General features: G+C 44.3%; 7 protein-coding genes across 11 annotated transcripts in view; 2 read left to right on the forward strand and 5 right to left on the reverse strand.

Annotated features, from left to right (window-relative positions):
- Window positions 1-3,091, reverse strand: part of srsf1b (serine and arginine rich splicing factor 1b) — a 3,588-nt gene extending 497 nt beyond the window's left edge. The window contains exons 1-3 of the mRNA XM_036523426.1: window positions 2,586-3,091; window positions 1,436-1,617; window positions 1,042-1,214 (exon numbers count right to left, since the gene is read on the reverse strand). Of these exons, the coding sequence (XP_036379319.1) occupies window positions 1,042-1,214; window positions 1,436-1,617; window positions 2,586-2,779 (549 nt within the window). The 5' untranslated portion in view covers window positions 2,780-3,091. The remainder of the gene's footprint in view (window positions 1-1,041; window positions 1,215-1,435; window positions 1,618-2,585) is intronic.
- Window positions 3,092-5,893: 2,802 nt separating this feature from the next.
- Window positions 5,894-13,858, reverse strand: pigs (phosphatidylinositol glycan anchor biosynthesis, class S). The gene is made up of 12 exons (XM_036524831.1): window positions 13,799-13,858; window positions 13,207-13,346; window positions 12,554-12,665; window positions 11,850-11,939; window positions 11,392-11,483; window positions 10,621-10,855; window positions 10,226-10,368; window positions 9,475-9,589; window positions 8,596-8,741; window positions 8,167-8,267; window positions 7,218-7,428; window positions 5,894-6,202 (listed from the first exon to the last, which is right to left on the reverse strand). The coding sequence occupies exons 1-12, from the start codon at window positions 13,815-13,817 to the stop codon at window positions 5,924-5,926; spliced, it is 1,683 nt and encodes a 560-aa protein (XP_036380724.1). The 5' UTR covers window positions 13,818-13,858; the 3' UTR covers window positions 5,894-5,923.
- Window positions 13,859-15,106: 1,248 nt separating this feature from the next.
- On the reverse strand, window positions 15,107-27,605 carry aldocb (aldolase C, fructose-bisphosphate, b). Its single transcript, XM_036523445.1, has 9 exons — window positions 27,499-27,605; window positions 20,777-20,909; window positions 19,961-20,172; window positions 18,961-19,015; window positions 18,405-18,565; window positions 18,000-18,083; window positions 17,604-17,778; window positions 16,893-17,092; window positions 15,107-16,216 (listed from the first exon to the last, which is right to left on the reverse strand). The coding sequence occupies exons 2-9, from the start codon at window positions 20,886-20,888 to the stop codon at window positions 16,121-16,123; spliced, it is 1,095 nt and encodes a 364-aa protein (XP_036379338.1). The 5' UTR covers window positions 20,889-20,909; window positions 27,499-27,605; the 3' UTR covers window positions 15,107-16,120.
- A 4,548-nt stretch (window positions 27,606-32,153) lies between these two features.
- On the reverse strand, window positions 32,154-41,578 carry rskrb (ribosomal protein S6 kinase related b). The gene is made up of 12 exons (XM_036524799.1): window positions 41,300-41,578; window positions 40,222-40,506; window positions 39,555-39,638; window positions 39,161-39,229; window positions 38,474-38,543; window positions 35,396-35,503; window positions 34,867-34,907; window positions 34,612-34,639; window positions 34,166-34,255; window positions 33,878-33,966; window positions 33,247-33,357; window positions 32,154-32,727 (listed from the first exon to the last, which is right to left on the reverse strand). Exons 1-12 carry the CDS (start codon window positions 41,327-41,329, stop codon window positions 32,416-32,418), a joined length of 1,317 nt encoding a protein of 438 aa, XP_036380692.1. The 5' UTR covers window positions 41,330-41,578; the 3' UTR covers window positions 32,154-32,415.
- Window positions 41,579-49,900: 8,322 nt separating this feature from the next.
- Window positions 49,901-52,457, forward strand: mrm3b (mitochondrial rRNA methyltransferase 3b). The gene is made up of 4 exons (XM_036525133.1): window positions 49,901-50,327; window positions 50,653-50,897; window positions 51,118-51,285; window positions 51,640-52,457. The coding sequence occupies exons 1-4, from the start codon at window positions 49,918-49,920 to the stop codon at window positions 52,212-52,214; spliced, it is 1,398 nt and encodes a 465-aa protein (XP_036381026.1). The 5' UTR covers window positions 49,901-49,917; the 3' UTR covers window positions 52,215-52,457.
- A 2,051-nt stretch (window positions 52,458-54,508) lies between these two features.
- Window positions 54,509-105,918, reverse strand: LOC118775412 (nucleoredoxin-like). Its single transcript, XM_036525318.1, has 8 exons — window positions 105,404-105,918; window positions 64,675-64,792; window positions 62,944-63,077; window positions 61,098-61,198; window positions 60,683-60,789; window positions 59,195-59,374; window positions 58,040-58,164; window positions 54,509-55,046 (listed from the first exon to the last, which is right to left on the reverse strand). Exons 1-8 carry the CDS (start codon window positions 105,710-105,712, stop codon window positions 54,864-54,866), a joined length of 1,257 nt encoding a protein of 418 aa, XP_036381211.1. The 5' UTR covers window positions 105,713-105,918; the 3' UTR covers window positions 54,509-54,863.
- Window positions 105,919-133,662: 27,744 nt separating this feature from the next.
- The window catches only part of LOC118774941 (membrane-associated phosphatidylinositol transfer protein 3-like), a 90,907-nt gene continuing 80,390 nt past the window's right edge, over window positions 133,663-144,179 (forward strand). For 4 of the 5 annotated variants that reach the window (XM_036524565.1, XM_036524567.1, XM_036524566.1 and 1 more), the window contains exon 1: window positions 133,663-133,957. In XM_036524565.1, coding sequence (XP_036380458.1) covers window positions 133,933-133,957 — 25 coding nt within the window. In that variant the 5' untranslated portion in view covers window positions 133,663-133,932. Of the gene's footprint in view, window positions 133,958-134,978; window positions 135,091-144,179 lie in introns of those variants that run through there. The other variant, XM_036524569.1, reaches the window with a different exon arrangement.

Here is a 144,179-nt window from a genome sequence, read left to right on the forward strand (position 1 = left end):
AAACTTTCTCGTGAAGGGAAATCATCTGCGCAGATGGGGAAATCAGCCAAACTTACCGTTTACCTGTCGGGAAGAAGGGTTTTCAGAACCATTAAGGCAACTATTGGACAAAAAAAGCCCTTTATGACTCCCATGTAGTTTCGGCAAGAGTCAACTGAATACTGTATAATACCTAAATTAGACTAGTCATGAGATTTCAGTAGTGTCCATTACCATTTAGCTAAATTAAATTCATAGCTTTAGCTCAGCAGTGGTTCTTCATGATTAAGGCTACAATTTTCAGAGATCCTCTGAAAATGAAATTCCATCCAAAATTCATAATACCGGTATAAAATTTTAGCAGGAAAAATTTCACATGCTGAAACCACTTTTTAAACCTGCAACTGACTACCTATTACGAAAGTCAATTACCCACTGTGCACCTTCAATCCAGGTACACCACTACCAGCGGATGCAATTATACAGACTCCAACGTCAATGTTGTACCAGCTTTTAATTTCCCCAAAACCCACCCTAGCAAAAATATAAACCTCCTGGGATCAACAACTGATTAGACAAAGGGTTGGGCTCCCTGAACACCTGCAACTACTACTGAATGCAGAGAGCAAAAATTGTAGCCATAATGATGAAAACGTCTATATCAGAAAATGGAAACCAGCACCCTGGACATCTGTGCATTAAATTCCTCTGAGAATATGCTGAACCCATTGTTAAATGCAGGTCAACAGTTCGAGTCATGTCAAAGAACGTGACGATTATATTTCAAGCTTTCATATGTCAAGACAGATTAAATATACAATATCAACAGGCTTTAGCTAAAATCAAATAGGCCATGCCTTGACATATATCAAGTCTAAATTAATAGCAGCAAACACTTTACTTGCTCCCCATATCTGGACACATTCCTTGGGAACACTTGTTGAAAACATGGTACCAAGGAATGCCATTACATCCTAGCCAATTTTCTTACCTTACAGAAAACAAAATCCAAAAGTTATGCCCTGTGTATCCAATGGTGACTCATGTATAGCTCAGACCTACCTCGTGTGATCGGAACTTAGTGTTATCCAGCTTTCGAACTGCGTAGGTCATGTCTTCTTTGCGAACAAACTCCACAACACCAGTTCCATCTCGGAAAACGTCAGCGTAACATACATCACCTGCTTCACGCATGTGATCCTTTAAATCCTGCCAGCTGCCGCTTGGAGGAAGCCCTAAAGGGGAAAGCACCAACAAACATTACTAAATGACTGACAGTTCAATGCAAGTTGCATTAAAATATGAATTTAGATACCATACTGCCACAAACCGATAACCATCAACCATAACTGCTTCACAAGCTTCCATGTGGGTTACTTTCAATAGTAAACACATGACTTTTTGAACAAACATGCACATTCTGGCGTACAATGGAGAACAGGGCAAGTATTCTTACCTGAAACGATTACTCTGTATTCAGAGCGTCTGGATGGGGGTCCGTATCTGCCCCTAGGGGCACCAACACCTCCCCCTACCCCTCCTCTACCTCCACCCCTGCCGCTCCTGGGGAACTCAACTCGCAGGCGGTATCCATCATAGTCATAGCCATCCCGTCCATACACTGCATCCTCGGCATCTCTGAAGGCAACAAAGGTTTTATTCACTTGTTAATGGAATCCGACATTTTCTTTTTGGCAATTTCAGTTCAGCAAACATGTTCAGTTCCATTTCCTGTTTCCCTTCCGTCATCTCCCCGCCTCTCCTCGGCGACTCCCCCTGACAAAGATTAGCTAAAGGAGAATACAAACTATAATATCTAACTTTGTAGACGAACTGGCCAGCCATTTACACTTATAACTAATCCGGCTGTATGAAACAGTGATGCTTTATTCCTTCCAAACAATCCGCTCCAATAAAGTCTCATTCCCTTATGGCGCCTCAGTTCTAGTCTGGCGTGACCCTCTAACTGCCATGTGATAGCGTTTATACAGGAAAGCTACGTACCTTGCTAACACACAAGTCGTTGTGAAATATCACCAAATACCTCCTGAAGTTCCTCCGTTCTCCAAGTCAAAAATGGAGGTTTGTTCATTAAATACAAAAACCACAAGACCGCTTCCTTAATAACGCTTCTGAGAAATAACCGCGTGAATTAAAGGAAACAAATGAAAGTTCTTTAGCTAACGGTGGGCAGCTGGCTAGTAGCTTAACGTCTCACTCTCTGAAGATCTCCAAACTATACATCCAGAGACGTTAATCGACAGAATAGCAAACCAGCTTGTTGGTTATCGACCGGTTGATTCCCGCTAGCAAACTTAGCTAACTTAAGCGAGCAAAGGCAGCCATCTTGGTATCGAAGGGGTCATGGTTACGGGGCTAAGTTAATTCGAAACATAAGCATACGACGAGATCGGACATATATGCAATATTCTTAGATGCATGTTAAGGTGTTTTTAGATGCCCTTGTCTACAGTGTGCAATCTAAACCGGGTAATTTGTAGTTTCACTTGTTAGCCACTTGGCAACCTCGTTTCAGTTGCCGCGGCTGGTTAGTTTGCTTGCAAGCACAACACGTATCAATAGACTTTGCACTCCCGTCGTCTTACCTTGGATCCTCAAACTCCACAAAGGCAAACGGCGGTCCTCCCCTACGATTTTTCAGATCAATGTCTCGAATTGCCCCGTACTTGTAGAAAACGTCCTCGACGTCCTTGGTACGAATATCCGGAGGCAGGTTCCCCACATATATTCGGCAATCGTTGTTCCCAGCCGGGCCTCGAATCACACCACCACCAGACATCTTTTGTTTTGTAGCTACTGCAGACAAACGAACTCGCTAACCTAGGCAGTTAGCGCTCAACTCTTGCAAGACAGAAACGACGCGAAACCAAACCGAGAAGTGGAAATTAGTCCCGAAACTACCAAGACCTATCCAGCTGACGCTAAAACCGATTTCCACGTTCCTTGACTTTTTTACGGACCCTCTTTAAGATGGCGCCGACGTTCCTCCTTTTTGAACCTCCGTGCTCTGCGCGGATGAATACGAGCAACCGAAACGGTTCCTTTGCGCTTGAAAGAAAGCACGTCCAATAAAAAATAGTACCTACCAACCGCTAACTTAAACACGAATTGCTATTCAGACTTTTTGCTACATGCAGCGAAGTCTAATCACGATGTGGTATTCGGCCAAAATTAATTTAGTAACACTTTGGATTGCAAAGAAATTACGAACTCTCTGCGACATATATTTGGACAGAGAACCACCAGAACCGCAACGCAATGCCCCGCCCACGAGGTTTTGAATTACCGCGTGCAGCCCTAGTATATCTGGCTCGAGGGTGGAGCTTCAGATCTCCTTAAATTAGAGTATTGCGCGCGGTTTTTGTAAATATATATGTATATCGCATTTATATAAAATTGTATTTATGTGAGATCAAGATAAAACAAGTCTGTTTATTATAGTAATCGTGATCCTGAGCTGTAAACCGTGAAAATGTTTTACATACTGCATATAAATTTACATGAGACATGGTGAGGCCTGTAATCGCAAAGCTGCAGTTTCGCCATGGACCCTATTCCGTGCAGGTCGCCCATCCCTCTTTAAGTCGTATGCTGGGGCATCAGTTCATATTCTGTCTAGACCGCGTCTGCCGATTATTGTAGAGGACGTGCTGCATAAACTGAAAAGCCAGTCGTTAACATTGCGCGTGATTTACGCGGCGCACTTGAGCGCAGACAATTCAAGACGGAAGTGGGGAGCGGAGGCACTGCAACAGTGTGTCACGTACATATCAAGTAACAAAATAGTACCCTAATTAGGATAACGTCAGCTAGCCTGTTAGGGTAAGAACAGATAAGTACATTACCAGGTAGTCTTAACTGTGTAGCTTGAATTGCAATTCCCGTGCTAAGTTTAAAATGATCAGCGAGCTTGCTTGTCAGTGAATTGAAACCTTGCACTCGGAGGCTAGAAATTTTGTTAGCTTCCAAATGATTAGTGAAACGAAACACTTCTTACTTTTTTCATTTTGCCAAATACAGGCATTTGAAATGACATTATGTTGGCTCCCTAGCTATGCAATCAAACATCTATTTGGTATTTAAATAATCATATATCTCACATATCCAGTACTGCCGCCTAGCTTGGTAAACCATTGGTGAACCATTTTAAGTTATCGAAATGACAGATGCCCTTTGACGTGTTACTTTTAGTCTGAAATTGTACATTTCTAGCAAATCAGAGACTCATCATGTTTTCGTCCATTTTGTGCAAATCAGCTGTCATTCCAGTCGTTCTCTGCTTGGCTGGGGGTGGCTCCAATACAGACTGATTGTCTTAGATCCGGTAAGACTTAACCGTGCAATTTGCAACCTCGTGCCGGTGCTTTCGACTGGGTAGCCTCTCCCTGCCTCATAAACATCGAGTAGTGTAGCAGTATCGCCCGAAGTTGCGACACAGTGATCTCTTGTGTATCGTGCTAAGCAGGTTGTGCTCCAATACTGTTTGCCTAGAAGCTTGCACATTTCAAGAGGTACATAGCTATCTGTTATACATTACATTACATGCATGACGCCCTTATCCAGAGCAACTTCCATCGCAATAGAACATAAGTGCATCCATTCAATTTAAACAAGCAACAGCGTCAGAAAAGGCTAACACTCCCAGACCAGTGAGTGTGAGCATAACACTATTCAAGTCTTACTACAAGTTAACTTGTGCACTCTGAGAAAAGCCAAGGATACTACAATACAACAGGTCCTAGAACACAAATTCATAACACATCACATACAAACACATAAAATTAACTGAATGCAAGAAGTAGCAGGTATTGGGGGGTGGGGATAGAAGTGGAACTGATGGAACCATTATAGCCAACATTATTCCATTTACTTCAAAATAAGCCATTATAAGATGTGATAAATGAGATCACGCAGCCCAAACTGATAAATTCATTTTCAATATAACATTTGATTAGTGGGGAAGCTGACACTTTCACTCTGTGGCTTAGTAATACAGACAATTTAGCTTCACTACCACAAACACATCACTCAAGAATCAAAAAAAAAAAAAAAAACTCATGACAAATGCATTGGTCTTTAACAGTTGTATTAAGGAAGAGGCCTTTTTTAGTCTGAATTCAGGAAGTCATTACACGTTACAGATGTCTGATAATCCTAGTACCAAACTGCAACAGAACAAATCATCATCGGTAAACATGCTTTTAAAATTAATGCTAATGTAGTAAATATGTACATTTACACAAGCAATGATGAAGGAAGATGTGAATTTGCCTGATGCAACAGAAAGGCACTGTCAGAATCAATCGGTACAGCATTGGGTCTATGGAGGTATTCTATAAAGACAACCTCAGAAACAGACAACATTCTACAAGTGGTATGAAGTTTTCGCTTTTCCGTCCCCCAGTCAATACAAGCAACTCATTCTTTGTGGTACATCCACCCCCCATACGTGCATTCTTATCAGCCCATTTGCAAGGTCGTTGGGACTGCTTGACCAAAACCCATGTGCCTGTTTCAGACAGACTGGCCAATTGGCCTTTCAATTGGCCCTAAATGCATTCAGTCCTGCATTGTTCTAGGCCAACAGGCAAGGTGTTGATAGCTTACTGATGTTTAAAGGAATTGGCTTCTAGCCAAACAGCAGGCATGCATTTCCTTCAGTAGACTTCTTATTGTAGAGTTTTAGAAATTTCACCCTCTATACCACAATCAGGATGTCACAGAATTAAACATGAAATAAATAAAATATGACAAATATGACAATCAACAAAAAAAATGTACAACACTTCCCACTAGTACTTGTACTAGTGGCTGCAGGGTATGCAGCATTCAGGTGGAATATGTAAATATGTGATGCAGTGTGAGTGCGTGTGCGTGTGTGCGCATGTGTGTGTGTGAGTGTGTGTGTACACGGCAGCCCCACTCAGTCTCTCTTGGCGCGCTGCTCCGCGCGCCTCTGGCGGAGTTCCCCGGCCATCTTCAGCAGGGACAGCAGAATGGGCACGCACATGGGCAGAAAGAGGGGGATGTATATGGCGAACTTCTGGTCATCGGGGAAGTAGAGCAAGTGCAGCAGGGAGGGGTCGAAGAAGGCCCTCTCCGAGGCCAGGATGGCCTCACGGCTGTACTGCAGCGCGAAGGCCAGGTTTCCCGCCTCCAGCTCTGCCACTGCAGCCTGCAGTGACGTCACAGCGCTGTACACCTGAGACACAGAGAGGACAGCCGATGAGGACGAGCACCACATACGCCTTTTCCCCCTGGCACGTCAGAATTAGGCTCACTGGCACAGTAACACTGGCCTTGTTTTCTACTGTATATTTTGCTGAGTCAAGCAAGAAACAGCTGAGAGTGCTGGCACTACAGCCTGTCTGATGTTGGCCCTGTTACAAGCAGAGTAAAAGCATATTTAGAAAACTGGGTAATGATATGTCAGCTCCAATGCTCTTTGCAATTCAATTCAATTCAATTCAATTCAATTTTGCAAGAAGGAAACATCACAGCAAACATCAGGGGATTTTGTGTGATATCATGTGAGTTGTATCAAGCTAGCAATCTCAAGGTTGTAGGTCTGAATCAACCTATAACATGCTTTTATTCTATCTGAACTTTTTTTTTGTCCTGTGACAAATATCAGTGCGTGATAGTTACCAATAGCCGCATAAAAAAGGGAGCCGTAAGTTTAAATTCCACCACTCTAAGATAATTTAATACAAACTATGTTACTAATGGCAGCGACATTTTCATGTTTGCTAGCAAGCCAGTTAATTCATCATTGAGCCAATGAAATGTTGACAACTTTTTTCCCCTGCTAGTGTCCAGAACAGCTTAAAAACCTCCTTCAACCTTATGTGATGTCATGTAATAAAGCCACTGCTCTGCAATGGAAAAATCAAGCAAGACTTGCCAGCCAGGCTCTGCATGGTTCATCAATGTAAAGGGTGGTCCATACATGCTACATACCAATCAACAACACATCCAGGCCTGGGACAGTTTTCAAAGACCATACTATTCTCATGAGTAACAGTACTTTTTCTTCAATAATTAGTACATACTCTCCAAGGAATGTGATATATCTTACACAAAATTACCTTCTAATAAATACATAAAAACATACATTTGTAGACACACACACACTGACACAATCACTCAGTGGTGCTTTGAGGTGAGAAGCGGCAGTATTTATTACCAGCAGTGTTCAGTGTGAGGGCAGCACTCACCTGCTGGGCGATGTTGTCGTTGATGACGATGTTGCCGATCTGGTCCAGCAGCTGGGCCAGCGATGTGATGGTAGTGCTGGCGGTGGCGATGTTCTCCACGCTGCGGCTCCACAGCAGGCGGTCCAGCTCCCAGTCCGTCAGCCCCGCGCTGCCCGGGCCCTGGAGCACGAAGCCTGGGGGAGGGTGGGCCTGCTGCACTCCCAGCATGAGCCTACAACCCACGCATGCGGGGGGGGGGCGCACAGAGCACACACACACACACACACACACACACACACACGGGGAACAGTACATATTACATTACATTACATTACATTACATTAATTTAGCAGACACTCTTGTCCAGATCGACTTCTAGTACAAAAGAACAGAAGTGTGGCAGTGTAGCATAGTGGTAAGGAGCAGGACTTGTGACCGAAAGGCTGCGGGTTCAATTCCCTGCTGGGGGACTGCTGCTGTACCCTTGGGCAAGGTAGTTAACACAGAAATACCTCAGTAAATACGCAGCTGTATAAACAGGTAATATTGGAAAAAAAAATACTGTAACTGATGTAAATCGCTCTGGATAAGAGTGTTTGCTAATTGCTAGTAATGTAATGTAAAGTGTGTCCATTCAAGCTGAATGAGCAACAGTGTCAGACCAGGCTAACAACACTCCCAGACCAGTGTGTGTGTGCATAACACCATTCAAGCCCTGCCACAAGTTAAGCTGTGCAACCTGACCATAAAAGGGAAGCCAATTATACTACCCTACATCAGCCACTAGATCACAGAATCCAAAACACATGACGATACTACATGTAAAATAAACAGCAAATAATACAAGTAGCAGGTTTTACAGGGTGGGGATTGAACCCACACAATGTGCGATGAAGAGAGACAAGGATCGCTTATACTGGCGTTACAGTGAGGTGACACCACAAGAATGCCCGCAATGTGAGGCACTGACCGTAACTGCGCCAGGAAGGCACCCATCACTCGCGCCATGTCGATGTCAATTCTGACAGGAAACTGGGCGTCGCGCCCATACCGATCGTTCACATTGTACACCTGGCAAAGAGACAGCGGATACCCTGACGAAGAAACTCCCTAACATAAAGACCATTTCCATCAGAAGGTTCATCTAGTGCAGGAGTGGCCAAACCTCTCCTGGAGAGCCACATGTCCTGCATGTTTTAGATCTCTCCCTGCTCCAACACAGCTGATTCAAATGATCAACTCGTTATGAACTCCTGAAGCTGCTGAATAACAAACTGATCATTTGAATCAGCTGTGTTGGAGCAGGGAGAGATCTAAAACATGCATGACATGTGGCTCTCCAGGAGAGGGTTGGCCACCCCTGATCTAGTGTGACAGCCCAGGCCCTGTGTCCACATACCATGATGCCACCCCATCGAGGGCTATGAAAGGCATTGGTGGGCACTGTGTTTCTACTGTGGTCCCGGATGAAGAGTGGAGAGTGATGGGCATCCGGCACATATAGCAGGAAGTTCAGCACAGGATTGGATGAAGCCGCATTGGATCCTGGGAGGAAGAGGGAGAGGAGGGCAGGGGCGCGAACATGTGGGCAAAAAAAGCATTGAAAGTGTTAGAAACTGCCACAACACAAGATGAGTGATCCACTACAAATAGACGAGAGTAAAAAAGACAGTCTAAATAAATAATGAATGAGGATGTTAAATACAACGAACATTAAGACATCTGTTTTCACACAGATTATTACACATTAAAGACAGAGTTTTGATTTCTCTTTCTTGCAGGGTAATGGGGTTACAGACCTCAAATTTAATGTTAAAGCCACATTTGTTCTTACTATTTTCCTGAGTAGGCTCTCTTATCCAGGGCTAGATATAAAGCATACATTTTATCCATTCACACAGCACTGTACTTACTGATTGTGATCAGCTACTTTGCTTAAAGCCACAACACCAACGGGATTCTACTACGATGGACTAATTCCCTTACCAGTACACCATATTGCTGCAAATGTATCATTCAGAGAACTGGAAAACAGGATTTTAAATAAGAGCAAATATGAAAACATAACATCCTGATAATTATAAATCTAAAAATGTTTTTAACATTGATTCAAACAGCTTTTCTTTAAATGTGAAAATGTGCAGTCCTAAGCTATGTCTCTGCAAATATTCCATCATGCAGCTGTATGGCTTTCTGTCTATGCAAATATTTCAATGAGAATAAAAAGCACAGAAATGGAAACAGGCATTGACTGCAGAGAGAGGAGAGATGTCCTCACCCAGTCTGGCTTCAACAGGATTGATGACGTGAGCAAGGCTGTCCGCACTCAGTGTGTATGCTGAAACACTGTTGTCATAACGCGGATTCACGCCCAGGACAGCATAGTACAAAATCTAACAGCAAGAAAGTAAACAAATAAATCAGTTCAATTATTACAAAATCACAGAATGCACTAGATTTATTCAACTGGCTTACATAGTGATCAGATATTAAAGTGTAAGAAAAAAGAAAACCAGGACTCGCAGAAACACATCAATTACCCAGATATCACACAAATACACTTCAACATTCCAAATGAAGTAAGAACGATCAGTACAGAATCTCTCAAAAACAGCTGGATTTTGATTTTACAGTAAGAAACCTTCTATCACAAAATTGATAGACAATGCTATTTGATTTTGATATAAGGGTCCAAATAAAAATTTTCATTATGAAGGAACAAGCAACCACACCAGATCTACTTTAGAGATGTTTTAGAGTTACAACCTACTATAAAAGAATTGCATCTACACAGGAACAAAGACTGTGATCTGATCCAATCCAACTTAGGTGTCCCAAATTTTGCTTGCTCTTTACTTTTAGTACCACTAGAACCACTCTAGTTACTCTATTTCTACGTGAAATACTGTTCATTTTGTACCTTTCCCTTCATGGATAACATTGTAAAGAGCTGTAACCTATGTAAGTCGCTCTGCATAAAAGCGTCTGCCAAATGAATAAATGTAAATGTAAATGTATGTGAGCCATACCTGTGAATCCACTGAGAAGTTGGCAACAGGAGCCAGCTTGTCCAACAGGGGCTGTATGTAACTCTGTAGTGCTCCCTCTATGTCCCATTGCAGGTTATGAGACTTGGGGTCAGGGTTTAAGAGGCTAAATGTGATCTCATAACCTGAGAACGAGATAGGTAGAGACCACATTAGGAGCTATGAAGCACGAGCACCAGATGAGGTCCCAGAAAAACACAAGAAGAAAGACACAGGGGTTTGAGAGGAGAGATACTGAAAGGAAAAAAGGTAAGGAAAAAAGCCACACAAAGTGGCTTTAACATGAAGAGAGAAAAGGATAGAAGTAAACACAAAAACAATGTCTGGTAATACGCAGGGAACGGAGACAGAAGCACAGATAAAGGAAGAACACTCACCAGGGCTGGACTTGAATGACCTCATGCTGTCTGCCAGGCCCTCTTTGCTCAACCTGCCACCTCGGATCCTGTCACTGAGGGCAGCTGTGATGTCTTTGTGGCTGAAGGACATGGTCTGCACGACCTGCTCAATCTGTGGGTCCAGCGCGGCCAAAACTTCCTTCAGGCCTCCACCCTGTCCTAGCTGTCCCCTCAACAACGCTGTCCGGCGCTGGCCCACGTACACCCTGACACCCTGGCAAGAGAGAAACCTCTGTTAAGGATGGGAAAATAACGGAAAAGAAACAGGAAAAAAACAGCCCAGTCAACAAAAAAAAAGTTCAATAGACAATACAATGCACAAAGATCCTGCATCAAAACATATATTAGCAGTATAGTCAGCCCCCAGACATTCACACTGCAAAATAGGTTAACTTTCTTAGATAAAGCCGCGAGTTTCCCTCATTATTATAATGTGATGGTTTCGCATCAGTAACACATGCGTGTACACATGAAAGTAGGAAATGCATTTCAACAGTGTGCAGTGCTCCTCTAATCGTAATGATGACTGCCAGCAAGAGATGTTTTATAGCATTAAGAGTTATTATTCATTGTAATCTGTCACAAAATGATCTTTCTGAATGCAACGCAATGACTGCTGCCATAGTGTGTTCACTTTCGATCTGAGCCTTTGGTCTATGAGAATATATAATAAATACATGGTATGGTTTAAGCTGCCACCTCTTACCTCTTACTGAATGATCAGAATCATTCAGCACAACTGTCGTTTACCTCTGCCAGCAGACTCGAGGATTCTGAGATCACGTACACCACCACCGAACCACATGGACTCTCGCTCAGCCTGTACAAAGAGAGATCTGCCTCTGCAAAGAGGAAGAGTAAGCACAGACACATCATTCAATGGTTACAGTAATGATTCCTATTTTTCCACAGCTATTAATTAGGATGTCCTAACAAAACAAGATCAGCAATGTTTTTGTAAACCACAGGACATATGACAAACATTTTTTGGAACTTCTCTTCATTATCAGCCAATAAGACTGCACAAGATGTGATAAGCAACTCATTCTCCATGGAATATTATGCATCTTCTACAAACAGATATTTTCCCAAAAAAATCTATTTGATAAATGTTTTTATAGAACACATCTCAGTTGTAATATTGCAATAATAATAATAATAATAATAATAACAATAACAATAATAATAATAACTGAAACAGCTGCAACCTTCAGCTGTGGGTTGGCTCAGGGCATCCTCTTCCATGATGGTTGCTGTACGATACTTTGTCTCATATCTGTACGTCAGGCCCGTGTTTGCTGAAGAAGGGAACAGAGGGAGTGTATAATGTTTGCACCTACACAAAAGTTCAACATTCACAGCAGTTACAAGCATGAAATCCCGAGAAGCTTGTCATAAGTTAGCTTCCTTGGCTGAAAAACGAACTAAGAATAAAAGGCCTTAAAGAGCTAGCGTAACCTAATTGTGATGTGTGAGTGTTTCTACACTCCAAACCAATGTGCATTTGCCACCAACATCCCTGTCCCAGTCAGTTGTGCTGCCACATTTTTTCTCTCCTGGCCTACCTGTCTGGGGTTAGGCTGCCTCCAGCTGTGTGATTACATCAGCAGCATGAGCCAAACAAAAGTAATGCAACAAAAAAGTCTGCGTGTGATGTGTCTGTGACCCATTCCTATCAAACATCACAGTCAGTCCCACACAGGCCTGGTGCTATGGGGGTGCTTAGGGATGCACCCCAAGATGGACATCAGTGCACCCCCAGTTGTCTCTCCTTATATACCGATATCTATTTATGAGTTTTTGTGCCCCCTCCCGTGGATTGCAGCTGCACCCCTCTGTATTTTCTCCGGGCCTGATCCCACACCTTGCAAACCCTGCCTACAGGCATTAGTCCCCGCGCTCTGTGGCTTACCATCCACCTGGTGGCGCTGCTCCCGAGACTGGGTCAGGGGAACCTTCTTCTGTTGCTCAGGGGTCAGGGTCCCCCTAGAGAACACCACCTCCACCTCCACACTCAGCTGGAGCTGAAGCACAATGTCAAAGTCTTCATGAGTAAAGTAGTATGTGTGTGCGTCAGTGTAGCATAGCATCCAGCTGTATAAATGGATAACACTGTAAAACCCTGTAACTGATGTAGGTTGCTCTGGATAAGAGCATCTGCTAAATGCTAAATACCAATAATGTAGTAGTTACAGTTAGTGCTAGCAGTGTATTACTATGCAGACTAAGTGACACTGACTATTATGTATTATAAGTACAATGTTATGTATCAGATCACGTCAGTAGGATGGCGTGTGATTAGCATGAGTTTAACAAGTAGTCTCCTGGGCAGACTCATGATCATAACCCACCATCCCATTGATGTGATGTACGTAGCAATATATAACAGTTTCTAGTTACCATCCAAGAAATTCACGCCTTATGTTTCTGTATTATTAAGCTTACTATCATACAACCATACACGATAATAATTCACAGCAAGAAAATTATGCCGGGACAATGCAACATGGCCAACACTCGTGTACATATAATGGGATATAACACAGTGGATGGAGTGCGACTTGCCTGCATAGAGTCGAGCTCACTGATCTGAGAGTAGGGTAGCCAGGCACGGTAGGTCTCTGTAGTCTTCCACCAAAGTGGAATACCCACCGCAATCACCACTGCCGCGATGGAGATTGCAGCATAGCGACCTCGCTGTTTTTCTAAAGAAGAATGCATTAAATCGCGCTAGTGTAAGAATAACCATAACGCTACAACTGCGAAAGGAGGCTGCCTTCCCACGCTTACACGAAAAACCACACTAACACAGAAGCCCACACTATTCCCTAATTTAAAGTATATGAGCACAGATGTTTAAACACAGAGCTGGTAAAATGTTTCACTCAGCCAACTTCTGAAATCAGAGGGTTTCTGACTTATTGTTGTGACAAAACTAGCAACCTGGAGCAGCAGAATGAATGGCTTAAGCACCTGCTTATTCCCAGCTAGCTACAGTAGCTAGCTTTATAGTTACCACATAAGATAATATGCATAGAATCTGCTTTAAAAAATATAGACTACAGTCGATTCCCAATGCACATTTAATTATTTGTTTTAAATAATGCCTCCTTCATATTCAACATTAATTACATTTTTTGTCAAATTTCTCACTCACCAACTTCCGCAGTAGCCATTTTTCAGCGAAGACAACCATGCTCTGGGATTGGTGAAATTCTGTCCAATCAGAGGTTAAAGTCATCCCGGCTTGTCCAATATAATGCATTAAAGGCGTGTTTTTTCGTAATGCGTGCTGCAACGGTACGGAAGCCTCAAATGACCAAACAGCGTCTGTGTGTTATTCACAAACGTCTCAAAGACTCATAAACGCGCTAATCGCAAGCATTATATTGCTGATAAATCCGCATGAACATACATTTTGTATTATTGTATTATTGCGTACATAGTATGGACACGTAACCACAAATGATTACTGCTGAATAGTGTAAGACGTTTGTAGCAGATACATCTTCCAGGTGCATGTTAGTTGTTCTATTGTATGATGATTGGTTTTTGAGAGTGCGCTGGTTGATTTGTACGATTTAGCAACATGCTATAAGATTTTTAAAGTTAGATTTAATTGTTATTAGATTATGCCGGTAATTAGCGTGCTGTCACATGATGGCCTGTAGATGGAGACAAAGAAACACACTATGGGACACGCTAGATAGACGTGGATTTAGATGCTAATCACATCTGTCTCCACAGAGATGACACAGTGTTTTTCCACGTTAACTCTCCACAGCCGATCCCTGTAGCTATCTCTCACAGACACAGCCCGTGGAGGCTTACAGGTTCTCAAAGCGCTTGAAGAATTGTAAACAATACATCTCAGTAATGAATTACAACACACCATACTAAAAATGTGTTGTATTAAGTTACAAGTTAACCAAGGATCATATATGACCAGCGTTATGGACTCAGTCGGTTTGTCTCTGGCCCACTATATCAAATCCCAGGTATTATTGGTTGATGATTGATTCAGCATGTTGCACGGTGTGGCCTGTTTCCATATATGGGAATAAGGAGCAGTGTTTGTGTATTTGGCTCCGTGTGGATTGTAGCCAAAATCAGGCTAAGCTATTGTTGTGCCTTTCAAGGAACGACTGTGCCGACCTCTCCAGCATTGCAGGGAACCAGCATAGGACGCACACACCAGCAAGAAGAGAGATTATCCCCTACTATAATCTCCCAGGAGAAAACAGTATGCTCAAAATCAGTCTTTGACATGGCACTTTTGGAAAGTATACAACCCGAAGAGCCAACCTGTGAGCCAACCTGTGAGACCTCTTGTGAACCTTTCATTCAGAGTCTATATGCAACTTACCTGATAATGTCATTAACACTGAGCATTCTTTCTTTCCATTACAAAATAATGTGTCAAGGAACACGGACAAATGAGTTAAGTAAACGAAGGCGACACAGGTATTTTCCACATTTCTTTATTTTTGTTTCACTATTTGGTACATCTGATGCATAGAGAACGACACTAACATCACGAAATACAGTGACTGCTTCCCTGTAAGCCCAAGCTGTTAGGTCAAGTCTGCCAAAACCAGAGGAACTAGTTTACCATCTTACTCTACTTCTTTTCCCACAGGGGCAGGGGCAGTTAGGACACAAAGGCATCACACAAATCTGCACCTTCACACAACACAGTTATTATTTATATTTGACTTTTTTTTAAATGAATGTTTATTCATATTTTCATTATTACCTTTAAATACACATTCCCAAAATCGGTCATCAGATGGGTGAGACAAAAACACTACATACTGTGGTTGTTAGTGCTTAATAGTTTTCAGTAATGGTCATCCCTCCCAACATTTACCAAAGCTTTCCGATTGTATAAACCCACTCTGACAGACTGTATATGCCTCTCTTCCTCACTGACAGATTCTGAGCTCTGGGTGGCTGTTTACTGTACTTGAGGGAAAGTAATGCCAAGAGAATCCCCCCAAATATTGAATCAATGGTTTGCCAGTGCAAGAGCACTGGGAGAAAACACCGTGTGGGGATCGCATTGTGTCTGGTGTAACCATGATCTCAGTAACTTCAAATACTCCATCGAGCATTTCTCTCTGGGCGATAATGACATTCCTTCAGACTAACCTCAATCTAAGACATCAAGGGAAAATACAGGGAAATCAAGGGAAGAGGATAATTTATTACCTTAAATTGTTTTCATGAAAAAAATAATTTGTCTATATATTTACCGATTTGCTTCCTGTATAGTCTTTCCTCCATTCATCGAACCATCACAAACAGCTTTCTATTACCATACATTATTCTTTTTTTAAATACATATATTTAAATACATCATAATATTCCTAAAGTACAGAAGACAGCGCAGGTCTGTGATTGGTTGGTGATATGGAAGGTTGTACCAGTGGAGGATACTACTGGTCAGCAGAAGTTGGAATGTGGGAATACTGGGTGTTCAGTAAGCGTGATTGGCCACGTAGAGTGACTGTCCTGCAGCGCCACTGCCGTCACCGCTGGCGATGTACTTGCCCTGCGCTGCCAAGCCATTCACCTGCAAAGGGAGACAGAGGAGACGTGTATCACCATGGTGGAAAATGACGTGAGGAAAACTCCCTAAAAAAAACTTCACACTGGTTAATCCTGCACTAGAGACGCACAACAAAGTTTTGTTTAGATAACCCCCAACCAGTAACAAATCGCTAAACCTTGCAGAATTCTCTGCCTTTTTATGGACAGTCACCGTGTTGTTTTTACAGTTTCCTCTCCTCTCCAGGACATCCTGTGCCCCATGGCACTTGTTAGCTTTCACACTACTTGATTTACTGCTGCTCCAGTTCACCGTCTTGCTTTTTCTTTCTCACTGGCTCTAACTTACTTAGCTGTACAGAACAGGCCCACAACCTTTATTTCCCTCTCTCATGACTGATTTATAAGATGGTCGCAAATATAACATCACTTATCTGCTGTGAGGAAAGCACAATACTGCTTACCCACTCAGTTTATATTGGACAGGACAATGAAAAAAGTTACAATCCAGAAAAAGAAAGTAGGTCTGGAACTGAACCAATGTGCATAAAAACAATAATACAGCCCTGCAAGCTCTAATGTAGCTATGGAAGTGAGTGTTTTCAACACACTGTAAAGAGACACGGTCCTTCAGCCGAGGATTTAATCAGGCTAACGACCGCCCGTGAGCAACAAAGCTGACCCAGGATCCGGAAACTGACCTCTGCGCGCTTGACGAACTCCTCGGTGGCGGCGCTCTCGTTGTCCTTCTGCCCGCGCCAGGCATTGAGGGCGGAGGCCTGCAGGGCGCGGCCGTAGGAGAAGGTCAGGGCCCAGGGCTTGCGCAGGGGGCAGGTGTTGATGGCGTTCAGGTTAATGGAGGCCTCCTCCTCGCTCTGACCGCCGGAGAGGAAGGTCACTCCTGCAGACACACAGAGCAAAAAAATCGGCGTTAATTTTGTCACAGGTTGAGAACGTACTCTTCCATCTTCTTATTCGCTTCGGGGCTGTTTTTTATCAAATGTGTTTATGTAGCCAATGCCAATGGCCCGTGTCTGGCATATGAAACAGATGTTAATGGAAGAAGTGCTGCTGAATCAAAGCTGGTGTTTTCAGAGATACATTTTCAAAGTAAACCACAGTTTACCAATATCAACCTCTACACTACACTGATGTAGATTAATGGCACAAGACTGTTTCTTATCTTACATTATCCCAGTACAATTGTGATGCTACAATAACGTGATACTGAGATGATGTTCCAGGCTTAATTTTTTCTTATTCTGATGATGCTCTGCTGTGAAAGAGTCACTTATGTCTATTGGCTGGATCAAATGCTGGCGAACAGTAACTCTTAGACATCATGTGACGCTGTTCTTCGGAGGTTGGAAAGGGCAGGCGCCTGTGGCCAAAGCTCGCGCAGGCCGCTTCACCTGTGACAGCAGGGGGAACAGTGCGACGCAGGGCGGTGACCGTTGCCATGGCAATCTCCTCGGGGCCATACTTGGTAGGGCACGCGTGGCCGGCGGTCACCATGTTGGGTTTGAGAAGGGTGCCTTCCAGGTACACGTGGTGGTCGGACAGGGCCTTGTACACCGCAGCGAGGACCTGGAGCAGAGCCAGGCAAGGCAGAGAGAGACGCGAAAACGTTAAGCCATCGGACTGAGACACACCAGGCCGGCGGCACTGTCGGAAAAAAGCTGGCGCGGCGCCTCGTACTGAACACAGCGAGAAACCATAGAGTACAGGGAAACAATGTGAGTGTGGATCCAACATGGCGCCACAGTGGGTAACGGTGGGCAGCCAGAGCAGGGCTGCGGGGCACTCACCTTCTCTGTCACATACTGGCATCGCTTCAGGTCATGGTCTCCATCAGGCAAGATCTCTGGCTCCACAATGGGCACGATTCCATTCTGCATCACAGGGAATATGGGCATATTTTATTTACATTTAAATCTACTTAAAAAAAACATACGAGAGGATATACATCCCAAATGTAATTAAGGTACAGTCTGTAATATCACTACTAATAACCAAGAAGTAAAAAGGAGAGTATTATCTTTTATTCTATGAAGCACAATGAGATTGAACTATACTCTACAAATAAAAACATTAATATAGTAATTACGATAAACGTCAGAAACACTATGAGGTTGAATGAATTGTACTGTACAAATAAAAACATTAGTGTGGTAATTATGATAGATGTCAAACAGCCCTGCCTGCTGCCCCACCTGCTGGCAGATGCTGGCGTAGCGGGCCAGCACGTTGGCGTTCTCCATAATGGCCAGCTGGGAGGGCGTGTGCTCGCTGATCTTCAGCACACAGCGCCACTTAGCAAAGTCCGCTCCATCCTTCTTGTACTGCGCGCAGCGTTCCGACAGGCCATCCAGTCCTGACGGCAGGCACACACACACAGACAAAGACAAAACCGATAATGAGGGTTCGTTCCTTTGTAGAAGGTCTGACACTGTTGCTCATTTAAACAGAATGGATACTTATATTCTATTGTGCTGGAAGTCGCTCTGCATAAATGTGTCTGCTAAATGCATGTCATGTAATGCAATGTAGAAGGGACTCACGCTGGTGAATACTTGGGACAAGCAAACAAACAACATACATCTTTGGATACTCAACAGGGAACATCGACAGCTCCTCTGCCACTGAAAACCTTCCTTGAATAAATTAGCTTAATTTGATTAAAGCATTTGGGGGCCTCTCACTCTGACCCCTATAGGAGAAACTGCAGGGCGACTGAGGTGAAGTCATTTATGGGTCTCCTAACCTTACCTTGGGTGGTGGTCTCTCCATCTGTCCCGGCCAATGGGACAACACCTTTGTCGACCTGAAGGAAGGCAAATTCAGTTTGTTAGGTCTGTCTCAGCAAAGCAAAAAGTGACTGCTAGTTTTCAAATGACTACATTCCAGACGCTCTTTCAATGACCAAGGAGCATTCTTCTCATTAAGGCTCATGTGCTTTTCATTGAAGAATTCTTCCCTTCATCTGAGGGAAAAGAAAGGGCTGATTGTCGCAGTTGTGCTGGGTGTGGATCTGCCATCATTTGTACTTAATATGGCAAAAACAAGGTGGGATTTGCCTTCAGAGGAAAGACAAATGACAGAGTGGGACAGAACGTAAGATGGAATTCTGACACGAAAAGTACGTATAATACATGCCACCCCTCAGTGCAAACACAAAGGGTTACAAGGCACCTTTCAGAGGCACAAACACGCTCAGGTGAGGAGATAAAAAGGTAGCGCTGCACTCTGACTCTTCTCTTTCTTAAATCCTGCTAATCTCCATCCCGGGGAGATATTTATAGCATTCACTCTCCATGTGAGGAGGCAGTCCACCAAGGGCAGAGCTCCTTAGCAGGACACGGCGTAGCTGAGCCTGGATCTACCTCAGCCGCAGGCAGGCACGGTCATTTACTAATTCTGGCACCCATGTTTGTTTATTCGCTACTTCGGCTACGGCGCTCGGTTTGAAAAGCAAGCCGCCAGCTTGTCGCCAGCCCTTATTTCTGCTGTGATTGGCGGCAGCGTAGCATAGCGGTAAGGAGCAGAGCTCGTAAACCGAAAGGTTGCTTGTTCGATTAGCCGCCGGGGTGCTACTGCTGTACCCTTGGACAAGGCACCCAACCCAGAATTGCCTCTGCAAATATCCAGCTGTATAAATGGATAAAACTGTACCCTGATCTAAGTCGCTCTGGATAAGAGCGTCTGCTAAATGACAATAATGTAAAGTAACGTGATGTGATGTAACGTAGTGTGGTGTAATGTAGTGTACCTTGATCCCCACGACGATGCCCTTGTCCTTGATCATCTTAACGAAGGGGGTGCCGTCGTCGGCGTTCTGGTACAGCGTCTCGTGGAAGAAGATGACGCCGCCGATGCAGCTCTCGATGCGCTCGTCGGCGCTGAACAGCAGCTGGCGGTACAGCCGGCGGTTCTCCTCTGTGTTCTCCACGCCGATCTGGTTCAGCCGCTTCGCCATGCTGCCTGTTGGGATGAAGGGGCGCGTTTTTCTGTCACTTAGCGGACGCCCTTATCCGGGGCGGCGTACGTTTGGAATGGAAATGCAACTGCGTTAAATGTCCTTCACATCGTGGGGACGTTTAACGATGCATTTCCCTTTTTGCCGTCCAGCAGACAAACACGCATACACCCACACAGTTAAGGATCTTCACACATGATGCAAATTAAAACAAAATTACAGAATGGAACTAAACAGAGCCAAAGCTACCACCGCTTTCACGGAAATGTCAGGTTAGAACAGCAACCGTGCAACAGGAACACGTGAACGTGAACTGCTTTTATCTTAAGTGACTCTATTTAGCCATTTGCGCATTTCCCATGAGGCATGTGGATCACAGGGAATAAAAAAAACATAAAAACACACTGCATATATGTCTTTGGTCTTTGCAGTACCTTCCATGCAACCCTCAGACCCACCTATGCACATTTACACTTCATTAGATCACCCAACCCCTCACGCCCGCCTTTTCCCCGCCAACCCTCACTCATGCCCCCCGCCCACGGCCCCCAACCCCCACCAGCCCCGCCCCGCCCCGCCCCAGTGTCTTGCTCTGCGGCTCTTACTGACCCACGGACTCGTCGGCGGCCAGGATGCCCTTCCCGGGGGCCACGATGCGCTGGGCAATGTCCTGGAGCTCCATCTTCTGCTCCGGAGTGAGTGCGGGGTACTGGTGCGTCATCTTTGCTGCTGCTCACAGAGCCTGCGAAGGGGGGCAGGGACAGAGAGAGGCACGCTGGGTATTCTGCTCCATCTCAAACAACATTTCACGAGTAAGAAACTCTCATCTAGCTCAGACATTATTCACACGGGGCAGTCACGTCATTCAAAAAAGGCCCAACCAACAGCCAACCGGTGGCAAAGACAGAATTACAACACACACCCAGGAAAGACAGGACTTTTTTTTTTTTTAAACTTATTTGTCACCATGAATATTTGACTGGGGAAAAATATGTCTAAAATGGTAAAATATCAAAACGGAAGACACAATTATTTGCTGAAATATTTTTCAAGTTCCATCCTGCCCTCCTTCTCTGCAGCGAATAGTGTGATGTTATGTAACCGCCCAGCCAACGGTGGGGGAAGCCAAGCGTGTTGCAGAACCCCCCCTCCCCGCGTTGTCATGGCGATAAACAGTGACAGCGATTATGTAATTGACCTTGTGTAATCACTGTCGATCCGAGTAAGAGATGTGTGAATTTCTGCCCTGGCAATGATCATGTGACAGTGCTCTCTCTCTGTCTCTCTCTAGTTCTCCCTCTCAGATCAACCATGGCAAGCAGCTGATCTCCGTTTTTGCTGCCTCTACCCTCTGAGGTCCCTCTCCTCCAAGTCTCCATGTCACCTGCCTGTTAGCACCCCCCCCGACCCCGGACTTCCCGGATCTGAGCGGGCACAAACTGGCACAGGCTGGCCAGGACACTCGGATCCCTGAATCGGAAGGAAGTGGTGTCATGCATTATTCAAAGTGCCTGCAGAATAACAAGCTCACGCCAGTCCTGGGGGCAGCAAACACAAACAGATATCTAGGTAAAAAGGCACCATGAAACCGGCAGGGAGGGTTTCTCATTTAAATGAGATCTGAAAATCTGGCCTGCTTCTCTCTCACTCACTTGCTCTTTCTCCCTTCTGAACATAACAAAGAGGCATAGCACCCAGAGACCAATGCTTGGGCGATTCTGGGGTTACCCTGGCAACACCTGGCACACGTCCAGTAGCGACAACCAGCAACCTACCAACAGGAGAGGCTGAGAAGTTGCCTTTAAATTAGTAATGGCGTTGAGTCTGTTTTCAGTGATATACAACCTGACTATTTTCAATATGGATTCCCCTAGAGCAGCTGATGCCCTTTTACTTAATCACATTTAATATAATAGCATATTCACTTTTGCCTCTTTAGTTAAAAAGAGATCAATTTAAAAATCTAAACTTACAGCTCAAAGGCAGAGCTCCCAAATTAGATGTAATCAGATAAAAAGGAACAGGCAGCGATCATGTGACGGTGATGCTTACTTGGACTAGCATGCATGTCGACCATGCAGAACTATCAAAAACAGGCTCAGTGTAATCATCAAATAAAGGCAGGCTTTCAGCCTCCCATGCCTGCAGCTCATACTTCAAGGTTCCGCTGCACACAATTTCTCCTGCTTCACCAGAGCATTGATGACAACATCAAAGTAACTAAACCAAAGGCACGCCCAATTATGGTGACTGATCTACTTGTCGTGAATATGTTCAGGTTATGCAAACAAAAATCGATTAAATGTGTTCAACATGGCAGTAAAATATAGTAAAACCTTGAGTGAAAAAAGTTTTTTTTTAACGGCTTCTGCAAGTATCATACATTGATGCTGTCCACCGTTCCCCAGTGACGACTCTAGTTAGGAGAGGTGCAGTGAAAATGTCAATGCATGGGCTGGGCCCCTTGACAAATCACTTATCGCATCAGTAACTTGGCTGGCACCCAGCCTCTCCCCTCACAATGCCCCAGCTCTAATGCAGGAGCACTTGCACATCAATATAGTTCGCACTTTACCGGCCGTGATCGACATACATGTTTCCATTTAAAACATCACCCTGGCCTGGTAGGCGAGCCTATTTAACTGACCCCCCCCCCGTCCCCCCCCCCCCACCCCCCCCCCCCCCCCCCCCCCCCCCCACGTCCCTATGTGGGCCACACTGCAGCACTGTGCCTCCCGCTGGCACGGCTCCCTTCCTTGCCGTGGCAACAGCAGAGACCGGAGAGCTCAAGGTCTTCTCTGCGAGCTCCTTGAGTCAGACAGTGAAAACGTTCGGTCGCCATTTTGCCCCCGGGCCGTCTGTGGCGCCTACTGTATAACTGCACACGGGGTCACATGGACCTGGGCTGATGTGACACATCACTAGACCTGTTGATGACTTATAGCGCTACGATCAACAGCTAAAGGGGTTGCTGGCAGTTTATTATACTGCTGTATGACAACACGGCAAGAGAGGCCCTTTAATAAGAACACAGCACAGACATGTTTGCACTGAGAGGGGAAAAAAAGACCCAAGAACAAGTAGCAGCCTGTCTTCTCATATCACCCTTATGATATTACAGAGAGAGTCAAGCAGACCCACTACATTTATTCTCTGTAACACTGACTGATTGTGCCTTGGCAGGGTTCTGCTGGATTGAACACTTAGACCTTGGGGGTTGGGGGGGACTGTATTTACCTGTCTATATTCACCATTCACCAGCAGACCATGTACAGACATGCTTGCCTGGTGAGTGAGCAGTTTAGACTAATAAAGTATTATTCTAATTTCAACAAGACATCAGAAACAGACAAATAAATACAAGACAAACCGAACCTCACTGGCAATTATCTTCTGTCGATTATTTTGCATCGTGGCACGCAGGGCCGCTATAAGCGCTGAGCGCTCTGCACTGCTGATTGGCTGTTGCTGCTGATGCTAAGAGCCAAGAGCTCAAAATAGTGCACGAAGGCCGCGCTCACCGCTCACTGTCGTGGTGAGCACATTAGCTCCCAAAGCTGCAGAGTAAATACACACTGCTCTGAGGGAAGGAGCAAAGGCTGTATCAGAAGCAGAATGTCACTAACAATCCCACCCACAAGGGGATTTTATCTTTAGAGACAAACTGTTCAGCGGCAAATACAAAACATTGATTCTTCCAGTATTCCAGAACGATTCATGCTCCACATTCAAATTCACAAAGGGAATTCTATTTTTCCATTTTGCACTTTATTGTTATACTTTTGATTTATTTTATATGCAACATAAATCAAATGGGCTAATATTTCAGAGACTTTGTCTATAAATCCTCACAATATTTTAGTGTTACACAGCTTTTAAGAAATATGCCATCTGCACTTTTAGGTAAACAATCAAATAGGCTAGCCTACTGCTTCATGCAAAATAGATGCCAGTATGATTAGCATTATACAGTACTTAAATCTCACCAACTACAAAAGTCAAACATGGGATTACCAAATATTTACTTCAATTTTGTAAAGATCATCTATAAAGATAATCTACTATGTCCATGTTACTTGGTAGAGGTTTGATTGAGGTTATAATAAAACAGTCATTTACAACTCTCTACATTACTTTGGTAATGTACCACATCTTAGTCAGGGGTTTGAGACATTTTACTCTGGAAAACTGCAGACATCATGAGTCAGCCAGTGTACTACACATAATGGCTACATTTGAATTTAGCACAAGGGTTTTTTTCCCTGTCGAGGTTCCTTTTTCGTTTTTTTTTTTTACTGTCCACTGCCAACTCACCCTTCACAAATCTGAGCTGAATGGGCTAAAGCAAACTGTATACTTGACATCGTGTAGGATGAAAGGAAATGGCATATATGGAACATGGTGTGCTCTCTGAGCATGTGGTGAGTCAGCAGGTTTCGCGGGCACAGACAAATCCGCTCCGTGTCGCGGGATAAACCACTCTTTGCAAAGTCGGTGTGTGTGTGTGTGTGTGTGAGATTTATCATGATCACGGCTACGGGTGCACCTGCATGAATCCCTCTATGCGTCGATGTCGTGCCAGAGAACACATGACCCCCCCCCCCGCTTGTGAGGAACAGCCACGGCCGAGGCCGACCTTCCCTGCACTGCGTAATCCTAAAGAAGCGGTGGCTTCCCTTTCTCCCCTCTCCCTACGCTCACCCATCCTGCCACCTGCTCCAGCTAAACACCACAGAGTCAAGGCACCGCAGCGTACGCAGTGAGGGTCTGCAAAAACATCAGCTCTTCTGCTTTGACCTGCTATCGTCAGGTACGAAATACAGCACCAGCCTGCTTCCTAGTCATGACGACAGTGCTTGTGCGTCAGCTTTGCACTCTACGACGTACGAGGGGACAACGCATGCCCTTGAGAATGTAAAATGCTACTACCCCCCCCCCCCCCCCCCCAACCCATCTCAGCCCCACCCTGCACCTGCAGATCAGATAGGCACTGGTCTGATTGTTTCATAACCAGCGTGTCTGGGTGGCCCTCAGATCCCTGCATTGCGCAAACCCACAGAGAGGGGCAGGGAGCCGTTGAACTGAAGACGGCAACAGGCAGCTCGACAGATCAACAGTTTCTCCTGGCCGGTGCTTGGTTGCATCCTTTTTTAAGCCCATGGTCCTATAAAGGCTCAAATTTAAGGGGAAAAGTGAAGCAAAAATGTTACACAGGACCACAGACAGCAGGGACCGGAGGCAATTTTCAAACTTACTTTGTTTGTTAGTTACCTGGTCAGCCATACAATGGAAACAAGCAAAATGGTGTGGCCAGGTCGTTCGATATAAGTTTAATATCAACTTTTGCATTATTACTTATTGATTTACTTTTTTACATATTGATCACAACATTTATATGTCTGGATGTACAGTCAGCTGACCATGCTGCTCAAAGAGTGTCTTATTTCATGACGTGAAATATATAGCAGGTCCATTTCCTTAACCACTGTGCCACACCACTGCACTGCACTGCGCTGAAGTGGATTTCACGTGCTGGGGACATGGAAATTCACCAGGTTAGTACTGTCTAAAGAGCAAGAAAAACATGTGCGAACAGTGGGGTGACTATCAATGAGAGGAATGAAAGGAATGTGGAAGAAGAACTGCATTAAACGATCTGAGCGGCTCACCCTCTCATAAGCAAAGTGAGAAACACGTGGACTAAGGTGTGCAGCCTGGGGGACTGAAACAGATTCAGGACAATGGGGCTTTCTGGTTAATACAGTATTGCACACACGTTTCGAGGAAGTAATACGAGGGAGTTCAAGAGCAGCAACTGCAGAGATCAATAACAGCAGCCTTGTTGGAAACCTTGCTTTCGTGGCCTTTCAAACTGCCAACAAAAATAGAAAATAAGCTTAATTTATAAATCATAGCAAAAAAAAAAAATCTGTCAATTTTGAAGCTAGCTAGCTAAATAGGAGGGAGTGGGATGAGCTGGATCAAGTGCTATCTCGTTCTTTAGCCCTACGTTCTAAAGCGGATGAGCCGCATGGACTGGGTCTTACCCTCACTATACATACTCCACAAGTCACATGCACCACGTGTGTGACACATGCAATTGTCAGGCCAGGGTCTTTAGGGATATGACTGTACCTAGTCTGCAGCACGTACACTCCACTGACTCACGCTGGCGCAGGACAGCATTACAGATGAGATTAGCTCCCCATCAGACGGAAGTACTGAGTTCCTGGTTAATACTGTTCATTTTCGCTGAGTCTCTAAAACATTAACTGCGTTGAATTAGACAGTTAGCCAAATATTGTAGGATATTGACGTGATGCGCTACTGCGCAGCGTTTCTGTTTTTTTTTTTTTTTTTTTTTTTTACACGGAACCGTCCTCAAAATATCAGCTCACAGCGGTTAGCAAGCGAGCAATATGAATTATGAGTTGGCACCAGCGACTGCCAAACTAACATGGACGACGAATGCGGATGCAATCCGCCGGTTTGTCATTTCCCTTTAGTGTAAAGAGATCCCCGCCATGACGGAAATGACTAACGTTAGCTAGGTGGCTACCAGCTAGCTACATCACGACTCTCCGCCAAGGCTAGCAAGATGATTCGGGTGACGTAGTGCGTACGTGCTGTTTTTCACAGATCCATTTCAGACACCTGCGGCAGCACCAAGTTGCACATCTTAATTACATCCATCCAAAACAGAGCACTTAATCCTGAGGTTTCATTATACCTATCCTAAACGGCACGCACCTGCCAAGCACAGCAATTCCTTGCTCGACAGGTTTACAATGGATTTACAGCTAATTGCTTCATTCCGTATTGACGAAAAATTAGGTACCCCACATACCGTTATAAAACGTCACTGTCTCCATCAGTATAGTAATGGCGAATTGGCTACAAATTGTAAGATTGTAAAATGACTTCAGTGAACCCAGAGGTATTTAACTAGCCGACCAGCTGACTACACTAATTGTACGACGTTAGCTGGCTTTGATTTCCTATCAATAAACAGATTGTCACTCTAGCATCCTCGTGAGGTGGTGTTACAACACATGGCTGGCTACAGTTGTCCGTCTATACTTACAAATGAATGAAAACGACTCGCCTGTTAGCTAGTTAATAATGAAATCATCAGTTATGAACTCTATATTTATAAATAAAAAATACAATTAGAACTAATCTTATGATGTTGGACGTTTTGTTTATTGAAAATTAGCTGCGCAGCTAGCAACTAAATGAAAGCTTATCCATCTACCGTAGCTCTAGCTAGCATCATAAAATCCGCCGCTCTACATTCTATTAATATTAAGCTGCAGTACTGGCCGTCTTACCTGAGTCGATGCAACCTTAAGTGCTTGAAGTCGGACGACAAGTGCGCCGAGGACCGAGTGTCGGTACAGGATGCTCCCGGTTAAGACTCCTCCCTCTATGCTGCAGAGCTACGTGACCGCTTACAAAACCATCCCACCGAGGGCGGGGCCCACAGTCACGACTGCATTAGAATCTCATTACATATTCATGACACAGGCGCGCTCCCGTAGCGCGTCATTTACGGTATCTCGGTGAAAAATACCCGGTCATCTTCTGCTCGCGCGGTGCCCGTGTGCATCGCGTGCAAGGCCGGTGATCATCCGCAGTCCGCGGGGATATCTTATGGTTGTTTTCCACCGGAAAGATTATAATTAGTCGTCATATCTAATCGATCGTAGCTATTTGTGTTTAGAATAAAAATGAGATGCATTAAAACGATTTTGAAGACCCTTTCACAGCACCTCTTTCATACACTTTTTGCACATTCATCTGTAAAAAACATACAGGCAAACAAGCAAAAAATAAATAAATAAATAAATAAATCCCCATACAACTAACCTCACAAACCCCTGCAACTTTGTCCATTTTGCTTACGTTTCAGCTCCAGACCAAGTTTTCACTCGCGCTAGCCTAGGGAACACTTATCAGATACATAATACATGCTGTTTTAGCAACATTATGCTTCATACGATAACAAGAACGGAGAGAAAACACTACAGTCATGCGCACATAGACTGGTTCCAATTTCTGTAATCCACAGCGTCTGTTATCTTCATAGCCAATCATGTCATTGGACAGCAAGGATACTGAAAATATACAGTACCAAGAAACAGTCTAAAGCAATTCCAACATGACTCAGGCATGCACAGAAACGTTCTGAAGCAATATTTTAAAAAGAAAAGACTACAATTACTTTCCAATATAGGCTGCCGCTGTCAGTTCTCTTCACTTGGCCAAGAACAAGCCTTCCAGTGGCCTGAGTTGAGTATGAAAATTGTTTAGACTAAAATAAAGCTAGCTATACTGCCCACAATAGTCCTGCAAAATGCTGAGCATCCAGCATCCAGACCTCTGCAAGACATTTCACTTGGAATTTAGATACATTGACATAAATATGTATGATTCAATTGGACTTTTGCAAAAGAAACTGTGTTGGAATAAAATTTGAATCTAGAAATATAAATTGAATGACAATTAAACTTAATTGCTAATATTTAATTTGCCAAAGAATAACAAATTAGGGTTTTCATTGATAGATGCTGATTTCTTCACACTGAGCTAGTAATCAGCTAAATATTACAGGTAACTGTAAATAGACCTTAGTAAACAGACAGATGCAGCTCTGTCCAAGTATCATTTTTTTTAAATCACACAATAAACAGTATAAGCATTTATATATCAGTTAGTTTAAATGTGCACTATGTAAGAGAACGTCTGACACTCTCAGCTATACAGGACTCAATTATGTCATGTAGCATGAATTAAGACGTACACACACAAGAAAATGTGAGAACTTAATCAATCCAGGAATATGACTCTTGGTTCTTACTGAGGGTGATATGGAAAGGAACTGAAATTGAGACCGTATGATCAGTTTTCAAGGACAGAGGAAATACTCTTAGAACCTGCCCAAGGCAATCTGCGTTAAAATCAGTGAATTAAATCACTATTAAGAGATAGGCCTGGAACGAAAATCATTCTCCTGATGAACGGCGATGATAGCAGAACATAATATACCGTATTTTAAAAGCAGTAACACTTTAAACTGTAAGTCTGAAAGGAGTCTGAAAGAATCAGAAAGGAGTCTGAAAGGAAGACAGTATTCTACAATAGATTATACTAATGCTGCATAGGAAGGGGAAGGCTCTATAAACAGAATGATTCAGCCGTCTGCATGATTTTCCAGGAGTGTGTGCTGAGTCATGGCTCAGAGGTATTACTGTGATGGACCCCTGACTACAGACGTTCAAAGAGTGAGACAAAACCCATCTGCAGCAGAGATAGCCTTTGATCCTAATGGCACAAACTGAAGCAGAGCCAAATTTATAGGGTTTGTTTTAAAGGACAGAAGCTTTTAACAGGCGGCACGCCTCTCTGCCGATTGAGGATTCAATAAGAGTAATGGATGAATGATTTAATGTTATTTTTCAATGTGAATATCTTTTTGTTCAGGCTCCAACAACTGAAAATGCACACCAGACTGTGAGGTGGGTGTAGTGTGAACTTCAGTGGAATGTGAGACTCAGCTTGCATGACATTTCCTTTGGTTCACATCCACAGTGTCCTGTGCTGGTTATAAATTCTTCAGACTCAAGGCCAGTGGTGTGTTTGTGGGAAATGGCAGGCCCAAGTGCTCAAAGAAAAGCCCATTCCTACTCTCTCTGGAGACAGAGAAACTAGAAGCAGGTTTGTGGATTTGGGTTTAGGTCTTTGAGACCCATTCACAAGTCCAAAATCATATTTAGCTATCTCCTTCAGGGATGTAATGAATAAGCTTTTTTCCCCCTTGTTACCTAATAAAATATATTTAATCATGGAGGTACTTTATATGTTCTTAAGACCTATTAAGCCTGCTCCCATAAGGTGCTGTTGATGTTCTCATAAAATGGGTCACATTAGGATCAGACCAAAGAGAGAATTTTAAAGGAAGGAGCACTCTTCCATCCAAAGTCTGTCAAGCTGTCACTTTTACAAATCTGCACACTTGCCCAAAAGTCAAAATGTGACATAACAGACCCTACAAAAGGTTACTGCTACGTAAATAAACAAACAGCACTCTCTCCACACAGATGCATTTAAATCATTTATTACACTGTGAACTAATAAAAAAAGACATCAGGCGAGACAGGAAATTTTCTAGTGGCAACAACTTGACACGTAACGGTTTCTGACACAAGACAAAATCAAAGCATTCAGCATCACATAAATAAGCATGTGGTAACGAACATATAGAGTCAAAAGTCAAAAAGTAGAGAGTATTGTGCTTAGAAAGGGATGGCTTTCTCTTTTGGGCATTTTTAAAAGGTCAGAATTCATTTTAGCATAAACATACTTAATGGCTTGATCCCCTTATCTTGCTACATAATATAAATCCCCATTTACATCAGAACGTTGTGTGTATATACACACACACACACACACATGTCTGTGACAGATAAAAGATAAAAAAACAAGGCGGTATGTCTGCATCAGGAATTTAATTAAAATCCACAAGGACAGATCTTTCTCTATAATATTAAAGACAAGTTTTTTGGTGGAGGAAAAATATATGGATTTGAATACAGCACACACATACTGAATGTGCTGGCCATATAAGGACGTGACGTTCAGATACTGTGTAAGATTCCAATAACCTTTCTTGCATAGAAAAGACCATGACAAAATAAGCAGACATACAGCATCAAAACACCACATGACAGACCTGTTGGGGTTATGATTTTTGTGTAGAAAGCTAAATCTCGATTGGCTGATGCAGAAGGTACCTGAAATTATTGTAAGAGCCACCTATGAGGTGTGTACTTGGCATGTCTTCCATAACAGTTCACTTCACCAGGGTTTGACTTTGAAAAGTAAAGTGCTTGGTCTAAGTGAACTTACATTTGTAGTTCCAATCAGATACATTAAGCAATTTTACTAGGTAAAAGTATCATTAATTACTCAGCACGCATAACTTTGTGCCCCTGAAGATAAAAGCCAAATTTTCTGGCCTTTCTGTGTTGAAATCTCCATGAAGGAGATCCCACAAAACCAAGAAATTATCTTGCTGACAAACTATTTCAGGGTACTTGGTGTGAGCAATATGCCTCTGATGACTACAGATGGAAAACTATGGTTCATGCATAAAGACACATAACATTCTCCATAATCACAAATAACTGAATAACCAAGGAAGAGGTGAGGGTGTCTGGCAGATGATATACTGTAGATACCACAGAATAGATCATTGTGCCAAGGACAATTTAATTTAATTTAATTTAATTTAATAAGCAGGAGGACATGTAAAAATGTCCTTTGCTCTGGTATCAAATACTTTGCCATACCTCCACTTAGACTGTTGGGATGAAGTTATTATGAACCACTTGAAATCCTCCAAAGTAAGACCCTGAGGTAAGTGACAAGACTGCAGATATAGGAAAAGTTGTCAGGGATAGTGTAATCCAAATTTATTCGTTTCTTTTAAGTGTTTTCGAGTGGAGCAGAAGTGGATTTAGGACTCTTTTCACCATTCTGAACTTCATATGCATTTCCATTTTCTGGGGACACAGTATTCTGAGCAAAAATATGTATTCAGAAACTTGTTGTCACATATTGAAGCACACGTTCATGGGAAAAAGACCTCCAAAGAACCATGGAACTGAATTAATAGGTTGGTTGAAAAACCGGACGATCTGTTTGAAATTGTGCTACTCAACATTGTATATAAAGTGGATATACACACCCGGCAAGATGTTCTAGAAACAGGGTTCTGTCCACCACGGAAAACGAATTACCTCAAAATCCGAACTTCTGCACACACCAAATGTACTCAGTTAGCAGAATCTTTAAACTTTAAAGACCTTTAAAACTTAAATCATTCTAATTATCTGAAAAAAACAGCAACCTTCCCTACCAGTCCTGCAATATTACGTAAATAGCATAGTGTAAAACTAAAAAAAAAAAATAGGAAGACCCCTGTATCTCTAGCAACATGTCATAGTCGGTGACCTCCACCCACCCCTGGTGATGTCCAACCACAAGGTGCCATATTGACCAGTCACTCAGAGGAGGGCAGGGTAGCCAAAAGAGGAACACCACGGTAGAATGCCAAAGCAGCAACTTTGGAGTGTGTGAAATTCTTACACAGAACTCCTTCAAACTCAGGCATCTTCTTGAGAGATCACAGCAAAATTCAGGGCGGGAACGTCTCAGTGATTCAACTATCACAGGCTGTTGCCGGCTTACACGAAGACCTCGTTGTTGGAGCTGCCCTGAGTGAGGGCCCGGCTCACGTCGAAGTTGAGCAGGGTCGGGGACAGTTGTGTGGGGCTGAGGGGGGAGCTCAGGAGGTCGCAGTCGAAGTTCTGGATGGTTTCGAGGGTCAGGCCCCTTCTCGCTTTGGCCGGCCGGTCAGGGTGATCCTTCAGCTCCAAGATCAGCTCCATGGGCATCTTCTGCAGCAGCTGGGAGTCGAAGGAGGTGCAGCGGAAAAATGTCTGCCTCTCGAAGCGCTCCAGGGTGCGAAGGCGCCGTACCGGGGTCTTGCACAGGAGCTGCGCGGACAAGGGGAAAGCAAAGGGAGAAAGAGGTCAAAGTTCAAGACAGCAAATAGGGGGTGGCAGTGGCAGTGGTAAGGGGGTGGAGGAAAGGGTGTCGCACCCACCGCTTTAAGGTAACAGTCAACACAACAACAGCACAGGTACAGTCAGCTTCGGCAGTGTAGTACAGTGGTTAAGGAGCAGGACCAATAACCAAAAGGTTGCCAGTTCGATTCCCCGCTGTGGCACTGCTGCTGTACCCTTGGGCAAGGTATTTAACCCACAATTGCCTCAGTAAATATCTAGCTGTATGAACGGATAACATTGTTAAAAAAAAAAACAAACACTGTAATTGATGTAAGTTGCTCAGGATAAGAGCGTCTGCTAAATGCCAATAACGTAATGTAATGTAAAAAAGAACAAAGTGAAAAAAGAGGCTGTTGTTCCATACTGTATGGTTGTTTTTGCAAACACAAAGACTTGTAGTCCTTCCAACCAGGCCTGGCACGGCCGTAGTAAAGATGGGGCACTCACCTCTGTGAGCAGCAGGGCCAGGGGCGGGCTGAAGGTTTTGGGCATCTCATAGGGGCAGCTGCGCACCTTCCTCAGCATGCTGCAGTGGTCAGGCTCCGCAGGCAGGGGGAACTGGGGGCGGGGCAGGGCGGGACAGGGCGTGGCAGGGCGTGGCATGGTGGGGCAGGGTAGGGCGGGGCAGAGAGGTGAAGAACAGTAGAAAGAGGCCAGTGAGGAAAGACATGCTTATGCATCACTTACAGATTGCTCAAACTATACTGTGAGAGAAAATAAGAGTTTAAAGATGGAGGAACTGAAAGAATCTAGATGGCAACCGCCCAAAGGAGGAAATGTTTCATCAATGCCATGAAGGTTGTACTTCAGTTCACAGCTCAGGATAAAGGGGAGATAATGTGGTTAAAATATTGTCACATTTCATTGTTAAATAACAGTTCCCTGATGGTTTCCTAGAATTTGTGTATTATTAGAATTTGTTGTACACAGAAATAAAGAACAATGTACCACTTGGACTGAGAGCTATGAAGTGTCATTATGGCATGCACAGACAGGCACACACACACACACACACACACACACACACACACACACGTACTATTCCTCGAAGAACTGCATGGGGATTGGTCGAGCTCACCTCTCCTGTAGCCAATGCAAAGAGCATAATACCCAGGGACCACCAATCAGCTGCGTGGTTGTAGGGACCCCCACTCAGAACTTCAGGGGCTATTCAGTGTAAACAGACCGCATATTTAGCAGAACACATTCCATTTAACACATTGTCATTGCTTCAGCCAATAGTAATCACACCCAAAATAAATGATCCTTTAAAAAAATCAACCTCAAGTATTAATGCATCAAGAATTAGAGAGGGAACAGGTTTGTTTTTTTTTTTTTTTTAAACGTCCACCCCTGAATTTCTCACCCATGTACTGAATTGTTCCACAGATGGTGAAGGCCCTTCCTCCACGCTCCAGGCGCCGGGACAACCCAAAGTCAGCCAGACGAAGGTGCCCTGAGTCAGACCCCACAAAATAACAAAAACAATTTCCATCTTTCTGTTTCAACCAAATCCTAATTACCATGTAGCAGACACTGAGGCCTTCATAATAAAATAACCCTCTAATTCTGCTTAAAAACAGCCAGTGTTGCAAGTTAGAAATATATCAGAATAATTCTAAGAGACTATTAGTACCTTTATTTACACTTTCATATCTATACATCTGTGCAGTTTTTAATCCTGGGAATTGTAACTGCACCAAGTGATGCCAAAGACCTCGAGTTCAGAATGTTCTAGAATGTTTCTGTTTGAAATAATTCCTGGGCTACATTGCCCTCTAGTGTTTGTTTTAGGGTATGTGTTACCATTACCTTTGTCAGTCAAGAGGACATTCTCCATCTTAAAAAAGAACGAAGCAAAAAAACATCAGATATGTATTGAGGAATTTGCTCAGTTCTGTAATACTACACAAAACACCTGCATTCACATGCAAATGATTCAAATGAAATAAGGTATATGCCTTATAATTTAAACATTTCATTACTTAGTCTCCTTTGTCCCTGGTGGGACATAAGGCTGCATTCTCATAGCTGCTTCCAAAACTGCAATTCAGACTGAATGCTTACCTTTACATCCCTGTGAATGATCCCAAAGTCATGCAAGAACCCTGTTGATCACAGAGGCAGAAGGGCATGGTGAGGAAAGGTATAAAATGCTTGTGGAGCCAGTGAAATTGCTCCAACAGACCAGCCTCAGAATTTGGTGTCCATGGCTAAGACTGTATCTGGGTGCTTGCAGGTGATGAACAGAAAGGCGAATATTACATTACATTACATTCATTTAGCAAACTCTCCTATTCACAAAAGAACAGAAGGGGTAATCGTTCAAGCTGAATGAGCAACAGTGTCAGACTAGGCTAACACTCCCACACCAGTGAGTGTGAGCATAATGTTATTCAAGCCCTACCACGAGTTATCTTGTGCAACCTGACTAGACAGCCTAGAGACTATGGGATGCCACATACACACAAATTACCATACATCACAGTCACTAGATTACAGAGACCAAAACACATTGCGATACTACACATAAAATAAACAGCAGGTAACACAAGTAACACAAGTAGCAAGGCCCCCTGCAGGCAGGGCTACTCACCCAGAGCACAGCCCAACTCTGCGGCAAACACCCGCACCGCGTCCTCCTCGAACCGCCCGATCATCGTCCAGTAGGTGTACAGATCCCCAGTGCCGCAGTAGTCACACACTGCGGGAGAGACACACCGTCACACACTGCGGGAGAGACACACCGTCACACACTGCTGGAGAGACACACCGTCACACACTGCTGGAGAGGCACAACGCCTCACACACTGACTTAAAGACGACTCCTCAAAGAGCACGGCCCAGGGTTCACCTCTGTGACACTGTGCACCCACAGGTCTAGGATCAGTGCTTCTCATCTCCGTAACACACGGCCTCCCCTGGTCACGTGTCAGTGGGATGCCTGTAGCACTGTTCACAGTTCAGCTCTCATTTATGTTTCTTGCCATTTCTTCATTTATTTGCAGATCACTGAATATCTCAATCTCACAGGACAGTACAATTTTGTCAAAACTTTAAGAATTAAGAATAAGAATTTAAGTAACATACAGGTTTTTCTCCATACCATCTCCACTTTACTAGTCAATTTAGGGTGAATATTACTACTGGAGCACCTAGGGAAAGGTCACCGTTTCCATCCCAAACTTTAACCATGGCGTTTAACCATGGGTTCTGCAATGTCACTGAGTAGTAAAGTCAGAAGTATTGCGTGTGGCCTGGCTGAAACCGCACCCAAAGAAACACAGGATCAAGAGACTTCACTCAACACACAGCACTCATTTGTCCTTGAATACTCCTCCAATCCTCTGAACAATTCCGCAATATCTTTAAAAACAATGCAGTTCCAGCCCTGCTAGATCCCACTTCCAGTGTGACATAAACAGGAGAAACAACATCTTACAGCAGCCAACACCGCCAACTGACAGTTATACCACAACCTCCCACCAGATGGCAGCATCACCATGAGCACATGTCATAGCCGTGTGTCTACAGCTTCTGATCTAACAATGTCATAGCCTGGGCCAGACGGAATTGCGCTTTGTTAGACTCCATTTCACATTCTAAAAGTGCTTGATCAAAATTAAGACTGGAAATGAAATATGTGTATGAAATATGAAATATGAATGAAAGTGTATTCTTTACATAATGGCTAAGTATTACATTTACAGTTATCAAATAGAAACATTCAAAACTATTCAGTATCAACTGCATATATAGTATCCAGTATGAAATTCTAAAAATCACCACATAAAGTATCAAAGATTAGTCAATATTACACCCGCAAGTTTAACGTCATTTAAATTTATCAAAGAATACATATCTAAAAGTTCCGGTACTGAATAATTATTGAGTTAAAGCTGATTGAAAGATTTAAAGTTTATTTAAAAATGAAACCACAATGGAGCAGACCCAATTAAAAACAAGAAAGAAAAGAATTTTTTTCTTAAGATAAAATTTTTAAAAAGTCACAGTTAAAATCTTCACCGTGTCTATGTTTTCCTCTTGCTTCTAGCATTTCTGGATGTGCAGGGTCATCTTTTTACTCACTTTTTTACTACTCTTTCATGTTGTTGTCAACAATGAAAGTAGGGGACATTTCATTGCAGTGGCATGATTTCAATAAATTCTGCAGGTTCTCAACTTTGAGGACATTATTTGGCAAGCCTGAGTAAACTCTGCGTTTTGCAGGAAAGCCATGCTTGTGTATTCCGTCTGGCCCTCACAGCCATGTATAAAAAATGTACAGTAGCACAGCTATGTATCCACAGCTACAGTTCAAACAGCACTGTCCCTTATGGAAAGGGAGGCTCTTGCCATTTGTACACAAAGTGGACTAAGGCCTGAATTTAAGTGTCTGTGGCTAGTGGTTATCACTAAGGGGAGGTGGAGTGATTGTGTGTGGGGGGAGGGGAGTACTGGCCTTCAAGGGCAAGCTGATGGGGGGGGGGGGGTGGGGGGGGGGGATCAGGAGGAGTGAGGGAAGTGCTCAGGCTTCAAGTAGGGCAACTCTGGCCACACGTGAAGACCCACAGCACAGAGAATCTTAAAGCAACTCTTATCCTTTCTCAAACACGTCAGCCATTTGTCGTCACAATATCCCGCTAACTGGAGCGTTGCTCCTCCGTGGCGCCGCTCCGTTCAAAGATGAGCCAGTTATGAGCAAGCACTTTCGGAGGACTGCTAATCGCTGCCACATGGCAGAAATCACAGGCACGGCCCAGAGACACTTCTGATCGGAAAAAAGGTTACTTGTGCACGAGAGCCAAGACTGTCCGATAATCCACCTGGGAATTAGACTCAGACACAGGGGATTACCAGGGACTGCACAGTGCGCAGACGCACAGCCCCTATTGGACGGACAGCCTGACTGTGCTTTGCTTTTGACAAATAGCCTCCTCACATTGCCCAGAGGGCCACAACACTCTCTGGAATACAAATGGAAAGGCAGGATCAATAAAGAGTGAGAGGGACAACACATTAACACAGACAACCAACAGCAAAGATGCTCCCTCTTCTGTTTTCTCTACAGTAGCAGAACTATTAATCATGTACAACTCCACCAAAGCTAGGGCTGCCAATAGACTTAGCACTATGACAATGACGTATGACTAGGTGCTACATGCAGGTGCTGATACAGGGAAGAGAGTTGCTTCGCACTGGAAACTGGAAGCATAAATCACAGGGAGAACAGAAAGACACAGTGGCTAAAGAAGCTGCAGTTGGATGTTCGCCGAGTTTCTCAGCTTACCAGCTGGGCTAGTGAGAGGGCACGGAGTACCCCCTGCCATCCACGCAACGGCGTAACTGCAGCTTATCTACAGATCTACTAACACCCTACTACAGCCCTGCCATTCTGTCCCCTGATGTCAGTTGCCTGGGAACTAGTGAAGACTGACACACGGCCGGCTAATTCTGCAGCCAGAAATCTCGGATCGGTTACCCTACGCGCTGAACAGGAGCGAACAGTAATGCAGGGCTGTGGCGTGGGTCAGACAGAGCTGCTAAAGGCAGAGCGCCCCCTTAATCGCAGCTGTGGAATAGGAGAGAGGCCAACACAAGGGAGGGCAGGGGTGGGGGTGGGGTGGGGTGGGGGGGGGATGCCGGGCTAGGCCACGGGCACCGCGTCACTCACTAATGAAGAGGTGGCGCTGGGTCTGCCAGCAGTCCTGCAGATCGTGGAGGAAAGGGTGTCGCACCTGGCGCTGCAAGGTAACAGTCAACACAACAACAGCACAGGTACGGTCAGCTTCGGCAGTGCAGCATAGTGGTAAGGAGCTGGACTCGTAACCAGAAGATTGCCGGTTAGAGTCCCCACTGGGGCACTGCTGCTGTACCCTTGGGCAAGGTACCTAACCCACAATTGCCTCAGTAAATATCCAGCTGTATAAATGGATAACATTGTAAAAAACAAAAAAAAAAAAAAAAAAAAAAACACCTGTAATTGCTGTAAGTCGCTCTGGTTAAGAGCGTCTGCTAAATTATTACATTATTAATAAATGTAATAATGTAAAGCGTCAGTGAGACCCTGGATGTAACTTTAAACTGAGGGGCTTGAGGATCTGCCTTTGAAATGGTTGATGCATAAATCATAAGATGGAAGTAGCTAAAAAAAATCTGGATATGTCCATGGTAGTTTGGTAGTATCAAGTAGTTTTGACGCTCAAGAGTGCACTGCAAGACAGAACAGGAAGTCTGCCATGAATGAGGGAGAGGGAGAGTGAGTGGCGTTTCTCCTTGCCCGCCACTATTTTCACAGCTGAAATACAACTTGGAGAGAAAGGACAGAGGATTCACAAACCAGCACCAATATGGGGCGTACCTGAATGATGACCTCTTCTTTCGACTGCTCTAGTATTCCTTGTTTTAAGACCTCAGATTTGGGAATAACCTAGCAAAGAGAGAAAAAAACATGACTACCCACATAGAATCACCAACAAAAATCTAGTGTAAACATGAAAACAAAGATGACATATGTTCTGTCCTGGCAGAGGGGTGTGTGGGCTTCGTTAAAGCTCACATTTAAACTGTCTTCATTTGAGTCAGTGATCGGATAGAGAATGTGGTCACCACTGCATCAACTGACAATTGCATATGATGTGTAACACCTGTAGGAACGTTCCTCTTTAGGTCACCTCTCATGGTCTGAATCCATTCTAGCCACACACATAGAGGCTCGTCATGGCGTGAGTTTCTGAGTGAAGTTAGTGCAGTACCTTCACAGCGTATGTCTTCTGCTTAGACTTGTCCTTCACCTTCAGAATAGGACCATAGGAACCTTTGGCTATATAGCCCAGGACCTGAAAGAGAAGTGACCCATTGGAGGACTACCATAAGAGAGTGGCTGTGTAGCATAGTGGTTAAGGAGCAGGACTTGTAACTGAAAGGTTGTCAGTTCTATTCTTCCCTGTTCTATTTCCCAAGGGTGCTGCTTGGGAAAGGTACTTAACCCACAGTTGCCTCAGTAAATATCCAGCTGTATAAATGGATACCATTGTCAAAAACTAACTGATGTAAGTTGCTCCAGATAAATACCAATAATGAATTGTAATGTGTTACGAGTATTCACCAATCAAACCCAGACACATTATTTGGCAGGAACAAAGCCTCCCTCCACAGTTTAAGGGCAGTGCTGACACAATGATGACTTGTCACCAGTGTAGCATTTGTGTAGCACAGTACTGTGGCTTGTTCTGCATTTGTCTTCCAATGCAGAACCCTGTTTAAAACATTTTCTTCCAAAGCCAGTTGAATAACCAAGATAAGTGGTGCTGTCAAAACCATTCACAATTCCAAGCCAATTCGCCTGTCAACCCAGTGGGTAACTCAGCAGTGTGGTGATAGCAGTGGCCAGCACTGGTCTACCACAGCACAGCGGGGTACCTGGAAGTGCTCATGTCCTGGGAGGTTGCGGTGTGGGAACTCGGGGAGGAACATGGAGATGAAGCCCGGGAGGGACCACTCCATGCGGAGCTTCTCAGGACCGGGCAAAAAGGGCGGAGCCACGTGATCATCGGGGATGGCTGCCCCTCTGTCCTGGATCATGTGTCGCGTGCCCAGCCGGAGGGGGGTCAGGTGGCACAGTCCCGAAGGCACGGAAATCCCCATGCTGGACAGGAATCCCCGCAATCCAGAGGAGAATCGCCCCTCCCCTGACGGAGCCTGCTTCTTCAATGGGGCAGAGGCGCACAGGTTCCACGTCACAATCAATCAATGCCAAGCCCATAATTTACCGTGTCAGGCACGCAACTACACTATTTCCAATTGAGATGCCACGGGGAAGCAATCCAGTGTGAAGTAAGCTCGCTTCAGGCAAAGAAACACAAAGAATAATGTGTGGGGGCGGTCTAGCTATATTTGGACACGAATCGGATGCACAAACTCTTTGTATGACACAGTGCAGCGTTCTACTGTGAGCATCAGTGAAGCTGACATGTCATGGACAACATGCATCCCCCCCTTAACTCTACTGCCGCGCGCCCATGGTCCCCGCGGCAATGGGTGCGTCATAAATAAATATCCCGCTGCATTTAACAGGCTGATTTAGCCAGCTGCTTATATCATGTCAAAACATTCAGCAAAAAGTGACAAATGCATGCTTGAACAGAAAGCTAATCTAAATGATTACAACGCAAGGGACTAATACACACTACTTTGCATGTAGTCAATGTGGCAGGTTTCTGCACTTGACATCGATTTCCAGTAAATAACAAAATTTGTAAAAAAAAAAAAAAAACAAATATGCATTAACATGATGCAATTCATTTGAAAGTCAAAGAGTTCCCTGTACAGCTACAACTGATAACGGTAAGAAACGACACCACGAAACAGTCGCAAACAAAAATGAACGTTAGCCAACTCTTGTCTCCAAAGATCAGTTACACCACACATTTCTAAATAGTGCAAAGCACGGTGCAACATTACGAAGCTACAGTACCAGATGCTCTACTACTTCACGTACCTTGTTGTTTTTACTGCCATCAGCCCCCATCACATTCTTTGGTTGGTTATGTTTTCAACTCTCTGGACTCCATAACGGCCATCCATTACCTCGTAACTCGGCAGCATTTTGTCTTAGTTCTGAACTACAGAAACAACGGTACGCTACCCATATTCAAGAAAATCATCTTCTCCATCGCACTATCAACTATAAAGACGTTTTGCTACATCTTCCAAACTACATTCTGTTGATAGTTTAGCTGGACTCCGTGATGCTTTATTCGGTTAAAACTGCTCGCATTTCTAGATGCACCGACATAAACAAGATAATCTGTACTTGCGCCGACGTAAATCACAAGCCCGCCCACATCGTTACCACCCAATAGTTCGCGCGGAGCTACGTAGCTCTACCTTTTCGACCGTCCCACTCCCGGGCTGCGTGCTCTAAATACGCACACGAACCCGAGAGGCAGCGCTGAGTATGATCTTGAATAATTAACTGTTCAGGAGCAATGCATTATTATTTGAGCATTACTGTGAACTGAATGTTAAAACGTGGGGGGAAAGAGCAAGTTAAAAGCAAACAGTAGCACATCTTTGCTCTGAAAAAATCTGAAATGTATCTAGCATTTTGCTGCTAATGTATTTGACTACGACAATATTTTTTATGTCAATGGGAATTGGCTTTTCCAATCTAGCACGTTGAATCTGTTGTTGTTTTATTAATTAAGTAAATAAAACAACAGCTATCACATGACGTGCTCGCAGAATCGTTTCTCTTGCATGGTGCAGATAAGCACGTGTTGCCGAGAATCTTGAATGGTGCTTGGCAGAATCTGTTTGGAGCATCTGGTCCTGATTGATCTCCCGTGGGGAGCAGTAATTAGCAAATTGCAAAATAGGGTTTTAAATAATCTGTCATCGATTCTTACTCCTCACATATACTTCTCACACCCTGGGATCTTTGACAACTCAGTTTTAGTCTCCTTTATTATTATTTATTACATCATAAGAAGCACAAAAATATGACCGGCCACAATGTTAATTTGTACGGTCTTTTAGTCCATCAAAGGCTAATTAATTAAAGTCCTTAATTAAAGATAGACATTGTCAGTAGGGAGGAAATGAATTACAGTTTTCTGGAATAGAAAACAAAACAATACAAATGTGCAAAATATGTTAAGCATCAGACGCTCTTATAATATTGCCCTGACAGATATATTGTCAGGGCAATATTACATATTGACTGACAGAAAGTAATAAGTTCTTCCCATGACACGCCATATCTAAGACAAAGAGGAATGAAAGATGGATGGTTAATGTTAGTTCACATACTCCAATTTTCTCTCTCTCTTTCTCTCTCTCTCTCTCTCTGGTCTCTGTCTTTCTCTCTCTCTCTCTCTTACCCCCCCCCCCCCCCCCCCCCCGCCAAAATAGAGGAGAGGAGGTGTCCATTTCCTCCAGTCCAATGTCTTGACCCTGTTCGATTAAAAGGTCAGAGCTAACTTACCTGAGCGGGAGCAGGGCAGGAAGAGGGAGAGGGGGGATTGGATAAGGGTTAGGCAGAAAAGTAAGACCACACACCTGCTCCCATTATTTTAGAACTGATGCTGTTTTGTGATGCTTAAGGTTGAAGGGGAAGCAGAGGGCCAAGGTGTAATTTACAACAAAAATGCGAACTCGGGTCAATGCAAGTGTAACTTGGTAGTATTTTGTGAACACAAAGTTTATTTTTTCCATAGTCCAATGGCTTATCCAGAGCTTTCATCCTCTCTCCCTTGTAAATTTTGACATTACATGTTATTGTAGCTTTGATTGTAGTGACAGACACATGCACATCCACCTTTGCAGGTACTAGGCAAGAATCAGAATTACACACACAAAAAAAAAAAAAAATTAAAACAAAGCCAGCGCATTTCTGTTGCATTCCTAAATGAATTCTTCAACTGCACGTATGCAAACAGGATGTTTCAATCCCATCAGCTATTTGGCAGGATCCTCAATAACTGAAATCGTGCCCTTTTCATATATGTACAATTACAGAATTCCATTGGGAGTATTCCATTCGATTTTTTTTTTATCCTAGTCAATCTTACCAGCCAATGAGTCAGGCCTGCCTCTCTCTGGCAGCCTCATGTACTGTATATACAGTGACAGCTGCATACTGCACAGAGATAAGTATGCACAGACCACCCCTAATGGCAGGGAGGATCACTGTGTGCTGTCTCTTATGTAATAATAATAAAAAAAAAACATCCACTGGGCACTGGCTGAGCATCATCCATTATATTACTTAAGAACCGCTTTGTCACTCTTGACTCAAGAATGGTAACCTAAACAAGGCCAATGGCATCCTGGCAAGCAGCCGATGAGATTTCAGCATCATTACATTACAGGGTTTTCTGTCCCAGGGCATGTGCTGGCTCGTGACCCGCAGGCCTTTATGTCCTGAAATCCCCTCTAATCTGTTTCCAGAAAGAACCACCATTCTAGACACTTTATCACAGTGATTATGTAATCAGCTGCAGTATGCTGCCGACCTCAGATAGCGGTGGCAGGGATGCCATTGGATTCCTGGTAAGTACTTCAGCCATCAATGCCTAGTGGCTATAGCTCTTGACAGCCGCAGTAAAGCTCACAAAGTCAGGCAAACAGTGAATATATATACAGCCGGTTTGTGCTGCTCTTTCCTGCCTTCTTTTTCACATTCCCCATGTCCACACTCACACCAATAAATTATGGCAGAAATAAAACATGCAACCATTTCAGAAATCACTGGAAGGAAACATGACGGTCTTGTGTTGATTTTTCTGAGGCATCTCACAACAGAAATCACTGACTGCTATTTTCCATATTCATAATGATTGTAAATTTCCTGTAAAATTGGCCATTTGATTATGTGCTCTGCTCAGTTCTGGATATATGCAGATGATGACATAAACACCATCAGTTAAACGCAGATAACTCAGAATAAGCCACCAGTGATCAGATTATCATACTTGTGGGAGGAGGATGATGGTTATTAAAATACGGAGGACATGAAATCTGAAAATCTGACGGGGATTGAAAGCGATTTCTGCAAAATAAAAGGGCACGGAACAGAACTGAAGTTGTCAGAGCTACTTCTGGTCAGTCTGACGGTGTAACTGTGAGTCTGTTGAAATCCTTGTGCACTGTAGTTGTGGTGACCTAATGGTGTCAGCTGTTTGGTGACAAGATAAGACAACTGAACATCAAACCTGGAATCTTTCTGCCATCCCACACTCAACTATGGAAGGGGTTTCCTTAAATGACTGTTTCTCATATATGTTGTGCACTGGTGTCACTGGAGTATTATTCATAGGTCAACAACAAATTAAGCACTTAAAGTGATCTGGTGTAATACTTGTGATGACCAACTTAGTAGTTTGACTTGCACTATTTGGCTAAACTGTAAACTTAAGTATGAAGCCCTTGAGAAGTGGATAAAATCATAACACTGCACTGCTGTGTGAGTGATCTCTTATTGTTAAAAGTTGATTTTGGTGCTGGAGTGAATCTGCAATTGTTGGCTGTATTAGCTCTAATGCAGCCTGAAACTAAGCATGTGGTCCTCGTGGGTCCGTACCTGTCAAGTATGTCTTTGTGTGTATGCTCACCTTTACACAGAGTGGCACCAGAGATAACTATATTATATAGTTCAATGTTTCTCAGCTATGGTCCTGGGTACCCATTGTGTAAACTGGTCTTCATTCCAAACGGACCTCCTTGTTTAACTAGGCTTGATTGAGCTTAATTGAATACTGGCCCGGATATTCTCTAGACCATTGTCTGTTACACAGATGTTCAGTAGACAGTAGTTCAGGCATATTTAAATAGGCTTCTTCCTCATACATGTGTCATTCAGTGTTTTGCCTGTGGTGAGGATCACAGTGCATCGGATACACCATAAATTGCTCTCACTTTCACAGTGGTGCAGACTGTGCGCTTTGCGTTTTCTTAGAGGAACTGTAAGGTTTTATTAAGTTGTGTTAGTTAATAATTGTCACTATTAAAATTTATTCAGGGTACCTATATTACCCTTACATTTGCTCAACTAAATGTGTTTTCAAACTAGTGCAAAATAGTCACATCTAATGGGGAATCCGTTCACTAATAATAATTAAAACGCCAGGGCTTCGTTGGCTTCGACATCAGCTCTTTAAGCAGACTGCATAAGCTCCTGGTTAAACTGAACCATCTTTTTCCCATTTTTTTTTTTTTTACGAGGCTGCTTCCTATGATCGCAAACACGTGTTACTGATACTGAACTAATGCGGCCGGAGAAGCCTGCCTGTCGGGATAGCGTCAGCAGCTAACAGGGAGCAGTCATACAGGTCTATGAAGCTGGTGCGCCCTCCAGTGGTCGATGAAAACAACCGCAATTCAAATCTTACGTTTATCATCTGCAACGATAATAGACGCTTCATGCGTGACTGTATTTGTATAATGTATTGGTTCAACCCATGCATTGAACCAGCTGATTTCACTAATTAGTTCTCCTTCTGAACTGTTAGAAACTCCAAGTGATTCTAACAAATACTGGGAGTACTTCAACTTCCTACACCCAGACTTTCCCACCTGTGGTTTATACTATGTTGATATTATTTATGACAGATGTGGGTGAGAATGTCAATGTGGCAATAAGTAGGATTTGTACTTTTATGTTTTTGTTTTTTTAATTATGCACTCCCATTCACCTTAAAAATTGCTCCCTCAAATGAAAGTATGCATATTTACACAGTTCTGTGTTTTCTCAGACACTTTCAGTCAGGAATTTATGATGGCAGTGTATTCATTAATGTCACACAATTCATTAAGTAATCAATACCTCAATATAGTTTAATTGCTCAACCAGTCTGCAGCTGAAAACCCTCCTGTCTCCAAAGGCCCTATTGAAAACAAGGTATATCAGATCCCCTTATAAACACAATCATACTCTTTTGAGGAAGTGAGCAACATTACGGTATTTAAGAATGTATGTACTGGCTTGCTTATATTTCTATAATTATAAAGCTCATTACAGCTACGATAGGGAAGACTTTCTGTGCCCACTATTCACCCTCCATGGATGTCACCATTTGTGGGAGTGGATCCAGCAGGGTACAGTAAGACAGTGGATCACAGTGAGAGTTCCAGTAGCATACAGTAGGAGAGTGAAGCATACAATATTTTCTCATAATTGATCTGAAGCAGAATAACATTATTCACGCAACAGTGTCTGACAGCTCATTCATTGAACATTTGGAGACTGGGACATTCCATATGCACGGCTCATTGCGTTTTCTAGCTGTTGATCACGGGTGATCTGTAATGTGGTTGTTTTGATCTTGGCAGATGTTGACTGAGTTACCCGAGGCTAACTCTTTGGCAAGGGCCCAACATCCTGTGGGCAACATTGGGCCAAGCTGTACCCAGGCTCACGTGAAGAATCGGACTGTTGCAGATAGGGACAAATACGTGCACCCGCTGAAGGCCCAAATGGAGTCCAACTACTTCCGTGTGCACCTCAGTGCCATAGATCAGATGGTTGCTGATTCTCAGTGCAGCCGGCACACTGTCCTGGCCTGTAAGCTCCAGGTGAGTCAGCACAGTATTACATTACATTACATGCATTTAGCAGATGCTCTTATCCAGAGCAACTTCCATCACAATAGAACATAAGTGTATCCATTCAATTTAAACGAGCAACAGTGTCAGGCCCGGCTATCAACATTCCCAAACCATTGCGTGTGAGCGCAACATGATTCAAGCCCTATCACAAGTTAACTTGCGCACTCTGACAAAAGCCAATTATACTACAACAGTTCCTAAAACACAAATTCATAATACATCTTAAGACTACATATACTGTAAAATTAACATCAAATGCAAGAAGTAGCAGGTGTTAAGGGGTGGGGATAGTGGTGGAACTGATATGCAGTCTGCAGAGGTGGGTACTGTAGTGTAGCTAGAGGTCTGGATTCGTGACCAGGTTTTGATTGGTTACGTTAGGCCACTCCTGCAGCACCCTCTGGTATGGATCTGAAATGGGGTTGATGGTAAGTCTTGTTTGAAAATGGTGAAGGATTGAGGCTCAACCAGCTGATCAGGACCTTCTGATACCATTAAGATCAGCCCGGCTCATCAGCGTGAAAAGACAAAAACTGAGGACGTGTGGTGTGCCACCAGTACAGTCCCGTGCTGAAAAGGATTCACAGCTGCATCTAATTGACTGGTCACACAGATGCACAGCAGACCAGACTCTGGGACTTGCTTATGGTAACAACACTTCCTCCAGAGTTTAGCATAACGACAAAAACCACAACTAAGAATTAGAGTGTTCTCCAGTAGTTCTTTGCTCCTCTTTCTAGCAGTGGTGTAAGGATCCTGTGGTGCCAAAGCCAGAGAAAAAGGACCTCCGAAGCACAAGGACATCATCCAGCTTCACTCAACTGTTTTATGAGTGAATGATTTAATCGTTTTGATTAAACTGATTAATTGTCTTCTACAAAAGACAATAAAAGGGCCCTACACTTGACACTGCTGGATGCTGTCAATATGACAACATAGCCTGGTGAGTGTTGACAACTCCTCTGTTCCAGCCTCTCTCTTTGCCACTCCAGGCAGCCCACCGTGACAACCTTCCATCACTTGTCAGGAGGATTCTTCAGTATTACGCTGCAAAATGAGAACAAGGGAAAAAACTGGTGAATAAGTTGATTACGTCCTGGAACACTGCCACAACCGATATCTGCAGGTGAGTGGCCAGCACAGGGTGTCAGACTGTGCTGTACCGTGGGTTTAAACCTGGTGAGACTCTTCTGGGGTATTTTCTGGGTTTATTGAATTTGAACTTTTTAGCTAGCCGAATAATACAGTTTTTACTGTTATCAAACTATCAAGGAGTCAATTAGGCAATTGTGTTGCAGGGGGTCAGATAAGTGGATTTTTAATTTTTTTTATCATAATGGTATATGTGTAATTCGTGGGCAGGGCAGTGCTTTTATGCCACCGCAATAACTTATAATGTCTCAAAAATCCACCTTAAAAAGATGCTGCAGTGCTGTGTTCTGCATACGGGCCATTTTTAGATTGCTGGGAATGAACCCCATATGCTATTCAGAAGATTTTAACTCAGATATTCTGGTTATTTTTAAGACCCCCTCATTTAGAAAATGTATGATGAAGATCATTGTCATTCTTATCACGTTATTATTTACATTTATTCATTTAGCAGACGCTTTTATCCAAAGCAACTTACATAGGTTACAGTTGTTTTTACAATTGTAAAAACAACTGGTCAATTGAGGCAATTGTGGGTTAAGTACCTTGCCCAAGGGTACAGCAGCAGTGTCCCAGCGGGGATCAAACCTGCAACCTTTCAGTTACGAGTCCTGCGCCTTAACCACTATGCTACACTGCTGCATAACGTTTGTTGTTTGTTTCTACAGTTACACATTTGCTTAACAGATGTTTTTATCCAGAGGGACTTACGCAGCTTACGTTTGCACAGCTGGATATGTGCAGAAACAATTGGGTAATGCATCTTGTGACAAAATTTAAAAAAAAAATCTCCTTGTTAGTTTCTTGGACTTTGAACATACAAAAATGACAGGATCCTGAAATGTTCAAGGGCTGTAATAGAAATTGTTCCACCAATAGATTGCTGAGGCAAAGCCTGCTGTTTTGAGAGGAAACATTTTTGCCACCATCTGCAGTGTCTCATTTTCCCTGTTGCGCAACAGCCAGATTTTATCAGAATATTGGTTTTTTAGCTTTCCCATAAATTTTACATTGATTCAATGCTGCAGATAAGATAAAGCCGTATTTTCTCTGCCCCTCTAAACCCCCGAAAATCTCTTCATTACTGTCAATTTCTGTCTTGGTTGGGCTGTTGGTGGCGTTCCCATTTTTGCGTTAGCTATGAATAATGTATAAACCACACTCTACCCCATCGGAACGTCTTGTCCCTCCTTACTATTGCCCTTGGCTAGTCTGGCCTGAGTCATCCCCACTCCCACCCACGGTTGCCGAAAGGTTTAAAGATAAACGCTTACACCGATCGAATGCTGACCAAGTAGCTACCTAGTGAATTTTAACAGACTACTAACGTTACGCTGATCTGCATTAACTACACTTTAACAGTTAAACGATCCCCAAATGTAGGTCAATACGTCACGACGTTAATTAAACTAGATACTTGACATTAGCAATCGTGCTATCCCCATTAACATAATAACGTTAGCAAGTTATCTTCAAGATATAATTAACAATAAAGTTGGCTATCAGTTCTAAATTCTTTAAAATTAAGAATTTTAAATTTAGAAGTGAATCTATGTCTTTATTTTAGGCATGACAGAAAGAAAATTCCTTCTCTGCTCCTGATCAATGATCTCTCTCCAGTTTTCAGATTTCAGGCTGACACACGCGTTCCTTCGTACGTCATTAAAATATGAAACTTTTTGAACCAAGCAGCACAGAATTAGCTGAAAGTGAATTTAGCGCTGTTACAACGTGACACCTATACGGTAACACAGCCTTGGAGCCGCGACGTCAGTGCAAGGAAGTCCCTCCCTTCCTCCGGCACAGCCAATCAAATGTCTATCTATTCTACCCAACATGGCGGCGTTCGTGCGCAGCATGGGTTGTCGGCTCCTAGTATCAGAGTTAAGTACAATTTTGACGGTCAAGGAGAATCCAGGTGCCAACTTGAAGAGGTACGTCCGCGCCTTAAGACGCAGACCCGTGAAGGTGCTGTACCCGGACGATGAGACCGAAAAGCAGCAGAAATCAAAGCAAAACATTTCCAAAGTCGTTGAGCAGCGACCGGCTCATCAGACGTTTGCTGCCCAGAAGAAGACGGTCTCAGAGAGCGGTATAAAAAACAAACAGAAAGTAGAGGACACTGGTGATGCCATCTCAAAGTTCTGGAGTAATTCTAAACAAGGCACTAAAGCCTCTGCAGACTATAAAATGCCATCTTCAGCATTTTACGATGATCTGGCCGGACTGCGATACGAGAAGGCCTTCCCTGGAGACAAGAGATTGGCGTGAGTTATTTCTCAATCCAAAGACAGCAATAGTTTTAGTTGCACACTCACTGCTGAGTAAAATCATGACTTTGGATAGGTAGGTACAGGTTATAAGCATAGATACCTTTCTAGCGAGGTAATGCAGTCAATGTTGAATGCACATATTTAGCCGTTTCATTTTTGGAGCAACTTTGAAGGAGTAGCGATCCAGCAGCCTGAGTGGCAAGGTTGAAAATTTAATTAACGCCCACCATCAACCAATAGTTTAGTGAATGACATAGCATTGTTTATACTGTGGACGTACACGTCTGGTGACATTCATCGCTACGTGCTCTTTACGCAGGAGGGTAGTTTGCGTGGCACGCTCGAGGAAATTTCGGGAACAGCAGGGCAAGGTGCTGCTGGAGGGGAGACGGCTGATCTGCGACGCGCTGGATGCGGGGGCCATCCCGCAGATGATCTTCTTCAGCACCGTGGAGCGACTACGCGAGCTGCCCCTGGACAAACTGCGGCGCACCAGCCTGGTAAAAGTGAAATTCGAGGAAATCAAGACTTGGTCGGACCTTGTGACTCCACAAGGCCTGATGGGTGAGACATATATTTGTGCGGTTTAGGTCCGCTTGCTTGCTAAATCAATTTAATATTGAGATATTAATTCCTTGATTGATAAGTGAAATGTATCAAACGTGTAACTGGTTAAAAAAAAATCTGTTGAAATATTCAAAATTATTTTTAATCAGAACTGCCATTAAATTATGAAGGGTCTTCGGTCTAACCTGTCAGTATCATTCCCACCCCTGCCGTGCAGCTATATTCTCGCGTCCGGATGCAGCGCGACTGGCGTTCCCCAGTGAGCAGCGGGGCCAGTCAGTGCCGCTTTCGCTGATCTGCGACAACGTGCGCGACCCGGGCAATCTGGGCACCATTCTGCGCTGTGCAGCTGCGGCTGGATGTCACAGTGTGTTATTAACCAAAGGTAGGGAAACTTGCTCTGGCCAGGAGGGGAGGGCTGGGGGAGAGGAGCTTATGGATGTTGTTATTGATAACAATACATTTTATTAGCGCTTTCCCCATGCTCAACACACTGTGCAGTGCAATGTGAAGTACTATGACATGTTTTATGAATACAAAGAGATTAAGAGTCAGTAAAACAAAGAATTTACCAAGTGCATATTGCACAATACTGTATGGGAAAAGGAAGGCTCAAGGTGCAAAACCTGGTAGGAGGACATTGGTTAGTGTCCAACACATGGGCACATTGGAATATAAGGTACTGCTTTGTGTCTGACATCACATAGACTTGTTCTCATGCACTGTTGTCTGTGTACAGGCTGTGTGGATGTCTGGGAGCCAAAGGTGCTGCGAGCTGCAATGGGCGCCCACTTCAGGCTTCCCATCATCCCTAGTTTGGAGTGGGACCATATTCCGGGACACCTCCCTACCATGACCACCGTCCACCTGGCTGACAACTGTAGCGTGATGGAGAAGGACGCAGAAGAAGCGGCAGCGTCAAGTCCACCCCGAAAAGCAGGAGATTATGGCTGGGTGAGCACCAGGCCTAACCCCAGAAACGTGCAGTACGAGGAATACTATGAGTCGGACTCTGACGATGAGTTGGACGAGGGAAGGCTTTCTCTCCCGGTCGTGGAGACCCAGCTTTACCATGAAAACTGGGCACAGGGTCACACCGCGCTCGTGATTGGTGGAGAGACCCATGGACTCAGCGTGGAAGCTCTTCAATTGGCTGAGAGAACTGATGGTAGAAGGCTCCTTGTTCCCATGGTTCCCGGGGTGGACAGTCTAAACTCTGCTATGGCGGCTAGTATTCTCCTCTTTGAGGGCAGGCGACAGTTTACGCTGCTTAATAGGGAGTCTGACAGGAAAACCAAATCCAAAATGCCATAACCATGGTGCTCCTCCGACACAGGCTTATTATTTTTATGTATTTAAAGCTGTAATTGTGTATGGAAGCTTTGACTTAACTTCAGAGCCTGTTAGTGTGTCATCGGGCTTACATTTCCCATCAGGGTGCTCTATTTCTGATTAAAACAGCAGCTTTGCTAGAAATATGTATGTGTGTTGAACTGTATATTCCCTCTTCCTGTTACTGTATATTCCCTTGTCGTCGGTAGGAAATCAATAAAAAAGAGGCCAAAATGACTGTCTGTTAATGTTCCATAGATCAGGATTTATGTGTCGTTTGCTAAAGTTGTTTCCCACTCAGCGCACTGGAAACTTCCCAGGATCCACTTTGCGGATGAGTCTTCACGCTCACCTCATAACTCCTCCAATATCCAGCTGGCGAGTCTGGCGAAAAAAAAAAAAAAGGCTGCTGGAAAACCTCTGAACTGCCAAGCTTTTTAGAATGGCACATCTCATCATTCACAACGGCTGTGGCTCCCACTGTGCAATCCGGGGATCCCAGAGACCATCCCTGGCCACCGCTGTCAGTTTGCAGCCTTGGTGTAGTATTTCTAGAACCGGACACAGCCGTGCAGTTCTTATCCCGGGATCCTGTCTTACACGGAGTCCCTAAAGAATGCTCGCACAGAGAACCTATTGTTCTAAACTCCCTAATTAATTCGAAAGCAGCTTCTGTCTTGCACTCAGCCGTGGCGTTCTGCATGTCCGATCTTGTAGTTCTAAACACATCCCAGCACCTACCTCTTTTACCCACTGGTCCCAGCCAAACCGGACACCGCAGCTTTGAACTTGCTGCCAGCTGGATGTACTGACTCAAAGAAAGAAACTGCCTCAGCCCATAGATAAAGTACTAAAACATAACAGCAGATGGATGGATAAACTGAATAGTGGTGTCATGGTAATACACAGTGTGTCACATACCCACTTTGTTCGGTTTAACGCTTTGACATCAGACAGAAATCATCTTTGAAATGGTTCTCTCTTCATTTCTTGCCTGTCGCAAATAGAAATGGAACTGCGTGACCTCACTACGTCTTCTCTCTCACAACCGTTTTCTCAAAATTCTCTCAGCTTTGTGAGGGTCACTGCATTTTCCGGTCAGTGAACTTCCGTGACCTCCCATTTCTGTATGGTCAGTGAGTGTGCAGCAACTGCTCATGCCTGTGTGCTTCTGGAAGCTTTTTCCCCTTCCTCCATGCTCTGAGTCACTGGCCCCATACTTTGCATTGTCTGGTTGGACACTTTTTGGTAGCCACTGGCTGTGTTGAGGGGTGGGTGGGTGGGTGAGGTGTTACCAACCTCACTGCAAAGCACTCTGACAGTTTGTGTCTGGATGAGAGGGGAATTGTGGTTTCCTCTAGGGTGATATTTTCCACTGCAAAACTTCAACAAGGAAAGTGACTGCATGCCAAAAACCCAAACAGCACGTACATACAAATGAAAATGGAAATAAAGGGGTAGTGCACAGAATAATTTAGCATTTATCACACGAACGCCGTTTTGGAAAGTTTTAAGAATAATCTTACTGAATGCATATTAGATGCATTTAATCAAGAGTTGATCTTGATTTACCAGTGTGTTCTACAGGAAGATTTTTATCAAAAGAGTATTGTACTTTTATTTACTGAAAATTGTGATTTAACTTCAAAAACATACAATCAGATTTATGGACAAAGTGACAGGGCAGGCTTATAAAAAGAGGCAGTACAGGCAACAAGTGTCTTCAAGACTTAGTGAAGCTCAACGGGTGATCCTTCATAAGCGTAATCTCACGACAGGGATCAGACAAGGTTGATCTCTGGGGTGAAGCAAGAAAGGAAGTCAGGTTTTAATGCCTGTTATGTCATGTTCAGAGAAACAAGCAGGGATCAACAGAGTCTGTGAAAATATACTACTCCAACAATCTGTTTAATTGATCTAGAGCCCAAGAAATTTCAGTGCAGGGATACCCTCAATTATATATAAGAGCCAGAGATACCTGGGGAGCAGTGTGGTGTGGTGGTAAGAGGCAGGACTAATTTCTTCACAAGTAAAAACTGCAAACCGTGCAAGTCATTCAGGATAAGAGTCTGGTAGGCAAATGCATTGTAAAGATACCAAACATAAATGTTGAGAAGATGATACCAATATGAAATGCAGCTTGTTATTTTAAGTTTTTATTGCTTCAGTTACTTTATTTTTCCATAACTGGTTGGCAAGTAAGCAGATTTTGAAAAAGAAAAAGCAATGGAAAAAAAAGCCAAACTAATAAGCAAGAAAGAGGAAGAAATGAAAGTTCCAAGTCCTTTGGGGTGTGTGTTGTGTGGTTTGTGTCCTGTAATTCATCCATTCAAAAAACAGGAAGAAAAAGGCAGCAAAAGATGTTCGGGGAAAACAAGGTCTTAGATTAGGCACAACGCGCAATAGAAAATGGACCTCAGCACTGAAGTACCCATGCGAATAAAAAAGCTGAAATGTCTGTAAAAAGTGAGCTTTTGCTTTAACAGTGTGGGGATAGGGGTTGGGGGTGGGGGGGGGGGGTGAGTGTGAGACACAAGGGTGACAGAAGTATGAAAAAGAAGTGAATGTGGGGGAAAAGGGGGAGGTGACTTGCAGTCCAAATGAAACCTCTGTGTCTTTTCCTACGTCTGCCTAGATGGGTTCAGGTTTGAGCTTTTCCGCCAGGAAGTCGCTCACGAACTGCTCCACCACGGCGGGCGTGATCTCCTCCACGTCGCGCACGTACTTGGCCCGGGCCGACATGTCCAGGACGGTGAGCAGTGGCGCCGCCTCTGGCAGGTTGGTGTAATCGCGCAGCGAGTCGCTCATGTCATCCTGTGTACAGAGAGAGCCGTGTCATCCACCAGCACAGGCAAGAGGGGACAGACTCATTATGCACTCACACCCTGCTCAAAGCACAAAACTGAGAGACTCGTCTCTCAGCAGCAGTGATGATGATGATACCGATACTGACGATACTGATCATTATTTTTCAGTACATGCTCTGCTCAAGGCATTTGGTGGAAGAGGGAACAGCAAAGTGGAATAATGGCACAAGACATGAGCATTTCTCATTTCTGCTTCCATGTGTTGGGTGGATCATGATACTTCTCCCGTCCCTCCTCCCAGACTGGTTCTGTGGTGATCCAGCGCTGTGTCTGCCCCCTGCTTCGGAGGGAAGTCTGGGTGGGACAGGGGATGAGCAACCCTTCCTGCTCATTCAGGGCTTTCCAATTAGTGGAAAATTTGAGAGACACTTGAACTCTGTGTGTGTGTGTGTGTTTGTGTGTGCGTGTGTGTGTGTGTGTGTCCATTTTGTTCTCCCATCTGTGAACTCTTACTGACGCAGTGTATTGGTATTGTGTGAGTATAATGTGTGGGCAAGACACTCTGTGTGCTTTGTCTGTCTGGTCTCTTTTACAGACCCCCCCAACCCCCCAAATTAATGTAACCTTTAGCTCCAAACCACTCAGATTACAGTCTGTAATTCTAGGCAACGGTAACGGTGACAAACACACCATCGCAACCAGAAGATAAATTACTGAGGAATTATGATGATTTATTACTCGAGAATGCATTGAAAAGGCATGCCTCCAGATACTCCGTATCTGAGACTGACTAACCCCAGCCCAGAGAGTGTAAACATGTTCAGAATGTTTACACGCTGATTTAAATTGTCTCCTTGATTTATTTCAGAAGTGGAGAGGAACCCGACTGGGTCACCTGTGGTACACTATTAGTCACTACTACATGACAACATTATCCAATTTGACATTTACTAAGCCTTGGGAGTGGCAGAGGCAAGAATCTGACCGAGGTTGCACAGAAAGCCTTTCCTTTGGCACAGTACCATCAATGACCAGTAGGTGTCACTGTTATACTGGCAAGGATGAAAATCTGAGCTTCCCCGCGGTTTATCTTCAACTTAATGTTCTGTAAAAGAAACCATTCAATGTGCCATCTAATTAAACTAAACTGCACAGACCTCACTTTTTCTAGATTTCTAGGTCTTTGTTACTTTACTTCTTTCTTCTGTCCTCCATATATTTTTAACAGTGCTTCACGCTTGCAAGAGAATCATAATCATTAAATCTGATAACATTTAAAAAATTATCTTACCATCAGCTAGGTTATCAGCGTAAAACCTTTTTAATTGGTCATACATTGCTCAACCCTGTCTGAATAATCTCATCAGTTAAAAAAAACTGATGTAGTCTTGAAGCCAAGCAGAAAAAGGAAAGGTGTTAAACACTTCTGAAAATGTCTGCAACGTGATGAGATTCTTCTTGGCTTTAGTGCTAATAATTACTTCCACTCTTCGGACTCCATTATCTGGATACACCTCATTGTGAATGCAGAGAATGGGAAGAAATAAGGGCTGTTCACAAAGCGAAGCTACTCGGCATAACAGCACAACACCAGCTGAATCTCAGCGGAAGGGAAAATAAATTCAAAACATTATTTCAGCCATGATTTTGGAGACACACAGATAACAGTGTGATTACCGGCGAGAAAAAAAAACCTCATTCTCTCACTTCCAAATGATTAATCGCATGTACTTATGCAATTCCCTTGTGATTTTACAGAAGAATCTGTCCCTGAAAAATCAGGGAATGTCTGCGTGTTGACATTCCTATGCAGAGTCCCTTCATGCTTTCAAAGACAGCCCACCTCTGATCGAACCTTGAACACCGTGCCCTCCAAGGCAGATTCGGACTTCGTGGCGGCCTGCTACACAAAACCCATCCTGACCCCCGTGGAACTGCAGCTGCTTACATCCCCCTGCGTCTCTGTCTGTCCACCTGTTTGCCTTTCTCTCACGTCGTCCATGTGTGGGGGGCGTCCGTGCGTTTCTCTATGCGTCGACCCGGATATTCTGCGTATCGTGTATCAGCCCCCCGTATCTGCAGCCCGGGATCAAAGCGGGGAGTCGTCGGGCAGATGTGCTGTGGGGCAGGCGGGGAGCAGATGTGCAGGGCCGTTTCCTGAAACCTTAGCCATGGCAGCGTGGGCGTGTGGCGACACGGGGGAACACCCAGGCTGCCGTTAGCCTTCGCTTAAAGCAAGACAGCAGCTTATGAGATAATTGCGGCCTGCTTTTAACTCGGGAGGGAGCGGGAAGGGCCGAGTAAGAACAACAGAGCTGGTGAAAAACATGAAAACACTGTCCCGCTCTGAGAGGTGGGGTGGTGCGCTCCACTGAGCTAATTGGGGAGGGGGGGGGTGTACAGTTGGAAGGTGGGGGATGAGTTGCATTGGGGGGGTCAAGTTGCAGGGTGGGGGGGTGAGGGGGTGAGGGCTGGGGGTTCAAGTTCAGGGGTGGGTGGGGGAGGGGGGGGGGGTGCACCACCTGGCTGCTCCCTTCAGGAGGACCCCATCCAGCTCACTTCTCCACCTATAAGCTCGCTGGCTTGCTCGTTGGCACGCAGGCATGCCTTGCTCAGACTAATCCTCAGCACTCAAAGTTCAAATCCCTCGGCCAGATGGTAAAACACACGCGTGCATTTGAAAACATACGCATGCGGACAGACACCCCAGTGCACCCCAAAGCTCCTCTTTCTGCCGCACTTCATCTCTCTTCCAGCTGAGACAACCGAAGGTCCCAACGGGGCCCCCTTTGCTGTAGATGTGCAGAAATGAAGACTCAAACCAAACAATCCCGAAAAAGAAGCTTCCTAAAATAACCAAACGCTTCAGAAAAATCACGGCTGGTGTGCATCTGGTTGGAAGAGGTTGGAGCTCGCTCACGGTGGCTGGACATCACAGAGACCCTGCATGTGCCTGCAGATCCCCCTGGCCAACGGTTTTGGGTTGGACCTCGCTCTCACCTCTCCGGCTACGAAGAACAGCAGAGGCGTCTCCTCTTCCTTGGCCTTGTGCTTGGCCATGAGCTTCTCCGCTATGGGCTGGATCAGTCCCTTGGCCGCCTCCAGCTCTCCCTCTTCCTCTGCATCTGCCGGGGAGAAAGAGTGGGAGGATGGAGGGAAGGGAGAGGATCACCAGCGGCACATTACTATTCCTTTTGTTCTTAGGGAATGAGGCTCTGACTTTTCAAGTCCTTTTTGCCACATATGGAGTGTATGAACGCAATTCATGCCAATGTATGCGGCAGTGTAGTATGGCGGTAAGGAGCAGGACTCGTAACCGAAAGGTTGCCAGTTTGATTCCCTTATGGAGCACTGCTGTTACACCTTTGGGCAAGATACTTAACACAGAATTACGTCAGTAAATATCCAGCTGAATAATGGGTAAAAAATCATAACCTATGTAAGTTGTTCTGGATAAGAGCGTCTGCAAAATGCCAATAATGTAATGAACGCAATTCGTGCCAATGTATGTGAAATGAACTGCCAGAGTAAAGAGGTCAAAGGACAGGACAGAGGATGTAAACTTTTCACAACATATCATTTGACTATGTGACCAGAGGCAGATGGAGATGACGGACCAGAAGCCTAATGGTTCCCAGCCAATCTACAGTTCAATATTCTTACGATGTTGCAGCGATGTTACAGATTCAACCTGAAAATGTTTACCCCCATCTAGGTTCAGCTGCGAGGGCACATGAAGTGACCTGATTGTATTTAACCCCCCGGAGATCTAAAGCTTTGAGAGCGGATTTGTCTCATTTACAGTGCACTTATTTTCCCAATGATTTTCCACCAGGACAGTTAAGTGCTTTCCCTCTTCCCTAATCCCCTCCGTAATGAACTCTTCAGTCTCTCAAAACTCTCAAAACTGTCTCCTGCTAAACTATACAAAAAAGTAATCTAATGGTTTAACACACTCCTTAGCTGTACCAGCTAGTTTGTACTTCGCCTGGCCAACCATTGAAAGCTCGTCATGCAGTGCTTCTGATATTGTTGACTCCTTATGTTTTTTTTTTCGCTTGTGTTGTAATCTACCTCATTCGTAAGTCACTTTGAATGAAAGGGTCTGCCAAATGAACAGATGCAAATGTAAATGTAAAGGTAAATTTGTCTCACCCACAAACAGCACCAGGCAGGGCCCCTCGTTGAGCTGCACGGCGTTGGATTCGCTCAGCTCCAGCACGGGCCGTGGGTGCCATGGGAACAGCCGGCACTCCGGGTCGTTCAGCACCTCCACCCGGCCCTGCCGTGTGATCATGTGACCCTCCGCGTCCAGCAGGATGAGGGTGGGGATACCTGGCAGAGATGGGGGGGAGAGAGAGAGCGAGAGGGAGAGAGAGAGAAAGAGGGTGAATGTCCCAAAACACATTAAAAGCAGACATTAAAAAGAAACAGACCCATTCTTATGCATTACATTACATTATTGGCATTTAGCAGACGCTCTTATCCAGAGCAACTTACATCAGTTACAGTTTTTTTTTTTTTTTTTACAATGTTAACCATTTATACAGCCGGATATTTTACTCAAGCAATTGTGGGCTAAGTAACTTGCCCTAGGGTACAGCAGCAGTGCCCCAGCAGGGAATCGAACTGGCATCCTTTCGGTTACAAGTCCTGCTCCTTAACCACGATGCCCCCCCCCCCCCCCCCTTTAAACACAGCAGGGCACTCGTCCCCCAGTGGGGAAAACTGTAGGAGGGCTGTAGGAGGGCACAGGGGTAGTGGGAAGCTCCAGTGGAATTTCTGAGCTCTCGGGACACAGGCTCCAGCTGTGCTTTACTGTCATTTTTTTTCCCCATCAAACACACTGCTACACCCCCCCCCCCCCCTCGAACAAATACACTTTTTTTTTTTTACTTGAAACTCTTTTCAGATAAGAGGAATCTTGCTGCTGTATTGAAGGCCTTATCAAAAACAGACACAGTGTGTCCATTGTATGTGAGAGGGGTTCTGGCATGAACAGCAGGGCCCTGATTGGGGGGGTGTGGAGGGGGGGCAGGGACACAAGAGGCGGAGGGTGGGGGTGGGGGGTGGGGTGCTAGCGTGCAGCAGCCATAGCCTGGACACATTCCGAGCATTCCAGAAAGGAGAGGGGAAAGAGCTCTCTGACTGCATCTCCTCCTCCCTCCACCAGGACAGAGCCAGAAGAGGACTCACCCTATGTGAGTACCAAACAAACCTCCCTACCTACCTACTGTCTACCCTCAACACAGCGCTCAGCCTTGAAGACCTGCTTCCACTCTGCTGCCTCAGCTGAGAGAACACTTTGCTCTCTCACTACCAACAACCACATCATTACATCACAGCAAGATTTAAAGTCTGTTTTATTGTCTCCATCCTGCCACATGGTCATGAAGGAAAATAGCCCATCCTTGAATTACATTACATTATTGTCATTTAGCAGACACTCTTACCCAAAGCGATTTACATAATCTTATCCATTTATGTAGCTAGATATTTACTGAGGCAATTGTTTACCAAGTACCTTGCCCAGAGGTACAACAGCAGTGCCCCAGAGGGGTATCAAACCAGCAACCTTTTGGTTTTGAGCCCTGCACCTCTCCACCACACTACACCGCCGGGATAAAAGTGGTTAAAGTGTACCTTGGATTCCATACAGCCTGTTGAGTCGCGATCGCCGGCCCTCATCGGAGTAAGGAACAGCGACCCAGGGCATCTCGCTGAAATACTGCTTAAAGGACTCTTCTGACCTGCGTTTATGACAAAGAGAACATGTCAGCTGTCTTTCTGACAGGGGTGGAACCATCCCTGTACCCAGTCCCCCTAAAGGGAGAGACTTTCCTCTGTACCCATCATGCTAATGATAGAGACCTTCCTCTGTACTCCTCTAAACGGAGGAGCTCTTAATTCAGACCCAGGCTACTCAGTGATACTGTTTTGTGCAAAAACTTTGAGAAAAGAGGGAATGAAGTGTGGATGAGAGAGTGAGACTGTCAGGGATAGTCTGGCATGTGCAACTGCTTTAGCGGTGTAATTTCCCCGAAGATGTAAATCCCACCTGTCGGCGCTGACGAACACAATCTCGAACTTGTGGCCTGACTCCTTCACTGCTCTGTACGACTCCACCAGCACCCGCGTCAAGCTGCGGCAAGGGGGACACTGCCAACGCAAACAGATCGGATACATGAGAACGCACAGTACAACAATACTGAACACACACACACACACACACACACACACACACACACACACACACACACACACACACACACTCACACATACACACACACACACACACACACACAGACAGACAGACAGACACACACACACACACTCACACACTCATACAGACAGACAGACACACACACACAGACACACACACACACACACACACTCATACACTCACACTCATACAGACAGACAGACACACACTCACACACACACACACACACACTCAAACAGACAGACAGACAGACAGACAGACAGACAGACAGACAGACAGACACACACACACACACACCCACACACACACAGTGAGCGTCCCTCAGAAGACAGCCTGGGAACAAAGGTCCCTCTTTAGTTTGCTCGTTCAGCCTCAGGTCATTTGAGGGCCTTTTAAAAAATTGTACCACAAGTAACTGGACACCACAGCCAGGTGTGGCATTTTTTATTACTGCAACACACTTTTCAATAGAGGGGAAGTTTGCACCAACAGACATGCGGAGTGTGGCATTAAAATAGCCCATAGAAGTAGATACAATGGCTGTTGAGGTTCATCCTTTCAATTAGTAAAGCTCTGGCACAAATAAGGGTGGGAAGGTGTCAGTGCAGAGGGGGTGAAGGGTGGGGGGGAGGGGGTGTCCTCAGGGCTTGCTGTGTGAGTGTGAAGTGTCCCTGGCTTTCAACACACTGTAGGAGGAGGAGACAAGAGAAAAAAGGCTTTCGGTAGTAGCGCCTGATCCTGGGGGCTTCCAGCTGCAGGTAGAGGGGTGGGGGGTGGGGGTCATTGTTTAAAGTCCTGGGGGCTGAGCGGATGGGCGAACGGGGCAAGGACGCAAGATTCAACAGGAGAGCAGTAGAGTCCTGCCTCCGGGGGGCTGCCAGGATGACTGCATTCTGGTGAAAGATTTCCTGGCTCTCATTCACTGACAGTAGTGCTTAAGTGTTCTCCTCCCTACGCCTACACTCTTCTGGCCAACTCTGCCCTCCCTGCAGATTATCTGCAGTCAGTAGCTCTAGATCCTCCTCTGCTATCATGCACAGAGCTACAGGGCCTAACCAGAGCCACTCACATAGGTTACAGTTTTATCCATTTATACAGCTGGATATTTACTGAGGCATTTCTGGGTTAAGTACTTTGCCCAAGGGTACAGCAGCAGTGACCCAGTGGGTAATCGAACCGGCAACCTTTCGGTTATGTGCCCTGCTCCTTACCACTGTGCTACACTGCCGCCCCATTACCACCATTATCATCTTCACAGCCACCTCAACAGAAGCCGTCCTCACCAAAACAACAGAGTTCAGTACTGACAGCATAATATGTCATCATCATCACCACTGTCATCGTCATCATCATTGTTGTCGTCGTCATCTTCATCGTGATCGTCCTGATCATCATCATTGTCATTATCATCATCACTGTCATCTTCATTATCTTCATCTTCATCAGTATCATCGCCATCAGCCTCACACAGTGTCATCATCACTGCGATCATCATGGTCATCAACATCAGACCTACAAGACTTCCCCCCAAGTACAAGGACACCCCCCCCACCCCCCACCCCCCATGAGGAAAAGCAGCGCCTGCTTATTCCGCTTTTCGTGTGCCGTCGTCCACTCCTTGGACCCTGGATGAGGGAGCTGAGTGTGTCATTAGGGGCAGGATGACCATTCCCGCACTCACCCAGTGAGCCGAAAAGTACACCCCCACGTAGGATCCCTCCAGGGAGCTGCTGTCTACTGTCTGCCCGCTGCTCCTGAGCAGGGGCCCGGCCACCACCTCCGCAAAGGGTTTGGGCCCCCAGGGGAACTCCAGGCCTATGAAGAGAGAATGAAGCAGGTGTCAAATGACTGCACTGAGAATCAGTCACACATCCTTCACACTGGCGTGTCATTACAACATACATACACCGGTGTACTTCACTGAACACTTATACTGATGCAAAGTGCGGCTTTTATAGAGTACGAAAAGAAAGATTACTGCTCGTGTTCAAAAAAACAAGCACTCTGCAATGCCTTAAGTGTCTCTTAAGATGAGATGACCCAAGCCAGCTGTGAAATATGATCACAGTAACTGCTGGTTATTGTATATATCATTAGCTGTTGGTTTTGAAACACAATGACAGTTCATATTCCGTAGATGAGAAGAATAAGCCACGAAATATGGTAATAGGGTTGTTTCAAACAAAGGACTGACAGTCAAAACCATGCAGAGGACTTTTAACAGAGGGGCACTGTGCTAGTGTTACCTGGTTGAGGAAAATCTGTTTTGATCATAGCTGAACCATGGGATCACATTCTCTAAATAATGCGGGATGTGATTAAAAGTAAATGAATGGATCGATAGATAAATTCATAAACAGACAGGTACATAAATAAATTAAATTAAATTAAAATTAAAATTAAAAAAAGTACCTGTAAATTTTGCCACGTTTTGTACTCCAAATCAAATCTCCCATTAACTAGGCCCTTCATCCATGCTGCATTCCCCCTGATTTACGCTTCCCCTGTCTCATAAATGTGTGCGTAATGTGTACTCAGAACATATTACACACTCTCCGGGAAAGTCCTCTCGCAAAAATGAGGTCTTTCCACTTACAGTGGGAGGCAAGACAAAAATCCTGGATTTGTGCTTGGCCCTGCACACTGCTATTAGCAGGTCATCCAGCTACTACCCTTCCAGTTATGTGACTGTGCACAGGGACGGGGGGGTGGGGTGGTCCGCAGAGATTAATATCGCCGCAGCAACATCTATTCCAGAGCCGCGATTAATGACTAACGCCAATAATGCTGCAATTCTCTGCCGGGCCTGGTATTCATTAAGCGTACAGAGAGCATATCATTGCGTTCATGTGAAATCCAATCTGTGCGCCGCTGGTGATATTCCCCTGGTGTTTTTTTTTTTTTTTTCTCTTCCCTGTGAGATGATAAATGCTTCTCTTTGTGTTGTGCTGGAATAGCCTTGGTGCTGCTTCAAGAGCTAAGATGTCAAAATATTGAGATCTTGGTCACAGATGACAGTCTCCCCACTGGTGTGGAGCAAAAGCCTTTTCCTGCCGCCTGTCCTCCCCTGATCTGAGCCCTGAGAAAACAGCAACCCCTCCCTTAATGGTTCCCCCTGCATGACCTCAATCTCAATGGAAAAAAAAAAAAAAGTAAATTAATGGTTTAACCCACTTGTTATCTCTACCAGCTAGCTTATACCTTGTCTGGCCAGCTGTTGAATACTGGCCATGCAGTGCCTCTAATATTGTTGACTCCTTACTCCTTTTTTTTTTTTTTTTTTTTTTTGCTTGTGTCTCTATCTTCCTTGTATGTCGCTTTGGATAACAGTGTCTGCCAGATGAATGAATGTCAGTGTAATGTAAATAATTTAGTTCCCTCCGAAATGGTGAGCTATAACGAATGTATATACCTTTGGGGTCATCCCGTACCACCAGCAGCCCGTTCCGACACACCACCTTCCCTGTGGCTGCGTCCACAAACACCAGAGACGGGATGCTGGTGACCTTGTACTTGTTCCACAGCTTCATCTGTGAGGAGAGAGAGAGCGAGAGAGAGAGAGAGAGAGAGAGAGAGAGAGAGAGAAAGAGAGAGAGGGAGAGACAGAGAGAGAAAGAGAGAGAGGAGAAGAGGGGGAGAGAGAGAGAGAGAGGGAGAGACAGAGAGAGAGGGAGAGACAGAGAGAGAGGGAGAGAGAGAGAGAGAGAGAGAGAAAGAGAGAGAGAGAGAGAGAGAGAGAGAGAGAAAGAGAGGGAGAGGTGAATTCCTGTTAAGGAAAGACACACGTGAGACACATGCGAGTAAGGGTTTTATGAAGCGCGGCGCCGCTTGAGCTAATAGGTTCATTAAAGATTCACTGATTCACATCAATCTGCACTGAGAGGAACCTCACAAGGCTCCAGCCTGCCATTCACTAATGAGGCAATGCTATCACGTGATTTCTGCCCATCGTTAATGAGGAGAGGTCAGATCCCTGGACCTGCTGCATGTTCACTAAGAGGACATCTACTTCCTGAGGTCAGTGTCACATGCAGCGGTTGTTACAACAGTAGGACAAAGTAGAACATCACAATATTCATGGTTCCCTCCAATCGTAACACCTTGCTAACCACTGTCCGATATTTATCCTATTGAAATTCCCAAAATGTGGTGATGCCACCTATCCCTGGGTCTGAGAGTGTTGTTAGCCTGGTCTGACACTGTTGCTCCTTTAAATTGAATGGATACGCTTACGTTCTGCTGTGCTGGAAGTTGCTCTGGATAAGAGCGTCTGCTAAATGCATGTAATGTAATGTATCCTCAGTTCCCGCTCTCCCCAATGCCCCAATCCCTCAATCCCCCAATCCTTCTCTGGGGTTTTGCCCAGCTAGTTACAGTGAATACAAATATCATGAGCTGGATGCTCCAAGTTGTCCATATAAAGCACTCAGAAAGAAAAAAAAAACAACAAAAAAAGGTGCCTCAAAGAACAAAACCGCAGAGCACATGCTGACATTGAAATCGTGCCCGCAGCACATTCGCGGAGGGCCAGCGGCGCCCCTCTGAGGCTCCCGATTCGGCTTTAACGAGGCCGTCTTCTGAGAGAGCGGGAGAGAGGGACGGTCCCCCCGCAGTCTTCTGTACAAAACTCCACATGAAACGGGAGAGCCTGAAAAATCCACACTACATGAAGGCGTCGGCCTCGCCGCCTCTGCTCTCCCCATTACTGCGGGCTCTTTTCTCTCCCTTCCTCTGATGTGCCAACTAATCTGTGAATAATTCAGCGCTGAAAGTGAGAGCGAGGCTTTAGCAGACACTACAAAGAGAGGTTTTAAAACCCAATTACTGTAATGGTGCAACTGTTGCATGGTTAAATATGGGGGAAAAAAAAATGCTGCGAAAACATATGTTTCCAGAAATCCGGATGGGTCCAAATGGACTGTATGGAGAGAGCAGGCTGGAGCACTGAAACATAGCATTCCTCTGAAAGTTAAGCTGTTCGCTAACCAACATGTTGCTCATTTGAAATTTACAGGGTGTGCCATAAGTTTGGTTTCATTGGCATGTGTAATTCATATTACAAGCATGACACACTAAAACAACTGTTCAAATTGATGTCCTTTTCACTGTTGGCAAATATTATTACAGTGTTCTAAACTTAAGACACCAAAGATTTGCATATTGTTCTAAGGTCTTAAATGGCATGTAAACAGTCATAAATCACAACAGCTTTACAAGTACTGTTTCCGCCTTCTAACTCTGTACTGCATAAGGTACTGTGTGTTATTCTACCAGGTGCATTGAAGGGTTAATGCCGTTTCCCAGTGAGATCAGACTTCTGGGACATGCAGTAGATCCATCACTGCAGCGTAACCTTAAGGTAAGGTAAAGCCGCTTAATCCGCACGCGTGCGGAGTGACTTTCGGTCAGCTGGGGCCAGATGGGACGGCAGGTCAGGTCCCATTTGGGGTCTCCCCTTCCTCCTGGGCTCCCGAAAGACCAGCCCTGCGACTGGAAGCCTTTCCAACTCAAACCTCTCCGCCTGCCACGGTCAACAAGTTCGCCCTGCGCTGCATACCATTTCAGCAGGAGACCCCATGCGCCCAGAGTCTGAGAGAGAGGGTTTCCCTGCCAAATCTACGGGGCTGGGCCCTGAAACTTCAACCGGACCGGGTGAGAGCAATGCGTCAGAGACAGGCCTGGGAGTTCTCTGGCTCCCCCTGAGAAGGGGTTTGAAATGGGTGAGGGGAGGGGGTTTCATTCAACAAGCTGACAGATATCAACAAGCAGGTCCTGTTTCACATCCCCACCCCCGACAGGTAACAGAAAGAAAGGAGCTCTCTGATGACAGCCAAGCCACACAGGTGCCTGTGCCTTGGTCAGGCTACAGTAAAAAGCATTGTGGATTCACTTCAGGGCCAGCACTATGGGGGGTACTTTGGGGTGCACTGCACCCTCAGACGACCCTCAGTACATTCCCAGTTGTCTCCTTATATCCCATTGTCTACATAGTATTTATTAGGCTTTTTTAAGATATAACGTTTTGTGCCCCCCTCTGTGGATTGCAAGTGCACCCCTCTGTATTTTCTCTGGGTGCCGAGCCTGATTCCCTTATTCCATTCATAAGGACATGCAACAGATCTTATAAGGACAAGTTGTTTTATTTTGAAGAAGTTGCATTGCCGGTTGAGCTAGCTCTGACATGCAAGCTTTAATAAGTGATATTTGTCTCTAAAAATGGCCTCGGGATCACCTGGTTGGAAGTCATTCCTTTATTTAATCATTTATCATAAGTTTTTACAAAGCAGCCAGACACCCTCACCCAGAGCAACTTGCCTATCATTCATTTATACAACGGGAAATTTACTGACACGGTTAAAGTTAAGTCACTATGTTTGCTGGAGTTCCCCCAGAACTGAGCCAGAACTTGACCAGCAGTCTTTTAATCGCCCCGTCCTTTTACACATCTACCAAATCTCCCCATCTGCCAGAGTCGAGTGGATCGGCTTTACTAGGGGGTGACTTGTGGAAACCTGGCTCAGTTTGATCGTAGGTGTCAGAACCTGGCGACAGTGTGACATAGCGGTTAATGAGCAGGACTCATAACCCGAAAGGTTGCCGGTTCAATTCTCCGCTGTGGCAGTGCTGCTGTACCCTTGGGCAAGGCACTTAATCCACAATTGCCTCAGTAAAATATCCAGCTGTATAAATGGGTAACATTGTTAAAAAAAACCTGTAACCCATGGCAGTCGCTCTGGATAAGAGCAAAATGCCAATAACGTAATGTAACGTAAAACTGTTCTCAGCTACAGGTGACTTTCGGATACCTGGCTCGGTTTGATCGTAGGTGTCAGAACCTGGCCTATTTAAGTTCAGCTCACGCCAACCCGGGCCTGGCACATGCGAGCAGGGCCAAAGGGAACGGAGAGTGGGCCGATGACAGCAAGCGGCCTCCTCTCTCCTGCCCGTTATTTATCGGGTTCCTGAGTGATGTCCGCCCTGCAGTCTGGCTGCAGTTCAGAAACACTGCAGGACACTAAATCACTCAGAGTGTAGATCATTGAGTCGCTTAGAAATGCCATTATGATTCCAGGGCAGACCGCATGATTACAACAAAACTACATACCTGTCAGTCATCATTAATAAGCAGGTTTAAAGACTTCAAGAGGGCCGTGGCCCCGCATAGTTTCATATCGGTTTTAACAAGCTGTGCTGGAGATTGGTGGTGAATCCATCACCAGACTGAACAACAAAAGATGTTTTTAGGGTTTTTTTTTTCTATTTTTAAAATGTCAAAGCAGTAAAAAACAGCCGCTGAACTTGTCTCATCCTGATTATTATGCCTACATAGCTCTCTGGAAAAGCTTTTCAGCTGCAGAGTGAACTCAGGCTTTCTCTGCTGCATCTCTGTGAGAGAACAAGACAGGACATACACGCAGAAACGAATGCAAAAACCAGCCCTCTCCAACCCAAACACACATATGCATACACACATATAATGATATGTAGCGATAATTATCATAATTACAGTACTGCAAACCACAAACCCTCATTCATCATCCTGTGAAAACAGCACACCTGTCTCATACTGTCAACTGTATCAACATCGTGAAATCTTTCGTCTGTCCCACCACTGGAAAATGATCAACGTCTATTCTTGTAGTCACATATATTTGTAGAATCCACTAAAAAAAAAAAAACAATAACACTTGTGGTAAAAGCTGTTTGGCTGGGGTTTTTTTTTCCCATTGCCTTTCCTTTAAGGAATGGGAAAACATACCGCTGTTCAGACAGTCTGTCTTCCACTGAGGACGGTGTGCATGAGTGCACATTCTGGAGCCAGAAAGCACGGCTCCTCCCGAAGGGGGCAGCCGTTACAGGTACAGCACCGCAGGGCTGCACGTTTCTCGCCGTGTATGAAATGCGCAACCTTCCCCGACACGGTGACACTGCAGATGGTGTGCAGAGAGAGCTGTGCTCACACATCATTTATTTCCCCCTCACACGCATTAGTCAAGGTCTAGCTTTTTTTTTTTTTTTTTCTCTCGAACACTGAAGGGATCAGGTGGGCTTGCGGTTGTGGCAATGAAAACCGATCTAACATTGTGCAAACTGAAGGACATATATGTGCACACAGGCATGCATACAAGCGCACGCGCAAACACACACACACACACACAAACACTGAAGGTTATAAGCTTACAGTTTTGTCTCACCTTATCTGAATAGCAGGTCATACAAAACACATGACAATGCTGTTGAGGGCTGATATAAAACAGCGCCGAGAGATAATTTATTTACTTACAGCCAGCATGCGGATGAAATTTATTCACACTTTCCACTCTGAAGAACAAGGAGCTCCCCACTCAGCTCCCATTGTTCCCACCCCAGCTATAATCCCTTTTACAGGTGGGGCCAAATCAGAGCTATTTGGCCATTCGCTGCTGGCATTACAATGAGACGCTTGGGTGCTTTATTTTGGCAATATCTGGCACAGGAGTAGAACAACGGAGTCCAATTGCATAATATGTTTTGTATTATCAAGATGTTAATACTACGATTTAAGTGTTGATTAGTAGCTGGCCTGATGTCGCTAGTTTCATCCAGCCTCCTAAAAGCACACACTGTCATTTCACATTAAAATAAGGGAAGATGTTCATAATGATCAAGTCAATGAGCGATGTTTCTAATAAAGCTTCCTTATTTACTTATGTCACTCAATAATGAACAATGGTCCATTTAAAAAAGCTTCCCAAATAACGTTCCGGTCCATGTAAAGATAAATTTATTACCATCTGCGTTCTGTCAGACTGGTATAAGCTTGATGGAACACATAATGGGTTCCATATTCTCCACTGTGGCGCGGCTTGGCAAGGAAGCCCCAGTTGTGTTTCGGTTAGAGTTTATGTATTTGCTTAAATTGAGACATGAGACTCATCGGGGGGGAAGGAATGAAGACAGATCAATCCCTGTAACGAAAGAAATAGAACAACCAGAATGGTTCTCCTCCTTGAAAGTCATAGACTGCATGCGAGAAATCAAATGTAATTCTTCACCTATGGTAATATCTGCTGTGATACCAGGCAGCTATACCCCTTGTGTATCTCGATTCAGTGTGTCATTTTTAATAGGACAGTTTTATGCATACCGTATTAAACTTTCAACAATCTTGTGATTAAATGCCTCAGGGGCTTACTGCCCTAAAAACCTCACTTTAGTTTTCCCATTTTTGTTGGTTCTTTCTGTAAGGGGTTCGCCAGCACATGGTTCAAACCCCTGGACAGCCACTGGGTCAATAGAAGCCAAGAGGCTCAGAGTCCAATTGAATTCTGGGAAGCAAATATGCAGTTCTGAGACACATCGTGACCTTAAAAAAAGTAATGGGGCCCAGACAGTAAACAAACCAACCTTAGCGTTTTTACCTAGATCAGTTTCATACACAGTTTCAGCTTATAATTATTCACATTGTACAGTTATGACACGCAATACAAGACTGGTAATCCATTCAGCACCATGTTAGATCTGCTCAGCCCTCTCGTAGGAGTTACTGGGAAAGCAATTTCTGTGAAATATAAGTCACGTCTGTTGGATAGAAGCCCCACTTTGTCATCTATTCAGCACACTTGAATCTGCTTTCAGAAACTGTCATGCTTTTGTTATCTCTCACAAGAAGGGGGGGGGGGGGGGGGGGAGAGAATTCCTGCATCTGGAATACAGATCTTCCCCACACCTCCTCCTCCTTGAGACAGCGTGTTATTGTAATATTGAATGTAACTCAGGAAGTCTTCATGGTCCCTGTCCTTCAGGGGTTTTACACACACACACACACACACACACACACACACACATTCACTGCAGGGCCCCTTTCCACGGTCACCCGGGGGAGTTAGGACACGTCACGGCACATTGTGGCCTCTCAGGTAAAACTGATTAAATGATAAACGGACAGCGGTGTGAGGTGAGGGGCAGGAGAACCTCTCAGGGCTCAGGAGAAGAGGCCGGGAACGGAGCGGGGACGCTTTCCCTACCCCCCCATCCCCGTGCACACGAACTGCGAGACAGTAAAATCCCGCCCAGCGCAGCGGGGTTTGAAGCGTTACTTTAGAAAAATGTGTAAAGCACACAAGCAAACAAACGCTGAGCACTGCTGAGAGACGTCTGCAGGCCAGCTCTCGGCGGGACTCGCACAGCCACGTCCAGTCAGCCACCCCCCACAGCACCAGGGACACACTCAGTTTCACTCCGAGCCCGCAACACGGCGAGGTCAAAGGTCACAGACTCACAACAGCAGGGGGTTCATTATTTCCTCCTCCAGGTTTTTTGAGCGTTCTGCCTACATTCCTGAACCCCACCTCAGGGCCAGTGTACCATGTCCTCTTCCTGCTGTAACGACGGTGCTGTGTACAGGATGGGGGTGGGGGGGTGGGTGGGGTTCAAACAGTGACATTGGAAACACAAACATTTACACCCAAATGCGCGGAGCAGGTGAGACACATGCCACGTTGCACCATTTCCTTCCAAACAGCTGTGAAGATGGAGTCATGGTGCATTGCGTGTGAATGAAAACCTCTTTGCAGGCCTTTTTTTCCCTCAGCGTCTCCCCTTTCATCGGGCAGGGACCTACCAAAATGGGACTGCAGCGCCCGAATCTGGCTGTGCACCAACCGAGCCGGGCCTGCCCACCGTTTGAGATTGGTATCACACACTCACAATAGTCCTATTCATGTCTGTGAGGAGAACACAACAAAAAATATTGAGTGCAGCGCTGGCCAAAAAGAACTCATATCTCTGAGCCTTTCACCAGAGAAGGTAATCTACCACGTTATGGAGCGATTCTTGGCACAGGACCTTGGAGATGACTCCCTTCCCACATGCACACATGCAAAAACATGAACACACACGCACACACACACACAAACACACACACACACACACACACACACACACACACACACACACACACACACACACACACACACACCTCCTCTTAGGTCCTCACAGTTATGTGGGCACGATCCCAAACACCCCTCCATTTAACTCCATTTACTTCAATAGTTCGCACTGTTTTGACGCTGTTATTTTCACGCTATTCTGACAGACTCCAGAAACAGCAAAATTCACCAGCACAGGGAAAACAGAGTTAACATGCAAACACTTCTTGGAAAAAAACGAAGGAGCCAAACTCCCAATGTTCATGAGCTGTCCACCCATTTCCTGGCAACGCTTTTTGGGATATGGGGGGGCGCAAATTTTCCCCCATCCATGTACTGCGACCCTCGTCACACCCGAACGCACTGGGACGACGCCTCTGTCTCGTTGGGCCACGGAGGGTTCAATCCTGTCGCTACACTGAGCGCTAGCTCTCAGCGCAGCAGCGGCAGTTTTCAGAAACGGCGCCACTTCACACTTGCGCCCCGTCAGCACTTTTTCCTGTGTGGTTTCTCTGCATTACAAACACTGCCAGTGGGAGAACAAGAGAACAAGCGCGGTCTGTTGGAATTCACGCTGTCACACCGAGACAGACACACCACCGACTGGCCAGCGCAGAACACGGCTCTGTCTGCACTTCTCAATCACTGCGCTCGGGTTACAGGAAGAAACCCCATCACTCTTTACATCTGAGGTGATACCTATGTAATTTAATACGAAGTACATGAGAGCACTGAGAGGGAATTACGACATTATCACGATTCTGATCTGAAACAGCCTTTCTGATGATGTGGCAATAATCCTAGCAGAGGACTGGAGATTGGAGATTATTTTTCGTCACCTCTCTTAAAAGCCAATATCACGTGTCTGCGCTTTGTGTGACACTCCGAACCCGTCTGCGCAGTGCGGTGATGACACTCATAAATCTACGCAGCACTGAGATGACTGGAAGCAGTGAAGCCCTTGGCTCAGCACACGCACCTGACTGCCTGAAGCTCGGATGTCTTACACTCTCTAGGGATTCCTCAATGCTTTGACCTGGTCAAATTTCCAGTCTGGCACAATCTGGCCATTTAATCCAAGCCAAATCTAACTGGCTAGACAAATCCATCTCTCTACACGAGCTACAGTATGGAGAGTGATCAGGTGCCTTGTCCATCATCCAAACGTTCCACCGTGAAGTGCTTTGAGATCTGTGCGAGATTTGAGATTCTGAGCATTGCATAAATATACTCGACTATCACAGATATTGTTCAGATGTGATTCTTGCCCAGCTGCTATTGTATGTCTGTGCAGAAAAGCCGCATGTATACCGGACATTGGTCTTTCCTCAACGCTTTCCACTGACCATACTCTAGCTGTTACACGGCAGCCCCCCAAAATTATCTCTGAATGAGATCCTCTGAATCTCTTCAGATGTCTTCTCCAGAGAGCTGGAGGTTGTCACATATTACACTCACTTCATCAGGGAATAATTAAGGAGCGCGATGACAATATGGCATGAGTAATGAGCCGCACTGTGACACTATCTCCAAGCATTAACTCACTTCCCTCCCCCTCGTCCTCTACACATTACAAAGCGCACATCTGTTCTCCACTGCTGAAGGCTCTGCTTACAGCTTTATAACCAATCTTCACATCTGCACCCCCCTTAGTCCCCCCCCACCCCGTGTTCACAGGAGCACCTGAACAGAAGCTCTGAAAGGAGCTAATATGGGTTTGCCTAGCACCCTGTCCTTTTTCTCTCACGCTCATCCTTCCATAATCCACACTGCCTCCGCAAAATGCCAACAGCTCACATTTCCCTGGACCGGGCATCAGATTCACTTAAAGCGTTCTGCATACTGCGAACATACGCTCTCCCTCTGACGGCAGAATGGGTTTTAATGCTCTTCCAACCGAGGAGAAAATCCAGAGAAAATCCCAGCAACTTTTCACCTCATTTCTACCCAATACTGACAAACACAATGACGACAAAAAAAACGTTGGATGAAACGTAGCTGAAAAAAAGAAGGAGTGTACTGCTGCCGATCTTGCCGTTGAGCCTTTGTCTGTGTGATTTATGAGAGTCAGTTGCAGGGTCTGAAGAGTAGGGCGTGGCTGGGTTCCGCGTGCACTGCGCATGCCATTTTGGAGAGGGGAGAAAAAGTGTGCACTGACAGCTGAAGGCCAGGTTGTCAAAGTCCCATCATCCCGCGGGGTGTTTGACAGACAGGACGGCCTGCGCTCGTGACCTGCGCGGCACTTCTGTGCGGGGGTCGGGGGGCACAGGTCAAACTTGTAACCAGCCAAAACGCAGCCTTGAAATGTACACTTACCTCCCGGTGACCCCTGCCCTTCCCTGACCCACAGACCTACCTCAGCAAAATAAAACCTGACATGGGGAAAAAAAATCTTGAAACACTTCAACTTCAATCAATCACCAGGCAGGCCTGCTCCTCCATACCACACTGCCTGATGAGAAGAAGGTCCTTTGGCAAAACCAACAGTTAAGTAAAGTACTATCCAGAACTTTCTCCACCGTTGTCCCCCGATGGTGGAATGAACTTCCACACTTCATCCATTCTTCTGAGACCCCCCCTGTCTTCAAGAAACATCTAAAGACACGGCTCTTCCACTCTCACCTGAGCAGCTGAAACACTACCCCCTAAAGGAATTTCTCATGTCTCAAACTGTCTCCTACTTAACTATAAAAACAGTAATCTAATGGTTTAACGCACTCGTTACCTCTACCAGCTAGCTTGCACCTCGTCTGGTCAACCATTGAAACCTGGTCATGCAGCACTTCTAATATTGCTGATTCCTTATGGTTTTTTGCTTTGTAGTACTCTGCCTCACTTGTAAGTTGCTTTGGATAAAAGCGTCTGCCGAATGAATAAATGTAAAAATGTAAAATGTAAATGTGAAATTTTGCATTCTCCGCATCTGCTGGAAATGGCACTGAAGTGTATACCACTACCACAAACCTTAAGTCCCTCACTCAGAACACTTCTTTTACATGCTAACGTGCTCAACTTTACCACGGCTGGGTGGATTCTGAACTACAGTTAAAAGTGGTTACACCGGTATGGCCTGCAAGCTTGCATTTTTTATCAGTTATCTCAGCATACAAAAATATTCAAGACAGCAGACGCAAACCATGTTGGCGATGCATTTTGTGGTTATCACTGCATTCATGATAAAATAATCTGTAATTAAAACTACACTTTAAACTGCTGAACGCGGTTTCAGGAAAATAATTTAGGTATTTAGCTAGTTGTTATTTTATGCAAATGATACTGTAGGTCTGTGTTGCAGGTCTCTAACCAAGCTTCGGGAACACAAATGCTTGCCATGGTTGCTTTGTTTACACAACATGCTCAGGGAGCATATAAATCACTCAATTCCTTCGGCTGCTCCACCCACGTCGGTCACAGCGAACACCAGTGTGGCATGTTACAGAGTGCTCCCTGTCTGACCATGGAGGTCAGAGTTCAGAGGTCAGTGACCCTGGCTAAGCCCTGAATTTAGGAGTGACGTGCGCCTGCTTCTGCAGCTCAGAGACTTGTCAGACATCAAGATTCAACCTCCCGAAAATGACATCAATAATTATCAACAGCCTTGGATTTAAGTTGCAGAGATATGAAGACATGACGGAGGAGGCTATGAGTGATAGCTTTACTTTAGCTTCAGTCCCAAACAACTTACTGCTGATAAAACAGTGGTGGAGGTCAAAATGTTATCACTCAGCTTCACATAAATAAGAAACAACATTAAAAGCACTACAGGCTGTCTAACTATTGCTTGTTTGGCGATGGTCTTATTCATGTCTTTGAATGAGACCTGCTCTGGTATAACTCACAATGGCAGCTGGCCAGCTCTGGCCTTTGGTCAGAACGGCTAACGTACTTAACCAGAACAAAAAACAAAACTGGACAATCCAAATTCAAAGACGTATGAGCTATAAACTCTGTCCTTATCTGCATTGGAAATATTTCTAGCTGGTTAACGGAGCGGTGCGGACGTGTGCGGAGTGCGTCATAGGGCCTTTGTGTATGGGGAAATAACCCTTTCAAAGGCTGCCAAGAACCAAGAATTTAAGTAGGTACTGGTGCAGCTCGTATCCGACCGGAAAACCACACTCTCTCTCTCCCCATTAGAGAGAGCGAGGGAGAGATCTATTCAACAGCTTTTTCAAAAAAGTATCACTCTGAAGCGGCTTTCACACCGCTGAAAGTCCCCTCTTTATCAAATCCTAACAGACAAGTTTGTAAGAGGAATGCAGACATGGCTATCAAACAGATGGCAAGTGCAGCCTTCTGCCATTTCAGCTTCCCTGATCCACACTGGACTGTCATTAGGTCTCTGTGCTGCACAGCAACTGGCTGCCACAGCGTTAAAAGAAATGCTGCCAGTACAAAATCAAGTGTCTCATGTATAAGTACGTATATGTATATGTATATGTTTAAAATGATGTATGTTCAGATCTGTGTCACATATTGCAAATACAAATAACTACACCCATATATGAACCTGTAAAGATACATGGTCAAAATTGGTCACACTGCTTGTACGGGAATGGACAGCTCGAGTTCTGTCACCACAATATACCCTTATTTAGCTCGTGTCCTTCCCTTCCTCCACTAGTTTAATGATGGGGGGTTGGGCAGTGACTGCCCCCTGCTCACGTTGCAACATATTTTAAGTGGTAGAATGAGTAACAGCCCAGCGTTTGGCTTTATCTCCTGGTGAGGAAGTGTGATGCACGTTTTCCCCCACTAATGGTAACCAGCAGAGCAGTGGACAAAGTCAGAAAGCTCAGTTTAATCTTGAGTTGGAACTGCCAGACAGAGGGGGGGGGGGTCTCACGGAAACAGCACTCATAACAGCGTACCCACCTTGCAGCAAAATGGCACAGAAACTTTCATGAATACAGCCAAGCTATATCCCATCCTTTATTCTGTTAAGTAACTCTGAATCACTTCATTTGACCAGCAATATATTTCAGCTTTAATAAAAAAAAAAAAAGAAGAAAAGAAAAAAAGAAAAAAAAAAAAAAACTAGCAAAGCCTCCAGCGTGACAACTCAATAAAAAAAACTCTGTCAATCAATCAGAAACGGCCGACACAATGCAGCTACAGATACATTATTCTGGTGCAGCTCCCACTGTGGCGTCCTGAAGCGTGCAGCGTATTAGCATGGTGCTGATAAGGGCACTCCACACCCAGAGGCTAGGGAGCTACCTGTTGAGATTTAACTGGAGTCACATACCAGGGCCGGTGAGATGGGCCTCTGTGCATGCCAAGTGGAAAGGGGGGTGGTGAGCGGCATTTGCAGAGAGGAGCTGGAGTGGAGAGAGAGAAAGGGCAGCAGGAAGAATAAACTTGGATCAGGGTAGTAAAAAAAAAAAAAAAAAAGTGGGAAACAGATGTAATACAACATGTTACACAGGAGAAAAAGCAAGGCCGAGAGATGGCAGCTTCTGTCCCAAGGATCACAAAGGCATGTGGCAGATGGGGACTATATTTTTTATAAAACTGTAAAACCTACTATTTGAATAAAGCAAAAGAGGTGGTTTTGTAGATGGAGTGGAGGGGTTAGTTGAGTATTGGTGGTGCGTGTATGAAGCTAGTCCGTTAGTCAGCGTGAATGTAGGACGCTAAATGTGTTGCTAGATGTGGTGAGAGAAACAAGATCAGAGAAGCACAATAAATCTGTTAATGGAATGGAGCTGACCAACTGTGGCGGGGGGGGAGGTGCGATTTACTATGAAAACATGATTGGTTTGGAAAAATCACCCCTCCTCACCACACTGTTCAGGGAGCGCGTGTGTCTGCCAGCAGAGAGAGATGCCCCCCCCCCCTTTTTTTTTTTTTTACTCCTCTCTCACTGCTTTTTCTTTTTCTAAATGAACTTCTGTGGACACGTGCAAAGACTGAGAGGAGGGGGGATGAAAGCCTGGAGTGACGTGGTCGGCGTTGGAGGGAGAACAAACGACGGCCGGTCATGGTGAATTAATGGGCCCTTTGCAGCACAGAGCCAGGGGGGAGTCAGAGGGAGGTGGAGCAACAGTGTCCAATTATTCATGGTGGAGAACATCGGAGACCGAAACCTTAGAGACGGAGCTGCAGAAGGCCGGACAGACGGACAGTCAAGGACCCAGCGTATGAGACAGACGAGAGGACAGCAAACTCTACCAGCCCGATGAATCTCAAGGTCAAAGAAAGATGGCATAAAATGACGGCATGATTTCTCTCTAATTTGTTAGCTTGATTTTCAGTGCAGTGCGTTCGGTCTTGGAACAGTGCCAGGAGTGGTCTGTTTTGTATGAAAAATAGCGTTTGACAACAGCACATCTGTCCACTGTACAGTTTCCATCCAAAGTAAATGCTTTGTGTTTCCAGGTGGATACAGATGACAGTGGGTAAGGGAAATGTGCTGCTGGCTCCATACAAATTAACCCCTCTCTGTCTGGCTTTAGAGATGATGCATTTGTGCTGCCTCTCTCCACAATGGGCTTCTCCAAACCAATTTGGACTCTCTGTCCGGTAACAACATCCAGTTGATTCAAGCTGCCAGTCTGAAGATCCCTCAAATCCCATCATGCACCTGCCAGACAAACCTCCTCTGACAGCTTCTCATTAAGCCTGTTATGGGGGGAGGAACTGGCGCTTTCTCAGTTGCTTGTGCAGAATCTAAATATGTAACGTTTCGTAGTTCCTGCTCTGCGAAAATGCAATAAGATGTCATTTCTACCGGTCCTGTGAGAATCTGGCACGTTGAGCCGATCCCATTAAAGGCTGTTCCACCCTAACAGGATTGAGCGAACGAATCGTTTTTCCAGCCGGGGCCCCAGCAGGCTTCTGAGTGTGGCACGGGGTAATGCGAACAGGCTCTGAAGGAAACGGCTCCCGGAACACGGAATTCCGCCTGGCACACGGCAAAATGGAGGGAGAATCCTTTCCGCTGCGGTGGTGATGTCACAAGCACGCACCAGTGAGAAGAGAACCATAGAGACCATCCAGGGAGTGTGTGTGGGGGGGGGGTGTTGGCAGTCTGGGTGTGGGAGGGTTTGGCGGCATGCTTGTTTGTTTGTTTTTTGGCAAAAGGAGGTAATGCCACACTGGTAAGGTGCCAAGCCGAGGCGAACGTTACCCTGCCGGACACTGCAGGGCCTGACGCAGAATGTTTCAACACGGGGCGCCGTGAAACTGCGGGACGAGCCTGCTGCTCTCTGAACTCCGTAAACTTTCATCAAACAGCAATCTACGAGAGTACTTCAAAGCGCGCATCATTTCCAGCTAACCCGGCTCCTTGGGTTTTTATCATTCCTTTCATCTAACACATGCTGGCTTTGGTTTTTGCAGAGGTTTTGGGTTTCAGTTGGATGCCAGAGCACCCTGCTTGTCCTTCTCCAGGTCATTGCTCAGTCTCTGAGTGCAAAGTCTGATATCCTCAATCCCCAACCAACTGCAGCACTCCCTCCTTTTCCCCGCAGACCTGCTATGCACGCACACATGCATGCACGCACGCACGCACACACTCATGCACACACGCACGCATGCACACGCGCATGCACACACACACACATGCACACACACACACACGCACACACACACGTACGCATGCTCACATGCACACACACACGCACACACTCGTGCACACACTCACACATGCACGCATGCTCACATGCACACACGCACGCACACACTCATGCACACACTCACACATGCTCACATGCACACACACACATGCACACACACACACACACACACACACACACACACACGCACACACACACACACACTCATGCACACACGCACGCATGCTCACATGCACACACGCACGCACACACTCATGCACACACTCACACATGCACGCATGCTCACATGCACACACGCACGCATGCACACATGCACACACACGCAGTAGAAAAAATAAATAACTAACGCAGCTGCACTTATAGAGGATACACTGGGTGAGATATTAGGTCTTGTAGGATGCTTTTACTTCAGTGAATGCTTTGGACAGTTTTTTTGGCCTAGCTTTCCATGAGTATGTAAATTATAGCAGTATTTCCTGAAATCTGCTCATTTTTATTTTGTCCATTTGTACTGCTTACTGGACTGTTCCAACTACACTCATACCTATGTATGTCTCCCTGGGAAAGGATTTCTCTGCCAAATAGGAAATTACAAACAAGTAAATAATGGTCCAAATCCCCCTCTACTCAGACTGCTTGCTTAAACAAAGATGGAAAAAAGTCCCTAAACCATCCAGTTTGAAGTGCCACTGCTTACCAGTCAGATTCTCACCCTGCTGGTGCAGGGTGAGGTGCTGCACAGGCGTGCAGCTGCCTGTGTCCCGAGTCCTGAGATATACACTGAGAAGACACTGCCAGTAACTGCATACTCTCACACAACCTGCCGCCGGCAACAGGCTGCCAGATCGTGTGGAGCAGCCACGCAGATGATGGTGGTAGTCATTATAACAGCACCGGACATAACAAAGAGCTTCTGACTCAACCCTTCGACATAGAGGGTACGCGTACCTACGCCGGCTTCAGCTGCAAGCAGGGAAGCATGACCACGAGCCTTATCAAGGTTTCCAAATGTAAACCAGGGTCTAGTGCGAATTACACTGATACACTGAATGGAAGATGTAGGAAACACCCCGATGACTTTTCCTTTGAAATTGCTTCACAAAATGTCAACATCAATGGGCAGTGCACACAGCAGTGATTTCTGAGTAAGGACAGAGCGGTTGCCTGGTAGGACCCTGGTAAATGCTATACAGTGGCAAATTATACCTTTCTTCTTCAGCCCTGTTGCAGTCTGTACATTAACATTAAATTAATGACAGCACCAGTGGTAATCTAAATTAAAACCTGCACCTAACCCCTCAAAAACTCTCACTATAGCTTATCAGCTAACACCCAACATACCCCCCTCCCAAAAAAAGGAAAAAAAAAAAAAAGAAAACAGACCACCGAAACAGATCTCTTTACTTTACAAACCACTAATTCACACAGGGTGACCGCGGTGGCAAGTTCTTGACAAACAACATGTAACTCTGGATCCAGACGTAAACACGGAGATAAACAGTAAAACACGATGGCCTTGGAACACACACCGCTAAAGCATAAACAGCGGCGAATGCTCCACTGTGGCGAAGCCGGAGGTCAAAAGAGGGGCAGCGGTAGTAGTGGTCTCTTAATTTTTGTGGTGGACTGGCTTTTCTTTGACATCCATGTTTTGACATGGTCCAGTTCAGTGTTGTATTTATCCAAGAGGTTCCACACGCGGGCTTGGTGCAAAACGGGCGTTGTGTACCAAAAAAAAAAAGGACTAAATACCATAGGCAGGCTGAAACCCCCTGTTTTTACACTCACGCACCATTTTGGCACAATATCTGCTTCACTACCTTAAAGCATTGTCCTGATTTCCTTTTGCCATAGTAAACAGCCCCATCCTTCAAAATAACACAAAATAATTTTCCAATCTTTCACTTTACATTTATTCATTTGGCAGACACTTTTATGCAAAGCGGCTTACAAGTGAGGTAGAGTACAACACAAGCGAAAATCAAAAAGTCACTTCCTTTTGACTTTCCCAAAAGCCCCGTAACTCATTGAAAAAAGGCTTCCTCAAAACCAACAAGTAATTAATAAACAAATCAGTAAGGATAAATGATGCAACAGCCATATTACGTGAAAGTAAGAATACATGAAATAACTACAGCAAGCAATTCAAGTATTTATACTCATATATTTATATTCATATTAATATTTATACAAAATACAAATAATTCAGTAACTAGGATATAAAGTGGTAACATTGATTTCTGAATGGCCTCTTTGAGAGTATCTGCAGCTTAGTGAAAGCCATCTATAGCCCTCTTGTCTGTAAACCAAGAGCTTCAACACTGCAAACAAGCATCAAAGCGCCCTCACCAGCATCAAAGAAAATTACAGTGGAGCCCTCTCTCGTCCTCTCTTCCTCTTTTCTTCTCTCCAGCAATTAGACACATTTTGTCCACGTTTTTGGCACACAACAGGCCTGATTAGACAATGCTCACATTTAATTTTTTTTTCCCCCTGCAGAAAACAATATTCCCTTGTTTACGCCGTTACATCATCATTGGTGGTCTGGTGCACTGCAGTTGGACAGGCGTAGTTCGGATCTGTAGTGTTTGGAAGCTCTGTTTGAGCGGCACATCAAACCTTGGTAGAACTTTTTTTTTTTCTGTCCTTCAGAGGTAAACCCTCCTCCTCCACAACAAACCCATTCTCTCCACCTCACACCACAAAAGCAACAACAACAAGAGTTTAATTGAATCTAAATGAGTTTCATTTTGGTGTTTAATTGAATGGGCATCCTTAGCCCCGTATCCCTCTAATCACTTAACCGGCAGACAAAAACTCCCCCAGTTGATTACGCTTTCACACACACGCATTCATCTTTTTCTCTCTCTGCCCCTCGCTCTCACTTCCATTCTTTCTACCCTCTCTTGAGATGAAAAGCCGAAACAATGACCTGAAAGCCCCAGGATTTGTCTTGTAAATTAAGAAAACCCCCCTTGAAAAATCTGTCCTTGGCTCTTGTGGTTCCACAGAACTCTGTAGAATTAATAGAGACCCCCATAAATCACCAATTTCCTCTGAGATACACCACCTTGTCCAGGAGCCTGGCTTTCCACACAAACCCCCATAAATCTCACACAGCCCTCTCCCTGGGGTTCCCGCTGCATTCTCTCCTGCTATTGGTTCTCCTTTTTTTCCCTGTGCTTTTTCCCACACATGGACATTGTCTGCCCCCCCATTTCACTGCCTGTAAAGGGGTGACGCAGGAATGACAGCATTATCAGTCTCCTGTCAGCGTTGAATAAAAGGCCAGGAGCTCAGACAAGAGGCTGGTCGCCCCGGCTCCGCTGCAACAAACTTAAAGTGACATAAAGTTCCAGGGGTTATTACTAAAGACGTTTCACTGAGTTAGAGATGTGCCACCCCCTGTATACTCCCGTTTTTTTCAGAGTAGTCAGAGACCTGTGCAGAATATACACTGGTAACTACACAAATATGTTATGCCATCTAAAAGACAATCGCTCAGGGTGGAATCTAGCTCTGTAAGAAAAGCAATTCCCCAAGCAATGAACTCAGATTCATTACCACTGTCCTTCGTGGAGACTCTCTGACATGCACTACCACTTTTCAATGACTAAGGGAAAAATACTGAAAATTGTTATCCATAATTTTATATATGTATTTATTTTAGCCTTAAAGTAAGTATGATAATATTCTAGTCCTTTTTTATTTGTGTGACAGACATTTCATTTCAAACATTTCATACCAGCCAAGATTCTCAATTACCCCTGCATGTCCATTATGATTAAATGTTTTTTAAAATTCATATGCAAGAATTTCATGAATGCATAGCCATCTGGGCATCAGCTGGTGAGCCTTTTTTTAAATCAGAACCCTCTTTCATTACAATTTATTGTATCAGTCTGCAGCTCTGGACTTACTAACCACTGTACAACCAGGGCTTCAGTGAGAAACAGAAACCAAAGTAGAGGATTGTTTCTTTCCTTTTATTTAAAGAAGCACTAATGCTCAGGCCCACAGCCTGCTATTTATGGTTGTGTTCATCACAAATTAAGCACTCTCTTGGGGAAGGGATGAAAGCTGACTTGTTCAGCTTGTTAAAAGTTCGCCCCTTTGAAAAAGCAGCTTGGCTTCCCAGCATTGTTGGAGGACAACAGATTTCCATGTGGGAAATTCTTAAAAGACAGGAAACAGAGAAGACAGAAAAAAAAAACAAAAACAAAAACCTTTGAACATCGTGCCACGAGAGATTAATGAGAATACTACAAGGAGCTCACAAGCACTGTGCCGACCTGTTAGAGGCCTTCAACACGACACTTGTCTCCAAACACCAAAATGTTGATTTTCAGATGGTAGAATTTTATCAAGATACAAATATCCCCCATGCACAAGATTCTCCCTCGATGGCTGATGGCTTTCAAATGGCTTTTAAGTTCAGCTGTTTGGGCCCATCTAAGGCTGCGGTCCCAGCGTTTCCCTTATTCATTCAACAACTGATCATATCCTCAACACTTTCTAATGTAAAGACAGATTTTCTTCCTCTCAGAAGGTGTTTTTCTCTCACAGAAATAGTAAGAGCCAATAACACACAGCAGCTTTTGACGTTCTGCCTTGGACAGGACCAAGGAGATTTCATAAACACACATCATTCAGACAGAAAGGGCGTATTCTTCATACGCTGTATGAAGGCAAACACAAAGAGAGGCAGAAATATTACTGCACTCAGCATCGACTTCACCTGATGTAACCCTGGTACAGACAAGCACTGCATAAAGGCAATGCGCCACTTCACCCTCTACTTGTCAATTCACTTTATTTCACATGGGGGGGATTTAGAAAAATGTATTCACGGGACGATGCAGCCCCAGAGATGTGGCATTCTGCAACTCTTATTTGATTTAGCCCAAATAGCCGCTTAATTGCTGCAGTGCAGCATTCCATTAGGCAGCCGAGATACGGCCACGCGGCCCGGACTCCCTTCCCATCTTTAGAGGAATCCGAATTCAAGGCAGGAAATCCGAGACACCGTTTAGTAATGCACCATTAACGCTCTCCCAGCCAATCAGAGGAAGACGGGGGGGGATTAAACCGGGCCCTGAGTATTCTCGCACAGAAACATCAAGCTGAGCCACTCCACGAGCTCAGCTGTGATCAAAAGCCCAGCAGGAGGCAGCATGTGGTACAGTGGACACAGCGATGGGCTCTGGACCTGAGGGTCATGGGCTCAAATCAATGAGTAGTCTTTGAGAAAGGCGTGCTGAAGTTGCCCGTTACTCCTGTAAAACCCTTCTGCATAAACTGTTTACAGAGTAAGCTCTAAGAATAAGTGCTAATAAGACTAGGAGTAGTAAGTAGGATGACAAGCATTGTAAATTGCCTTGGATCTGTGACAGTATAAAAATGATTCCAAAACCACCCCCAAAACATGCTGATTATGTTAATGGCCCAAAATGGAGAAAAGGGCAAACAGACAAAAAAAAATATATTTTTTCTTCATTGTAAAACGTGTACATCTCTCTTTTCTGCCCTTCAGCTGACCTGAGACACAGCCTTCATCAGATGTACTCCATCTCCGGGGCTCAGAAAGATGTACATCAGTACATTACCCCACAAAGGAACAGGCACAATCAAGCCATCTCTCCTCAGCTGCTGTCGACTGGATTGTCACAATTTGATTGGAGAAAAGGCACTGTCGACAAGAATGTCACAAATGAGGTGGTTCAACAGACAATCGGATAATAAATGTACAAAAAGCGATGACCTCACAGTGGAGCGACAGAGGGACCAGGGGAGTAGTTTCTTTGCTGAGAACAGCCCCTGAGGTAGCGATGCTGTGAGGGTGACGTCACCTCGGAGTGGCTCATTTCTTCGTCGCTCTGGCTCACATTCCACAATGCAGAGTCATTGCATGATCACGCTGCCACTTCGGTCTCCAGCACCAGTGCACACTGAACGAGAGGCTTCACCTGGCACCTGGATGGGGCCCAGCCCAAAACGAAGGCCACCTCTCATTAACACAGCTTCTTGGCCGGCAGAAGCTCATTCCTGCCTCTGATTCGCTTGTTTTTTTAGAGAGGCGTCGCTCACAAAACTTCCAAACAGACTAAGAACTGATGGCTGCTGAACGATGAGGACGGGAAATCATTCGGAGAGGGAGAGCGGCTCTCTGAGGGAGGGGGAAGAGCAGGTTAACAGCCTTTCAGCTGAGCGGATTTTACAAGCATTTCATCCCTGCTTTGCGCAGCCACTATAATGGTAATCCTCCCTATACACTCTCACCGCCCCGCACCACTCTTCGGTCCTTCATCTGCAATTACCACCTGCCACTCGTGATATTATTGCAGGAAAAAAAGACAATTTAATGCTTAAAGAGATAAAAAGGGTGAACAACTGCATTTTCAATCAGGCAAAAAGGAAGTCCGGAAATAAAAAAAAAAAGGAGACCCAAAAAATGGATTCTGATTGTTTGGGGGACAAAAAAAAACATGCAGGCTGTCGGAGGTTCACAGAGAGAGCGGCCGTCATTGGAAAAAGGCTTAACCCCATTGGGGCCTCTGCACTGCGGGAGACTCCTGGTAATCCAGTGACACGCATGCGATCGCTCGGATGTATGGACAGGGCTTGTTGCGAGCTGCGGAAGAAAGATAACACGTGTATGCGCCGTTTGTTTGGAATTAGCCAAGTTAAGCTCAACAGAGCTTCCATCTTTAACATGAGAGAGGGTTACACTAAATAAAGGGCAAAGCACACCGCTCCCCGAACACCCGCCCGGTCATCTGATCGTCAGAAACATAGGCCTTGCACAACAGTTTGCTCCCTGGGGCGGGTGATTGTGATATCTACCGGGTCTGGCACTTCAAACTTCTTGCTAAACATTCTTAAATAATCCAGAGAGAAGACGGGCAAACAAATAACCTATAAATGACTGCAGACAGGAAGCCAAACCAAACGGTATGAATTCCAACAGGAAGATATGAAATGCAAACATTGGTGAAGTGTGAATAGAAGTTGGACGGAGGTAGAGAGCAGGGAAATACAAAACAAAAGCCCTAGATAAAGGAATAGTCCAAATTCCTCTCCTCACATGGTCTTATTTTTAGGTACTTCCTTCTGCTGTGGTTCTGTGCTTTCTCTCTCGTCTCTTCCTGGGGCCTACTGTTTATGCATGTTATAAATAATCAAAGCACACAGGCTACGGCAGCAGAATGACATGACCATTACATCAGAGAGCAGGAACCACAAGGATGGGCAGGGGCAACAGGGCCAGAGACCTCTGGAAAATTCAACAGCGAGGAGAGGAAGTTTGCTTTTTGGCCCAGATCTACTCTGTCAACCTGTTGATAGTTTGGCTACAGCAGAGCTGTCCTCCAGACACTGAAATCCCCCCCCCCGCCCCCACCCCGCTCTCCCCTCATCAAACAGAGAAAGCCAACAGTGCTGTGTGCAAACATACACTCTCAATCTCAGACACACTGGTCAAATGCAGACACACCAGTCTGTATACACACAAAAAAACATAGTGACACACACATACTTTCACACTGTAGGTAATGGACAGTATTAACATGAAGACTAGGGTCATGGGCTGCAAGGAATGTCCAAAAGATGACAGAGGAAAAAGGTGGATGGGTCTGGGGCCAGCAGTGAAGAGTCTGCAGTATTACAGTGGCACTGAACCACAGTGAAGGAAAAGAGTGGCAGACACACTAAACACACTACTCATGATTTGACTCCACGCCGTTTCCTGCACAGCGTCACACACTGACGGTGTCGTCTTTGGCAGCGATTTCCACATGGCCTTGCTTCCCATCAAACGCATCTTCCGTTGGTCTTGTATTTTCTCTCCACAAGCTTTGTTTTTCATTGAAGCCTTGTTTTGTTTTCGGAAAGACAGGCACTGATAACATCCAAGAATGCAGAATGCAGTTCGTTGGGGGGGGGGGAGAGAGGGGGGGTTGGAGACTCGGGCCTTTAAATGTCATTACCCACAAAGTCCTTGAGCTGGAGCCCAGACAATAAACACATGGTGTTTTGTGTTATCACATTTTGGTTGGGAATAACGCGTGCTTATTTTGACAATAAAAGCTGAACAGACGTGACGTTTTCACCAGTATATCCCATAATTGCGTATGTACCGTGGAACCCCCCACCACATCTTGCAGTACCGCAGAGACATGGAGGACATGGGGAAAGGCAGAAGCAAACGGAAACCCGGCACAGTCTGCTGCTCCCGCTGCTTTCCTCTGAGCCTGAATGACAGCACTACTGTGTGTTTGTGTGCCTGTGTAACCACTGCGTGTGCATGACCGTCTGTCAGTGTGTGTGTGCGTGTGTGCACGTGCGTGTGTGTATGCATGTGTGTGGGTGGGTGGTTGGGTGGGACTCAACTATTCCACACATACTTCACCCAGATAGGAGAGAGTAACACGGTAAGAGAGGGGGGCGAAACGGACAGCGTGTGTGTCTCTTTCTCAGCTGACTCCACTTATATGGCCATGGCTAATAAGAATTTACACCCCCACCCCCCACCCCACCACCTCCCCCTCCCCTGTCAGGAGTCTCCACTCTCATTCTACAGCTCCACACTTCACGCCATCTTGCTTTTATTTGCTTTTCAAAATGTCACGATGACGAGATCGCTGCGTGGAGACTGAAGAGAATGACAAGAAGGCTCTGTCCACATTTACCTCCCCTCCCTTCTCTTTTAGAAACACAGGATGGTAATGATTATCAGGTGCGCTCTGGTGATAATCGCAATTCCAGCGCAAACTGAATTCCATCGTAAATATCCATGACTGGACTGTGACTGTGTCAAAGGAAACAGATCATCACAAAAAGCACATGCTTAAGCAGAAGAATGTGGGTCAGAGTCACCATCAGACCTCGGAGGAGGAGCAGTGCTATGTCCCTCCCTGTCAATCTGACCAATGCATATCTGTGCAACTCACTCTGGAAATGATCATGAAATGAGACTGTTGATAGAGCAGCATGGATGGGCCACACCCAGCTGTCAATCACCCTTTTACCACACCCTCAGTGCAACCTCAGTTTTGGCAGAAGAGCTACATGACCCCCACAGGTAGCCAAACCACAAGGGATTTTGCCTAGCCAGAAACACAAAGCAAAGAGCGAACGCTTCACTTGCCTTTGGGCTTTCTGCCCCTGTTATTATACTGTTAAGGACTTCAAGCTCAATTCTCATTTTAACACCCAATGCCAGGCCTAAACCATAATACCCTTTTGGCTGTAACCCCATTCCCACCGCCAAGTGGTACTTTCAAACCCAAACCCACCACTCACTTCAAGGCAGCCTCCAAAGACCTGAATGTGACCCGTGAGGCTTCCACAATCACCCACCACAAGGATTGCCACAGAACATGGAGAATACGGCCAATGCACGCACACACACACACACACACACACACACACACACACACACGCACGTGCACACACACACACGCATGCACGTGCGCACACACACACCCACACACATGCACACACACACACACACACACGTACACGCACACACGCACGCGCACGCACGTGCGCACACACCCACCCACACACGCACACACACACGCACACGTACACACACACGCACAAGCAGACGTGCACACACACCCACACACGCACAAACACACGCACACGAAAAACAGACATACATATATCCCTCTGTTCAGCTGTGTGCCTGTCATTCCACAAGGCACATCAGTCTCTCCCATAACCTGGTTTCCCACCTGTGCAACACACACGGTCACGCACACACACACACACTCACAAGCAAGACCTCTAATTATTTTTAAAGTATGAACAGCTGAAAAGAAAGGTGATAAAAATGTTAAATCAAATCAATTAAAACAAAATCAGTTTAGCATACATACCTATGGAATAAAATTTTATCCTAAATGTTGCATAAGTTAAAACCAGAAAAGTAATAAGGCTGTAAACCATCATTGTTTATCTAAAGCTTTTCAATTTTTTATGATATGGCTGTAGTTAAAAAATTTGCAGTAGATTATTGCCACTAGATTAGATGGAATATAGAATCAACCAAAAGACCCTTCCTTCTTGCCCATCTGACAGGGAGGGAGTACATACATCAACTGAGAGTGGACTGGAGGATTTCTTTGCTGCCAGAGGACATGTGATCCACAGTATTATAAACATTTAGAATGAAAACAGCATACCTACATTCAAATTTTTGGCATTTCAAGAATTCCATTGTAACATCTGTAATCTTAATGACAAAAGGATAAGCACAGTAATAACAGCACCCTGCTGTTTTCCCAGATAAGTCCAAGAAAAAGAGAGAGAGAGAGAGAGGAGGCTGAACACAAGAGCCAACCTGTTAACATACAGCAATATCTCCAGTTCATTAGTTCTCAATGCACTGCGGTGCAGCGTGATTGCATATTAGTCTAACTGTTAGGCAAGAGGCTGCTGCCACACGGGAGCCCTTCTTGCCTTCCCTCTGAGCCCTGCACAGACCGCTTCTCTGTTCCGGTCTGAAATAACCTGATCTGCGGGGACAGGCCAGATACTCTGTTTGGCAGCAGGCTGGACTGTGAAATACGAGATGAAACGGGGTGGACTGGAGTTGGATGCGTGCACAGGGAAAAGCACAGAGAATTAAAAAAAAAGGGGGACGCGAAAAGCACGGAGAATTTTTGAAATATGAAAAAAGAAAAAAAAAAAAAAAAAAAAACTCCTCTGTGGGAGGTATGACATCATCAATCCTTCCAGGAAACACAATTCAAAGCTTTTCTCTTCGCTGTCCCTGCTGATCAGATCCAGGCAGCCGACTCGCTTCTGCTCTCCCCTCCACACTCGCGACTTCCTAAGTGTGTTAATCACATCCCCCAATCTTTTACGCCCAACCCTCCCTACATGACCTCCACCTAGCTGGGTATGCATTTTTACTGTGTCTGTCAACTACACCACCCCGGCCCCCTCCTCCCTCGTGGCCTAAAATTGTTTCTGGCTTTTTTACTGCATATTTCCTCTTAAATGACCCCTCAATCAGATGTAATGGGGGGGAAAGGGGGGGAACAACTAGCACTTGGCAGCAACAGAGAGACACTTCAAACAATACATCCCCTTTTAAGAGTCCACAGTCAATCTTCTGTTTCCCTGTGCCAGCTCCTCCCCCCACTCTTAAAGCTGCAGGGACGCTGTCCAGGCCGGCGGCGTTGGGAGTCACAGACGTGCGGATGCTGCACCAGCCCACCAACATCACCACGGCGACCATGCTGGACCAGCCCACCAACATCACCACAGCGACCATGCTGGACCTGCCCACCAACATCACCACGATAACCATGCTGCAACTGTGCCTTTGCCATGCGTGGTAGGGCCACTCAAGACACCATATTGGACAGAAAAGATTTACGTGGAAAAGCCCTTTCAATGCTGTAGCCATGCAGGGGTGGGAGTGTAGCATAGTGGTAAGGAGCAGGGCTTGTAACCTAACCTAAAGGTTGCCGGTTCTACTGACCCACATCTGACTCAGTAAATATCCAGCTGTATAAATGGATAATGTAAAAATTGTAACATATGCAGGTCACTCTGGATAAGAGCATCTGCTAAATGACAATAATGTAATGCAATGCATCTCTGGTCATATTCCTTTCCCATGCACATTAGACTATAAAAATGCTGTGTTGCTAAAGTCAAAAGGTGTAGGAAGTTCCCGCCAGGGCAGACAGTGTGAGGCCGTGCCTGCTACCCTGCAGGAAAACAGCGGAGTATGAAAGAGGTGCAGGGAGCCGCTGGCCGGAGAGGGCCCAGGGTTCTCTGGGGGACAGACACGGCACATCTGGCGGCGCTGATCAACAATCTGGCCTTGGATAGGGTACTGAAGTGAGGCTTGCCGAGTCCACGCGACCCATCAACCCCTGCTCACTCTGGACCACCTGGTCTCAACCTCCCACCTCGCCAGGCAGGAAATCTCATCGCCCCTTTCTCCCGCGGGGCGGAAATGTTCCAAAACAAAATGTAGCCATTTCTGGGAATACTGACATTACTGTGCTGGCACAGATGATGCCATCCTAATGGGGCTGATACTGTAAAGCTTACCGGAAGCATCTGTTCACTGAGAAACATGTTACTAAAAAAAAGGGCATTAAGACCTTGCTTCAACAAAACACCTATTAAAAGCTCTTGGCACACACTGGTGCCAAACCTGTATTCATCAGTGGACCTTCAGCTGACCCTTCCTGTTCCCTGCCCCCCTGCTCCGGGGGGAGAGTAAGTGGGGGCACAGGTGCAGGCTTGGAGGCCGAGAGGATCACACCGCTTCACTGCAAACACTAGCAGTTTTACATTACAATGGAGAAGGCTATTCAGCATGGCAGTGTAGCGCTCTGTTACACACAGACGCTAACAATACAGAGGTGCAGCAGTGCGCTTTTTGTGCAGTACTTGAGCCTACATGCATGCATGAACACACACACACAGACACTTTCACACAGACTCCCACACGCACTCTCACACACTCTAACAGACACACATAAACACACACACACACACACACTTTCACACAGACTCCCACACACACTCTCACAGACACACACACACACACACACACACACACACACACACACACACACACACACACACACAGACACTCTCACACAACTTCTCACAGACACAAACACACACACAGAAATATAACCCTATGTTCAGCTGTGTGCCTGTCACTCCACAAGCCATGACAGTCTCAGGGCTTCCCTTAACCCTGCTTCCCAGCTGTACGTCATGAATGACAGTTCCTGGTGACGTCCTGCCACTATTATTACCACCCAAGGCCTTCATTTGCAGCAACAGTGCCGGTAACACCCACTTACCAGTTAGTTATCTCCATAATCATAGTAATCAAATGATCACATGACGGCCTGGATCTGAGGCAAGGCAATGATTCACACAGTGAATGTGAGGGCAGAGTGTGAAGACATATTTTATGTAAACAAAGTCAGAGAAGTTTAGCTAGAAAGATATGCTCACCAGCTGACGTAGTATATATGGTAGTAGTATATGTGGCTTAGTAGCTAGCTAGCTAACTACAAATATAGCAGCGTATCACAATGATATTGTGACTGAATTGTGATAGCTAACTAGCTAGTACAGTGTACTATAGTTTCTATTTCCACACAGCAACCATCTCAAACTACCAAGTCAGCATGCAACATTTGTGACGGACCACAAATCTTTCTGGAATTCAATAACAATTGTGAAACCCACTGTTGCAAATTTTTTTGGTCAGTTTTGTCAGTTTCTCCTTTGTATGGGGCACAAATTTCCTTTTCGGGACACTTGCTCCTTTGTTATGAATTTCAGTGGGCATACCACTAAAATGATTGGATTTTCAGGCCGTATGTATGTCAACTTTTTGCCAGCAATGAGCAAACTGCAAACAAGTCTCACATTGTGACTGGTGATTTAAGAGAAAGGAGTTGTAAGGGCTTCATTGTCAGAGTGGAATGCATGCTAGCAGATATGTCCAAGGGACCAGACATCAGTGTGGCACAATTGCCAGTTAGAAGCAACTGCAGAGAAGCCAGGGAAGTTTTTTAGGTGGCATTTTCATGTGATCTTACTTTTCAGTTAAGAAACATGAAATCTGGACAGATGCCAACCACACTTTGATTGGGCTAAGAGATCCCTGTGTGCCGTTTTGATTCGCTGCCTGATCCATATCATTATCTCACTGTTGGCAGGGAAAGCCAGCAGGCACGTCTGGTATGTGAGGTTAGGACTCCCCTACTGCACGCTCCCTCTCTCTCTTTAACAATCTCACTGACACTCTCAACACTACTCCTCCATCAGTGTCTCCCACTTCTATCACTCTGTCTGCTCATCAATCAATGGCCTGTGTGTACCCCCCCCCCCCCCCATCTATTACTCTTCTCATACAGCCTCTCTCTTTTCCCTCCCCAGTCGCTTTTGTTCAACCACCCCCGCCCTCCTCCCTCTCAGGGTCTCATTTGGTCCCGCTCTCTTGCCTTGAGTCCGTACAATCCCGCAGGTTCCGAGCCATGGCATTAGAATGCAATCACACGGAACCCATTTCTCATAACACAAAAAAAAGGCTCACAGCTGCAGTTCACACCGGAGATTGGAGTTCCAATTCTCCTTAAGAGCTGAAGTTCCCCCGCTTTCAGCTTTGCTGGAGTGCAGTGGAGAGGAGGCCGCAGGAGGGCCAGTACGTCTCCTGGAATACCCTGGGAATACAGCTCTGCATTGGCCAAGTTAGCCCTGAGATACAGCCCGAGTTATACCTGAGATACAGGCCGAGTTAACGCTGAGGTTAAGATTTACCTAACCCTGATAAACAGGCTAAGGTAGCCCTGAAAAAATAGGCTGAGTTAACACTGAGAAACAGCCATCTTGACCTTGAGATGAAGACTGACTTAACCCTAAGATATAGGCTGAGGCTGTGGTTTGTGTATGGGTTGTGTGTCCAAGCCACATGGATTGTTTATAATGAGGTCAATGAAAGACAGATGGAGATGGTGCAAACATTGAAAAGCTGTTAACAGCAGCAGTGACCTATATATTGTGTCTATTTGCCTGATCATGTGCACGGTGAAATGACATACAAAGTAATACAAATTTAGGCCCTAAACCATATCTGCATCCATAAGGCTCTGGTGCAGTAAACCGGTTTTCCGTTGTGATTACACACATCAGAGATTTGTTGAAGGATGAGGAGGGTAGAAAACGTATACAGCTCCGAGCTGTCCAGTGTGTCATACTGCACCCAGGGAGATTCTCACAGCACCCACCCAATCACCCAATTCAGGTCAGCAGGAGCCATCTTTCCGCATCCCACACTAGTGTGCATTTACCTCACCATCCTTACCACGATCAGAGATGGTCACCACTCTCCAGGTTTGCCAGAAAGAGTTCCAGGTACAGATTTCCCTGCTTCCCTGATCTCTGGCATTTTTACCGGCCTCAGATGTGCTCAGTCCATACGTGCATATTTAGAAAGCAATGCAAATTCTTAGAGGCAGATGGAGACCAGCCTCAAGGAGACCGGTCCCTGCTGAGCATGAGGGCATCAACAGCTGAGAAATGTTGCATTTGGGCTTCTTGGAAAGCTAAGGACAAACAATGCACAGGTTGCACCGGTCCAGTGCCTCACAGCCTCCGATCGCCACCATGCAGGCTTTCTGAGGGCTGGGACATGCAATCTGATGCAAGCCAATCTCATTAGGCACACGCCAGCTCCTCCAGTCCCTCGTTACCAGGCGCTGGCGATTAGCGCGGACCCCCCTCCGACTCTCACATCTGCTTTGGGAACCTGCAGGAGCGGAAGACAGCACCATAAAGCACCCCTAAACTAAAGGGGGGGGGGGGGGGTGTTGTTTTAATCCTCGGCCAGAAGAGCGCAGAGGGGGGGCAGGCCATTAGAGGGGGTCAAGGAGGTTAAAAGACACGTGTAGAGATGAGCCCCCTTGAAAGGGAGGGGGTGTCTCTAGAACTGGAAGCAGGGAAGCAGGGGGACCAGTCCTTCCTGGAGCCTTTGAGGGGAGGGTGCTAATTGGTTCTAAGCCTCCTGAGATGGAGCCGGCATAGCAGCATGGCTCAAACCCAAATTCATGGCCCCTTGAGTGGCTCAATCTGCTGCAGCTGAAACCTGATGCATTTGTTCCAACTGTCAGAGAACTCAGCGGGAGGTAATTTACCAATTCTCAAAGCTCTGGGTAAAAAGACTAACCTTTAGATAACCTTGCTCTGTAAGCAACCTTCAAGCCAAGCAAAGGCCCTGGACCATGGCAGCAGTGCAGCGCTGATTCTGCAGTGACAAACACGGCCAACAAGTAATGCAGCGCGCAGCGAGTCACTGTGAACGGAGGCCGCTGGATCCCGACTCCCAATATTCAAACATGCGGCTCTGAGGGGAGGCATCTTGCAAATCCCTTCCTTGCGTGCTGTCTAAGTTCCACAGGGGCGCAGGCCCAAATCCCACAGCTCACAGCGAGAGCTTGGTCTCAGGGGTCCAAGCCTGCTTTAGGGATGCCAGTGTTTCTACAGCACTCCCCCCCGCCCTACCCCCCCCCCCCCCCCCCCCCCCCAACTCCCTCCCAGATGGAGGAGCAGTTTGAATGCATTTCTCATCCTCTTATTCCCCAACCACTCCCCTCTGCCAAACATTTCATGCGGAAAAAACTGGTTAACTGCAGACGTTTTCAGAGACGTGTTTATCGTTTCAATGAATCAAAGGGAAAATGAAAGCTATTGAAATTCTAAAAAAAATTGATCCGATTTCCCTGAATCGACAGGCCAATTCTGTGCCGTTACCACAGAAACCAACACCCAGTAATCCCGCTGACGCGACCCAATGTGGCACACCTGACAACTGCAACTGTTTGAAAACGAGAGAAAGGAATGAAGAAAATATTACCAAAGGACTGGGTTTCCCTGTCAAACCATAACCGTGACAAAGGCAACATCCACTGAAAATTGATCGAAAAATGGCAGGGGAGACTATTAACACCGCAATAGCAATAACCAGCCCAGCACATCTTCAATTGTCCTCTGCTGCCAATCTCTCACAAGCCTCTGGCAGTCTGTGTGCTTTGCTGTCAGAGAGGTTTTCTGCAGGCCTGCCTCGGTCATGCTGTGCTAAGCGTGATGTCATTCAGATCTGGGCACAGCGGATCCCCACCCCTTATTTCGCCCGAGCACCCGGGCAACGCGGGCAGACAGACTGCGGGGCTTGTGCTACTGTGCAGAGTAAGCTGCGAGCCGGGCAGCCAGGCGCAGACAGCTGAGACATTCCTGCCACGCTGCTCTTCCCCAGCTCAGACGCAGACTCAGGAGCAGCCGCAGGGCTGAGCCGGCACACTGCGCATACAGTCAGCACAGTCACTGTCCGACGCCGGGGCAAGACTTCCCCCTGACGAAGACAGGGCGTCAAGAAATATATGAAGTGCCAGCTGGCTCAGGAGGAAAAAAGGGGAACAAAGAAATAAAAACACATTAGATAAGCCTGCTTTCATATAGGGTGGATTTCTTCCCCTAAGCATCAATGAACAGACACTTATGAGCATTGTCAGTACACTTGACTGCTTATTCGCTTATTCCTTCTCATGACAGGCAGCCTTTTTATTTTTAGAGAAGTGGTACACTAAAGTCTGTCACCGCGATTAAACGACTCAAGAGATCAAACACATCCACAGTCGCGCTTAATTTCCCTGTGGGGAAATAAAACAGGAGTGAGTACACAAACAAACCAACCTTTGTGCCTGGTTCCAAAGTTCAGCAAGTGTCTGATACAGAAGTGTTATTTCACAGAGGGAGATGGCAGTCATTAATTGATGGTGTGATGAGTAAAATTATCCTGGACCACTGAAGCACAAAGAGTTGGATGGGGACAGCGAGAAGGTCACTGAGTGCTTCCACAGGACTAGCCACACTGGGGGTTTTTTTTTTTTTCTTTCTTCCCCTCTAAGAGAAGATCCATAACGTGACCTCAGGCATCTCATAAAAAGAAGTGGCCAGAGAAACCACACCAGGCGCTAGACAGAAAAGCGGGCCAGCAGGAGCCTGCGGTTCGAGAGAGAGCACACACTGAGGTCTGAGTGGCGTTTCAGGAACTTTCCTCGTCTTCCCACTTGGCTGTAGTCGCTGCCTTTCCATCTGTCTGACTGTCTGTTTTCCAGTACATCTACGTATATCTATGCATTCCTCCATCTATGAAGTTTCACTCCACTCCTGTTTAGTTCAATTTTGCAACACTGGGGGAGGGGGGGGGGGGGGGGAAGAAAACGTGATAAGAAAGCATGGCTGGGGGAACTTGGAAATTGTACGTGTTACACTCAATTACGTGGAAAAGCAAAAGAAAACAAGATGGCATCTCTCTGTGGCGAAACGTCCCTGGGTTTTGGAGTAAGTACGGAGCTGCGACTCGGGAAATGGCTGCAGAAAGGCAGTTGGGAGCAATTAGAAGCAGGGAGGGACACGACCCCCCCCCCCCCCCCCCCCCCCCCCCCCCCCCCCCCCCCCCCACCCCCCGTAAAACTTCTTAAAGAGAGGAGGTGCAAGAGAAGCTCAGAGGGAGAGCACAGGATTCATGCTGAAAATACTGTCACAGATTGAAAAACCATCCAAATGTTTCATTTTCTGATTTATTTCCTCCATTGTTTTTTTTCCCCCCTCAGAAATACAAACAAAATCTTTTTTCCTCATCTCACTGTTGTACCCTCATATTTCCGTATTAAAAAACTCAACCACAGCATCCTTGGAAATTTGCTGCCAATTAAATTAAATTAAAATGGTCAATATCTGCACTGTGGACAAAATAAAAAAAAAAAGCATTCTTTGGACAGACACTCTGCATGCACTTGGTGACTGTTAATTGGGCTCGCTTTGGAATAAAATACGCAACCTTATGAATCATGCATTGTGCCGATTGGAGGGCCGCAGCAGAACCTCGGCCTCTAACGTCATTCTGCCGTGGGAAATTATATCCTTAACCGCGGTGCTGCATGAGTCAGTAACTCAACACTGCAGCGATTACCCAGAGACACACAGAGGACCAGGAAAAACACATCCCTATGGCTCAGTTTGCCCGGTGAATGGCAGCCACAGCAGTTCGCTGGTCAGAGCCATGCGGCCAGTGGCCAGTGTCTCACGTCATGTCAGTGATCCGTGCGGCTTTGAGAGAAGGGAAGGGCTGAAGCTGCTTATAACAGGAAAAAAAAAAAACCTGCCCTCTTACTGAGGCTAGGACCGCTGGCACATCCACTTACAGCCAATCAGACCATTTGGACTTTTCTCCTTTATGGTTTCCACGAGAATTCCTCTTGCATTACTCCCTCACTCACAATGGGACAGCAGCCCATAGAGAAAGGAAGCTAGTGGGTATCCAGCTGTGATACGGGAACATTGCAGACATGTTTGCCCATGCTGAGGGTAGAAAGAGAATAACCAGAGGAGATCTTTAGTAATCAGAAGCATGGTGGAGTTCTGGGATGGGCTAGGACAGGAGGTGCCAATTAAATAATCCTACAGCAACAGTGTCACAAACTACACTTTTGTGTGCCATACTCCATGACCCTGTTTTCTCTCAGAGAGAATGCTGCGCCTACTTTTTTTCCCTCATGGTATAAAAGAAAAATCAAAGGGCAAAATACATCTAAGCAGAGAGAAAGAAATACTTTCATAAAGCAGGAACAGTCAAGAACAGAGGGAGGGCGGAATACCTGCATGGACCAGAGCTGTATGAAAACCTCTGACCCTTTGTAACAATTTTTTGCTGCTACTGATTTCAAAGACAACACAAAGAGAGACACACCTACTATGCAATAAAATGAAATGGGAAAGTGCTCCACAAAAAAAAAAGAAATCTAGGTGTACATCATTACAGTGAGGATTTATAGAAACAGCTGACATGTTAATGACAATCATCCTTTGCTCAAGCTATGCGGTTCTGCAACAACAAAATACACATGAAGAAATTGGCATCAGGAACACTTAAGTCAAATCCTTGTTTTTTTTTTTTTTGTGTGTAACTGAAGCGCTCCTTTGACACTTGAGGTTATTGCAAAATAGCTCTGTGATTATTAGTCTAACTGAAACAGGGCACCCGAACAAAGCCAGAGCAACACCTTCCTCTCCGCAAAGACAGAGGCCTTTATTGTGCAATAAGGAGGGGAGGCTGCAGTTTTCATCTGATCAATGACTCCCCGCTGCCAGCCAGCATTAAGGCAGGTCCAAATGTAACAAGAGCACACTGTTCACTTTCAGCACGTGCATTTCGTTAAGAGCCACAGCTGCTGGGGGTGAGAGTACGAGTACTAGAGATGTAAAAATACAAGACGTTAGTCAGATACACGACATGTTCTGATTTTCAAAAGTGCATATGTATATATATATATGTAATGCGTGCAAAATGATTTGATAAATGCTGAAAATATTCTTGCGCATTTTGATGTTACATTAAAACACATTGCATTTTTGTTTGACAAAGGGTTATCAGAGAGACTTTTCTGAGGTTACCCTCTGATGCCGGCAGGGCTGCAGTTTGCAGAGATGCGCTAAAAGCTGTGACTGAAGTGGGTCATGTGCAGACTCCTTCTTCAGCTCTTACTTCCCCTTGTAACGCCATGCCAACCAAGACGCCGCTGGCTCCCGGTCACGCCTCTCCCTACACGCGCCTGCTGATCAGAGGTCCCCGCAACAGGGAAATTGAGTGGGGAGCCTAGATCATCAGAGATCCTTCCTCTCGTGCCAAAAACAAGGCTGGAAAGTATCTATTAATAAAAATAATACGGGAAGTGAAAAATGGGACGGATATGAACGGCGTCTGCAGGCCTTAGAAGAGGACAAAATGAAATCATGTCTGTCGCAGAGTAATGTTTTTTACTCTCACACTGCCAGCTTCTCCAAAAAGGAGCAACGGTCCTCCGCCTGCTGCCGTTACGTGGCATCCCTATTCTCGTCTGCGTCCACATTAAAAGCAAGCAATCAGTCTAAATATAAAAACCGTATAAATGCCTCCCATTCCCTCAGCTCCATGCGCAAAGGTCAATGAGGTTTTCTGCAAAACCACTCAGCAATAAAGCTCAGCAACAGAGCGCAGAAACGTTTTACAGGTCGGCGCCGTGGCGCTGATAGAGTTAACGCTGCCAGTTTTGCGCTCCTGCATTTCAAGCTCGCCTCTGCTTGATTACATTAGACAATTCTCAGCGCTGTGAATGATGAGGGAGGACAGATTAAGAAGAGGAAAAAAGGAGAGACAGAGAGAATGAGAGCAATACCCTCTCTCTAACGGCCGATGTGTCCGTCTGAAACTTCTCCTTCCTGTGTCCCCTTCCATAAACACTCATTAAAGGAGAACATGCAGCCCCCTCTGTCCAACCTCTCAATTTGGCAGCAGGATCTTAGTAAAGAAACCTCCCCGTGACTCTCAAATCAAACCCTAAGAGTCCAGTGCTATAATACCACGCCACAGCGAGTGGCTGGGTTGATGGTCTCCTGGGCAGAGCCCTGTGGAGAGGCAGTCCCAGCAGGAGTGGCAGAGATTCAGAAAGCATCCAACTGTGTCTGCCTCCTCACGAGATTCTGCACAGACACTCATTCCTGCACGCCACAGATTTCTGCCTTAAAAGGCAGCTGGTTTTCAGTGCCACTCCTGGACACTTACTGTGCCCCCCCCCCCCCCCCTCCCCCTTTAACCAAACGCACCAGACATGTTACAGCTTGACCCTGCGCTCTCCATTCATCACAGTGAACGGTGTTGTGCCTCACAGTTCCGAGGCAATGAGGACGACACACACGCGTGTATGCGCGCACTGACACAGAAACACGTTCTGTGTTAAAGAACTTCAAGAGAACACGCCGTGATGTCACTGCCCCCACCCCCGTTCATCCCCATTCCCACTCCCTCTCCCACTCCACATTCCATCAAAGGCCATCCACACCAGAATTCCAATGGGTTCCAATCGGTTTGCAATGACAATCCAGACACTTAGTGGTAATAGGCAGAGAATCACAGACATTCAAACTCTGGCCCTATACTGTGGAGGTGGATTAGTAAATGAATTCTGTATCAAATGCATTCTGGGAATGAAGTACTGTAGTCCACATTGCTTACAGTGGGTTATAAATAATAGATATATACAAAGAAGACGTAAGAATGTACTCAGTGTTCTACTTTTTTCAATACTGATGTAAAAGTTTAAATAGTTTAACTTTAGTTTAAAAAAAAAACTCATTGCTATAATCTTTGCCTATATATTGTTCTCTTTTTTTACACTACTTATTGCTTAAAAACAAAGCACAGGGGCCTTTGTTGTTGCACACTGAACTACCTTACACTTCCAAAAGTTTAGCAGTGGCGGCACGCGGCCGTAACGTGACTTTGCCCATACTCATTAAAAAGAGCAGACAAAAAGCATGACTCAGCGATTCCTCTGTTGTTGGGTTTTGGTAGTCTCATTTTTCAAAAAAAAAGTGTTTCACCTCCAGTGACCGGACAGGTAGTAGGAATAGCGCAATCTGCATCTGCATGCTGGGAAATGTAGTTCAAAAGGAAAGCTACGTCAAGTACCTCGAGGGCAAGCAAACAGCTAACATTTAATCCAAACAGTGAAACCAAACAGTCTAACATCTATTTCCCCCCCCCATGCCTTGATATATCGGATTTTCAAATGCCATACATAAATTAAGCCCTCTCTGGCCATTCTTCACACCTGGATTAGATACTGCTGCAACACACACAACATCACTGAGAATCTGCAACGCATTAACAGGGCCTTTATATAATCTAAATCATACCAGAGCCATAAAAAAAAACAGTAGAGGGGAACACTGCTCCCCACGTCCCTGCTCATATTCTTTCATGAACAGAAAAGTCTGTTCTGGAGGGAATTCTGTCCCAGTTCATAAAAAGTAAAGCACATCGTTTAGTGACTGAAGGGAAGGACCACAGGGGATGGTGGGATTGTGGAGTAAAAGGTGGCACACGTATGGCATTCAACCATTTTCGTGACATATTTGAGAACTTTTCATTATTATCCGCAGATATGATAACTAACAGAATGATGTCAGAAACTTTGATATTGCCCTATTCACCATATACAAAACGCTCATGCTTGTCAGAGGTCAGATCCAACCATGTTAATACCACTCATGACATTCCAAATAAAAAGTCCTTACAGAGCCATTTTTACAGGCCCCGTGCGCCAACCGTGTTGAGCAAATGTAAAGAATACTTCCATTCAAAAAGCCGTCCCCGAACAACTTAAAGTCAGCCAAGCCTGGTATGAATCAGTTAACGCCTGCCCATTTGGAAAAATCTTCTCCACCCCCTAGTCCTGAAAAACTGCGCTGAACTTGTGCTGTTTTACAGATGGCTTACAGCAAAATATGAGACAAGGCAAGTTGTCAAACGGGTCTCACCACGGAATATTGATTTCTGTTTCTCCTGTGGGTTGAGGGGTTGCACTGGGTTATTGTAGGCCTTCAGAGTATGGAGCGGTACAATCAAACCACAGAGGCACAGGGGCAAGGCATGGATAAGGCACTCTCCCAATGAAATAACATTATACTCCTTTCTTCACTGAAAACATACGCGGACCCATATATACTCACCCGCCCCCAACCCCTAAACCTCTCCAACTTTCGCATGTGCATGCACAAGCACAAAAGCATCACATTGTGAATTCCTGCAACACACCATCTTTGTGAGATTAGATGTGCATTGTGCATCTTATATAAATGGAATTCCTGCCGTGGGCAAACATGTTATTCAGCACTTTGATTGCAGGGGGCTAACACAGAAAGCCAAGCATAGACGCTTATGCAGAAGCCTTACTAGACCAGTGTTAGTCCCTTTCATATTATAAATACATTACCCGATATGTATGCATACCACTGATTTAAAAGGAAAAAAAAAAATAGTATAACTGGAAAAAATATGTAGTGCATCATTTTTTCCTACTTAAAAGTGTAAGAACATTATACTGTAATCTGGATACCATGGCAATGCAAATTCATACCGAATAAATACTGAACAAACTACACACACATATATATAAATATACATATATATGACAGATACAGATGTGCATAGATAGATATGAGCTGATAAAAGCCTCTTGTCAAGACACAAATTGGCAGCCTCATTTGACATGAAGCTAGTTGCATACCAACAGCTTAAGAAAATGTGACTTCAACTCTTATTTCCAAGCAAGAATTATGAACAGCTGTATCTTTTTATCATCCATTTATCATAATTAAAACGGCTAACGGGAAGGCAAGATACCATTTCAAAGCATAATTTTCCTTTTCAAGTGCTTCTACCTGAAACATCCAATTGAATTTCACTAGTTATCTGCATGCATGCACACACAAAAAAAGGTAGAGTAAAATAATTTATTGCTGTAAGGCCCTCGGAAACCCATTTATGGTTATTGCGGGGTGTGGAAGTAACCAATAAATGAATCCATTGACCTTGCGAGGTGACATCTTGAGGGCAATTTGCTACCTGCTGCAGCACGCTCTTTTACACCAGGTATTGACCCCGTCAGCACAACAGATTCCTAGCAGATCACAGGTTATCAACCACAGCCCCCCTTAACAACTTAAAATACCCCATTCCTGCACTCTAACACCTAAAACATACAAACCATAACATTTACATCTGAAGGGAAGGAACACTGTGATATCGGTATTATTTTATTTTGTGCTGGAAAAAATCAGGAATGGGCCAAATAAACAGCCATCTAAGTCAACATCAACAGGCACTGGTGGATACTGCTTCAAGACATGAACGTTATAGTGTAATTTGCATGGTATCCCTGTCACCTCCGGGAAACACTGCTGACTGGACCAATCCTTGTGAAAGGAGAAAAATCATTCATAGTCGTTGCCAATGAATTTCATTTCATTCATACATGAATATATTTTGACTTTGTTATGTGGGTATGTTGCCTACACTTTTAAAAACTTATATTAAGTCAAATTATTATCTGAAAGGCACCACACAACTGCACTTTATGAAAAGTCATATTTTCATAAATATTGAATGTCTCTGCTCTACCAGTGAATTTATATTTAAATATCTACTTTCATGTCTAATTCAAGGATTTGGACTTAAGTCCAGTGCTGAAATAGCAATTGAAATAGTATTTAAATGACAATAAGATACATAATAACACAAAGATACAGATAAAGAAAAATGCTAAAATAAGAATAGCTTTCTACATATGCATACAGTATGTGTGGGCGATTGCTTTTGGTTGACACGTTATGAAACCAACCGGTGCAGCTTTGTTGTCTTAAAATATAAACTTTAAACAATAAGATAAACGTTTGAATTGATAAAATGGACAGCGAAGTTTTTCCCACATCTGGAAAGGGAAGTGTACGGTAGAATGGTCGTTACAATTAACCAGGACAATGCATGTGCTATTCCCCAGATATTTTACAGACACCAAAAACGTAACGTAACTTGCCATTTTAACCAGTGTTAGCGTAATATAATCAAAATATGAAAAAATAAATGTAACAAAAGTCTTAACATAAAACGGGGAGCCAATACATGCAGAGATTATATTCACTATAACACTTCAGGCATTTCCAGAATTACACAGAATTTTATGAGGCCGAAAGATGTGCGTTAACAGATACTTCTACATATGGGACACGGTCAATAACTGCTATCAGTTATTGCAATTAAGCACTCTAATGCGTCCGTTTGAACATCTGAATAAATCACGGTGTCGGTGTCAGATTGTAACAAGCCTTAAGATTGTTACTTAAGACTGAATGACCCCCTCTCCATACCCCCCCCCATACACACACACACACACACACACACACACACACAGCAAAAACGATGTCAACTTGCGTGTTTAGACAACGGATTGCTATGCTTAAAAACAAATGCTATTGCAAAGAGAGAAAGCAAATACACAAACGAAACAGGACAGAACAAAGCATCTGCAATTTACTACCTGTACCCTACCAATTGCTAAAGTCAAGTTCAGTTATTTCTGTGTGGAGTGAAGAGAGAAAACCATGGCTGGTTGACACAACAAACTGCAAGCTTGTGAGAGCAAAGCTATTGACATCATATACACGAAATGCCACGGAAAATTCGGACTTCCTACTCAATTCACACCGTTTCTCGGCTTACCTTTCTGTGCTTGTCTTTAAAAGGCAACGCCGGCCATTGCATCTCTTGTAAGAAGTCCTGCCAATGTTTCTGGTCCTGATCGGATGAGATGAAGACGATTTCCAGTTTGTCTTTGTGTTCTGATGATTTTTTGAACTTGCTGTAAAACTCACACAGACTGACGTTGAACTGTTTGCAGGGGCCATTTAGGCTGCAGCCGAAGTACAGCCCGACCAAGGACAGCTTGCTGCCCAGCGCCTGCACATCTACTTCGGCTTTCTCGCTGTTGACGAGCCGCTCTCCGAGTAGATTCACCAGAAACTCCGACATCGCTTCTCAAGTCCACGAACAAGACCCTAATATTCCGCTCTGCGTTGCCTTCCCCTAAAAAATAAAAAATAAAAAAACTGAAGGACTAGGTGTAAAACCAGAACGCCCTCTTCCTCTTCTCAGCCAGCAAGGAAAATAGCAGGAGCGTGGACAGAGCGTGTTAATATGGCTTGCAGCGTGCAAGAACCGCTTGCTGCCTCTACCAACGTGTGGTTTTACAAATGCAACTCCCTGTACTACTCAACAGTATCGTTGTGCGAGCCGAGCTAAACACAAAACTCTCTCACGACACCTAGCTACGAACAGGCGAAACTGCACCTTGAAGTTTGAGTACTGTACTGGACTACGATGACTTCAAGACCAGCAAGAAAAAAAAATCTCAGACATATGCCAAACGATTGCAACGGTTGCTACATCTGGAGACAAATAAAACGAAATAACATCATTTCGAGAGACTACAGCCAACGAAGTACTTAGTTTATTTAAAAGACAAACGAAGTAACTTGAATCGCATTTTCTGCACCCGAATAAGCATGTAACTACATATTTGCGTCAGATTATTTTCTGACGTATAGCGATGCATAAAAATATGACAATAGAATCTGAATCTGCAAGCATACAGTAATAAACCAAGTTCTCTAATCATAAGAGTGGGGATTCGCTGTCACGTTAATTCACGTGCATTCCCATCTGCATTGCACAGGTCTCGTTGTAATCATTGTCTTTCAAGAGGTCTGACCAAGAAATGGGATGAAACTCAAATGAACATCTTCAAAAACGTGTCAAACCCTGACATTAGAATTGCATATAAAACTTTACAGAGCCACGTTCTCATATGAGGCAATAAATAAATATAGTGGATTGGGCGCCGCCTACTGTTTATCATAGGGACCTTACAGTTTTGTCTCAAGGAAAGTACTTGTTATTAATAATAAATAGATTTTTCTAATTCTATTTACGTTTTCATTTAGTTTTTAATCCAATATAGAAATTCATAATCAGAAAAAAAGTTGAGAATACTGCAACAAAGCGGGAGCTGGTTCATGGGGATATTTCTCGACAGTACCGGTTGGGTAATTATTTTTTATTACCATGAGTAGTGTTGAATGATTTCCACAACTAGGCATTGAGAGTAACATATCGTCTGATCTGCAGTGTAGTTAGGACATTCCTGTATCACAATAGCACTCAGAAACTGCTGTTGTGCTAATCCTGTTACACCTTGGGGAGTACAAATTACAGCTTTGTACAAACCAGATACAGCCAAGTCCAAACTAAAGTTAAGAACTACGGTAGAACACAACCCAACACACACAGCATGACCCCATAACCACAGCTGGGCGGTACTGATGATAACAATGATAATTACTGAAGTCAGTCTACTTGTTGTAATGAAATACATACCACGACTCTTCATAAATATGGATATTGTTTTTGGCTGAGTTACGTTCTTCTTCAAAATAGCATTGCTAGTCTCCACACGTCTCATTCCTGACAATCTGGCAACACAACACACTGGCTTGTGAAGCGCTTACCATATTCTGCATAGCCTTCAGTGAAGAACTTTTTGCCAAATCAATAACTGAGTTTTATAATGTTTATGGAATGTAGCTCGACAGAAGAACAAAATGAAAACATCATTTCTTTTCACTTCCTTTTCAAAATAATCAGGATTTTGTGAGGAAAGATCAGTTAAATGTTCCATTTTTAGCAGTTCAGATCCTCTTATCACGGTCTATGGTTACACATCTTTCATAACATCCAGCAAGAGCAGAATTCTTTCAAAAAAAGTGCTCCTGTTTTCTGGGGCCACATACATATTCATTTCAATGTTCAATAACAATCGGACCAAGAGACTGTCAACACAGTCAATACAAAGCCGTCGGACAACAAGCACAAGCAGTCAGTCAGCAGAGATTTGACCTTACACATAGAAACAGGAACAGATAAAATTACATCATTCCAGTCTCCGCTGTAACTCATTCCAGTTGTTAGCTGCTGCGGACCAGACTCGCAAGAACAATCCCAGGTCAAGTTGCACCGGAGCGACAGGAAATTAGATAGACCGGATTCCAGCTGGCAAAGCTGAGATTCGACAGCACAAGGCCTTTGGGGTGGAACTGTCAGGAAACGGGAGGCGATATCCTGATCTCTTTGCGGTGCACAGGGATGCTGAGGGCTGTTGTGGTGTCTCACACAGGGCTCTGACATGGCCCTGAAATCCACTGTGACATCATCCACTGTGACATCATCCAGTGCAGGTCAGCCCTAAGGCACTCCTGAGGCTGAGCACTTCTGAGGCTGAGACAGCGAGAGAAAGAGACTTAAATATAAGCCTTTTACATATTGTCCATATTTTCATGTCAATGCATTTAAACAGTTTTTTTTTTGCTATCGATTATGCAGCTCATTGACTTTGGGTCAGGGGAAGTGCTTGCTAGCAATGGAATAATACAAATGATTAAAACACATACATAGGTGCACACCCAAAAACTTAAAGAGTAATATCTCTTGAGAAAAGCTCAACAGTTATTCTGTGCTGAGCTGGCAAGCAATAGCTGCTCCTAATTGTGGCACAAAGCATATTTCTCTCTTGAAAGTGTTTCAAAAACAAGTCAATTTCTGAGCATCTTTGCTTTGCTGATTCAGCAAACCCATTTTAATAATGTGAACGTTTATGAACAGAATGCTTTCCTTTGTGGCAAAAATTAACTTGTTTTAGCACGATATGATTTGAAATGACATCTTTTAAAACGACAGCACAGCAATAGCGATTACATCAGCGTATCCGGCGCAACTAGTAAATTGGGTTGGATGTCTGTTCGGTGGGTACTGTAGATGTCTTTTCCGACAAGGGAATGATGGAGAGGACGTTTTTGCAAATCAATGGACATGCGCAGAATCTGCGCAGCGTTGGTCACAAGAAAACATGTGCGAGCTGCACTTGGAGTTCACTAAGTTTTAATTTTCATAGGCATCAGTTTGTCCTCTATCTGCCCATCCCGTCCATATAAAATCCAGTTAATCTGCGCAGCGCCTCATTGATCCTCGTGAACAGGAACAAAGAAGAGGATAACCTGTCATATGATTTATTAAAGATCAGTCCAACTGCGCATCATAGGATAATAGGCTATGTATTCCGCTGGGTTTCCGAGCACCCGACCTGTCCTTCATGCAAACGATGAATTTGCGCAGATTTTGTTTTGCGGAGTATGGCGCCCTGAAAGACACCCCGCAACTTCCTCTCGCGTACAGCGACGTCTCGCGTGAGTAGCAGGTGTGTTCATTTCAGTGATTTATCATTCCGGAGAAGAGGCATGACTGACACGCGGGGACAAAACTGGCGCTCCTAAAAACCCAAACAACCTGGCTGCGTCCCAGTCCAGCCTCTCGATGCGAGTGGCCCTCGGCGCCATGTATTCCTGACATGGGTTGTGAATTCTGCTCGCTTTCATGCATCATGAATGTGGTTGAGATGACAGATCCTGTGGAGCGCTGATGTGTTGCCCAGCCGTGTCTATGCTGCAGCGTGCTGCATGTCGCAAATTGAACGGTGGATGGTCGCTGTAACCCACACGGCGGATGTTCTAGTCAGCCACGAGTGGGCAGTCTGCTCTATTAGCGTCGTTTACATGCTGCAGCCGATTGTGCATTACCTTCCACACATCAGAAACTCTGTCAGGTGTTCTATTTATATCCTGTGCATAATCTGTGGGATTTTCCCCATTCTTATGAAATCGCATACCCACTAGTTAAACTGTAAAATAAAACTAAAATTCTGCGAAGACAACTATGCAGCTTTCTCGCTGTTGCTTCCCTGGAGTATTTCATTTGACGGACATCGGCAGAGTGGGAGAGATACACACAAAAGAAGGCCCACGGAAAAGCAGTCACGAGTCTTCAAAGCACTGGCAGCTAAATAGTTAAACATGTTCCATTTTCAGCGTTAATTTTTGATTTGCCCAACATCTATCTGGCTTTGTTTCACTTTTCCAGCTATTAACAATTCACTACCACTGATTTCTTGTCATTCTGTCTTTATGTTCTTTGCTCTATCCAAGTCAAAATATAGAGATGGCCATCCACCAAGTTTCGGGTTGGCTGTGCATACCCCATGCCTATACAGCACTATGAGTTAGGGCTTTTTTGGGGTTTGTTACATAAATTGAATATACTGGCAGTAGTTCACAGTCGTTGCGGCACGAACCCTGATCTTCTCTGAAAGTTTCTCTGGCTCAAGACAACTGCTATAAAAATAATTTCTTCCATCGGCAATCTAAGTTCTCAAAAACAAAAGAACTGAAATGAACTGAAAAGGGTATAGATATAGTGCAACGAGGATACCTATGTGAGGATCATTGTCTGTCTAAATGAGGATATAGAGTTAGTGCAGTCGATTTGAGGAATGCACATTACTGATAGGCATGAAATGCTGTTTGGAGGTTGGGTAATATTTTTTTAATTTGTCTGTTCATACTATTTGCACATTTTTAGGGCACATTGTTAAACCTATCATAGATCACAGTACAATCACATCAACAAATTCGGCCAGTTGATTGGCCAGATGCTTCATTGCTCTTCTGGGGTAATGGGAAAGTGTCTCTTCTCTTTCTCAAACACATGACATTGACATGTCCTCAAAAGTGTAGGTAAGGCTGAGCTACAGGGATTAATATTCTGGGGTCACAACGAATAATTGCTCATTAAAAAACAGTTTTAGGTGATTTTAGAATAGGTGTATATTCTGGATTGTCAATTCTTTAGTGTGACAATTTAGTTTAGTTTAGTATCTGTTTTCAATGCTGCAAGTTGTGATTTTCCAAGGTTTGTATTTTCCTTGCCGTGATTAATTTCTTACACTTAGTAGAAATGCATGTATTTGCTTTCAATTTAAAGAGAACAAGTAAATGAGCACCTACCTTTTCTTCATTATTGATGCTGTCAGCATCAAAGGAGTTTTCTAAACGACCATCTGCTGTTGTGCGACAAAAATAGACCTGACACAACAGCTGAAAATGACCCCGATTCCATGAAAAAATGATTCTGATACACGCAGCGTTTGATATTTCTCATAATTAGAAGACCCTCAGAGTCATCTGAGCACCATTCGTTGTTTATTCCATACTTTAGCTCTGAATGAGGAACAAATAATTAAACTCCCACCACTCAGGAAATTACCTGAATGTGTGTCTGCTCGCCTGTTTGAGGCTACCAGCAGCGCAGAAATGGCAACACTGCAGTGGCAATTAATTACTGAAAGAGACAGAGAGCGCAGAAATAGAGCAGGATTTTTAGTGATTCAAATGTGTGTTTGTGTATTTGTGTGTATGTCCTTGTGTGTATGCGTGTCTGTGTTCATGCACATTTGAGTATGTGCAGTATGTGCTTGCGTGTCTTGATGTGTGAGTGCATGTGCCTGCATGTATGTTAGGGCATGTATTTGTGTGCGTGTGTATGTGCATGAAAGCGCGCGCGTGTGTGTGAGTGTGCAGGGCGGAGTATCTCAGTGGCCTGCTGGTTCACTGAGCATTAATGCGCTTGGGTTGCAGGGAGAAACCACTCTGTCTCACAGCAAAGATAGCGATGAGGAAGAATGGTACCATTGTCTCCCAGGAAAGCTGAAAACAACTGTCATCTCTGGTCGTCTAAAGATTACTTTATAATTGTTGTGCTCCCTTCCTTTTGTGATTGTTTTGTGATTTATTTTTGTCATTGTACTCCTAGTGGTTGCCTTTACTCCCAGAAATTATAAGATGAATGTACCATAGTATACAGAGTTACAGAGTTATCCCTGACCACTGTAGTATAACAAATATAGTTACATTCAATATATTACACATCTGTGATTACAACAATATTTTAATAATAATGACAATAATAAAAACAATAATATGTGTCAAAACATTTAACATAAATCAGGTTGTTTACAAAGAGTGGCCATATAACAAGCAGTATTTCAAATCACATCTTAAGTCTCAACATATTGTCATATTTTTTAATACGAATAAACATGAATTTTGGAATTATTCAGCCCTTCTGACCCTCAATCACTCAAGTTCTCAGGGTGGTGTTGGAAAGACTGATCTCCTTGGGGGGGAGGTGAGAAGACTTGGCTGAGATTTCAGGTCTTCATTAAAGACAGAGGGGGTGCTACTGCACTATAGGGCTATCGCCAGTGTGATTTACTAGTGAACGTAACACTTCTGCAATGATCTAAGGTCAAAAATGGATTTTAACTGGTTTAAGTTTGAGCGAAACCAGAAAAGAAGTTATACATATTAGAGAGATTGGTGTAGTACGCAAAAGATTTGGGGGTGATGTGCTGAGAGGGGTTAGTTAGTAGAGGGAAACTAAAGAATTTAGACCAAATATGAATATAGACCCATATGATGATGGGAAGGATTAGGCCAGAGTGGCACATCTTAAGGAAGAGGCATCAAGAGAAAATGGAGATGGCGAAGAAAAGGTTAGATCAAATTTTTGGACACGCCATAAAATGAGGTAACAGTTGGGGGAAAGCAGAATACTCAGAAAGACAGCGACCACACAAACAGAGCTCAGGATCTGAGGCAGATGGAGGGAATGTTTTTTTAAACATCTTTTTAACTTTACAACAGTATTGATATAGAAGTCAAGGGAAAGCAGACTTAGTGTCAAGGAAGGCAGCTAGAATAACGTCTGGGCTCATGGGGTTATGAATGGTGTGTATCTGTGCCCTTACGATGAGATAAAAGAAATCAGAGATAGTTAGAGAAAGGAAGCCAAGAGTGTTACCAGGACCAAGCCCAAGTACATAACTAGCTGTGGTTTGATGTTGAACTGTTTTTCTACATGAGAGAGGGCAACTGTTAAGAGTTCAGTGGAGAGCTTAAGCTGTAAACGGCTATAGCAGGAAATATGAGTGGAAGTCAGGAAAGAAGAGAAAAGAAAGGGAGAAGTGGAGAGAAAGTTTAGGTTCCTTCAAGTTTCTTCAAGGAAAATATGATATAATATGCACTGATATAAGGAAATATTATTTTACACAAAAAGTTATCAATACATGGAATAGGTTGCCAGGTCATGTAGTTGAGGCAGAGACCCTTGCTGTGTTCAAGTCTAGACTTGATGCAGTTTTGGATACTCTTTAATTAAGAAATGGCGAGCTTAGTTGGGCCGAATGGCCTGTTCTCGTCATCATATGTTCTTATGTTCTTATGTTCTTATCAAGTCAGCTTCGTATGCTAAAAAATTCCTTTTTGTCTTCTGTCTCCTTTTCTTTCCTCACTTGCAAAGGCTACCTTGCATTCATTTTTGTATTTATTTTACAAGCTCTGTCCAAGCACCCTTAACAATACATTATAACAGCAGAAAAGAGAGAAGAGAGTAAGGAAAAGGGCACAGTATCGATTACACGCAGGAGAGGGGAAAAATTAAATGTTAAAAGAGAGGTACTGTATATTGAGCCATTGTCTTTTGGCCCGATCAATCTACTATCCCCTAAAGGCAGTCCCAGCCACAGAAAGAAACTCCACAGCAATAAAGTCACACAATCAGAGGGTTTGCCAGCTGAAAAAGAAATAGCAACAGGCCCTCTCAGTACTTTCAATAAAAGTGGATTGGGCCTGTTGATTCCACTGAGCAAATAATCCACTGGCCTGCCTTTTTTTTCCTACAGACCTAGTGAATTAGTAACTTCTACGTAGACCCGAAAAAGAAAGCGCTTTTGATCGTATCCTTAGAAATCAACTGCGAGCGGAAATGCGTGTCTGAAGGTATTTCGGCAAACTGTTTTGTAGAGGGGCTTCTCGGGTCTATAAATAAATAGTGTCCTCAGCTGAACCAGAAACGGCTCCCACAGGAGGCTGGAGCTGCAATGTCTCCATTCCCTACAAGCCTGAGAGAACAAGGGAGGCACTGTGGAAGGATTTGAAGGCCTCAGATCCACAGTGGAGCCCCTGGCTCTGTCATGGTTATTATTATTCATTTTTTAAACCCATCATCCACCCTCCCTCCCCCCCTTTCCAGTCCTTATTTCCTTTTTTGTGTGTAATGTCTTTAGAGGAGGTTACAGTGATATGATTGATTTTCCCGTCCCCAGTGCCCTCCCACATCCGAAAGCTTCTCAGTTTTCCATCTCTCTTGCAGAGCACGCCCCAACCCCAATGCTATTAGCCCGTGTCCCCAGCTCACCAGCACCCCTCCAACGTCCTGTCATCCCTCGTTCCCACCCGTCTCCACGCATGGTTAGGCATCGGGGCTGCCAATGAATGGTACAAGGAAGAAATGCACAGTTGAGAGAGACAACCGAGGCACACACAGTGAAGCCAGAACAATTAGATGATCGTACCTGCTGGCAGTTGGCAGATTGGTTTGTTTTTTTTCCCGTCCGAAAAGACATGGCGTGGAGCTAACATAGAACAAAAGAGATCCTAGTAATGATGATAGCAATGACTAAAAATGATAGTAGTGATATTATGAGGGTAAGAATAAACTCTTAATAATGGAAAGGGAGGAGGAGGGGATATGAGCAGGTTCCATGGTACAGTAGCTCATATCCCTTGTGGTTATCTGTGGCCATCATTGTTCATTGTCTGAGAGATGCTATTTTGGCAACTAGTGTGCCTAGACTTTTGTTTTACTATTCCACATTCTTAAAGTAGCTTTCTTGACCATGTTTCGGAAGGTGGGAATGAGTTTTGACGGATGGTTAGACAGATGTAGTTGAGACAAGTCTCCTAGAAGGCAAGTGATAGATGAATAGTGGAGGCTATGGCCAAGATCTGAGATCATGTGGTGGTTTTTGCTAGAACTACTTTACAGGTGTGCAGCACCTGAGGGCGTATAGGTGTGTGACAGTGGCAGATTGTGTGCATTGATTGATGACAGGTCTGTGTTTGAAGGTTCTCACGAGAAAAAAGTGTGTACGTGGGTGCATGTAATACTTTGTATCGGATGTTTTTTTGTTTGCTTTGAATTAACTGAAAGCAAGAAAGTGCTGCTTCAGCTACCTATCCAGTACTCATTGGTTTTTGATGTGTGCAGTTCCACTTTGATGATTTATCTGCCGGAGGATGTTAGCAATTTGTATAATTTAGAGACCGGTGTCTGTGTGAAATGGTGAGGGAGGTTCAGCGGAAGATATGAAAAATATTGATTTTTGGAAGGTAACAGTTTTCCTTTTCTGATGGAATGTTGATAAAAGGGTTGTTGAGGGGCTGCTCTAAGTGACTGATATCTCTCTCTGCTCTCTTAAGAGAAAAATAGACAGTCTGGTGTGTAGCCTGCCCATGTAATCAGAAAGTGCAGTTTGAATGGCATATAGAAAATCAGAAAGATAGGAGAAGAAAGTCTGCCAAGTATTTTATGTTTTTGAAAGGTTTTTAGATGTGTGCTTGTGGTTTGCCATTTCCAGTAGAATTTGGTGAAAGTATTGTTTAGTGAAATGATTTGGTAAGTAGTATTGAATGGTATTGGTTAGTTTTTACTTAAGAAGTTCAGTCTATGAGCTGCAGCATGACCCAAGAGTATCAATTGGCATCTTTCCATTGGTCAAGGTCTTCCTGGATTATTTTTAAGACTGGGATGCAGATGTGGTAATGTCTTTTAGGTGAAATGAGATATGAGAACCATGTTGCCTGAAACTGGTAGAGTTCCCCCTCTAAAGCCACATAGACCTAGGGTCACAGTTCCCCAGAAATAGGTATTTAATGACTGCACTTCTGATTTGGACCACTCACTTTTTTATCCAGATATCCTCCAAAAAGCTCTTTATGAGCTTTAGGGATTAAATTCTGCATGTAAGATGACGTTATGGTGAGTTCAGTCTGTGTTAATACCACGGATATTACAATTCTTTCAAATGACGCATGCAGGGGTAAACTGTAAAGTATTAAGATATCTTTCCATCAGTGATACCCAATGCTGCGGGCAAAAGTATGGAATTTTGATCCCGCTCTCGCCAGACTTTTTGTGCTGAAGTACTGAAAAGACATTGGACTATGTGACCTTGACTGATTATGTGCAAAGAACCATTCACCTCACATCAGAGTTCCAGCTATTTAACCCATTAGAGCCCAAATCCAGCACACCGTACATCACTGTACACCACCTCACGGTGTCATGTAATTGCCCCTCAGTTCAGTCGAGACAGAATCCATGTCAGAACTTGAGTTGCCGGCCATTCCACTTTCTGTGTGTTCTGCTGGTTGGCTGGTGTGCATTGTATTGATGTTCTCAGCATTAGTGAAGACCTGACAAAGCATTTTGTAACTTCAGTGAAGAAGGGAATAATGGTGATTTCCATTATGTAAGTAATTCATTTTAAAAAGTCAGAGGTGACAAGCACAGGCTGCTGAGAGCTGCAGGCAAATTTCTGATTCCAGTTACACCTTAATCTTCGCAATAAATCAACCCTGTACTGATTAAATTGGGGAGATTTATTTCTTATACTTCATCATTAAGTGAATGCAATAAATACAAGTACAAAATCAATGAGAAACATATTGTTCTGATGTTTGAGCTGAGGGCCTGGAACGTTTTTCTTTTTAAATGAGCATGCTTGCGTTGGTGCAACTGATGTGTAATTAATTTTTAGTTGTGTGGCTCTGTGTGCGTCAGTTTGAATTCTCACCTGATTAATTAAAGGCCCCTTCTTGCAAGAGTGGATATATTACCCACCTCCTACACTTCACATCCTTCACTCTTAAACAATAAATAATGAGACTGTGTTTTATTCTGTCCTCAGCACCATGTTGAGGGGGAAACCTACACTTGGAGAGACGATCAATCAGTTAATTCATTAGCTCCTGTTACAGCCTGGATTGCTCGATAGCTCCAAAATTCCACATCCCTGAGATGTAAAATTCTTTAAAATTACATGTAATACAAATCAAACTAACTGAAAAATGCTGAAGCTATCATGTCATGTTGTTGATGTCACACAAGGGCACTTTAGGTTGAGCTGAAAAGAGATATCTGAGATGAATTGGTAGGCCTGCCCATGCCACTGCCTGGATCTCTCCATTCACACATCAAAGGTATGCTCAGTTACACAGGTGGTCATGCCCTGAGACAAATATGAGATAGGCCGTGAGGTTTACCTTATAGTCTCAGATACAGTTCCATGAAACCACAGTCATTCAAAATCGCAAACTGAAAGAGAGGAAGAACCAATGAGTTAGCAGTCAGCAGGGAAAGTAAAAATATAAAAGAGGAAGGAAAATTGATGTTCTCATGACCATTTTGTTTTCTTCATTCCTCCCCCCGAGCGCCATAATGAAAGCTGTGACCCGACACTTCCCGCCCTGACTTCAGAGAGCGAGCGCGAGAGCCACGCTCTCATCTCCCTGGTGAGAGTTTTGGCTCAGCATTAGCTCGGAGAAATTAATGAAGGAGGCAGAAAAGAGGGAGGAGAGGGAGAAAGAATGAGGTGAAGTAAGTCATTAGGTTCGAGGGAACGAGCCAGCTGGTGTGGCCGATCAAGCAGCGAGCTGGGCCGTTAACAAATGACCATGATTCTCAGCGCCGCTCCTAAAGGCCAGCCTGCAGCTTCATCGTCGTCCCAACTTTTTAATTTTTGGTTCTGTCTCTCCATCTCGAACTTGTTGTCTCTTGCCTCAGAGCCAGCAGGCAGCCAGAGCTTATGAATTGCCCCTGCTGCCATTTCTTGTGGTTAATAGTGTTTGGCAGAAAAAGAAGAGAGTAGACGCTGTTGGATTCCTATTAAGTCAGAATGCCTGATAGGCAAAGCAAACGCTCCAGACTGGCTTTCACTGAGGTATTCAACCTTGCCCCTTGACTTCCTGTTTCCCATCATGCACTAAGACTTTATATTACATTATTGGCATTTAGCAGATGCTCTTATATTTACTGAGATAGTTCTGGGCTAAGTATCTTGCCCAAGGGTACAACAGCAATACCTAAGCAGGGAATTGAACCCGCAACCTTTTGGTTACAAGTCCTGCTCCTTACCACTACGCTACACAGCTGCCCAAACAAGCACGTTATTTCCTGTTCACAAAATTTTTTGATCCTTTTTTAAATTTCTTTAGACTGATGTACAGTGCCACCATCTCTTCGCACAAGCAATCTGGGAATTTACAAGTCCTTACTTTGCCAAATGTGCCCTTTTTATAGAGCTAAGTTTGCTTTGCTGTCTCCTGATCTATTTTTATCTCTGTTAAACTCTGCCTCCTTCTCTCTCTCTCTCTCTCTTGCTGAAATACCTAGAGGCAGAGCATTGGCAGTTGGCTCATATTTCGCACACAGCCCCTGCAGAGGATGCTGGTATTTCGCTATGTTTTTGGCTCACTGTAATGAGTGCTGGGACTAGCTTTGGAGCAGCGGGGTGATGAGACGGATGGCACTTGAAGCACAGCAACGGAAAATTCCCCCTTTTAATGGTCTGACTCTGTCTCTCCTCCCCTCCCCAACTACCTTGACGTTGCTGTTAGTTCCAGAGGTGTGCCCGGGCACCTGGTGATTTTATAAAGCTCTCCTGACATTGCATGGATACGCCTTTATGTGTTTGCCTGTGAGCCCCGGCTGTTTGTGTAGTCCGGTGGGAGGGTGTAAACCTCCTCCTGCCCAAAGAAGAGACGTCATTCAGAGGCTGTTTTTCTGTGAAGTCTGTGTTATTGTCTGTATGCTGCTGCTGCTGTTTCAGGTAGTGAGTCAGCATGCGCTCACGGATCAGGAGAGTCACGCTGATGTAATCTGTCCATATTAAAATCCGTGTTTTTTGACTCAGGAAGTCACTTAACAGTGCTTTATTTGAACAACCCCCTTCTGTCCTCCCACTCAAATGACACTCATGTCATTTTTTCCATTTTCCATCAGAACTACAGTATGCTCCTCTCCTTGACACAATGTCCCTGCTATTGGTCATTGAATTACTTTTTGCAAAGTCTCTTTGTTTGTAAAGATGACCCAGCAAGTGTTAGTCAGGGATGATTTCACGGTGGAGGTACGCTCCTGTTCATATTGTGTCTCTGATGGGAAAATGTCAGATGTCTGGGTCTGTTTTTGTGTGTGGCATCTTCAATACAGAGTAGCAGCAGGTGGGATGACATGAGCTATAACCTTACCTGCTGCATCTTACAGCGCTAGCGCTGGATACTTCACATCTTCCCCTCAGTGCTGCTTTTTCTGGTAGTGGAACCACAACTATTTTCTTTTTGGCATCTTTTTTTTTCCCCATATAGGGTACAATAATAATTTTAAAAAAATGGAGCAAAAGGAATTCATTTGTGGTGAACACTTTGTTACAGATGCACAATTTATCATCACTTTAAAATAACTGGATCTAATTAAAGTCAATTAGAAAAGCAGTCTTAATATATGTACAAATTACACATATGATCATTACGTATATGGCAGTTGCAACAAACTATAATGTACTTTAACAGAACACATGGAGTGTATTAAATCTATACGTGTATTTTTCTGTCATAACCATCCTACAGTATATTACTTTTGCATAAGGTAATACATGTTTGTGTGTGGTTTGTAGCTGGGAGGAGGGCGTTATTCAAAAGACTCCCCTCACAGCGCATGTGTCTCTGAAGGGAAATGTAATTAGTGCAATCAATGCCTAATCACCGCCATGTTGTGCATCCCGGAGTTAAGAGCAGGCAGGGACGCACAGGGAGGGTGCCAATTGAATCTGACAGCACCGGGGGAAACAGTTCAATCAGACCTAACAAGATATCATATACAGCTCCTTTTACTGCGATTAACAGCCACCACTGTGCAAGAAATAATGTGCACAGAATAGACAGCAGACCAGCGCAGTGAGAGGACTACATGTGCCTGAAACAAACAGCCAAGGTCGCACTTCTGTCAGCTGGCTTCAGCTGCTTACAGTAGCTGGTGTTCTTCATATAGTTTTGCAGGAGTGAGATGCTGTAAAATATATGTAACTCCACTAGATGGAGTGCTTGATCTTATCTGATGTTTTGAACGGACGTGTTTTGTCTTCCTCCGCTTCCTTCTTAAATGTATAAAAATGGTGATTAGTGCAGTAAATTTGGGGAGCGGAAATTGGGCACAGCTGCTGATTAAGAAGTGAGGAGAGCTCATTAAGAGCTCATTAAATGTTGCCTAAGCCCTCATTACGAGTGTTTACAACACAGGCGGCTTAGCTCTGGGACTTCCTGTGGATCCTCACTGCACACATGCAGAGAGAGGAAGTTACAGAAACACACAAAGATGCAGACGCTGGCACAGACGGACGGACAAATTCACACACGGTCAAGCTCTGACGTGAATTCGAACAGTGGACACACAGACACAAACACACTGCCAAGGGAGGGAAAAAAAGCACATTTATGTAGCTCAGCATTCATGACATGAGTGCTGTATGCCAATCTCAAAATGCAATGGTAATGGAGGCAATTACAGGAGGAATTTTGTATTTTTCAGCTTTTTTTCCTCAGAATAAGATATAAAAGAGCACTCTTATTTGTATTAAATAAAATGGAACCAATCTTTGTTCAATTCACTGTAAGGCATTAATCCCATTAGGCCACTCAGTGTTATATAGGTAGAGAGGAATCCTTTGATATCAGTCATTAATCTGACTCATGTAAAATGAAATTGAATAGCATCACGTTATCAATTTATTCACATATGTATCTAACTAGGTGCTGTGTCACAACGTTAAATTAGAATGATGCTACAATGGCCAATATTCAAGTCAATGGTAGATGTTTGTTGAGCTATTCATCAAAAACCTCCATTCTACTCAGTTAGCAGTTTTGCAGGGAATAAACCCCTTCACCTGCCGGTAGTCGAATACAAATGTAAACATGGGTTGGGGTCAATACCCACTCTTCCAGGCGAGTGTCATATCTGTGGGGAGTGTGGGCAGCTAGGGGCAACAGTCATGGATGGGGGTCAGAGCGGCGGGGACAAACCTGAGCATGTGAGTGAGTGAACCTAACCAACTGCAGGTCTCTGGCACTAGTAAACAGATCGATAGGGGTCACATGATCTCCTTCGGTTAACCTTTACCTCTTTATCCTCTTCACTGTCGTACTCCTAGCAAACGTATCCCATCCCCCCCATCCATCCTCTCTCTCTCCTCTCTCTCTGTCAGAATTTGTGCACACTCCCGGGCAAATATCCTGCTGTTCAGCTCCGTGCTGTAATAGGGGCTATTACCCTGTTACGGGAGACGGCCTCTCCTCTGGTTTGGAGCACCTCTCCAGTTCGCTGTGAGATGAAAATGACCTCTCTCTTCGCCGCTGCCGTAATGCTGCCTGAGAGTTGGGTTTTTTTTTTTGAAATGATGCCATCCCTGTAGCTCTCGTTGTACCCTGGCTCTTCGTAGCTCCCCGAAAACCGTTGGTACGAGTGCCTTGTGCCGCTCTTTCCTGTCAGGCTTCAAACTCCATCACCCTCAGGAGTGTCGCATGCAATACGTTGATGGTGATGAAAGGTTCCAGAAAGGTTGCAGGTGCCTGTATGCTTGAAAGCCTGAGCGTGGTCAGATCTTGGTAAAGGTCACCCCCGTCTGAAACATTGATTCGTTTACCTGGTTTGCTCTCTAAAATAAGAGAGAGGTCCAATCTGTTTGTTGTGAGATCTCTGAAGTAAATTTTAAATTTTATTTTTAGGGCTTCCAGCAGTGCTGAAATGGAATCACTGGGGTGTGTGTATATACATGCTTTTGTGTGTGTGTGTGTGTGTGTGTGTGTGCATGCTTTTGTGTATGTGTGTGTGCATACATGCTTTTGTGTGTGTGTGTGAGTGTGTGTATGTCTCCGTGAGCGAACATCTGCTCCTCATACTTAATGTACCAGCATGTACTGTAAACACAAGATATCTGAACACATACCCATCACTCGTCCTTTGCACCGAGAAACAGAGGACAAGAAAAGAGAAGGCACTTTCAAGCTCACTTGTGTTCCCTGGAGTCCAAACAAGGGATTTTTTACAGTCAGGGCTGCTGACTTGAATCTGCTTCACCTGACTGACTGTGAGGGCCTGGCAACTGCCCAGGGAGCGTTCTAACCTGGTGCCCTGGAAACAGTGCCACAGGCTGGGGTGGGACTGCTACATCTTGGCCCTGCTGTCCCAGTCTGCTGCTGCTCCTGTACCTCCTGGATCAGGGACCACTTCACAGTTTAAGCTTGCGAATGTCAAAGTCTGCTGCTGGCTAGATTATCATTCAGGTCACCATGGCCCTCTCGCTCCCTGGAAACAAGGAATTTGCCCAACAAATCAATCTACGGGATTAATCTACGGTTAGTGGGAAAAAAAAAAAAAAAAAATTCACTGCCTCTTGAATTTTAAATGAGGGCGTCACGGAGCGAGCCCGAAAGCTAAAAGTCTTACAAAATGTTTGTGTAGCTTTGGATTCGATTCAGCGCAGGACGCTCATTCTTCGATTTGGCAGACAAAAATGGTACCTTTGGGCAGGGTAAAAAGGTGAGTAATTGCAGAGTTGGCTCAGTTGGGCCGTGATGTGCCTTCAGAGTAAGACTGCAGAGAGCAGACAGGCCCCGCAAAAGGGAAAGGCGGGGGGGGGGTGCAGTGCCAGTGCATTAGCCCAAATCGCCTCCCCTCCCTCCCTCCCCCGCAAATGTGCCCGTCCCACGCTGTGCCGGGCCTGCCGGCGGGCCGAAGCGCGGCCGTGCTGTAATTGAACGTCAGAGCTGTGATCCGCTTTGCCAGCGGAGCTGCTGGACCCGCGGAGTCTCTAAATATAGCTGTGCGGAGCGTCGGCACCGGGGCCGGGGCCTGCCATCGCCGCCGTGCTGATTTCCTCGCGGAGGGGATTATTACGTCGGCCATCATATTGCCCAGCTGAGCCCTGCTTCACCCCGGGGTGGGTGTGTTTGGGGGGGGGCGGGGGGGTTTTGGGTGGAGGAGAGGCTGCTGTTGTCCCCCTGCCGCTTGCGGAGAGCGCCGAGCTGAAGGGGGCTGTGGGTAAATGAGGTCGCTGCTCCGCCCGGCCTGTCCAGACCGCTCGGTCTCAGCGGGGTGGAGGGGAGCCCCACCTGTGGAGTGACGGTAGCCCGGTCTGGATGTGGCACGGGGCCCTGCAGCTGCCTCCTTTGTTTGTATCAGCCTGTTTCTCGTCTGTTTTTCTCTGCCCTAGTTCATTATTCTAGCAAATTCGGGGAGCTCTGTTTAAAGAGGCTACTTGGCTCGGGCAGGGCTGTGTGACCAGTGTGCATGTCTGTGTGTGTAAATGAAATAAAAAAAGCTTTCTTGACACGAGTCCTGTGACACACACATACACGAGTTACTGACTCGCGGTCTGACCTGTCTACACCTTGTTTGTTTCTGTGTAATGATGTGTCTCAGACCCCCTGTGTAGAAGACCCAGGACATCCTCCTGAGACCTGAGATCTGCACGCCAAACTACGCTGAAGACAGTAGGGGGGAAGCACCCTGCTTAGACTGCCAGTCATTAACCAGAGAAATAGGCATCTGGGTATGGGAAAGACACATCCTAGTGTGTCAAGAGTCACACAAGGTCCTGGTTAGTCTCAACTGCTGCACTGCAGCCAACCGTCAGTGGTAATATTATTTCAAGTTTTTTTACTCGCGTTTTATTTCTCAACTCAAGCAGAACCATGAAATATGGAAATTTCAAATTTTGCTGATTGATATTCTTTTATTTTTCACTTTTTCATTTGCTTTCAAGCTAGTCTCATTCTTATTTGTATTTCCATTCTTTTTAATCTCCACTCTGCTCTGAACCAGTTCTTTTGTCTCCTCTCTGTCTCTATCTCTTTGCCTTGTGGATTGCTGCTTGTGGAAGTCTGTTCACAAGCTGTTCCTGTTTGTGGCCAAGAGCTATCACTGCAGATGAGACATTGTGTTTGATTTTTTTTTTTTTTTTTTGCTGAAGGACACAACAGGAAAGAAGATGATATATTATTGACTAAGCCCCAGACTGCAAGCGGCATCCCCAGTATCATCTTTGGAGATGCTTTGTTTCGGAGTTGATTATTCGGCAGAGTCCCTGCTGTTTCCCTATTCTTTGCAGCGCTGTTTTTCGCATTTCATCACCCACCTCGTTAGTCATTTGCATTTTTAATAGAATTTTAAAGTTGATGTGGAGAATCACTTAAGCCTCCTTTCTGAGCCTCCTCAAGGCTTTGTGTAACACCAGACCCTTGTATAAGTCACCAGCGCATACCCACGCTTCGTAAAAAGAAACCTAAAAAGGATGTTTTATTCATAAGCCAGTAAGATGCAGAAATACTCCCAGAGGAGATGTTTCACATATCTCCGGCTATGGCGTTGCCTCTTCCTGCTCTCCTGATGGTTGTGTGTGGGCGTGGGATCGATCCTTTTCAAGAGTCCATACCCAAGCAGTGCAGCTCTACACATGGGGAGAGGTTCTACCAGTCGTTACTGTAAATGTGCACAGGGGAATGGTCCTTATTTATTTAAAATGCATTATTGAGACAGTGACACTGTCCCTGTATGCTACCCCCTTTTCCTTTGACCGTTTTTATGTAGTGAAACCTTTCTTTCAACCCTCATTTTGTTAGTGTACACTCCTGAAATGAGCAGCTGTTGACAGCTACACATGCAGTAACAGTCATGGGGTGGCAGCACTGTTTGTTTGACTTGGATCGATGGGTGCATTTGTTGTACGTTATCTAAAAACCAATAACGACACTTTGCTTGTCAGGTTAATGAAACAAAACTTTTCAGCAGAACCAGTGAGCTGTCGCTCAGGTCTTTACTCCTGCCCATCTCTCCTGCATCCAACATGTTGACTACGAGAACTGATTGTTCGCTTACCATCTAATCTACCCAGACCTTGACATGTGCGCTTGTTTGGAGGTGATCGACGTGATTCGGTTCACCTGTGAGCGGTCATAATGTTCTGGCTCATCAGTGTATGTGGATGTAAGGGGCTCAGGCCTGCAAAGGTGCAGAAATCGCTGGGTAACAATTTGCATTCGAATTGGAGAGCTACAGAACACAGATTTCTTCTGGGATCAGCAAATGCAACCTGCAGTTACTGAAGGCAAGGACGGTTTTGATGACCTTCTAGTGAAGACCATAACGGTACTGGTTTACATAGGATTATAAGATTACAGCCCCCTGCTATTACCCTCATCCATGGATTTACCTGCTCATGCCATTCCACAGTCACATACAATTGTAAATGAATTGTAAAGTGAATTTTGTTCCAGTAATCGGGGCCGTGGACACCATACAAATTTTACACTCATAAGACTGACATTGTTAGAATACACCCTTGCATCCATTCCGCATCTGCTGTAGCTTGGCAATTGTTCTAAAACATGCACAACCAGGCTTGAAGGATACAGCTGTTGCTGAATAAACAAATAGGAATATATAATTTAGCAATAAAATACACTGCAAGCAAGTGCAGGGCTATGCTGGTGCGTGAATGACGGGTCTATTTTTTGGCCCACAGACTGAGCTTGTAGAAACCACGTAGCAATCTATGGGTGAACTGGGATGTCCATAGCTGGGATGATCACACCCAAGATGTTAGGGAGATCTGGATGGGGACCAATCAAGTAAGCTTAGACTTCTGTCCTGCGTGCTGTGTGAGCCTGAATTTTCAAAAAGCTGTTGTCAAGATCCAAAAACCAACAGAGGAGTGCTACAACAGCATATTAATGAATGCATAAATATTTACATTGACCATGCAATGCATAATGTGGGCCGGGCTTTCAGTGGACTTTGCGTGAGGTTTTTTGAGAGGGACCTCTGGCAAGTTACTTTTCTTATTGCCTGAATGCGCTCAGGCAGAGTGCAGATCACACCATGCATACTACTGATTTCCCTCACTGTGCAAGCTACCTCCCTCCTGTGGAGAGGCCATTTCCTACCGACACACCGAAATGTACTCACGGTCTCCGCTCTCTCTCTTTTTTTAAATCTATTATGATATATTTGATATTGCGTCCTAGTAGAGTCCAAACCGGATTCTGCCTGCTTTTGTAGGCTTCATTTTCTCTCATTTTCAAACCCCTGTATTTTATTTCCAGTTTTCCAGAACAGGAAAAGAGCAATTTTCAGAGAGAAAATGAAATAGTTTATCATTTTCTGTATGATAGCACAAAATAAACAGCGAGCATAGACGCTGCTGTTTGCCGTGATTCTGAGGAGATGAGGAGACACGCATTTTCTCAGTATGGGAGAGCGTTTAGAAAGCCCATTTCCTCATAACAAGCCCCGATAGGAGCGTCTTTATGTATGAGTTTTCCACACTTCTATCTGAGGTTGTAGCTGAAAGACACCTTTCACTTTACACAGTAAGGATAGTCATTTTAGCGGTGTCAACACCCCCTATTTTAAGAAACCTCAAACTGACGTCAAATCGAGATTGTTACCCATTATGCAGGTTTCACGACAGACAGGATGCTGAAGCAAACATTTTGGTACAGAGGATCATCGTGAATCAAGCATAAATCCTCTTGGTCTTTTGAAACACACTCTCTGTGTTTCTCTCCCTCTTTCTGCCTTTGTGCTTATCCTCTCCACCATTGGCAAAGCCACAGGGACAGCCTGACAAAATCACTCCAGGGAGACTAGGGGGGAGAGAAAAGGAAATCTGCCACAGAACAAAGGATGCGCATGCTTGGTGCCTACATTAAAAGAAAAAAAAAACTAAACTAAAATTAAACATTTCTTACTATCTACCTCATTGTGTGTGTTTCTGTAAGTTATGTGTGTCTTTTGTCATTTTGTGAATTGCTGCTGTAACACTGGAATTTCCCCTTAGGGATAAATAAAGTACTCTATCTACTGTATCTATCTATCTATCTAACTTACTTTCTAAAAATGTCCTTCTTAAGAGTCATATATGGCTATTCCTATATTCAGGTTACAGTTGTTGCTTAACGTGTTTGACCAGTTGGAGCTGGAAATTCATTTCCAAAAAAAAAACCCAAACAAAAACACATCGCATTATTTTTGAAAATGAGCCCCAAAGAGAGTGTTAAGATGGATGTATCAAGCACAAACCAATTCGATGGCCCTCAAGAGGCCGATTCGTAAATGTTTTGGCAGAACAGAACAAATCACTTTGCCTGGAGTTGGCTTTCAAATAACCCCTGTGCCTTTTAAACCGGCATCTGTGGTAGTGTGAAATGGGACGATGATTGAACACGCAGCCCGAAAACCACGGTTTCTGCGGGACTGAGTTACTCCAATCTCAAATCTCCACTTCTGTAGTTGCCAGGGCGCCTGTGAAGGTTGATTCTAGCCCTTGCGAGGCACACGGCCGCCTGACTTTCAGTGATCTGCTGATCTGGTCCAGATGCTATTATATGTGGTCCCGCGCCTTGCGTGTTTCTCAGTCTCTCTCACTGTGTTTTCATCTCTGTCCCGCTGCTGAATGTAGAACCCATTTTGTCAATTGGGAGAATGTATCCCACAAGTACAGTACTGCCAGATTGGTCAAAAATCCCATTCGTTTCACGTAACTCCATTCTTAATGGAACTACACTGTTAGAACACTCTGCCATGTTAGAATCAGAGTACTCTGGTGCTGATCCTGAAAGCAGTGACATCCAGAACAGCTGCCATTAACCTGAATACATTAAACTATTGCTTTCCATGAGCGTGACTGTTTTTGCAATTCTGCTTCTGTGCTCTGTCCATAAGGCCAGTTTCAATGGCTTCCTGAGCATGCAGTGTTTTTCAGAATAAACCCTAAGGGCCAGAAACAGCTCAGTGATTTTCTTGGCTGTGGCCACACACGATCTGGTGTGTACCCACCCCCTCATCTGTTTTTTTTTTTTTTTCCAGTTTTTCCTCCCTACAAAATGTGACCCAGGACTTTCTATTCTATGCACTGCTATGCTTCAGTTTTATATGCCTGCAAAATGACCATATGATTGTGTGGTGTTTTTTGGTGTGTACTCATACTGCTCAAATCGTGTCTTCTCCTGTTTGATGTTCCCTATCTACTGTATTGTTGATGAAAATCATGTTCAGATTTTCAACCTTTGATTTACAGTACAGTAGCAGAGTGTTTATCTTCCTGATTGCCATCTCTTGTATATGTCTGGGTATAAAGACACTTGACTGACACAAGGCATTACGTCAGTCAGTTTCTTACCTTCCCACAACCGTACCTCATCACTATGGTTGGGATGAAACTGCAATTTTTCAAAGTTCAAATTAACTAGATTACCCTTTGTTTCTTGGATCCACTCGGTGAGGCAGAGTGTAGTAATCACCATCATCCATCTTTTCTTGGCCCCGTAGGCTGTTTTGTTTTTTTTTTTCTCTTCGAGTTGCTCTAGCCTGAATTACAATACAGTGATTTCTGGCCAAGAGTGTTTTGTCATTGGGCTTTAGACGGGTTGCCTCCTGACGTGCAGCAATGCAGCGTGTCCAGTGCACTGAGGACGTGGGGAGATGTTCCTGCCTCTGGTCATTCGGTTCCATCAATATTCATTTGTACGCGGCAACCCATGTGTGAAATGACGTGGGAGTTCTGTCCTGTGGCTCTGATGTCTTCCCCCCCCCCACAGTCCTGTGGACGTTTTAGGTTTGCTTATGGAGATGATACGGTGAAGTGACTAACACAGTGCAGGAAGTTGTTGCCATTGAAAACAATGTCTTTTTCGGTGCTGGTAAGTTGGCACAAGCAGTTAAAAGCCAAAACATAGGCACAGTGTATACCAAGATGTAGACATTTTTTTTGGTGTGATTAAGCTGGCAGGGGCATGTTTTTGTGGGGGCTAGTGCCATTTGTTTTTTGCATTACATTGTTGTCATTTAGTAGATTCTCTTATCCAGAATGGCTTTTGAACTCCTTCCCCTTCCGTCGTGGGGAGATCGCCATACGATCCTTCGCAGTGCAATAACTTAATTGCAATTAACTGTGAAACCGCTTACATGCAATATACAGTATATAAGTGCAATAATTTTGCAACATCTAATGGTGCAGCTGCATTTTTTTATTGTCCTGTTGTTTTATGTTGTGTACTTCTGTGTCCCCACATGCTTGACTGTTGGCAAAGCAGATTCCTTTTTGGATTAATAAAGTTCTGTCTTATGTATCTTACCTTACGATTTTTCATATTACCCATTTATACAGCTGGATATTTACTGAGGCAAGTGTAGGCTAAGTACGTTCCCCAAGGGTACAGCAGCTGCAGTGCCCCAGCAGGGAATCAAACTGGCAACCTTTCGGTTACAGGCCTTGCTCTGTAACACTAAACCATACTGCTCCATGGCAGCTGTTCTGTTCTGACCATCATTGACTAACCAAGTGAAATTGTGAGGTTCCATTGTTATGCAAATACATCTTCCGGGATGCCTCATCAGTGCAATCTCTAAGTGGTGGGACATCACTTAGGAAAGCTATAGAGATGTAAGTTACATTTGGATTTACTAAAGTCCTGACTCAGCTTTATGAAAAAAAAAAAAAGAATTCATTAACGAACAGCCCTAGATTTCCTGCGTCCTTATGTCCTTTCTTATGTGCTTGGCACGATGTTTCAGGAAAGCTCTCCATTTTCACGCCACCTAGCCTCTAAATCAATCCATCAGCTAAATTCAACAAATTAAACAGTTGATTTCGGGATGTTAGAGCTGTTTGACAATTTTCAGAGAAACACCAATAAAACTGATGGATTGGGTCCTGCAACTCTGCTGCATTACAACGGCTTGCCAAAATCCACATCTTTTCCTCTGATTGCGTAAGTTTTTTCAAGGTCACACTCAACCCCATCCATAAATACCAGTGCATTTAGCGTTGCATTGGCAGTTCATGTCTAAAGAATTACATCTTTACATCCTAGTAAGGGGGAGGGGGTGTGGTCTGACCAGGTCAGGCTTGCTCTCTCTGTGTGGATGCTGAAGGCCTGGCCTTTATCAGTGTGTTTTACATTAAAGCAGGTACATTATGGGTGGCAGTATAGTATAGTGGTAAGGAGCAGAACTTGTAACTGAAGGTTGCTGCGTCGAATCCCCTCTGGGGCACTGCTGCTGTATCCTTGGGCAAGGTGCTTAACCCACAATTGCCTCAATTCAATATCCAGCTGTATAAATAGATAACATTGTTAAAAAACTGTGACCTATGTAAGTCACTCTGGATAATAGCATCTGCTAAAATGCCGGTAACATAAAGTAAAACACTATAGCAGACTGCATATAGTTTGTTTTACATTAGGGTGGTTAGAGTGTAGTGTGTTAACAGCAGGGCCACTGGGTGTAGTGTGTTTTACAGTGTGTTTTAGTGTTTTGGTCAGTGTGTTTTACCTAAAGTGATTTCTGATATCGTAAACTTTGTTTTGAAAAAAATTCAATATATGGTTTCATCCACTTCTATCTCTACCAGCTAGCTTGTACCTTGTCAGGCTAACTATTGAAACTTGGTCATGGTGTGCTGCTAACATTGTTGACTCCTTATCGGGCCTTTTGCTTGTGTTGTACTCTGCCTCACTTGTAAGGGTGATTGATTAGAGTGTAGTTTTTTTTTACATGAGGGTAGTCAGACGATGTGTATAAGTCTTACAGCAGGATGAGAGGACATGAGGCGCAATGGCAGAGCCACAACTGCAGATGAAGAATCGGTTGCGTGATCGTCAGCGGAAACCACTGCTAGTGCTCTGGGAAACAGCGCCACCTAGGTTGCAGTGCCCGTGCCCCTACAGAACTCCAGCGCTGCACTGCAATCATACACACCAAATTGGCCTTTTGAAGCAATTCTGTCTCATTATCCAGCACTCAGTAGTCAGAGGCTTGTGTAAGAATTGCTGCTTGTAAGATATCACCATGTCCAGACAGGATCCAATCAAGTGTGGTTTATTGGAGGGAGTAAATGATGTACAAGTACACCAAGTGCCATGAGGAAGGGCAAATACCAGGAAATGCTACAGAGTGAGTTTCTTTATACTTCCCAGGACACGTCGTGATGGTCCGCCCACAGTTCAAGAGCAAAGAGGATGATAAACCTAATCACTCTCCAAACTGGAGAGCAGTGGTACCTCTTACACTTCTGCAGAATCTCAGAACCTCCTGCAGACATGTACGTGAGCCTCCCTGAGACACCAGGCACCGCTGTCTACATCATACAGCACCAGTCAAATGTTTGGACACATTTTTCTTTATTTATTTTTACCATATTCCACATTTTAGAATAATAGTAAATGCATCAAAACTACAACACAACACAACACAAACTGAATTATGCACTGATCAAAGAGTGTTATAAACAAATCAACCATATGTTATTTTGTAGATTCTTCAAAATAGCCAAAAAATATTTTTTAAATTAAAAATTTTCTTGGAAAGAAATTCATACAAAGGCATCGACCTGATGATTTATATTTGTTTAAGGAAAAGAAATCCAAACACTACAGGATCAATCTTTAGATCAAAATGTCTTTGAATGCATGTTTCCCATTATCTTAATCAGGTGTGTCTGAACTTTTGACTGGCGCCGTATACATCAGGGTGATTGAGGTGTAGCGTGTTTTACAACAGGTTCACTGGGTGTACTGTGTTTAACAGGAGGGTGGTTGAGGTGTAGTATGTTTTACAAGAGAGTGGTTGGGGTGTAGTGCGTTTTAAAGTATGGAGCATTAGGACATTTTTTATGACAGGGTAACAGGACACAATAAATGTTTTGAAGCACAGCGCTGGGAAATATGGATAAGTTTTGCAGGAGGGTGACTGGGTCACTGTATCCATGTTTTACAGCAGAGTAAATGGGGGTGATGTGTGTAGGTCCTACGGCAGGGTGACAGAGTGAGTGGGTTTTAAAGCAGGGTAATTAGGATGATGTGTATATGTTTCACAGCAGGGTGACAGGGCACAGTGGATGTGTTTTACAGCAGGGTGACCGGGTGCAACAGCACAGCCATGACTGCAGATAAAGTATCGGTTGTATGGCAGTCAGCAGAAACCACTTCTGGCCTTCTGTAGAACAGAACTACTTGCAAAAAGACTCCTTGGTTGCAGTTTCATGCCCCAACAGAGCTCCAGCACTGCACTGCAATCATACACACCAAATTGGCCTTTTGAAGCAATTCTGTCTCATTTTAATGTTACCCAGCACTCAGTAGTCAGAGGCTTGTGTAAGAATTGCTACTTGTAAGATATTGCCAAGTCCAGACAGGATCCAATCAAGTGTGGTTTATTGAAGGGAGTAAATGATGATCACGATGTACAAGTACACCGAGTACCACAAGGAAGGGCAAATACCAGGAAATGCTACAGAGTGAGTTTCTTTATACTTCCCAGGACACATCGTGATGATCCGCCCACAGTTCAAGAGCAAAGAGGATGATAAACCTAATCACTCTCCAAACTAGAGAGCAGTGGTACCTCTTACACTTCTGCAGAATACCAGAACCTCCTGCAGACATGTACATGAGCCTCCCTGAGACAGCAGCTACCGCTGTCTACATCATATGTTAATACTCATTACACTTGTGTCTTCATCTGATTAAAAAGGCGGCTCTTCATTACATTTCAATGTAACCTATGCTCACCTTATTTTGACCACATGGTAAGTAACACTATGGTGGGGCGCTTATTGAGGTCAGATGACTGTTTTTAGGACAAGCCAAAAGTAGAACTGCATAATCGGAACTGTTTTAAAAGCTCTGCAATCAGCACAGTGGATATTTGAGAAACATACTACGTTCCCTCAGCACCGCTGTGATGTTGTAGTAACAAGAACATTACTCCAAAATTATGGTTGGGAGAGCAATCCTTGTTGAGGTGACAATTATTTGCAACATTCAGGTTACCTAAAGAGCACTCAGATCAGACCGCTGTAGACCCTTCGATCAGACTGCATGACCTGTTTCTGCTTCCCTTATGAAATATTAATAAAGCTATTAATGCTAATCAGTTAAAATATGTAACATGTTTTCAATTAAAAACATTGTGGATTATAAATGTATACATTCTTAGCACATTCATACATGACACCAAATGTAAGATTTCACAATATATGCTCATACCACCTCCTTCATTACATATGAATAATATGGAACACAATTATCAATGCATTTGTAATACATGACCCATTTTTTGAAGTAAACTAAAAATATTCTCAAAGGGCTCTCTCATAAGGATATAGAGATTGATTGGGTTGAAGTGACCTCGGCCTCAGCAGCTTTTAAGTACAACGTTAATTTTTATTACTCTGAAAAGCTAATGTTTTTGAAGCATCTGTAGCTCATTCACATCATGCCAAGTGCTCTTAAACTTTTATGCTGAGTCATGGCCCTCCATTGTGGCAATTAGGCTAATTAGTTTCTATAACCCTGACCTCAGGAGAGCTAAGGGTTTCCATGAGACAGTGAAACAATTCTGCATGAGCTGTGCATTGGTGCTTATTCACCTTTCCCTAATGCGGCCTTGTTTTCAGAAAAATTACTTTTATGGACGTTAAAATTTGTGTGCTGGTATTTCTGAACTCCAGTAGGGGGTATTCATACAGTACAAAATTATTGACAATTTCAAAAGAGAAGATAATTCGAAACCACAGGAACAGCATCTTCCCCCATGAAAAATGAAACCAATTTGTGTTTATCATCCTCTGAAGCACCGATTTTGTATCCACTGTTCTCCAGAGACACGGTAGCTACCGTTTCAAAGCCAGTTTTATAATCCCCTTGCTCTTCCTCCCTCCTCATCACCTACTTCCTTGACTAGCCATGGATGTTTACCCTCTAACGAGACCTTTCCCCATGCTTGTCTCCTTCCTCCTCTTCATCATCTTCAGAGCTGGTATTCTTTGACATGAAGGAGTTCAAAGTTTACTGTCCTTCAGCTATACGAAAAAGTAACCAGTTAACTGTAATTATAACACAATCCTAAATTGATTTTGCACATCTAATGAAAGAAATTTGAGAAAAAAAAACTAGGGGATTCCCTGCAATACCCTGCATGCGAACCACTGGAGGCAGTCAAACACTGGTGCTTGAGAAGCGGCGGTTATGTACACAGTACTATAGGGGAGGGCAGGTGCGCCTGCAGAGATATGAATGTATACACCAAGCGTTCCCAGTTAAATGCCAGGAGCGGACCCTCTGCTTGTGCATCTCTCGCGCATACAGCCGTACCACAGAACGCGCTCACCCACGCGCCCGCTTGCCGGTCTCCTCTCGTGCCAGCAGCGGACCCTGAAGGTGCAGGCTCGCGGACAGGGAAGGGGGCGCAGGAATCGGGACTAAAGCTGACTGACTTCGCGTTGTTCGAGGAACACAGACGCACGAAGAGACTTACCACGTTTCTTCATTAAAGACACACAAGGCGGGATGGCGAAAGAGACGACAGGAAAAGGTAAAGTTCATGCATTTATTTCGCAAGAAAGACATAAACCCCAAATCTATACGGTTTGCTGTTTGTTACCAACTCTATTGTACTGCACGTTAACAGGTAGCACGAGCATGCGGACAATACTCGGGCACATACTGACACTCCATTCCGTCTCTGATCAATCTGTTGGAATGCATCGTGTTAGCTGAATTACTGAAGAAGGAAATGCTCTGGAAAAGGCTATTTTCAGATTTACGTGTGAAATGCGGTGCGTTCAAGACAATGTGAATTTATTTTGTTTTCTTTCTCCATGTACGCACTTTTATGGGCTCTTAAATGCTACAGGAAAGGTGTGCACAACCAGGCTTATGCATCAGGGATGCAATTAGGTGGTTGCATAGCTAACAGTATGTTTATCGCTGATTTACTTGCGGATGACATTTTTATTTTGGTCAAAACTAAAATGTACGTGTGTGAGGGAGGGTGAGTAAAACTACCATATGTAGAGCATACAGCGCCAATAATATTTCATTTGAAGGTGATCGCTGCTCTGTCCCAGTTATTGTGATCAGACTAACCCGTCAATTCAACGTTAATCGAACCGTAGCTTTGGCACAAAATTGCACGCGCAAGAAACGAATAATTCAGCATTTCATATTCTGAACTTGAACAATGTTTACACTCATTTCGCACACCACCACCTCTCCACATAGCACGAACAGAGACGTAAAACACGCCGCAACCCTCCCCTCCCCAAAAAATAACATGCGCGATCATACTACCGCAGTTTCCTAATTGTCGAAGGTGTACTGCTGTTATAAGTTGGAATCATTTCATTGAACGCCTCCATTTAATGCTAAATAACCTCAGGAGCTGAAATGTGATGTATTTTGCGCGTCCTTGGGCCACGTCTCTTCACGGAGCAAATTTGGGATTCATTAGGTTAATCCAAAGGCAAGGTCAAGCACGGGGTGTAAGACCTAGTGCTATCGTGGTTGCAGATAAAGTCGAAATCTATATATAGTTTCAGTGAATGGTAAACTGAACGAAGCTGAGCAGTACCTCTGATAAGCCGCATTTGGGGATCGGAAGCAGACGGCTCAGCGAACTATCAGTTCTATGATCAGTCGTCCCCAAGACAGCCCAATTTATTCGAGGTAATGCGACATCAAGACAACATACTAATTTCACGTTGATTTTTGGACGGAGCGTGAGCTTGCAAATAACGATCGCTTTAACACATCGTGTGTGACGTCTGGTTGATTGGTTATGGATTTGTGGTTGTGTCCAGAAATCGGGATTCATTGTAATAGTTTGTGTTAAGAAATTGGCCGTCTGAGTAAAACTGTATAATTAGAAGAGATCTCTGAACTCGACAAAATTTAGATTCAAATCGCACCGATAGATGTCTCTCATCATTTTGAGCAGAGTATCTTAATCCCACCAAATATCCACTCACTTAATGTGTGTATGAGTTACATGGCTCTTTGAATGTACTTGAAGGAAATGGTCTGATGTCTTTACAGTAACCGCTCACATCTGTAAGCGCATGTCTAAGTAAATTGTGTTTATGAGCGAGCAGGCAGCTGGTCTCCTTTTCGAGTGTTTGGCATTTAAGTTTCTACAGTGTGTTGCAGTTTGGTGTCATGAAGTGTGATCTTAAAAATCTCTCCAAATAATATTTTTAGGCATTATTAGTGTTTATGTGGAAAGAGGCTGCTTCATCTGCACAGGAGTTGTGGTATTTTGGAATGCAGGCCTGCTTAATAGCCCACTTTCTCCATGTAGGGCTCTGCTAGTAAGGACAGCCACAGTGGGAGAAACACCCATGAAAAAGCAATGTCCTGTATGATAATCAGTATTAAATATTAACTCATCAGTTTAAAAGGAATATATTTGGGCAGGCATTCTAACATTTTTCAACTGTATCAGTTTTTTCCACATTCATATGTCACCTTATTTTACTTAAAAAGAATTAAATAAATGAAAGTGACAGTAGTTATGTTTTTTTATATATATAAATTACTGTAATAGCTAAAAATGTTCCTTATTTTTGTATTTACTTTGAATATCACCTACTAAGTTTTCCTAAGGTGAAGCTGATTGGCTCAGCAGCTGGAGAGGAGTTAGTGTACTGGTGCTCTCTAGGGGGCATCTCAAAAAACGCTGCAGTGTACGCCGTGAATAACTTAAAGCACAAGAGCCCATTAAGACATATCTGAAAGATTATGGTTCCAGTTTCATACCCTAGTTCTTAAAAGTCCACAGGCTATTGTTCTCTTTAGAAGACCCAAAAAATATGGAACACTCTGCCCCAATTTATGTGTCACATTCATCCAAAACTGTTTTTTTTTTTGTAATGGGTAACACCTTTTTCTAAGAGTTACAAAGTTTTAGTTTAGTCATTTTAGTTAACTCTAAAACTCTATATTCATTAATGAAGCACGGGGGCCTAAAGGTCTCTGTGGAGTGGAAGAGTGCATTCAGTCTGCGTTTGCTTAATAATGCCTGAGTGGTCCCATCTCTGCCTCCCATCTATCAGCTGGTCTCACAGCAGCGCAGTTAATAACTCCACAAGTACCATAATGACTGTGCCTCTGAAAAATGACAGGTATCTGGCCGTGGTATTTTCAGATATATGCAGCATATCAGCAGCTGGATCTATAAAACGTTGTTGTGTTGTCTGTGTTTTTGCTCAAAGCAATTAATTTGAGGTACAGTGTGAAAATGGGAAAAAAGAAGGAAAGAAGGGAACTTTTTGACACCTCTGCAGGGTCTGTTGAATAAATCTGTCTCCTCTGCTTCACCTTGCCTCCTACACTGTGGGAAGAATGCCCCAAAACAATATACGCTGGTTGAGCACTGAAGAGATATCATGGACATCTGTGTGTGTGTGTGTGTGTGTGAGAGAGAGAGTTTGAGAGAGGATGAGTAAGAGAGAGATAGAAAGAGTGAGTGTGAGAGAGAGAGAGAGAGAGAGAGAGAGAGAAAAAGAGAAAGATCATGCCTTTGTTCACATTAAGCATGTCAATTCACTCTTTTTTAACACCAGCTGAACCAAAGTGAACTGGATTTTTAGCAAACTCCGATATATCAGTACATACTTCACTTCACTGTTCTCTTTGCAGTGTTGAAAATAGCTTTCTGTGAAAACTGTTGGTAGCCCCTTTAAAGCAAGGGTAATGATAGCGTTCTCTAGTTTTCAGCAAATATAGCAAAAGAGCTACCTAATATGAGAAAAGTTTTGCTCAGATTAAAGTTATGAAAAAGATGATACTGAAAAAAGCTAAACCTTTGAAACAAAAAAAAACAAACAAAAAAAAAAAAAATCAGAATTTATTCCACAAGCAAGTCTGCATAGAATTATATTATAAAACCTCTGTGGGCACACCACACCTCCACACCTCCTGCATGTTTTGTGAATATTTATACTAATGAATAATAAGGTCCTTGCTTGCATCATATTGCCACAGGCACTCTTCTCAGTACTTTTAGGCTTCCGAACCTTTATCATAGGAATAAAGTGGTAACAACTTTTGATCGTCTTGTTTGGCTCAAACTGTAGGGTGGTATTAACAATTGCTGGAGTGCCACTTTTGATGACTAAAAAGTCATCAAAGAGTAAGAGACGGTACTGTGAAGGTTGCAGCCGTGTGCAGCTTTTTGTTCCTCTGAGCAATCTGCAGACTTTTCGTTCAGACCACAGTGGAGACAGACTGAGTAAACCCGCACTGTTGAGGAAGTTGCACTTCAAGAGTTGTTTCCTGCCCTTGATTATTTATTGATTTCTGTTCTGGAGGTAGAACTTCCTGTTTGGAGGACATTACAAAAGGCATTCTATTTTCTAGCATTATACGACATTCTCCATTGCTGCCTGTCCTTGCAAAAGAGCTTTTATCAAGACAGCCCTTTGTTCTTTGGGCTCATAAATATTCATGAGCCAACAGGCCTGAAAGGTATTTTGATGCTGAATGATTGGCAAGTACGAAGATTATATACATCTGATAGCGGTTTGAATCGGGGCTAATGAATTTTCAGAAGTGCACACAGGATACATGCCAGATAAAACATGAAAAGGAACTGTTATGGCTGTTTGAAGATAGTGAATAAAAAAGACAGAAGAACCACTGAAGACAGTGTCAAACCCCTGAACCTGTAGTTTCTACATAATGTGAGTAGGCAACAGGAGGACTTCATTGCTCTGTATAGCCAATGTCTGTCACAGTTTGGTGTGTTAGTCTAAACATTCAACGGTGTTATTATTCGTACACAATGTAATCAGAGTGTGGAAACAATGACACAGTTGCAGTGTGCTTATTGTACCGGAAATCAAGAGCCTACTTTTTATGAGGACTGTTGTCCATTTTCTGCTTGCTTACTGAATCCTTTAAATCTTCACCAGAGGAGTGAGGGAAGCTCCTGTCTATATTTCTGTTTGCTCAACATAATGCACCAGTAGCTCCGGCATAAAAGTGAAACTTGATCAACCAGAATATCTCAGCTGTGTTGCAGGGCTGTGCGCTTGCCAAGAAATGTTTAAAAATTGAAACAGAATAATCTAATACTCTCCAGTTGTCATATGCATATCCCAGTTTTCTTATCTTCCCGCTTGTCGCTTCTGATCAGCCCGTGGATGGACCAGGGCTTTGGACTCTCAGCTTTATTGCTTCTTGATATAGAATGTGTTACATTATCAAACAGAGGCGAGAATCCTTGGATGTGAGGACAAGGGGGGGTCTTCAGTGGACGTTTGGCAGGAGAGCGTTTGGATACTGGAGGTCCTGTACAATAGGGGGAAAGTACCCTTGGGGTTCTACAGACATCCTGGTAATCTGCCATAGCCAATAGTTGTGTCATAAGCATAACTGTGTGTATTTCCCCTAAAAGTTTACTACTTTACTGCACTGTCCCTCACTGTGCAAAATGCATGAACCTTTACACCTCTTTAAAACAGTATATTTAATTCTAAATGCTGAATGATATCATTCATTTTAATGGATGGGTTTACTTCTCCCTGATTATCCTGCATTTTAGCACATCTAGATTACTTAGCGTTATTTTTTTATGCGTTGAGTCATGAGTAATTGCAAGATTAAGAGTACTTTGCCTGGTTAGAGCAATTGTAAATGTTTGCTGTTGTGTCATTGCACATAGGGAACAGTAAAATCTAACTTTGAAGGAAGCCTCTGCACCTTGTGAAAAAGGCTTAATTAAAATACTGAAAAGAGAAATATGAGGAAAACAAATATACACATACATAGTAGAAGTTTGCTGCATATTACAAGTTTATAAGTTCTCAATGTGCATGTATCTAAATGTGTTAAATGTGCAAAATATATACAGTATGCTGCCTAGCTGCACATTCTCAATCGGTTTACTATAGTTACACAGCCATTTTCAATTTAACACCGTACACACAATCCTGCCAGGTAACGTCTCTAGAGATGAAAATACACACAAACACAGACACAGACAGACACACACACACACACACATATGGTCACAGCAAACAGTGGGGCGTGGGTGGTTTCTGGTTATTTGGGTCCCTGTGAGCTGTGGTGGACTCATGAGGAGATGGAGAAACGTGAAAGCACAGAGGGTGATGTTTGGGTGCGTCACCAATGACGCAGGCAATATTGGCAAGACCCGTTGATCAGGGGGACACAGACTTAAATCTGTTGCGCTGTAAAAAAAAAACAGCTTGTTTTGTTGCTTTTAAAAACTTATTTTACTTCAAATATATATTTGAAATTAACTTGTGTGTAAGTGTCTTCTGTAAGGCTGTTTTCCATAAAGTGTATCAGAGAAAACCAGGAGTTAATGTCTAGGTTAAGTATCAGACCGACAGCATTTTAAACATATGTACTCATGCATTTTTTCACTGAATGCAAGCTGCAGATTAGACAACTCACACTATGAATCTCACGCACCCCTCCCAATGTAGACAGACAGGCTTTGAAGGGCATGAGAAAGGCGAAAAATCAGACTTCCTGTTTCTCTCTGGGAATGACCCAAGGCATATCCCAGAGCCCACTGCACTCTGTTATGCACACACACAAACACACACACACACACACACACACACACACACACACACACACACACACACTCATTCTGCAGGCTCTAGTCATTTTTTTTCATAGATTGGGAGCAGTGATAGCACAAATCTCCCCCTCTTTTTCACACCACCTGTTAATGGCAGAGAAAATATTTTTCCATATCTGGTTACTTAATGGTGTATGGCTTTTCACAAGAGACTTGATTCAAGCATTTCAGGATAGTTTGGGCTGATGCCAGCTGTGCTGTACTGTGGCTTGTAAAAACACTCACACTGTTTTGCAGACATATGATAGGTCATTGTTCTGTCTCAATTTTCCCTAAGAGGATAATCATGATTTTTTAACTTCCGATTGATCAATTCCAACCTACCGTAGATGTGGGAATGGCATTGATGCGTGGCGGAAAAGGCTTCCTGTATTGCAGGAAGAGTAGTGTAATTATAAGACTCAGTCATTCAGTCCTGCACTTCAGTTTAATTTCATTTTGAGGCCGATTGTTCAGCTGCAACACCTCAGGACTCTCCGTAGCCCTCCGTCTCACTTTCTTTTAGACTCCGTGTTCATACTTTTTGTTAATTTCACTGATCGCCTCACTCAAAATGCTTTTTCATCAACATGAAGGAAAAGTTACTTAATTTCCCAAAGTGTTAAAGACTGAAGGGGCTTTTTATTTGTTAAAAAAAGTCTTACAGGACATGGTGCTGCTGTGACCGCAATGTAACTACTGGTGTTTCCATTTTTGTTCCCCTGAAGGACTGGGAACTGTGAAAATTGTTTCGTAATGACCTAATCCTCGCGGCCACATTTCGAACACCTGACGCATTGTGTGGTTGTGGGGGAGGATGAAATGAGCAAAAGAACACCAGACAGCTCTTAATGCCTGCGCCGCTGCCTCGAACACGCCTGCCACAAGCACTCTGGGGAAGTGCCTAGCGTGGAACAAAACCCGCGGAGCCCAAAACCCGACGTAATTATTTCAGAAGTGCGGGCCCGTCGGTTTGTTTAGGAAGGACGCACAGAAAAAAAAGAATCCGTGTTGACAGCCTCAACGACACTGACAAGGATTTCTCATCATCACTCTCATGGTACAATATGTTGGCTTGATTGATAGTGTTTTTTTAAAAAAAAAAAGCCTAGCTAGTTAGCCTAGCTAAAAGCATCACTTTGTCCTTTACTGATAAGGGGACACACACAAATGTACCTGGGTCCCTCTCAGTGTTGCTCCTAGAATTTTCCTAGAGGGGCTGGGAGTGTCAGGGGGTAGTGATGGAAACTGGTCAGACATTGGTTTGTGGCATTTCTCTTCATACCAGGCTGGGGAGTTGACTCATTTACACATACAGAAATGAGGTATTGAGATAGCTGTATGTGTAGACATTGTTATAGATGTGCAAACGAAGATAAAAGTGTTAACCAACGATGGAATCTGTGGTAGTGCAGTATGTGGTATTTGTACTGGTGGAAAGGTGGCCGTTTCTCCAGTGTTTTTTATTTTGTATGTGTGCATAAAAAGGACGTGTGATAAACCGATTCAGGATCAGCATTCCAGAATTAGGAATAGAAATCCTGTAGGTAAACATTAATCTACTGCATAAGGAGATGCGTATATCTTGAAATGTGTTTCTTTCATTTTGGAGAGAAGTAAGCATTTAAGATGGACGGTGTTTGTTTTTCCAGTGTCTTGTGTGGTCACTGTTGTCATTAATTATTGCATTTCTTATTAAGCAGGTAAGCATATTTAATTAATAACACAGGGAGGGAGTATTAACATTCAGTAATCGAGTTGTTAATTAGCTCAATCAAGAGGAGTGGATTTGCTCTGGAAATTGCTTTGCAGTATTCTAAATTGTTTCAGTATATTTTGCATTGTATTTACTTTGGAAGCCTCAGAAGTAACCCACATACAAAATATATGTTTTTAAACAAGACAATGATTTTTGAAGTATCTGAAAAGCACAATGCATTTGTATTATTCTGACTTGGGTAGGAAGCTAACTGGTAAAGCAATGAATGAAGATGTGAAATACTCAAGCATGCTTTGCTTGATCCAAATCGCAAGGTCTGTACAATTTGTTGGAAAATAATTTATCTACTGTGTCCTCCCTGGGAAAATATTCTTTTGAATAGTATCCAGAGTAGATTCTGTTTTTTGTTGGATCTCTTTATCAGTAAAAGCCATAGTCTGCCCAGTCCTCTCCCTTGCCTGCTCAACTGGGTCCATGAGAAAATCTTGCTGTAACAGAGCAAATAATTCTCGTTTTAATTATGTCACTCTGGTAATTTGTGCACACACGACCCATACATCTCAAGATGTGTGCAATTCATGGATTCCACTGGGAGTGATTTACTAAATAACATTAGACCATAGGCAGCATGTCCTAGCAAGCACCCCAGAGGAATGGTGCAGTCCTATACATGTATTTGAGAGTGCCACACTTATTCAGCTGGGATGAAAAGTGGTGTTCAGACTTTAGGCTGTGATTTTTACCACACTGAGTGTGTACGTGCAGTACATGCAAGGAAACTATAATTTCCCTGAGTAACAATGCCTCCGCAATTGATATTCAAATGGAGATTCTGTGGCTGGAAGTTGTCGTCATTCTGAAGAAGACTGGTTGGGAAGGAAAAGAAAGAAGTTAAAAAAACAGTAGCATTTTCAGTTGGAGTATTTTCAAAGTCAAAGTAAAGTTTAACAAACATAAGCGTAAGTTTTTCTTTGCAATATTTTCAAATCAAAAGGTTGGCATTCAGAGTATTTAGAGAGGATACATCCCCTTTCATATTTGAGTTTTTAGCTAGCTAGATGAGTAAGAATATAAGCTAACCAGGTAACCTCTAAAATACCAGAAGAGGTTTTGTTGTATTGTGTATTTATGTATTTATGTGAGTGGGATGTAAGTGTGAACGGAACATAGGTTCTTGTTCAGTTATTGCATTTTTGGTTCTCATGTAAATTGGTTGTAAAGTCAGTTACGGAAAGAGTAGTTAGGATGACCTGGTTGGTATTCTCAATACTGCTGCCATGAAAAGTTCTTAACTTTTATACATTCATATTTCCATCCTTTCTATCCAGTTTATTCATTTGTATCATTGATTCGTTTCACCTGATCTCACCTGCCCGTCCACCACTCCTCGCTCCTCGACGGAGTTGGATTTCTGTGGGAAATCCAAGGGGTGACATTGAAAAGATCCGGGACTCACAGGAATAGGCATCATCAATCTGTCAACTGCACAGGTGTGATTGGCAGATACACTGACGAGTAAAAAGAAGTCAAATGAAGGACCACAGAAAGCCGTGCAAGTAACAGCAGTGAAAAGCAATGCAAATTACACGAACGAATGGCAATGAGAAAGAGTACTAAACAACAAAGTTTTATTTTTGGACACAAGAAGATCCATTTGCGAATTAATATTTTAATTTTGAAGTTGTGGTTTTTATTTAGGCACAAGTCTGCCTTGAAGGGTTGTACATTTTGGTACTCAGTGTCTGCTCATAAATATTAATTCTTGGGGATTTTTAGGCTCTGTGGTCTCTTTGCTTTGCCTCTGCATCTAGTGGCTTTATTGCTACGCATGCTTCTCTGTCAGCCTCGTAAAATAAATGCTTAGTTACTCACAGATTGCTTTATGTTTTGAAACTCCCCGGACCTCGTTGCAAATGAGTGTCATTGCAAATTGATTCACGGTTTTGAGTGTGTCTGTTTGCCCCCAAACTTTTAATTCCTAAAACCACAGACTCAGTCAGTCATTTGCTGTGTTGTGTGAAGCATGTAGTGGGCTGAAGTTTAGAAATCACTTCCCTTATCACCTGTCTGGGTGGGAGATTTATGAATTTTTTTCAGTGATCGCAGCTGGGGCTGAAATCATTTTTGGAGCATAAAACTTTAAAAATCCTGAAAACCATGTGCTTGTATTTTTAATATTAATATAACATTATAATATCCATTTCTCTTGCATATAATTTTAGTATGTATGCATAAATAAACAATCCATTTCCCCCTAGAGACAAAATACAAATGACATGAAACATGTATTTTTGAACTTTGTTTCAGCCATGGAGACTTCTTTCTCCCACCTTTACCATATCTCCTCATTTGTAAACTGTGTCTTCAGGTAGTCAATTTCCTTGTCAGACAGTTATATTTCCATAAAGTTGGAAATAAATGCTGACTCATCTCTATAATGTA

Source organism: Megalops cyprinoides, chromosome 3 (assembly GCF_013368585.1).
Source record: "Megalops cyprinoides isolate fMegCyp1 chromosome 3, fMegCyp1.pri, whole genome shotgun sequence".
Taxonomy (NCBI): Eukaryota; Metazoa; Chordata; class Actinopteri; order Elopiformes; family Megalopidae; genus Megalops; species Megalops cyprinoides.

Excerpts from the sequence above, each read along its gene's own strand:
- pigs (XM_036524831.1), bottom strand. Across the intron at positions 10,856-11,391 it reads CCTCGAGTCTGCTGGCAGAG|GGTGTCAGGGTGTACGTGGG; the intron begins GTAAACGACAGT and ends CTCTCTTGCCAG. Across the intron at positions 8,742-9,474 it reads TCCTGTTGAAGCCAGACTGG|GATCCAATGCGGCTTCATCC; the intron begins GTGAGGACATCT and ends TCTTCCTCCCAG.
- aldocb (XM_036523445.1), bottom strand. The coding sequence starts at position 20,888 with ATGACGCACCAGTACCCCGCACTCACTCCGGAGCAGAAGATGGAGCTC. Across the intron at positions 18,084-18,404 it reads ACGCCAGCATCTGCCAGCAG|AATGGAATCGTGCCCATTGT; the intron begins GTGGGGCAGCAG and ends CCTGTGATGCAG. Across the intron at positions 17,779-17,999 it reads GCCAGTATGTGACAGAGAAG|GTCCTCGCTGCGGTGTACAA; the intron begins GTGAGTGCCCCG and ends GCTCTGCTCCAG.
- rskrb (XM_036524799.1), bottom strand. The coding sequence starts at position 41,329 with ATGGGGGCTGATGGCAGTAAAAACAACAAG. Across the intron at positions 38,544-39,160 it reads AAGAAGAGGTCATCATTCAG|CGCCAGGTGCGACACCCTTT; the intron begins GTACGCCCCATA and ends GTTACCTTGCAG. Across the intron at positions 33,967-34,165 it reads TGGAACAATTCAGTACATGG|CCCCTGAAGTTCTGAGTGGG; the intron begins GTGAGAAATTCA and ends TACACTGAATAG.
- mrm3b (XM_036525133.1), top strand. The coding sequence starts at position 49,918 with ATGGGTTGTCGGCTCCTAGTATCAGAGTTAAGTACAATTTTGACGGTC. Across the intron at positions 50,898-51,117 it reads GACTCCACAAGGCCTGATGG|CTATATTCTCGCGTCCGGAT; the intron begins GTGAGACATATA and ends CCTGCCGTGCAG. Across the intron at positions 51,286-51,639 it reads CAGTGTGTTATTAACCAAAG|GCTGTGTGGATGTCTGGGAG; the intron begins GTAGGGAAACTT and ends GTCTGTGTACAG.
- LOC118775412 (XM_036525318.1), bottom strand. The coding sequence starts at position 105,712 with ATGTCGGAGTTTCTGGTGAATCTACTCGGAGAGCGGCTCGTCAACAGC. Across the intron at positions 63,078-64,674 it reads GGTACGGGATGACCCCAAAG|GCCTGGAGTTCCCCTGGGGG; the intron begins GTATATACATTC and ends CTCTCTTCATAG. Across the intron at positions 60,790-61,097 it reads GTGTTCGTCAGCGCCGACAG|GTCAGAAGAGTCCTTTAAGC; the intron begins GTGGGATTTACA and ends TCATAAACGCAG.